The 127,790-nt window shown below is 50.8% G+C and overlaps 6 protein-coding genes, 1 long non-coding RNA gene and 1 other non-coding gene across 18 annotated transcripts in view; 4 read left to right on the forward strand and 4 right to left on the reverse strand.

Moving 5' to 3' along the window:
* PIAS4 (protein inhibitor of activated STAT 4) overlaps positions 1-2,791 on the reverse strand; it is a 24,568-nt gene extending 21,777 nt beyond the window's left edge. The window contains exon 1 of the mRNA XM_086410134.1: positions 2,740-2,791. Coding sequence (XP_086266260.1) covers positions 2,740-2,766 — 27 coding nt within the window. The 5' untranslated portion in view covers positions 2,767-2,791. The remainder of the gene's footprint in view (positions 1-2,739) is intronic.
* Positions 2,792-21,541: 18,750 nt separating this feature from the next.
* On the reverse strand, positions 21,542-22,271 carry LOC147368812 (histone H3.3A-like). The gene has a single exon (XM_086410135.1). The coding sequence runs from the start codon at positions 22,254-22,256 to the stop codon at positions 21,846-21,848; it is 411 nt and encodes a 136-aa protein (XP_086266261.1). The 5' UTR covers positions 22,257-22,271; the 3' UTR covers positions 21,542-21,845.
* A 4,764-nt stretch (positions 22,272-27,035) lies between these two features.
* EEF2 (eukaryotic translation elongation factor 2) lies at positions 27,036-35,934 on the forward strand. Its single transcript, XM_086410136.1, has 15 exons — positions 27,036-27,121; positions 28,147-28,361; positions 29,202-29,383; positions 29,475-29,686; positions 30,137-30,315; positions 30,430-30,535; positions 31,046-31,159; positions 31,265-31,403; positions 31,523-31,718; positions 32,334-32,592; positions 32,958-33,065; positions 33,830-34,183; positions 34,330-34,512; positions 34,600-34,732; positions 35,217-35,934. Exons 1-15 carry the CDS (start codon positions 27,119-27,121, stop codon positions 35,408-35,410), a joined length of 2,577 nt encoding a protein of 858 aa, XP_086266262.1. The 5' UTR covers positions 27,036-27,118; the 3' UTR covers positions 35,411-35,934.
* On the forward strand, positions 29,996-30,060 carry LOC147368814 (small nucleolar RNA SNORD37). Its single transcript, XR_015168693.1, has one exon. It is a non-coding gene; the product is annotated as a small nucleolar RNA SNORD37 (small nucleolar RNA).
* Positions 35,935-39,404: 3,470 nt separating the features above from the next.
* DAPK3 (death associated protein kinase 3) lies at positions 39,405-52,916 on the forward strand. 6 transcript variants are annotated; one of them, XM_086410139.1, is made up of 9 exons: positions 39,405-39,451; positions 40,750-40,904; positions 46,713-47,073; positions 47,338-47,467; positions 47,721-47,769; positions 48,409-48,435; positions 49,530-49,682; positions 50,398-50,443; positions 50,905-52,916. In XM_086410139.1, the coding sequence occupies exons 2-9, from the start codon at positions 40,843-40,845 to the stop codon at positions 51,439-51,441; spliced, it is 1,365 nt and encodes a 454-aa protein (XP_086266265.1). In that variant the 5' UTR covers positions 39,405-39,451; positions 40,750-40,842; the 3' UTR covers positions 51,442-52,916. The 6 variants fall into 6 exon arrangements, 4 of the variants coding, with proteins under 4 accessions (XP_086266265.1, XP_086266264.1, XP_086266263.1 ...); XR_015166845.1 differs by lacking the exon at positions 39,405-39,451 and adding an exon at positions 39,621-39,733 and having other exon boundaries at positions 49,530-49,714; XR_015166844.1 differs by lacking the exon at positions 39,405-39,451 and adding an exon at positions 39,621-39,680 and having other exon boundaries at positions 49,530-49,714.
* Positions 52,917-58,054: 5,138 nt separating this feature from the next.
* LOC147368816 (uncharacterized) lies at positions 58,055-71,403 on the forward strand. Its single transcript, XR_015166846.1, has 2 exons — positions 58,055-58,155; positions 71,088-71,403. It is a non-coding gene; the product is annotated as an uncharacterized LOC147368816 (long non-coding RNA).
* Positions 64,124-68,536, reverse strand: NMRK2 (nicotinamide riboside kinase 2). 4 transcript variants are annotated; one of them, XM_086410146.1, is made up of 7 exons: positions 68,421-68,536; positions 66,564-66,654; positions 66,007-66,055; positions 65,763-65,919; positions 65,178-65,249; positions 64,710-64,816; positions 64,124-64,442 (listed from the first exon to the last, which is right to left on the reverse strand). In XM_086410146.1, the coding sequence occupies exons 1-7, from the start codon at positions 68,444-68,446 to the stop codon at positions 64,357-64,359; spliced, it is 588 nt and encodes a 195-aa protein (XP_086266272.1). In that variant the 5' UTR covers positions 68,447-68,536; the 3' UTR covers positions 64,124-64,356. The 4 variants fall into 4 exon arrangements, with proteins under 4 accessions (XP_086266272.1, XP_086266271.1, XP_086266273.1 ...); XM_086410145.1 differs by having other exon boundaries at positions 68,278-68,536; XM_086410147.1 differs by lacking the exon at positions 66,007-66,055.
* Positions 71,404-78,169: 6,766 nt separating the features above from the next.
* On the reverse strand, positions 78,170-118,773 carry ATCAY (ATCAY kinesin light chain interacting caytaxin). Of its 3 annotated transcripts, XM_086410142.1 has the most exons (14): positions 118,398-118,537; positions 115,952-116,080; positions 101,664-101,722; positions 98,959-99,133; positions 95,008-95,229; positions 93,304-93,489; positions 92,801-92,903; positions 90,753-90,884; positions 89,727-89,813; positions 87,786-87,884; positions 87,040-87,075; positions 83,414-83,485; positions 82,089-82,121; positions 78,170-79,944 (listed from the first exon to the last, which is right to left on the reverse strand). In XM_086410142.1, the coding sequence occupies exons 2-14, from the start codon at positions 115,968-115,970 to the stop codon at positions 79,935-79,937; spliced, it is 1,233 nt and encodes a 410-aa protein (XP_086266268.1). In that variant the 5' UTR covers positions 115,971-116,080; positions 118,398-118,537; the 3' UTR covers positions 78,170-79,934. The 3 variants fall into 3 exon arrangements, with proteins under 3 accessions (XP_086266268.1, XP_086266269.1, XP_086266270.1); XM_086410143.1 differs by lacking the exon at positions 98,959-99,133 and having other exon boundaries at positions 118,398-118,773; XM_086410144.1 differs by lacking the exons at positions 98,959-99,133; positions 101,664-101,722 and having other exon boundaries at positions 118,398-118,733.
* Positions 118,774-127,790: the final 9,017 nt, after the last annotated feature.

The raw sequence follows: 127,790 nt of genomic DNA on the forward strand, positions 1-127,790 counted from the left end.
CTTGCAGACAAGATGTTTCTTCTGGAAGAGGCCCAAGGCACTCAAGGGGAGAGGCGAAGTCATGTGGAAGAGCTGACCGCCAGCCACTGAGCCTGAAGCAGGTGGGCCTGGCCTTTAAGAGTCTGACCACGACAGGGCACCCCGCCCTGGGGAGCCCCTGCCCCCACCTGCCCCTTCCACCAGGTTGGGGACATCCGGAAGCTGCCTGTGCACGCGCAGCCTGGGGCACACCTCTTGAGCTGCCATATGTTCAGGACTCGGATTTCTCAGCAGCTGCCACTACCCAGGAGCCTGCTCTTGACACTGGGCGGAGGTGGGAGCGGGGGAATGAGCGGGGCGCAAACATTCAGGAAGAAGCCCCAAGGACTACATAGATCACTTCCTGCCTGGCTTTATCCTGACCCGCCTGCCCCTCAGATCTGTGTTTATAAACAGCGCCAGGCCCGCAACAGCTTCCAGAGCCTCAACTCTGGGCCCCTCAGGAGCCGCATGGAGAAACAGTGGCCTGGATACAACAGCCACACTCAACTGAACACGGGCTCCTCACTGCAGGAACTCAGAACTCAGGGCATATGGCTACACACCCTCTAGGGGAGTGCCCAGCCCAACCCTTCCCCCCAACCCCTCTCAGGGGCCTCAGGTGAAGAGTCTCAGATTTCCAAGTATATGAATAAGTCCCCCTTGCTCTCCTCTCAGATCAGCCCATTTTGCATCCCAAAAGATAAGTCTCTGGCTATCACTATGAAAGGTTTAAGAAAGTGCTCAAAGAGCGGGTCATTTCAATGACATGTAAAGCACTCCATGGGACAGCAAGGCGCTGAAGATGTAGGAAGGTTCCAGAGGACCAGAGAAGGCTGGGTGGCAGTCCTGAGAGCCTCTAGGACAGAGGCTCATGGTTTAGAGAACTTGAAAAAGGATCAACCTGATCTAATTGGGGAGGGGGCCCCAGTCATGGAAGGGTCAAGTAGAGTTCATCAGATCATATTTCAAGGCCCTAGATGGTATAATAGTTCAGACCCTACTCTCTGGCTGGAGTGGCAGGCCTGCATCTAGAGCCACAGACCCACAGTGCCCTGAGGAGGTTAAATTTCAGGGCTCCAGGGGACTTCAGGCCACAGGCTGCCACCTTGGGCTGGCAGGGTTTGGACCCCTTCGTCTCTAGGGCAAGTCTCAATTTCTCAAAACAGAGCGGTGGCCGCGTGTGTGATGCAGGTATAGGCGGAGGGCACTCGGGTGGAGGGAGAGTAATACCCGATAATCACAGAACCGTGAGGGCTGTATTTCAGATCCCCGTGGGAAGCGAAGGGAGACGGAGGGAGAGGGAGGAGCGAGAGAGAAAACATTTACAGGTCAGGACCCCTGGGAGGGGAGATCAGCCGGGGAGGGGGCGGGGCCTCAGTCTTGCTAGGTCCCGTCCCCCACCTCCGAAAGATGAGCGGCCTTGAGTAAACTTCTCAGGCAAGAACCTAGCCTAGTCAGGGGCAAGGGTTCTAGAGCCTCACCTCGCAGGGGCATCTGACAGTAAATACTTCCTAGGAGAGGGATGCTCCCAACTTAGTCCCAAGACGGTTAAAAGGGGCCTCAAGCTAGAAGGAGTAACATCCGTGGGATGTAGAATGTGGACCCCAGACAGCAATACAGGGGAGACAGACTAGGACCCATTTTAAAGAAGCCTACCTTGCAACCAACTGGGGACACTTCAAGGATCAACGTAAGAGACCCGCAGAAAGAGCGGGGCTTCAGACTCCAGAGCTGGGGTGTCTAAACAGATCTAAAGAGGGGCTGTGTGGGGAGTATGGTCTGAGCAGTAGACTCGTGATGGCGTGAGTATAAGGGAAGCAGCTGGGGTTGGAAATGGGGTCTGATCCTTTGAGTGTGGAGTCTAGGGCTCCCAGGAGCAGAGTTCAAAGCTGCACAAATGCTGTCGGGAGGGGAAAGAGTGAGAAGGAACGCAAAACCCAGGACCTATGACTGAGAGAAAAGAGTTAGGAAGGAGTCGACACTAGGACCATCACACCGGGAAGGCAAGCTCAGTTAACACCGCGCCCACTCCGGGGTGAGAAGGATGTCAGGAGGGGGCGGGGCTCTGGGACCAGAGCGGGCGCTGAATAAGGGCTCTAAACCCCAGCCTGGGGTACAGACCCCCAAGAGACACCCTGTGTTTGGGGGCGGTTCAGGAACCTCAGTTCATCACCCAGGATGGTGGAAGTGGTGGCAGAAGTCAGAGGACCCTTCCGAGCAGAGAGCCGCCAAGCGCAGCCTGATCAGCTGGTTGAGGAGACTTGAGACCCAGATGCCAGCCCACTATACCATGGGAAGCGGTGAGAGGCAGACACTCCCCCAAGCCAAAGAGAGCCGACCTCGAGGAAGGGACGAGCAGCCCAACCCGTCATGCTGTCCGGGGGGAATGTGCCTCAAGCTGGAGGCGCGGCCCTGTGCCTGTGTTCAGCGCGATCTGGACCCTAGTCGCTCGGGTTGGAGAGGGGAGGACCCAACCTCACGCCTGGGGGGCTGAACCCCCTGCTCGGAGACTGGGGTGAGGTTTTGGGGGCCCCGCCCCCGGCCTCCCCGCGCCCCGCCCGCAACCGGAGCCCCCAGGCCAGGGGCGGGCGAGGGGGCAGGACGCCGAGCCGCAGGCGGGCTGCGCCGTGGGGCCCCGAGAGGAAGGCACAGACCTCGGCCTGCCGCCCGGCCCCCGACCCCCGCCCGCCCTGGCCGGCGCCGCCGCCGCTCACTCACTTTGGCCTCCACCAGTTCCGCCGCCATCTTGGCCACCAGCGTCCCCCGCGCCGGGAGCCCCCAGCCGTCGCGTCACGTGATCGCCCTCCATTCGCGGGCGGGGCCCGCGCCGCGGCCAATTATCACCCTCGCGCTCTCCTCCCCTCTGGCGCGCGCGACCGCGCACTGCGCAAGCGCGCGTGGCCACCGCCCGGGCCTCGGGCCAATCAGGACTGCCCGACTACGCACCCCCCCCTCCCCGTTTCACTCACGGTGACCACGCCCACCCCTGGCCGTGTCTGGTTTCTTAAAGGGGTACAAGGCCGGCACAGGTTGGGGCGGGTGCTGGGTCCTGTCTGAGGAGAGAGTAGACAGTTGAGGCGACAACAATGCAGCCAGGTGTCGCGAGGCAGCCCCCAGGTGCGTGACCGGACGCCTAGCTGCCTGGGGGGAGGAAATGGTTGGCCCGCGCAGCGGCCGCCAGTGCGTTCAGTGAGGCGCCTTCGAGCGCAGCGCGGTTCATTCTCAGCGAGCCGGGAGCCCCGCGCGCTGTACATCCGGGTCCTGGGGTGGCTGAGAGGGCGCGGGCGCCACACCCCCTTGGTGCGCCGCCGGCGGAGAAATGCTGTACCCCTTACCCAATTCCCGCGGTGCAGGTGACCACCCTCCCGCCCACTCCCGCCCCACGAGTTCCGCCTCTCCACCCACGGTAAACCTTTGGAATCTGCGCTAATCGGAAATTTACCAGCTTTAGCTTTGGCTCCCCATTGCCGGTGAGCTGCTAAGCCCAAACTTTCTTGTGTCAAAGAAAGTAAGAGGATAAAAACGTATTTCGGGGCCCATCCCTTGAGAAAATGAAGCGCCCCAAATGACTCAGTTATCAAGTTACTAATTTTTATATATAAATGCAAAAATATCCATAATGAAGAAAATACTAAAATTTAAGACGATATCAGTTCAGTCGCTCAGTCGTGTCCAACTCTTTGCAACCCCATGAATCGCAGCACGCCAGGCCTCCCTGTCCATCACCAACTCCCGGGGTGCACCCAAACTCATGTCCATCGAGTCGGTGATGCCATCCAGCTATCTCATCCTCTGTCGTCCCCTTCTGCCCCCAATCCCTCCCGGCATCAGGGTCTTTCCAATGAGTCAACTCTTAGCATGCGGTGGCCAAAGTACTGGAGTTTCAGCTTCAGCATCAGTCCTTCCAGTGAACATCCAGGACTGATCTCCTTTAGGATGGACCAGTTGGATCTCCTTGCAGTCCAAGGGACTCTCAAGAGTCTTCTCCAACACCACAGTTCAAAAGCATCAATTCTGCGGCGCTCAGCTTTCTTCACAGTCCAACTCTCACATCCATACATGACCACTGGAAAAACCATAGCCTTGACTAGACGGACCTTTGTTGGCAAAGTAATGGCTCTGCTTTTTGATATGCTATAAGAGTGTTCTTAGGAGAAGGCAATGGCACCCCACTCCAGTACTCTTGCCTGGAAAATCCCATGGACGGAGGAGCCTGGAAGGTTGCAGTCCATGAGGTCGCTGAGGGTCGGACAGGACTGAGTGACTTCACTTTCACTTTTCACTTTCATGTACTGGAGAAGGAAATGGCAACCCACTCCAGTGTTCTTGCCTGGAGAATCCCAGGGACGGGGGATCCTGGTGGGCTGCCGTCTATGGGGTCGCACAGAGTGGGACACGACTGAAGTGACTTAGCAGCAGCAAGAGGGTATACAACTTTGTAATTGTATAAGTGACTTCCTCACCTCACCAGAATTCTGACTCAACAGGGTTTTGTTTTACTTTTCTTACAGTTATTATTTTTTTAAGGGTGTGAGAACTTCCCTAGGGGTCCAGTTGATAAGACTTTGCCTTCCAATGCAGGGGGATGAGTTTGATCCTTGGTAGGGGTGGGGAGGAAACAAAACATAGAATGTTATAACAAATTCAGGAAAAACTTCAAAAATGATCCATATCAAATAAATTTTAAATAAACTAAAGCCATTAAAAAAAGAAGAAAAGGTGCAAAACTGGCACCCTTGACTCTTAGGTACCCTTCATCTAGCTTCTCCCAATGATAATATCTTACATAACCAACCACAGTGTGTTGTCAAAACCAGGAAATTGATGTTGATACCACACAGCCAATTCAGGTACAAAGACTTGGATTGCACTGGGTTTTTTATGCACTTTTCCTTTGATGGTAAATTTCCTGATAGCTCAGTCAGTAAAGAATCTGCCTGCAATGCAGGAGACCTGGGTTCGATCCCTGGGTCGGGAAGATTCCCTGGAGAAGGAAATGGCAACCCACTCCAGTATTCTTGCCTGGAGAATCCCGTGGACAGAGTAGCCTGGCAGGCTACAGTCCATGGGAGTCGCAAGAGTTGGACACGATTTAGCAACTAAACCACCACCACCTTTTGTGGTGGTAATGTATAGTTTTAGGAACTTTGATCACATAATAAGATTCTTGCAGCCATCAAGAACAGTTGAAGATCTGATAATGGTATTATGGCTATGTTTTGAAAAAAGTATTTAGTCAGATGAATGGATAGAGAAGATTTGGTTTATATATACAATGGAACACTACTCAGCCATAACAAAGAATGAAATAATGCCATTTACAATAACATGGATGTACCTAGAGAGTATCATACTAAATGAAATCAGAAAGAGAAAGGCAAACATTGTATGGTATCATTTATATGTGGAATCTAAAATATGATACAAATAAACTTATTTATAAAACAGAAAAAGACTCATAGACATAGAAAGGAAACATGATTACCAAAGGGGTAAGGTGGGGGCAAGGGGTGATAAATTAGGAGTTTGAGATTAACAGATACACACCATTATATACAAAATAGATAAGCAACAAAGTTTTATTGTATCTTGCAGGGAACAATACTCAATATCCTCTAAAAAACCATAATGGAAAAGAATCTGAAAGAGAATATACATATGTATATATATGTAACTGAATCACTTTGCTGCACACCAGAAATTAACACATTGTAAATCAACTATGCTGCTGCTGCTGCTGCTAAGTCGCTTCAGTCATGTCCGACTCTGTGTGACCTCCTAGACGGCAGCCCACCAGGCTCCCCTGTCCCTGGGATTCTCCAGGCAAGAACCCTGGAGTGGGTTGCCATTTCCGTCTCCAGTGCATGAAAGTGAAAAGTGAAAGTGAAGTCGCTCAGTGGTGTCCGACTCTTCACTACCCCATGGACTGCAGCCTACCAGGCTCCTCCATCCATGGGGTTTTCCAGGCAAGAGTACTGGAGTGGGGTGCCATCGCCTTCTCCGAAATCAACTATACCTAAATACAAAATAATAAAATACAAGAGGATAAAGAATACATGAGGGCATGTATACAGGAGAAATGCTACAGGATTTGCCTTGGACTAAGGAGGCGGGAATTGACTGACAGTCCAATGGTTAGGACATCTATTTCTGCTTTATTGACTATGCCAAAGCCTTTGTGTGGATCACAATAAACTGTGGAAAATTCTGAAAGAGATGGGAATACCAGACCACCTGATCTGCCTCTTGAGAAATTTGTATGCAGGTCAGGAAGCAACAGTTAGAACTGGACATGGAACAACAGACTGGTTCCAAATAGGAAAAGGAATACATCAAGGCTGTATATTGTCACCCTGTTTATTTAACTTCTATGCAGAGTACATCATGAGAAACGCTGGACTGGAAGAAACACAAGCTGGAATCAAGATTGCCGGGAGAAATATCAATAACCTCAGATATGCAGATGACACCACCCTTATGGCAGAAAGTGAAGAGGAACTCAGAAGCCTCTTGATGAAAGTGAAAGTGGAGAGTGAAAAAGTTGGCTTAAAGCTCAACATTCAGAAAAGGAAGATCATAGCATCTGGTCCCATCATTTCATGGGAAATAGATGGGGAAACAGTGGAAACAGTATCAGACTTTATTTTTCTGGGCTCCAAAATCACTGCAGATGGTGACTGCAGCCATGAAATTAAAAGATGCTTACTCCTTGGAAGGAAAGTTATGACCAACCTAGATAGCATATTCAAAAGCAGAGACATTACTTTGCCAACAAAGGTCCATCTAGTCAAGGCTATGGTTTTTCCAGTGGTCATGTATGGATGTGAGAGTTGGACTGTGAAGAAAGCTGAGCGCTGCAGAATTGATGCTTTTGAACTGTGGTGTTGGAGAAGACTCTTGAGAGTCCCTTGGACTGCAAGGAGATCCAACCAGTCCATTTTGAAGGAGATCAGCCTGGGATTTCTTTGGAAGGAATGATGCTAAAGTTGAAACTCCAATACTTTGGCCACCTCATGAGAAGAGTTGACTCATTGGAAAAGACTCTGATGCTGGGAGGGATTGGGGACAAGAGGAGAAGGGGACGACAGAGGATGAGATGGCTGGATGGCATCACTGACTCGATGGATGTGAGTCTGAGTGAACTCCGGGAGTTGGTGATGGACAGGGAGGCCTGGCGTGCTGCGATTCATGAGGTCGCAAAGAGTCGGATGTGACTGAGCAACTGATCTGATCTGATCTGATCTGAAGGAGGAGGGAATTGCCTGACAGTCCAATGGTTAGGACTCCAGTCTTTCACTGCCAAGGGCCTGGGTTCAGTCCCTGTTTAGGGAACTTAGATTGCCAAAAAAAAAAAAAAAAAAACTAGTGAGAAGGGCCGGAGAAGGAAATGGCAACCCACTCCAGTACTCTTGCCTGGAAAATCCCATGGATGGAGGAGCCTGGTAGGCTGCAGTCCATGAGGTTGCTGAGGGTCGGACAGGACTGAGCAACTTCACTTTCACTTTTCACTTTCACGCATTGGAGAAGGAAATGGCAACCCACTCCAGTGTTCTTGCCTGGAGAATCCCAGGGACAGGGGGGCCTGGTGGGCTGCCGTCTATGGGGTCGCACAGAGTCGGACACGACTGAAGTGACTTAGCAGCAGCAGCAGCAGTGAGAAGGGCATGGGGCTAGATCAGTGAAACTAAGTGGACTGTGAGCTGCTGATTGTTAACACCAGGGGTTTGGACTCATGAGGCAGTCTTGATATTCAGTAACTAAGGCTGCTGATTCTCCCAGGACTGCCACATCAAGATCTCTGTGTGTGATCAACATTCTGGTTGATCCCTGTTTTTGATAATGAAACCCAGGCTCAGACATGGGAAGCAACCCGCCCAGACGTTGCCAGAGCCAAAGTCTTAATCCAGGCCTGACCCTCTCCAAAGACCAGAGTGCAGTTGTAAACTGCATCAGACTCTTCCATTTGATATTCAGTAATAATTTCTCCAAGTATCGAATACCTACTATATGCCAGACACTTTTTTTTATTTCTTTCTTTATTTGGCTGCGCTGGGTCTTAGTTGCAGCATGTGGGACCAGGGATCGAACCTGGGCTCTCTGCACTGGGAGCACATAGTCTTAGCCACTGGACCACCAGGGAAGTCCCTGCGAGACCTATTTTGAAGAAGAGGCGGGCAGATATTTTCTGCAAAGGTCAAGATAATAAATATTTTCAAATTTGCAGGCTGTACACGGCCTCTGTAGCTTGACTCTACCCAATGGACATGGCTGTGTGCCAGTAAAATTTTATTTCTTAACATTGAATTTGAGTTATATATAATTTTTACATATTATGAAATAGTATTCTTTGCCTCAAACATTGAGAAGAGAAAAACATTTTTAGCTCAAGGGCTGTACAGAGGAAGTTGTCAGGCTAAATTTGGCCCTTGCTTCCTTCCTCCTTCCCTTTCCTTTTTCCTTCCATCCTGCTTTAAAAAAAATTAAAATTAATTCTGATAAAATACACATAACATAAAACTTATCATTTTAACCATTTCTAAGTGCACAGCTCAGTGGCATAAGCACATTATATTGTTGAGCAACCATCCCCACCGTCATCTCCAGAACTTTCTCAACTCCCCAAACTGAAACTCTGTCCCCATGAAACACTGACTCCCCGTCTGGTCCCTCAATTCCTGGCCCCACCATCTACTTCCTGTCTCTGTGAATCTGACTCCTCTAGGAATCTTATCCGAGAAGGCAGTGGCACCCCACTCCAGTACTCTTGCCTGGAAAATCCCATGGATGGAGCAGCCTGGTAGGCTGCAGTCCATGGGGTTGCTAAGAGTCCGACACGGCTGAGCGACTTCACTTTCACTTTTCACTTTCATGCATTGGAGAAGGAAATGGCAACCCACTCCAGTGTTCTTGCCTGGAGAATCCCAGAGACAGGGGAGCCTGGTGGGCTGCCGTCTCTGGGGTCACACAGAGTCGGACACGACTGAAGCGACTTAGCAGCAGCAGCAGCAGCAGCAGGAATCTTATGTGAGTGGAATCACATAGTATGTCTTTTTGTGTCTGGCTTATATCACTGAGCATCACGTTCTCAGGTTCATCCACGTTGTAGCAGGTATCAGAGTCTCCTTCCTAGTTAAGGCTCAGTGATAATCCATTGTGTGGATGGGCAATTTGTTTATCCATTCATCTGTCGACGGACACCTGGGTTATTTCCATCTTTTGGCTATTGTGAACTGTGCTGCTCTGAACATGGGGGTACAAATAGCTCTTTGAAACTGCCTTCAAATCTTTGGGGTAAACACCCAGAAGTAGAATTGCTGGATCATATGGAAGTTTCTTTTTGCCTTTTTATGCAGTTCATGGGTTTCTCACAGTGAATATACTGGGGTGGTTTGCCATTCCCTCTTCCATTGGATCACGTTTTGTCAGGAACCCTCACTGTGGCCTGTCCGTTTTGGGTTGCTAAGTCGCTTCAATCGTGTCTGACGCTGTGCGACCCCATAGACAGCAGCCCACCAGGCTCCCCTGTCCCCGGGATTCTCCAGGCAAGAACACTGGAGTGGGTTGCCATTTCCTTCTCCAATGCATAAAAGTGAAAAGTGAAAGTGAAGCCGTTCAGTCGTGTCCGACTCTTCACAACCCCATGGACTGCAGCCTACCAGGCCCCTCCGTCCATGGGATTTGCCAGGCAGGAGTGCTGGAGTCAGGTGGCACAACATGGTGCATAGCCTCACTGAGTTACCCAAGCCCCTTCACCACAACAAGGCAGTGGTCCGTGAAGGGGACAAGGCATCACCAAGTCAATAGACACGAACTCGGGCAAACTCCGGGAGATGGTGAGGGACAGGCGTGCTACAGTCTATGGGGTTGCAAAGAGTCGGACACGACTTGGCAATTGAACAACAACAACAGCAACAAATGGTAGTTCTATTTTTAATTTCTTGAGGAATCTCCACACCATTTTCCATTTCCATTGACAGGGCACAAGGTTTCCAGTTTCTCTACGTCACTTCTTATGTTGTTTTCTTTATTAGTTTTTAATACTAACCATCCTAATAGGTATGCAGTGGTATCTCACTGGGGTTTAATTTTAACTCCCTCTGGGATTTCTTTGGAATGACTGATGCTAAAGCTGAAACTCCAGTACTCTGGCCACCTCATGCGAAGAGTTGACTCATTGGAAAAGACTCTGATGCTGGGACGGATTGGGGGCAGGAGGAGAAGGGGGACGACAGAGAATGAGATGGCTGGATGGCATCACCGACTCGATGGATGTGAGTTTGAGTGAACTCCGGGAGATGGTGATGCACAGGGAGGCCTGTCGTGCTGCAATTCATGGGGTTGCAAAGAATCAGACACGACTGAGCGACTGAACTGAACTGAACTGAACTGAAGGGTTAGTAATTAGAATTCGCAGTTTTTATGTGCTTATTGACCGTTTGTATATCTTCTTGGGGAAAAAAAATGTTTATTCGAGTCTTTCACCCATTTTTAAAATTCAGGTTGTTTGAGAGGACTTCCCTGATGATCCAGTAGTCAAGAATCTGCCTTCCATTGTAGGCGACCTGGGTTCAATCCCTAGTTGGGGAATTAAGATCCCACATGCCACAGAGCAACTATGGCCGTGCCAAAAACAAATAAAATAATAAACTTTTTTTAAAAAAAAAGAGCACACATACTGCCACTAAGACCCTGTACGGCCACATAAATAAATACAAAAAAAAAAAAAAATCTCCACAAATTAAGTAAAAATCAGGGGGTTTTTGGTGTGCTGTTGAGCCTTAAGAGTTCCTTCTATATTCTGAACGTTAATCCCACATGATTTGCAACTATTTTCTCCTATTCCCTAGGTTGCCTGACTTAATATTATTAAGATGTCAGTGCTACCCAAACCAATCTACAGATTTGCTGCAATTCCTGTTAAAATGCCAATAAGGTTTTTGGAAATAGAAAAAGCCCTTCTAAAATTCATATGGAGGGACTTCCCTGCTGGTCCAGTGGTTAACACTTCACCTTCCAATGCAGAGGGTGCAGGTTCGATCCCTGGTCTGGGAACTAAGATCCCATATGCCCTATCGCCAAGAAACCAGGACATAAACAACATAAGCAATATTGTAACAAATTCAATAAAGACTTAATTTAAAAAAATAAAAATAAAATTCATATGGAATATCAGGACTTCCCTGGTGATTCAGTGATTAGGACTCCAAGCTTCCACTGCCGAGGGCATGGGTTCAATCCCTGGTCCAGGAGCTAAAATCCTGCAGACCTCATGATGTGGCCCAAAAAACCACAAAAATTCATGTGGGGTCTCAGGATTCCACATCAGCAATACAATCATGAAAAGGAAGAACTAACTTAAGGCCTCACATTCCCCAATTCCAAATTTTACTATAAAGCTGTATAAGTAAAGCAGTGTGGTGCTGGCATTCTCACAGAAGCACTGTTGTTGTTTAGCTGCTAAGTTGTGCAAAAACCAATGGAATAGACGAGAACAAATTTTATGTGTATCTCAACCAGTTTTTTAAGTATAAAAAAAAGAGGGACTTCCCTAGTGGTCCAGTGGTTAGGACTCCATGTGTCCACTGCAGGGGGGCATGGGTTCAAGCCCTGGTCAGGGAACTAAGATCCAGAAAGCAGTGCATGACCAAAAAGGAAAAAAAAAAAAATTTGTCCTTGGCTGCTAAACAGATACGAAGCCCCAATCCCCTCTTCCCCCAAACCCATTGCTTCCCAAGTTGATCTTTGGGATCACTTTACCCTGGGGTCTTTCTACCAGATGATTAGTTTTTTGTTTTTTTTTTTTAATGAAGAGGAAGAGAAGCTGAGAACTTTTAAAAGAGCCAGTGTGGAAAATGGCTGGGTTGACTGCCTTTCCACAAAAGGAGATCAATTAACCTTTGACCCACCAGTTCCACTTTCCAGGAAATAACCATAATCTGCTCATGGTAATACTACCAGCTGATACTTACTGTCAAAGCCTTGTTTTAAGAACTTAATATGTGTTACCATTTCATCCACATACCAACCCCATGAAATAATAAGCACTATCATTGAATCCATTTTACAGGTGAGAAAACCGAGGTCTTAAGCAGTTATGTGACTTGCCAAGGTCACCTAAGAAAACAAGAACATTGAAATTTCACTTGTACATTCAGACCTAGGAAAGAGCTAAAGTCACAGCTCAAGTCTGAAAGCCCATTTCCTGGCAGAATTACATTTTATTTGGTCAGATCAGTCTGTTGCTTTCATTGTTCAGTCATTCAGTCGTGTCTGACTCTTTATGACCCCATGGACATAGCATGCTAGGCTTCCCTGTCCTTCACTATCTCCCGGAGCTTGCTCAAACTCATATCCATCGAGTCAGTGATGCCATCCAACCATCTCAAACTCTGTCACCCCCTTTTCCTTCTGCCTTCACTTTTCCCAGCATCAGGGTCTTTTCCAATGAGTCAGCTCTTCACATCAGGTGGCCAAAATCTAGTCAGGCCTTCAACTGATTGGAAGAGACTTGCCCATATTAGGGAGGAGAATCTGCTTTCCTTAATAATCCACTAACTTAAATACCAAAATCATAGACAGGGAAATGGCAACCCACTCTAGTATTCTTGCCTGGGAAATCCCATGGACAGAGGAGCCTGGTGGGCTTTATAGTCCATGGGATTGCAAAGAGTCAGACACAACTTCAACAACAACAAACACACAATCAGGCAGATTGTGATTTGGGAAAATACCTTTTGATGGAAATGTGGCATAAAATGGAGAGTGAAGTGACCTAGCGATATGGAATGTATAGTTTTATAAGAAACTAAAATTTGTATAGTCATAGTTGCAAATATTCAAATAATAAAGTCTGTCAGTAAAGGAGAAAACAAACAAACAAAATCATCTGAAAACACCTTCAGAGAAACAGAGTAATGTTTAACCAAATATCTAGGCACCTTGGCTCAGACAAGTTGTTGTCATTCAGTCACTCTTTCCCAGCGTCAGAGTCTTTTCTAATGAGTCAGCTCTTCGTATCAGGTGGCCAAAGTATTGCAGCTCAGCCAAGTAGACATATAAAATAAACCAGTGGGATTTCCCTGGTGGTCCAAGGGTTAAGATTCTGTGCTTCCTTTGAACCCTGGTTAGGAAACTAAGATCCTGCATGCTATGTGCTTGTGGCTAAAAAAAGGCCCCCAAAATAAAAATAAGATAATAATTAACTAGCACTCAGGGTAAGATAAGATGGTGGCTGTGGGAAAATGGCTGGTGGGTAATAATAGTGGAAACCTGAAGCCAGGGAGGAGACTAGTGCAGGCACATAACCATAGGGCTGTGGACCAGGTTAGGGCCGGGAGAGTGGGGTGAAATGGTCAGAGTCAAGGGGTTTGTATTAGATGTACAGTTTAACGAGTTTTAATGCACTATGTTTTCATTTTAAAATATGGTTGGATGGCATCACTGACTCAATGGACATGAGTTTGAGCAAACTCCAGGAGATAGTGAAGGACAGGGAAGCCTGGTGTGCTGCAGTCCACGGGGTCTCAAATAGTCGGACACGAGTGAACAACAACATCACCCCAAGAGGAAGCTCTGTCCCCATCAGCCGTCATTCCCGTCCCCAGCCCCTGAAAACCATTAACCTACTTTCTGTCTCTGTGGATTTGCTTGTCCTGGACATTTCATATAAATGGAATCACACCTGTGTGGCCTTTTCTGTCTGCCTTCTCTCCCTGAGTGTCACATACTCAGGGCTCATCCACACTGTAGCATGTGTCAGTGCTTCACTCCTTTTTATGGCTGAATAATACTCCACTGTATGAATGGACCATTTATCCATTTCTTTGCCCGCCCCATATCTCTCCTGCCCCAGCACAGTCCCCAAGGCCAGGCCCCGCCCCATGGTCTCTGCTCCCGGCAGAAGCCACTAGAGGGCACTGGTGAGTGCCTGAGTCAGGTCCTGCCCCTCCTCTGACAGTGATGCTCCAGGGCTCCCACCTCCCTCAGGGTAAGAACCCAAGTCTTCCCTGTAAGCCACAAGGCCCTGTCCAACCCCTACCCCAAACCCACCCTCAGCTACTTTCTCTCTCCTCTTCACTCACTCTGCTTCAGTCACCTCCCCTCCTAGCTGTTCCTTCAACACACAGCATGGTGCTGCCCCAGGGCCCTTGCACAGTCACACCTGCATTGCCCCTCCCACAGATACCCACAATTGCCCCCTCCATCTAGTCAAGGCTATGGTTTTTCCAGTGGTCATGTACGGATGTGAGAGTTGGACTGTGAAGAAAGCTGAGCGCTGCAGAATTGATGCTTTTGAACTGTGGTATTGGACAAGACTCTTGAGAGTCCTTTGGACTGCAAGGAGATCCAACCAGTCCATTCTGAAGGAGATCAGCCCTGGGATTTCTTTGGAAGGAATGATGCTAAAGCTGAAACTCCAATACTTTGGCCACCTCATGAGAAGAGTTGACTCATTGGAAAAGACTCTGATGCTGGGAGGAATTGGGGGCAGGAGGAGAAGGGGACGACAGAGGATGAGATGGCTGGATGGCATCACTGACTCGATGGACATGAGTCTGAGTGAACTCTGGGAGTTGGTGATGGACAGGGAGGCCTGGCGTGCTGCGATTCATGGGGTCACAAAGAGTCAGACACGACTGAGCGACTGAACTGAACTGAACTGAACTGATCTTCTTCAGGGCTCTGCCCTGATATCTTCTTACACATTCAGTTCAGTTCAGTTGTGTCCGACTGTTTGCCCGCGCCCCCCCTCCCCCGCCCCATGGACTGCAACATGCCAGGCCAGGCCTCCCTGTCCATCACCAACTCCCGGAGTTTACTCAAATTCACATCCGTTGAGTTGGTGATGCCATCCAACCATCTCATCCTCTGTCGTCCCGTTCTCCCGCCAATCCTTCCCAGCATCAGGGCCTTTTCTAGTGAGTCAGTTCTTCGCATCAGGTGGCCAAAGTATTGGAGTTTCAGCTTCAACATCAGTCCTTCCAATGAATATTCAGGACTGATTTCCTTCAGGTTGGACTTGTTGGACTCCAAGGGACTCTCAAGAGTCTTTTCCAATACCACAGTTCAAAAGCATCAATTCTTCAGTGCTCAGATTTATAGGCCAGCTCTCACATCCATACATGACTACTGCTGGAAAAACCATAGCCTTGATTAGTCAGACCTTTGTTGGCAAAATAATGTCTCTGCTTTTTAATATGCTGTCTAGGTTGGTCATGACTTTTCTTCCAAGGAGTAAGCATCTTTTAACTTCATGGCTGCAGTCACTATCTGCAGTGATTTTGGAGCCCTCAAAAATAGTCTGCTACTGTTTCCACTCTTTCCCCATCTATTTGCCATAAGTGATGGGACCAGATGCCATGATCTTCGTTTTCTGAATGTTGAGCTTTAAGCCAACTTTTCACTCTCCTCTTTCACTTTCATCAAGAAGCTCTATAGTTCTTCTTCACTTTCTGCCATAAGGGGGTGTCATCTGCATATCTGAGGTTATTGATATTTCTCCCGGCAATCTTGATTCCAGCTTGTGCTTCATCAGCCCAGTGTTTCTCATGATGTACTCTGCATAGAAGTTAAACAAGAAGAGTGACAATATACAGCCTTAAAGTGAAATGAAGTCACTCAGTCGTGTCCAACTCCTTGCAACCCCATGGATTGTAGCCTACCAGGCTGCTCTGTCCATGGGATTCTCCAGGCAAGAATACTGGAGGAGGTTGCCATTTCCTTCCCCAGGGGGTCTTCCCGACCCAGGGATCTAACTCGGGTCTCCCGCATTGCAGGCAGACCCTTTACCCTCTGAGCCACCAGGGAAGCCCTTGACGTACTCCTTTCCCTATTTGGAACCAGTCTGTTGTTCCATGTCCCGGGCTAACTGTTGCTTCCTGATCTGCATACAGATTACTCAAGATGCAGGTCAGGTGGTCTGGTATTCCCATCTTACACATTATACAGGATATTTGCTACCATCTGCCCCCAGAACTTCAACAATGTTCCCTAATCCTATTTCACTTCCCTCCACAACACTTCTCACTATTTGACATATTACATAGGAAAAGGGGGCGACAGAGGATGAGATGATTGGATGACATCAGCGACTCAATGGACATGAGTGTGAGCAAACTCCAGGAGACAATGAAGGGCAGGGAAGCCTGGCCTGTTTCTGTCCATGGGGTCACAAAGAGTCAGACACAACTTAGTGACTGAACAACAACAATATTTATTTACTGACCTCCCTGCCATCCCTCACTACAATATAAACCCCACTTAGACAAGGATGCTTGTTCTTTGTCCCCAGCACCTCACTCAATGCCTGGAAGGCAGGAGGTGCTCACTAAGTGTGTGTTGGATGAATGAATACCATCTGCATTCTAAAAATTTAGACTGTGTTTATCATTTAAATATATTGGGACTTTCCTGGTGGTCCAGTGGTTAAGATTCCGTGCACCCAATACTGGGGAACTGGGTTTGATCCCTGGTCAGGATTGCAAAGAGATCAAAACAGTCAGTCCTAAAGGAAATCGACCCTGAATATTCATTGGAAGAACTGATGCTGAAGCTGAAGCTCCAGTACCTTGGGCACCTGATGTGAAGAGCCAACACACTGGAAAAGACCCTGATGCTGGGAAAGATTGAGGGCAGGAGAAAGGGGTGGCTGAGGATGAGATGGTTAGATAGCATCACCAATATTCAGTAAATATGAGTTTGAGCAAGTACTGGGAGATAGTAGAGGACAGAGGAGCCTGGCGTGCTGCAGTCCATGGGGTCGCAGAGTCAGACACGGCTTAGCAACTGAAGAACAACAGGGAACTAGATCCCATATGCCTCAACTAAGACCCAGTGCAGCCAAATACATAATATTTTAAAAAATCAACCAAGATAAATATTTAAAAAATCAAATATACAGTTTTTCTCAGTCTTGACGCTGTGGACACTGGGGCAAGATCGTTGTCTGTGGGGCCGTCCTGGGCATTGTGGGGTGTGGAGCAGCCTCCCTAGCCCCCACCTACTTGATGCCAAGAGCCCCACCAGTTGTGACAACTACAAATGTCCCCAGACATGGCCTAGTATCCCCTGGGGGAAAACTCGCTCCAGGGTTTGATCCTGTGGTGTAGGGCAAGGATTGTTACTATTGCTGTTCAGTCGCTAAATCGCGTCAGACTTGACTCTTTGCAACCCCATGGGCTGCAGCATGCCAGGCTCCTCTGTCCCCCACTATCTTCCAGAGTTTGCTCAGATTCATGTCCACTGAGTCGGTGATGCCATTCAACCATCTCATCCTCTGCCTCCCCCTTCTCCTTTTGTCTTCAATCTTTCCCAGCATCAGGGTCTTTTCCAGTGAGCTGGCTCTTGGAAGGCCAAGAGGGTGATGATTACATGTTCCATCTTAAAATGAGGCTTACATCAGACATGGGAAGTGTCAGGGTTCTGCTCACTGGGGTTTTCACTCAGATGCTCCCTTACACCCTGGGGTAACCACACATCCCAGGGGTCTGGGATAAGTCTGGTTTACAACCCTCCTGTAAACCAGGTGTTATCATTTTTATCCTGGCATAAATAAATGAGTATCCCTTTTGCTTTCAAAACCGTCCTGGTTTGCGCTTCGGTGAACGGATATATCCACTCAAACTGCAATCAGGCACCATGCATGACTCAGCAATCCCACTCCTAGGGGTGTACCCAGCAGAAACGTTGTCGGGACACGTGCTAGAATGTTCCATAACTGAGTTAGTCATAACCACCCCAAGCTGGAAACAACCCAAATTCCCAACAACAGTGAAACGGATAAGGAAATTATGCCGGGGTCTCAGAAAGAGAACAGAGCAGTGAGGTTAGGCAAAGTCCAGCCCTCTAAAACATGGACAAAGCTTCATATGAATTTCAAGTGCAAGAAGCCAGATTCCAAAGAGGCCATGCTACATGATTCAACATGTATGAAAATCAAAAATTTCCCCCCTCTCCAGATCTGACAGCGTCTTAAAAAGCAGAGACATCACTTTGCCGACAAAGGTCTATACAGACAAAGCTATGGTTTTTCCAGTAGTCATGTATGGCTGTGAGAATTGGACCATAAAGAGTTTGATCGCCAAAGGATTGATGCTTTTGAACTGCAGTGCTGGAGAAGACTCTTGAGAGTCCCTTGGATAACAAAGACATCAAACCAGTCAATCCTAAAGGAAATCCTAAAGGAATACTCACTGGAAGGACTGATGCTGAAGCTGAAACTCCAATACTTTGGTCACCTGATGTGATACATTCCATATCATTAGATCACTTCACCCTCCATTTTATGCCACATTTCCAGCAAAGGTATTTTCCCAAATCACAATCTGCCTGATTGTGTGTTTGTTGTTATTGTTGAAGTTGTGTCTGACTCTTTGAGACCCCATGGATGGTAGCCCGCCAGGCTCCTCTGTCCATGGGATTTCCCAGGCAAGAATACTGGAGTGGGTTGCCATTTCCCTCTCCATGATTTTGGTATTTAAGTTAGTGTATTATTAAGGAAAGCAGATTCCCCTCCCTAATATGGGTGGGTCTCATCCAATTAGTTGAAGGCTAGACTTTGGCCACCTGTTGGGAAGAACTGACTCATTGGCAAAGACCTGATTCTGGGAAAGGTTGAGGGCAGGAGGAGAAGGGGGTGACAGAGGATAAGATGGTTGGATGGCATCATCGACACAATGAACATGAGTTTGAGCAAACTCTGGGAGATAGTGAAGGACAGGGAAGCCTGATGTGCTACAGTCCATGGCATCACAAAGAGAAGGACACAACTTAGCAACTCAACAACAATCCCAGATCTGTGTGACTGGAAGACATGATGGTGGGAATCTTTGGACAGCAGTGACCGGAAGAGACACAAGGGAATTTCTGGGGTTTCTGAGGGCTGGTCATTGTGTTCTTGATTTTCATATTGGGTTACTAGTGTGTGTTTTACTTTGTGAAAGGCATCAGATTTCACATATTTGACTTATGCTATTTCTGTATATTGGTTAAACTTCAATCATAACTTCAGACAGAAAACAAATTTATGGGGACTTCTCTGGTGGTCCACTGGCTAAGGCTCCGTGCTCCCGATGCAGAGGGCCCGGTTTCCATCCCTGGTCAGGGAACTGGATCCCACATGAAGCAACTAAGGATCCCTCGTGCCAGTGCAGCCAAATAAATAAATAAAAAGAAAGCAAACTTACGGTTATGAAAGGGGGAGGGAAGGGATAAATTGGGAGTTTGGCATTAACAGATCCACACTAGTATGTACAAAATAGATGAACAACAAGGACCTACTGTAGAGCACAGGGAACTATATTCAGTATTTTTAATAACCTGTAGTGGAAAACAGTCTTTAAAAGAACACATATATACAACATACATACATACATATATAAAACATATGTATACTATGTATAGGGCTTCCCTAGGAGCTCAGCGGTCAAGCATTCACCTGCCAATTCAGGAGACAAGAGTTCGATCCCTGGGTCTGGAAGATCCTCTGGAGAAGGAAATGGCAACCCACTCCAGTATTCTTGCCTGGGAATTCCAATGGACAGAGGAGCCTGGTGGGCTACAGTCCATGGGGTCACAAAGAGTCAGATACAACTAAGTGACTAACCCGCCTCTAAACTATTTTTCTTTTCTTTTTTTTTTTTAAGTCTTATTTTTGTTCAATCTATTTTTTAAGGTTTTTTTTTTTTTTTTTTTTTTAATTTTTTAGCCACTCTGGGAAGCATGCAGATCTTAGTCCCCACCCCCATCAAACCTTGCCACCCTTCCCGGTCCCTCCCCCTCCTCTCCCTCTGAGTCTTAACCCCTAGACCACCAGAGCCCTGCCCTCTCCACTTTAGTTCAGTAGTTTTCTCATCTTTCAGGAATCACCTCCTCCAGGCAGCCCTCTGAGATTCCTCCAGGCTAGATCACCAACCTCTCTGTTCGATCCCCATTTCTCATTCTCCCTCCTTCCTGGCACAATTTGAAAGTTCCATTTGTGCAAATATCTAATTGACTATTTCCTTCTCCAGTGGGTCAGCTCCCCAGAGGGCAGGGACTTTTTTCCCCCCAACCACAGGCTCCCAGGGCTTCCCTGGTGGCTCAGTTGGTAAGGAATCCACCCACAATGTGTGAGGCCTGGGTTCAGATCCCTGGGTTGGGAAGATCCCCTGGAGAAGGTAAAGGTCACCCACTCCAGTATTCTGGCCTGGAGAATTTCATGGACTGTATAGTCCATGGGGTTGCAAAGAGTGGGACACCACTGAGCGACTTTCACTTTCCTTCACTTCTTTGCAGGCTCCCAGGAAAACATTTGCTTAGATCCAACAGCGGTGAGCCCGGAGGGATGTCAGGGATTCCCTGCAAAAAGGTTGAGCCTGGCTTCGGAGCTGATGGGTGTGTTTGCAGGCGGGGAAGGGCGGGGCGGGTGGAAAGTCCCACAGCCCGGAGGTCCCAGGGGGCAGTTTAGGAACAAAGAAATGCAAAACAGTTTGAGCAGGTCTCTAATAGAGTCCCTAAGGGGCCACTGGAGCCCTCAGAAAGGCAGAGTCCAGAACAGACCCACCTTCGCTTACCCTCTAGGAGTCTCAGTTTTAACCTCTGTAAACTGGATCTGAACAGAACCTCCGGAAGGGGCCAAGCTCCTCCCTGAGACCTAGACACAGTTCTGTGATCTTAGGCACCAGCGCTGGCCCGCCCATTCCCACCATGCAACCTGCCAGACCTCCCTATACTCAGCTGTCCAATCATTCAGAGAAGTGATACCCCTTCCTAAAGCTGTTCCAGAAAATTCCATGCAACAATATCCCTGCTGCGTGTAGCTGGACTACCTAACCCTGAGCTGTTTGCAGTAATCCTGGATCCTGAGACAAAAGGAGAAATCGACAATAACTGGTCCTATCTTTAAAAAATCGGATGCTGGGACTTCTCTGGTGGTGCAATGGCTAAGACTGCTGCTGCTGCTAAGTCGCTTCAGTCGTGTCCGACTCTGTGCGACCCCATAGACGGCAGCCCACCAGGCTTCCCGGTCCCTGGGATTCTCCAGGCAAGAACACTGGAGTGGGTTGCCATTTCCTTTTCCAATGCATGAAAGTGAAAAGTGAAAGTGAAGTCGCTCAGTCGTGTCCGACTCTTCACGACCCCATGGACTGCAGCCTACCAGGCTCCTCTGTCCATGGATTTTCCAGGCAAGAGTACTGGAGTGGGGTGCCATTGCCTTCTCCGATGGCTAAGACTACATACTCCCAATGCAGGGTGGTCACGGAATTAGATCCCACATGCCCCAACTAAGAGTTTGTGTGTGCAACTAAAGAACCTTCATACCACAACTAAAAAGATCCTACATACCGCACAAAGATTAAAGATCCTATGTGTGGCAACTCAGACCTGGTGCAGTCAAATAAATAAATATTAAAAAAAAAAAAAAAAGAAGAAGTCGGGTGCTTTCCTCGTCGTCATGGACTGTTTTTGCATTTATTTGAATTTTTTTTTTTTTGCATTCAATAAGAAATTTACTTGTTTTAAAAAAATCCAAATGCTGGCATTGTCCAGAAAAATTTAACAGGTTTATTTATAATTGTTATAAAGTTGAACTGCTGAAACTTGTTCACTGAAACATGTTGACTTTCACTAATGCTTTATGTCCCCGCATTTATATTAAAAATTCACACACAAATGAAAATGGAAAAACTGCCAATACCTGATTTCTGTCCCCTATTTTCCACTTGCAATCATATACTTAGGTACCTTTTGACCCCATGGGAAAAAAATATCTAACGTTCAGAACTACCAATAACAGGAAGAAGAGAATTTTTTTTTTTTAAAGAATGAAATGTTTCCCATCATTCTTAAGCACGTTCTCCACGTATGCGGCGTGCTAGCTGGATGTCTTTTGGTATAATTGTTACACGTTTGGCATGGATAGCACACAGGTTGGTGTCTTCAAAAAGGCCAACCAGATAGGCCTCACTTGCCTCCTGCAAAGCACCAATAGCTGCACTCTGGAAGCGCAGATCTGTTTTGAAGTCCTGAGCAATTTCCCGCACCAGACGCTGGAAGGGAAGTTTGCGAATCAGAAGTTCAGTGGACTTCTGATAACGTCTAATTTCACGGAGTGCCACAGTACCAGGCCTGTAACGATGAGGTTTCTTCACCCCTCCAGTAGAGGGCGCACTCTTGCGAGCGGCTTTTGTAGCGAGTTGCTTCCTCGGTGCTTTACCACCGGTCGATTTGCTGGCAGTCTGCTTTGTACGAGCCATGGTATAGAGACCTCCTTACTTACCCACCTTCTCCTTCGGCTGGAGCTCGGCGAGCTAGAGGCGGCGCTGGCGTTGGAGAGCGACGGCGGCGGCTACCTATTTGAATTTTAAAAAGTGATATTAAAATATAATCATCAGAGGGCTTCCCTGATGGTCCTGTGATTAAGACTCCATGCTTCTAATGCAGGGGACATGGGTTCGATCCTTGGTTGGGGAAATGAGATCCCACATGCTGCACAGTATGGCCAAAAAAATTTTTTTTAATGTAATCATCAGGGGCATTTCCTGGTGGCCCAGTAGTAAAGAATCCACCTGCCAATGCAGGAGACGTCCATTCGATCCCTGGGTCAGGAAGATCCCCTGGAGGAGGAAATGGTTACCCACTCCAGTATTCTTATCTGGAGAATCTCACGGATAGGGGAGCCTGGTGGGCTACAGTCCATGGTGTCGTAATGAGTTGGACACGACTTAGAGACTAAACAACAATAACATCATCAGGGAGATTGCGTGGCAGGCCAGTTGGTTAAGCCTCTGTACTTCTAATGCGAGGGAGCATGGGTTCAATTCCTGGTTGGGGAACAATAAGACCCTCACATGCAACATGGTGCAGTCAAAAATAATAATGACCATTGGGACTGAGTTTTTTGGAGCACCCAACACCCGGTTTAAATTTTGTGCCTCAAAATATAAGAGAGTTCCTCGCTCTCTTCAGTACAGCATGTAGTAAGTGTTAATAAATGCTCCTAGAAGGAATGGTTGCAATATATAAAATCTAGTGTTTATTCCACAATGACAGCTGTTTCAGTTTGCTGGGGCAGTCACAACAAAATGCCACAGACTGGGTGGCTCACACAGCAGAACTTTATCGTCTCACAGTTGTGGAGGTCAGAAGTCGCACATGGAGGTATGTTGGCAAGGTTGGTTTCTGCCGAGGCCTCTGTCCATAGCTAGCAGACGGCTGCCTTCTCTCTGTGTCTTCACAGTTTCCCTCTGGGCCTGTCTTTCCACAGTCTCACCAGTATGACTGGTGTCACATTAAGTTAGTACCTAAAGACCTCATTTTAACTTAATTGGCTCTTTCAAACCCTGTCTCCAAATAAACTCACAGTCTGAGGTCCTGGGGTGTTAAGTCTTTAATATGTGAGTTGAGGAGCAGGCACAGTTTAGCCCATAAGAGGAGCAAACTCTTCAATGGGGCTTAATGTGCTAGGTGCTTTTTAAAAAAAATTATTTATTTGGCTGTGTCCCGTCTTAGCTGTAGCATGTGGGATCTTTAGTTGTGGCACGTGAAATCTAGTTCCCTGACCAGCGGTGGAACCCATGTCCCTGCATTGGAAGCACAGAGTCTTAGCCATTGGACCACCAAGGAAGTCCCTAGGTGCTTTATTTATATTAACTTATTTAAGTTTCACAAGATCCCCATAATTCAACAGATTCTGTTATTATTCAACATTTTACATGAAGAATTTGAGGCTCAGAGAAGTTATGTAACTTGCCCAAGTTCACACAGACATGAGGGCTGAATCTACATTCACAATATCTGTCTTAATGTCAGCCAAATCTGAAATCCATCTAGGAAGTAGTAGTGGGGCAGGGTTGCTTCCTGACTAAACCATTCCTTTTTTATTGTGGCAAAATAGACATGACGTAAAATTGACCTTTTTAATCATTTTTGAGCGTGCAGTTTAGTGTGTTCCGTACATTCACATTGTTGTGCAGCCACCCGCATCATCCATCTCCATGACTTTTCAATTTTTCCAAACTGAAACTCTGTCCCCTTCAAACACTGACTCCCGTTCCCCTTCCCTCAGCTCCTGGCACCCACTACTTTGCTTGTCTTTTTCATTTGACTCCTTTAAGGAGTACAGGTACAATTAAGGCTTCACAGGTAGCACAGTGGTAAAGAATCCGCCTGGCAAGCAGGCAGATACGGGTTTGAACCCTGGGTGGGGAAGATCCCTGGAGAAGGAAATGGCAACACACTCCAGTATTCTTGCCTGGAAAATGGCATAGCCAGAGGAGCCTGGTGGGCTACAGCTCATGGGGTCGTGGACATGACTTAGTGACTAAACAATGACAATAGGTAGAATTATGCAATATTTGCTTCCAGCTTATTTCACTGAACATAATGTCGTCTTATCCATGTTGTAGCCCGGGTCAGAATTTCCTTCCTTTTTAAGGTTGAGTAATAGTCCAACCGTACAATTTAAAGTCACTTGGTTCCACCCTTATTAGCTGTGTGACCTTGGGGAAATTAATTCTCTGAGCCTCACTTTGCTCCTGCGTAAAATAGGCCACACAAAACCCGGGGTGTAGGGAAGATTACATGAACGAATAAATTTAAAAGGTGGTGATAAGCCTTCAACAGCATCAAAGGCAGATGCAAGGGGCATGCAGTGGCGGCCTTTGGTCAGCAGGGGCCGCTGCCAGGGCCTCCGGGGTCCTTCCTGTCCTCCCTGCGCCGCAGCATGCGCATGCGCAGCAGAGCCTCCCTGCAGAGGTTACTTTTTTCTCTTGGTTCCTCCCCGCCCTTTACCCCCGCAGGTATTTATTACTGCAGACCCAGAGCCTGGCTGTGGCTGCTTTTACTCTGTGCTGAAGCTCTGCTTCTCCCCCAGGTTTCTGGGTCTGGTGGGCAGTTGTCCTCTGCCAACATCTGGCCCGACCCCTACAGCTTCAGGGTGGAACTCCTCCCCATGGGGGTTAGAGTGTAGAAAGAGAGGTCGCTCAGTCGTGTCCGACTCTTTGCAACCCCGTGGATTGTAGCCTACCAGGCTGCTCTGTCCATGGGATTCTCCAGACAAGAATACTGGAGTGGGTTGCCATTTCCTTTGCTAGGGAATCTTCCTGATCCAGGGATTGAACCCAGATCTCCCACACTGCAGGCAGGCTCTTTACCATCTGAGCCACCAGGGAAGCCCTGTACGGGGAAGGATGTCTTAAATTTCGCCATCCTCCTCTCCCCAGCTTCTTTAACTTAGACTAAGTTAGAATTTCCCAATAAACAATCTATTCACTTGCGAGCAAATTCAACCCTATTAATGAAAACCTTTGCTTTTCTTCTCTGAAATGTTCTATTTTGCAAGGAGGTGCTGTCGAGTGCCTCAGACGGAACCTAGCACACGTTGTATGCTGAGTGCACTTTAAACATTAAAAAAGGTTAAGATAAAACATTTATTAAGAATGAGAAGCTGGATACCCATCTGCTGAAAAGGCGTCCCCCGAAGGGTGCATGCGCTTGCCTGGTAAAACTAATATAAAACGTTCCTGACACGAACACAGGCGCACGTGTTTGAATACCCGGAATTGAGCTAGGGCATTGACTTTGGCTGCCTGCAGCTCTGCGTCTCGGTCGTTCAATAGATATTTAGGGAGCAGCGCCTTACTGCCTCAGTTTCCCCCTGGGTTAAACGTGGGATCGTGATAGTAATCTTTGATTAAATGAAATCAGGGCTGTGACCGCGCTTTACAAAACAAAATGCGTAAAGCCCTTTGTAGGGATAAGAGAAGACAGTCTTATTTTAGAGTCTATTCGAACTTGCATAGCTTTGTACAGAGGCACAACTGTTTCTTCTTCCAGCGCAGGGATATCACTGCAGGCTCCCTTCTTTTGACAGAGTGAATTTAGGGGAAGATTTATTGAAGGGGATTTATTTACACTAATGAGAATATGATTACCTGATGCAAGATATACTTACTTGCGCCTACTGTGTTCCAGGCATTGGGCTGGGCTCTTTATAAAGAATAAAGATCCTAAATTAAATGCCAATTCTTTTCCTGGAGTCGAAGAGCTGATATACAACGGTTTCTTAGGGTCATATCAGGACAGAAATACAAAATAGTGTTCCTGCGCCTCCCCCTGGAGAGAAAATGAAATAGAAAATGAGATTGCGCATGTGGAAAAGCGCCTAGCTCCCACGCTTGTGATGCAGCAAACCAGTCCCTGAAATGTGTTCTATAATTGTAACGATAACTAATTAGAAATAACTGAGGTGTATTGAGAACTGTGTCAGACTCGGTGCTAATCCCTCTACATCTATTTAGTGAATTTTACTCTCCCTCAAACAAAGAAGTAGTATTGATCATCCCATTGCGCAGATAAAGAAACTGAAGCATAGAAAAACCTGCATATCTAGTGTAAGAACACTTAGAGTGATGGAGCTGATAAGGTGTTTTATTTACTGTTTTATCCACAAAGCCTATAGCAATGCCTAGCGTAGTAGACGCTGAATTTGTCTTTATGGGAAAAGTGGGTGATTAATATCTGCTTTCGAAAGGTTTTTTGTTTTAAGAAATAATTAAAGACAGCTGACTGCAGAACTAGTCCAGAGGTCCCAAGTACGCTTCTCCCTGTCCCGGACCTAGTACTGTCAGTCATCATATCAAACTTTAATCTTAGTACAATCCACAGACTCTATTCACATCGTAATATCTTTTTCATAGAAGTGGTTGGCCCTTTGCAAAATGACATAGTTGTTAAGATATGGATAATAGTCTCAGCTAAAATGCCACTCATCGCTTTTTGCACCTAAGTATTGCATCGCGTGCACCCAGCTCGAGGCAACCACGCCCCCGGGAAAATCCAAGCATGGAATGCAGATCCTTGGTATTAGAGCAGCCGCGCCGCCGCCTAAGGGGTTACCCGGGTTGGGTGGTGGAGGTGGGGAGGGTGTTCCTGCGCTTGCGCGCGGCGTCGCTTCGCTCCGCCCCCGAAGCGAGGTCAGATGACCCGCCCAACCGGCGTCGGCCTATAAAGTCTCGGGTGTTGACGTCAGCGTTCTCTTCCGCCGTCGTCGCCGCCATCCTCGGCGCGACCTAGCTTGCTCGGATCTGCCTGGGAGAATCCACCGCCATCCGCCACCATGGTGAGCAACGCTGTTCAACCAGGGGCCTGAAACGGCAGCGGGGCCTCGGCAGGGCTAGCGCTGCCAAGCCTGGAGACCTGTGGCCTCCCTGACTGGGAGGAGACATGGCGGCGGCCGGGGCCGGTGGAGCCGGGACAGGTGAAGCGGCTACCGCCATGTCTGCACGCCGCACTGCTCGCCGACCTCCGCTTCCGGGGGCGCCGCCGCCTCGCGGGGTCTCGGGCCTGGCTGAAGCTGGGGTGGAGGCGGGGCGGGGGGGGGTATGATGATGTGGCAGACGCTGTAATGGCGGGCGCCGCAGCGCGAGCCGGGAGAGGGGAGCCGCCTTATGTAACTCGCGGGCCGGGAGTTTCAGTCTGATTTTCTGCTGGGAGCCGTGGGCGTCTTGGAAATGGCTAAAGGAGAGAAGAGTAAGACCTTTAGAAGCGCCCGATCTTCTCCCGCTGTGTAATCTTGGCCTGCTGTCTTGTCTTCGTGAACCTCCCAGTTGTGAACACCTGATCTAAAGCCACGAGGTGGAGGTTCGCGCCTGGTAGGGCTGCGCAACCCCCCTCCCCAAACCGGGGGTGGCATATTTATGAATCAAAGGTGGGGTGGGTGGCTCTAACTGACCCCCACAACCCCAGAGAGGGGTGACCTTGGAGTTCGGAGAGCTCCTTTGGTTGGGAAGCCTCGGGGTATACCAGTGCCCACACAGTGGGACACCTGAGGTTCAGCTGGACCCCACGAGACCCCAGTATCTACCTAGTATAAAGGGAATCTGTTGTCACTCTTTGGGACTTAGTCCCCAGTTTCCGTTCTGAGTTTTCACTTTGTGTGTGACAGCCAAGATCAGGCTTTTCAGAGACAGGGTGAATTGGACATCTTTAAAGGGGTGTTAACAAAGAAAGGTCGGAGTTGGCAGCACGGGGGACCAGCCTCTTTTGGCTAGGGCCCAGCAGCCTCTATTGATCAAAGTCTCTGTGCCAAGGATCCTTCTTGGAGTGCTGGCCTGTCATGACCCTCCCCTCCTCCACCCTGCCCAGGTGAACTTCACAGTAGACCAGATCCGGGCCATCATGGACAAGAAGGCCAACATCCGGAACATGTCTGTCATTGCCCACGTGGACCATGGCAAATCCACTCTGACGGACTCCCTTGTGTGCAAGGCGGGTATCATCGCCTCTGCCCGGGCTGGGGAGACCCGCTTCACTGACACCCGGAAGGATGAGCAGGAGCGTTGCATCACCATCAAGTCAACGTGAGCAAGTCCCTTGGTGTCGACTCCACAGGGACAGGGGGCTGCTGCTTGCTCTGAGTCCTTGGTAGTGGGCAGGAAGGATAGACATAGGCCTTTTCCCACAGGCTTCTGGGGAGAGGAGCACTTTGGAACTGGGCTTCTGAACTGGGAGGGATGATGGAGCTTCATCTGCTCGGATGGGCACTTTTGCCTCCAGGGGAAGAGGCACAGTGATGGGTGGTAGAGTTAAGGAGGTTGGAGGGGAAGGGAGCTGGGGGCTCTTGGCAACATCTGGAGGATGCTGTTGGCATCTGGGGTCAATGCCAAAGTCCTGCTGTGTGCACGGCAGCCCCCTGTGAGTTTTCTGACCCCAGATGTCAGGGTGAGAACCTCCCCCACCCCAAAGAAAAAGCAGTGATGGCAGGTGTCTTCATTTAGTCATTTCTCCTTGGTCATTGCTCTGAGGCTCACTTCCCTGCAGGGCAGGGAAGGGTGAAAAGTAGCCTTTGGGATTTCTAGCTCCTATGTAGTAGCTGCCTTTTGACAACAGGTGTGTTGAGCCTGGGAGCACCCAGGTGGATTCTGGTGCCAGGGAAGTGGCTGTCCCTGGCAGAGGGTGCTGCGAAGATAAATGTCCCCAGATGCGGTGGCTCTTGTGTTGGGAGTCTCAAGTTCATCTTTAAGGATGAGTAATGCAGGGGGAGGGGACAGGTTGCGGCATCTGCCTGGCTTTTTATTGGATCCCAGCCTCACTTAAGAATGAAGAGCGTCCACCTGACTCCCCCTCGGTGGGAACCTGATTGACCACAGGCCAGGCTAAGGTGTGGCTTTCGCCTGGCTCACCCGTCCCCATCTTTTCAGGGCCATCTCCCTTTTCTACGAGCTTTCAGAGAACGACTTGAATTTCATCAAGCAGAGCAAGGATGGCTCTGGCTTCCTCATCAACCTCATCGACTCCCCTGGGCACGTCGACTTTTCCTCAGAGGTGACAGCTGCACTCCGTGTCACTGATGGTGCCTTGGTGGTGGTGGACTGCGTGTCGGGTAAGTAGTGGGCACCCCCTAGGACGGCTTGGAACCTGGGGCTGTCCCCTCTCTGGCTGCAAGAGCCGTCTCATCCCCTGCTGGTCTGCAGGTGTGTGTGTGCAGACAGAGACGGTGCTGCGCCAGGCCATCGCTGAGCGCATCAAGCCAGTGCTGATGATGAACAAGATGGACCGGGCCCTGCTTGAGCTGCAGCTGGAGCCTGAGGAGCTCTACCAAACCTTCCAGCGCATCGTGGAGAACGTCAACGTCATCATCTCCACTTACGGCGAGGGCGAGAGCGGCCCCATGGGCAACATCATGGTAGGACAGCCTGACTGCTGGGTTTAGGGTACCTCTCTCTGCTGTGTTCCTAGTAGCCCCTTCCACTGCTCCCGTGGGGCAGACTGGAAGGGCTGTGGTCTTGGGCTGCCCCTGGGGAACTGCTTCTCAATCAGTGACTTCCTGGGGATTCTTGGGAGGTGGAAACTGGGGTTCAAGGAACCTTAGAGTGACAGGAAAGCTGGACTTCTGGGGGGATGAGGTAGTGGCTCCCGCTGCTTGCTGACAGGTGCATGGGGCAGTCCCTGTGGGATCTTTGCACACATTCCCCCCCCAGGGGTTGGGCACCTTGTACATGATGACTAAAATTTCTTCACTTTGACCTGATGGCTATTGAAGAAATCTAAGGTCTGAGGTGTGGAGTGCCTGGGGATTTTGTAGCTGTGGTTTTCGTCCAACTGTTCCAGCTAAACTTGTCTCCTGTTCTCGCAGATCGACCCCGTCCTTGGTACTGTTGGCTTCGGGTCTGGTCTCCATGGTTGGGCCTTTACCCTGAAGCAGTTTGCCGAGATGTATGTGGCCAAGTTTGCTGCCAAGGGCGAGGGACAGCTAGGGCCTGCTGAGCGGGCCAAGAAGGTGGAGGACATGATGAAAAAGCTGTGGGGAGACCGGTAAGTGTTCAAGACACTGCTCGAGTGTCCGTAGGGTTTTTTTTTTTTCACCCAGATTACCACCCCCCTCGCCGCTGATTTCTCTAACTCTTGGGTTGGGTGTTCTCCGAACAGGTACTTTGATCCAGCCACCGGCAAGTTCAGCAAGTCAGCCAACAGCCCTGATGGCAAGAAGCTGCCACGGACGTTCTGCCAGCTCATCCTGGACCCAATCTTCAAGGTGAGCCAGTGTAAGCTTGGTAGATACCCATTCCCAGGGCTGTCCTTGGGCTCCCCAGACAGTCTGGTACCCAACCTGCTGCAACCAATGGCAAGATGCCACAAGGCAAGGCAGGGCCAGGCTGCATGTCAGCTCGTGGAACAAGGATGAGACAGCAGGAGGTCAGAAGGCCCTCAGTTCAACCCTGGCTAACAGCTCTCCCACATTCTTGGGCTGCATCTTGGGGTCAGTCAGCCTTCTTGACTGGGCAGCAGGCGAGATGTGGCAGAAGGGGCTGACTATTGTAAGCCAGTGAGTTTTCAGTGAGAATGCCCATTTACTTAGGGTGAGTTTTTTTAAGTCTGTTGAGAGATTGCACTATTATTTGCTAGATTAAGTCAGGCGTTTGATGGTAAGTGAGAATTTTTGCAGCTTTGGCCCTGCTCCATCCATGCCCTTTAGGCTCTAGCACGTAACTGCAGACTTCAAGTATGTTCTCAAGCCCACTTTGCCATCTTTCCTGCATGTTAGGTGTTTGATGCAATCATGAACTTCAAGAAAGAGGAGACTGCAAAACTAATTGAAAAACTGGACATCAAGTTGGACAGTGAAGATAAGGACAAGGAGGGCAAACCGCTTCTGAAGGTAAGTGGAGAGGCTCTGCCTGGAGTCCCACCTTCTTGGAGCTGCTTTTGTTGATTTTCTTTCTGGTCTCTTGCTGACGTTTCCCCCTCACATTCTCTACTCTAGGCTGTGATGCGCCGCTGGCTGCCTGCTGGGGATGCCCTGCTGCAGATGATCACCATCCACCTGCCTTCCCCTGTGACGGCCCAGAAGTACCGCTGTGAGCTCCTGTACGAGGGGCCCCCAGACGATGAGGCAGCCATGGGTATGTGGGGCCTGCCTGCACCCCGGGGGCCTGATGCTGGACAGAGCCTCAGGAGTTTGGAAAGCTGAGCTGCCATGGAATTACGTTTTCCCCTTTGGGGGTTTCATTTCTCTTCTCAGGCATTAAGAGCTGTGATCCCAAAGGCCCTCTCATGATGTACATTTCCAAAATGGTGCCGACCTCTGACAAAGGTCGGTTCTATGCTTTTGGCCGGGTCTTCTCAGGGCTGGTGTCTACTGGCCTGAAGGTCCGCATCATGGGACCCAACTATACTCCTGGGAAGAAGGAGGACCTGTATCTGAAGCCGATCCAGAGGTGAGGTACTCAGGGAGTTAGAGGAGGCCGAACAGCCTCCTGCTACTCCTCCTTCATCCAGTGAGGGGGGAACGGTGGGGTCATCTGAATGAAAGAGACCTGCCCGGGGGAGGGGAGCACCAGGAAATAGTACCCTTCCTCCAGCTAAGGGTTCTCAGTGTGATGCAGTCCTGAGCTGGGAAGCAGGTAGGAAATTAGAGTGATCCCAAAGATCGCAGTTGAGAGTGGCGCCCCACCCCCCCCAACGTCATTGCTGCAGGTGTGGGACTCTCTGAGGCCTTGACTGCACTAGGGTGCAGAGACTTGCATAGGCACAGCAGCACGTTGCCTGGTCTTGGGGTGATAAGAGCCAGAACCAGCACTGAGATGTCACTGGGTTACTGGCCCCTAGTGAGCTGGCTCTGCCCCTCTAGACATGAAGACAGCCACAGGTTCAAAGGAGGGGAACTTTGTGCTTCCACTGCAGGAGGCTTGGGTTCATTCGCTGGTCTAGAAATTAATACGTGTGCAGTGTGGTACTACCAAAAAAACAAGGGAGGCTTGTCTGGTGACTTGGGGATCTGCCCCACAAGTGCTTGTGTGTTGACATCTTTTGTGTCGTTCCCCCCTCCCCAGGACAATCCTGATGATGGGCCGTTACGTGGAGCCCATCGAGGATGTGCCTTGTGGCAACATTGTGGGCCTGGTGGGCGTGGACCAGTTCCTGGTGAAGACTGGCACCATCACCACCTTTGAGCATGCCCACAACATGCGGGTGATGAAGTTCAGTGTGAGCCCTGTTGTCAGGGTTGCTGTGGAGGCCAAGAACCCGGCCGACCTGCCCAAGCTGGTGGAAGGTCTGAAGCGGCTGGCCAAGTCGGACCCCATGGTGCAGGTGGGTGGCCCTTGGCCAGAGGTGACACCTGCCGCGGTGGGTTGTTGACTTGTTGATGTGATGTGGCTGGGCTGACCTGGCAGAACTCCTGCCCATTTAAATGGTGGTTTTCCACCCAGGAATCCAACTTTGATACACTACTTTGATACAGTTTTTTCAGACTGGTTGGACCCTGAGGCTCTTTTTAGAAGGTTAATGTTGAAAACTAGTAAAACGGGCCCTGATACCTTCCCCCTAAACCCTGTGTTGGGAGTCCACCTTGTCCAGCTGGAGCTGGCTTTCCACTTGCCCCCTGGAATCCCTTGGGTTACCGCATGGTCCTGGGTCCTGGGGTCGGTGTTGGGCTGACGCTTGGCCTTCTGCAGTGCATCATCGAGGAGTCCGGGGAGCACATTATCGCGGGGGCTGGGGAGCTGCACTTGGAGATCTGCCTCAAGGACCTGGAGGAGGATCACGCTTGCATCCCCATCAAGGTGAGGCTGGTGCTGCCACGCAGTGACAGCTGGAGGCCTGCATCCCCTATACCAAGAGGGCTGATGGAGAGCACGACCTGGGTGGGCTCTGAGAGGCCCGCTGGTGGGGGTCACTTGATTCTCCTTCCTTTTGCCCCTTTTTGCCAGATAATATGTGGTGTTGTGACATCAGCTGTTTAGATGCGCAGGCAGGGTTGGAGTGTGAGGGGTCTGCTAACTTCTGCTAACAAGTTTACCAAAAAAAAAAAAGAAAAACTTGGGAAAAGGGCAGACACTGAGGTTCTGTAGGCGGCCCCACCACCGCCAGCTGGTGCACTCTGTTTTCCATTTTCTGCTTTTTCATAAAAATGAGCTCAGATCTGTGTCTGCTTGGCCAAGGTTTTGGGTTTCTTTACATGCTGTTTTTCCTTGTTAAGCCTTTTTAGTTACGGGAATGAAAGTTTCTGTTCTTGAGGGAATTGACAGGTTTTTCATATTTTTTTCTAAATAAGGAAACTATTCTGAAATGGGATCTTGCACTTGTATGTTTGCAATCACTTTTCAATTAATACTGCACATACAGTTTTACCATAAGTGTATTTAGCCAGCCCTGTTAGCAGTGGGCATTTAGCGAGCAGCTAGCTGCACACTTGTTTACACGAAGTCAGGTGGAGGCTGCCCTGCTCTCTATCCTCTGCCAGTGTAAAGTGGGTATCATTAGGAAGATGCTTTTCTGGGGTGTCTGCTTTCTGGGGCAGACCTGACCCTGCACGTTCCTCTTCCAGAAATCTGACCCAGTTGTCTCGTACCGGGAGACTGTCAGCGAGGAGTCAAACGTGCTCTGCCTATCCAAGTCCCCCAACAAGCACAATAGGCTTTATATGAAGGCGCGGCCCTTCCCTGACGGCCTGGCTGAGGACATCGACAAGGGCGAGGTGTCCGCCCGCCAGGAGCTCAAGCAGCGGGCCCGCTACCTGGCTGAGAAGTACGAGTGGGATGTGGCCGAGGCCCGTAAGATCTGGTGCTTCGGCCCTGATGGCACGGGCCCCAACATCCTCACGGACATCACCAAGGGTGTGCAATACCTCAATGAAATCAAGGACAGTGTGGTAGCTGGCTTCCAGTGGGCCACCAAAGAGGTGAGGGGGTGCTCAGGCACAGCACTGCAGGGCCAGTCAGCGGCCGAGGTGGGATTGTGTGTGGTCTTGGGGACAGCTGTGGCCAGCCTCTCCCTCAGAGCTGCTGTGAAGGTGGGTTCTTGATGGTGGTCCTCCTTCCTCCATAGGGGGCACTGTGCGAGGAGAACATGCGGGGCGTGCGCTTTGACGTCCATGATGTGACGCTGCACGCTGATGCCATCCACCGTGGGGGTGGCCAGATCATCCCCACGGCTCGGCGCTGCCTGTATGCCAGTGTGCTGACTGCCCAGCCCCGGCTCATGGAGCCCATCTATCTTGTGGAGATCCAGGTAAGGGGGCTGGGCTGGGAACCCCCAGCTGCTGTTTTGGGTTCCGTCCTGCCCAGCAGCTGCTCAGAGCCCTTTTTTGCCCGACAGTGTCCAGAACAAGTGGTTGGTGGCATCTACGGTGTCCTGAACAGGAAGCGGGGCCACGTCTTTGAGGAGACCCAGGTGGCCGGCACCCCCATGTTTGTTGTGAAGGCCTACCTTCCTGTCAATGAGTCCTTTGGTGAGTACCAGTCTGGTGTGGTCCTCAGATGCCCACTGCCTTTAGGGTGGAGCCCAGCAGACATAGAGCCCTGGCCCATCCTTTCTCATCATGAGGGGAGCTGCCTACTGCAATTTTCTGCAGCACACTTGTGAAGGAGGGGATGACCTATTTCTCTCTCACGTGGGTCTCAGGACTGTTGATTTAGTGTAGAGGCCTTGGCCTGTGGATCTAAGCACGGCCACAGAGCAGCTGTGCTGGAGATCTGGCTCATCCTCAGAAGGTGCAGATGGAGGCCTGGGGCCCAGGAAGGGCCAGCCCTGCCTCAATCTTTAATCAGTAGCCCTTGTCGGGGGGAACCTTTGGGTGAAGTGTAGGGTAACGGGGTTAACCTCTAACATGACTTCCGGGATCCTCTGGTGTGAGTCTGTGTTTCTGGTCTTGGCCAGGGGACCGTGAGGCACATACTGGGTTTCCCATTGAGCACTGTTTGCCCCTTCTGCAGGCTTCACTGCTGACCTGAGGTCCAACACGGGCGGCCAGGCCTTCCCCCAGTGTGTGTTCGACCACTGGCAGATCCTGCCCGGTGACCCCTTTGACAACACCAGCCGCCCCAGTCAGGTAGTAGCGGAGACACGCAAGCGCAAAGGCCTGAAGGAAGGCATCCCAGCCCTGGACAACTTCCTGGACAAGTTGTAGGCGGCCTCCGCTTAGCCCGCCACCGGGTGGGACTCGGCGCGGCCCCCGCGCCCAGGGACAAGTGACCACAGCAACAAGCCCCCACATTCTCCACAACACCTCGAGGCTGTCCAGACCCAGTAATGCTCTGCCTGACAGGTTTCTGGGGCCCACTTCGTGCCATCGCTCAACATGAACACTTGATGCCGTTTCTTTTGATATTTATTTCCAGATTTCAGGGGCAACAAGTGCCCTCGCAGCAGGGACTTATCTGGCCGGTGGGGATGGGGGAGGGGATGGGACAACCAATACTTTTCTGTTGAGAGGGAAACTTAATGTCAAAAAAAAGTTAAAAATAAACGCATTAAGAGGTTTATTTGGGTAAATGGACCCTAGTGGATTTTCCTCCAGAAGGGGGCAAGAAACAAGCGGGTAGATGTTCTCTTTGGACAGAAGCTAGAAGGCAGGAAACCCCACCCGCACAGTGTCACTGAGCACCTCCAGCTGTATTAGTGCCATTGGAATAATAAACTTGACATGGTGGAGACTGCGTGTGTATGTGGTCTTTCTCCGTCTGCTCAGGCTCAAATGGGCTCCCTGGGCCAGTGAGTAAGGCCATCGGTGGTATTGCAGTACAGTGTTGAGTATCCAAATGACAGTCCAGGAGTCCATCTGTCACAAGGCCAGCCAGACATCTGTGCTGTCCACAAGGCAACCACTTTGCCCACGTGTCCCCTCAGCGTTAGAAATGGGAGCAGTGTGCCCCAGGGACTGAGTGTTGGGTTCGTAAAATAGCTTGTTTGCATTTTTCTGTAACATGTCAGGGAAATAAACTGAAGGGACCTTTTGGCAAACCCAGTATTTACATAATTGACACTGGTGGTGCTGTAGCAGTCAGGGCAGGCTTGGAAGATTGCCTCTGTCCTCACTGTGGACCCATCCTCCCTGGGGTGGCTCAGAGGTTAAAGCGTCTGCCTCCAATGCGGGAGACCCAGGTTTGATCCTTGAGTCTGGAAGATCCCCTGGAGAAGGAAATGGTAACCCACTCCAGTATTTTTGCCTGGAGGATCCCATGGACAAGAGAAGCCCGGTAGGGTACAGTCCACAGGGTTGCAAAGAGTCGGACACGACTGAGCGACTTTAAACTTCCCTTGTGGCTACTTCTATGCTGTTTGTTGCTAAGTTGTGTCTGACTCTTGGCAACCCCATGGACTGAAGCCCCCCAGGCTCTTCTGTCTGTGGGATTACCCAGGCAAGAATACTAGAGTGGGCAGCCATTTCCTTCTCCAGGGAATCTTTTCGACACAGGGATGGAACTTTAGTCTCCTGTGTAGCAGGCAGATTCCTTACCATTGAGCCACCTAGTGTTGTGTGAAGAGGGAGGCAGAGTAGAAACCTGGTGAATATTGCCTAGGGCCAGGTGACCAAGGTCGACATCAGTGTTAAGTCCCCATGATGGTATGGCACCACATGGTCTTCCCAAAACTCATCTCTTCAGTTTTAACTGTGAGAAAAACATCAAGACAAACCCACATTGAGGGAACAGACCAGTATTCAAGTCATCAAAACCCCTGTAAATGAGACTCAAAAAGCACAGAGGAACCTAAGAAGACATGTGACATGATCCTGGGATAAGAAAAGACAGGAGAAAGTCTAGTAAGGACTGGTTAATAATGTATCACTGTTGGTTCTTTAGTGGGGACAAATGTACCAGATTAATGAGGAAACAATAGGGAAAAGCAAATGTGAGAGAGTGCTGCTTTAGCTGTGAAGTGTGCTTTGGGTTTAGTGGAGGAAGGTGGTCCCCAGGCTGGAAGAAGAGCTTTTGTGTCAACGCTTAAGTGAGGATGAGGTGTGAGGCGAAGAAGGCAAGTCATGGTGAAGTGAAGTGGAATTGCATGAGGTTGGGACTATCATAACCAGATGGCCTGTGTCAGATGGTATCTGAAGTGGTTCAGTGTGGGCTTTGGGTTCAGGCCTCGGGACGAATCTCAGTTAATGCATTTACTGGCTGTGTGACTCTGGGTGGGTTACTTAAAACCTCTCTGGGTCTGTTTCCCCAAGTATAGAACGAGTAAAATTTTTTACTTCACGTTGTTGACTGGTATGCAGTAAGGCTCAGTCAATGCTGCTGCTGCTGCTGCTAAGTCGCTTCAGTTGTGTCCGACTCTATGCGACTCCATAGACGGCAGCCCACCAGGCTCCCCCGTCCCTGGGATTCTCCAGGCAGGAACACTGGAGTGGGTTGCCATTTCCTTCTCCAATGCATGAAAGTGAGAATGAAGTTGCTCAGTCGTGTCCGACTCCTAGCGACCCCATGGACTGCAGCCCACCAGGCTCCTCTGTCCATGGGATTTTCCAGGCAAGAGTACTGGAGTGGGGTGCCATTGCCTTCTCGTCAATGCTAGTTCTTATGTATCTTGAGCCTAAAAGGAGTCATAAGTCCTCAAGCATTTAATGGCAATACCTATCCTAGTTTGCATCTTTATGTATTTGCAGTATGGCTAACAGCTTCCCAGGTAGTGCTAGTGGTAACCCACCTGTGAATGCAAAGTGACTTGAGAAGTAGGTTTGATCCTTGGGTCAGGAAGGTCCCCTGGAGAAGAAAATGGCAACCCACTCCAGTATTCTTGCCTGGAGTATCATGGACAGTGGGGACTGGCTAGCTATGCAGAATTGAACACAACTGAAATGACTTAGCAACCCTGCTTATTTAACTTACATGCAGAGTAAAGAACTGAAGTGAAGTGAAGTCACTCAGTCGTGTCTGATTCTTTGCGATTCCATGGACTGGAGCCTGGAGCCTAATAGGCTACAGTCCATGGAATTCTTCAGGCAAGAATACTGGAGTGGGTTGCCATTTCCTGCTCCAGGGGATCTTCTCGACCCAGGGATCGAACCCAGGTCTCCTGCATTGCAGGCAGACACTTTACCGTCTAATGCTGGGCTGGAAGAAGCACAAGCTGGAATCAAGGTTGCCGGGAGAAATATCAATAACCTCAGACATGCAGATGACACCACCCTAATGGCAGAAAGTGAAGAGGAACTAAAGAGCCCCTTGATGAAAGTGAAAGAGGAGAGTGAAAAAGTTGGCTTAAAGCTCAACATTCAGAAAACGAAGATCATAGCATCTGGTCCCATCACTTAATGGGAAATAGATGGGGAAACGGCGGAAAGAGTGTCAGACTTTATTTTTGGGGGTCTCCAAAATCACTGCAGACGGTGATTGCAGCCATGAAATTAAAAGACGCTTACTCCTTAGAAGGAAAGTTATGACCAACCTAGATAGCATATTAAATAGCAGAGACATTACTTTGCCAACAAAGATTCGTCTAGTCAAGGCTATGGTTTTTCCTGTGGTCATGTATGGATGTGAGAGTTGGACTGTGAAGAAAGCTGAGCACTGAAGAATTGATGCTTTTGAACTATGGTGTTGGAGAAGACTCTTGAGAGTCCCTTGGACTGCAAGGAGATCCAACCAGTCCATTCTAAAGGAGACCAGTCCTGGGTGTTCATTGGAAGGACTGATGCTGAAGCTGAAACTCCAATACTTTGGCCACCTCATATGGGAAGAGTTGACTCATTGGAAAAGACTTTGATGCTGGGAGGGATTGGGGACAGGAAGAGAAGGGGACGACAGAGGATGAGATGGCTGGATGGCATCACCGACTCGATGGACATGAGTTTGAGTAAACTCCGGGAGTTGGTGATGGACAGGGAGGCCTGGCGTGCTGCGATTCATGGGGTTGCAGAGTCGGACACGACTGAGCAACTGAACTGAACATTTTACAGAGGAGAAAACTGCCTGGGACTGAAGCAGCCCCAGGGTCCGCCTCAGGAGCTGTCATGAGAGAGCTGGGCATAGGATTCGCGTATTTCACGCCCAAGAAAGGCAGGAATAGGGGTGCAGGACTTCAGCATCCTACTGCCCAGCTTCAGGACCCCGGTCAGAGGAGAAAGGGCGGGGCGGTCCAGGGACCGGAAGTCAGGAGGCCGACTTCCGTAAATTTGACCGACGTTCTTTACAGCCAATCAGCTGTGGGAGGCAAGCCTGTACCAAAGGTGAGGCCTCATTTTGGTGAGGAGGGCCGGACGCCCGTGGGCCGGGGCCTGAAAGGGGGCAGTGGGCGGGGATTCACGAGCGGTGTCTGTGCTGACCAATGGGCGGTGGGATCAACCTCTTGTGGGCGGGCTCTGGCGGGCGCGGAGACGACGCAAGGGTTGGCGCGTCGCGGCGGCCGAGGCGGCTGGGCCTGAGGACGCGTCGCCCGCCAGCGCGGCTGAGGAACAGGTCCGCGGCGTGGGGTCGAGGGTGCGGAGCGGACTTGGTCCGAGGCTGCCGGGGTAGGGGCTCCTGGGCGACTTAGTAGGGGGTACTTTTGGGGATCCGTGAGATGACTGGACGGGAGAAGGATCTGGGCCGGGGCCTGTGAGGGGCGTGGCGGCCTCTGGGACGCTGGAGCCGGGACGTTAAGGGTTGGGGGAATCTTGGCGGCGTCTCTGAAGGAAGCCGTAGGGGTCTGCCTTGGAGCTTGTGAGAAGGTTGGAAGAGAAGGATCATGGAGGAGACTCAGATGTCGCCCTTTGCGGGGTTCTGTTGTGGGTGTGGAGCTTGGGGCGGGGGCCTTTGAAACTTGAAAGAGATGTCTTCGAGGAAGGGGGAGGAGGAAGTTAACTTTGCTAGCACGGCGGAGGTCAGAGGGAGCATGAATGGGTTAGGGCCTTGGAGGAGCTTAGAAGCCGTTGTTCAGTTCCTGGTAAATTCAGGAAGGCGGGGGCAAGAGATGGGGTAAGCCCAGCGCCGCAGAGGATCTTAGTGACCAGCCGAGAAGGGGAGGGCATGTGGGGGCAGTGGGTAAGGAAGAGGAGGGGTTAAGCTTGCTGAGGGACAGGGAGATGGGAGTGTGTCGTAAATCTGGCAGAGAATCAGGGTGTCCCAGGGTTTGGGGGTGTGAAGAGTGTGGGAGAACTTATAGGAATTTGGGGGCTATGGATGAGATTGGGAGAAGCCTAGAAGGAAGAGGCAGAAAAAGACTGGGGTGTTGTGTGCAGAACCACAGATCTATGGCTCCTGGGAGTTATGGAGGTGTAAGTGGCTTGTGCACCTCCGTAACTCCCAGGAGCCATAGAGGAGGTGTAAGTGGCACAAGCCGGGCTAACACTGACCCCTGGGGCAGTGTGGTATGGAAATGAGATGACACGTGAAAGCGCCTCGCCCACCAAATGCAAGTGCCTTCTACAGGGAAGGTGGAATTTCAGCATGGTGGATCTGAAACCTATTTGGGGGATGCTGATCGAGCCTTTGACCCAGAAGTAATGACTGGCATCTCAGTCCTTTTCTGTTTCTCTGTCTCCTCCAGGGTCACAGCGAGAGGACTCCGTGAGGTACTGTTCCCGGACCACTGACCAGGTTTGTACTGGGGTGGAAGACGCTGGAAGGCAGACCGGCCACCATGTCAACATTCAGGCAGGAGGATGTGGAAGACCACTATGAGATGGGAGAGGAGCTGGGAAGGTGAGCAGTCCCCTCTGATGGGGCCCCGAGGAGGGGGGAGACCCGACCTACTGTGGGGTCTTCTGGGGTATATCCTCTCCTCCTGTCCTTTCTCCCGCTCTCCCCAAGCAGGGATGAGTCAGTATCATGTGCTGTGGGATGAGTTTGGGCTTTGGAGGGAGCCAGTCTGGGCCTGGAATTCTTGTTCCGACATCCCCTGTACACTTCCTTTGGGAAGAAACATGATCGAGTCCAAACAGCACCTAAGACAGTGCCTGGCCTATGGCATGAGAGCAGTAGATGTTGGTAAAGGTCTGTCTGTGTCTTTAAACCTCTCTTGTGGGAGGCAGTGGAGCCTCCCGGGCCTCCTGTCCGGGCCCACACCCTGGCCCATTGTTAGCATTCTTGTGGGAAAGAGCAGAAGTTTCCCAATCCAGCCGGGCAGCTGATTTCCTGCCAGGCCGGGCCTGGGAGCGTCCCCTGGGAGCTCTCCCGCCTCAGACCTGCCAGCTACCATCCTTTTTTCTGCTGAGCCTCAACCCTTATTTGGTGAGTTTGTTGCTGGCTGGCCTTCCCGGAGCTGCCTTGGCCGGCCCCATGATGTCACCAGAAGGGAATGTAAATAACTGAGCCATTCATCAGGCTTTTGCTGAGAGAGCCTCTGGGGCTCATTTGGGATTCTGAAGTCCCTCCTTTAGGAATTTCCTCTGGTAGAGCGGCAGGAAATGCAGGCCATCTCCCTCACCCCCACGGAAATCTCAGACTCTATTATTGAAAATGTTAGGGCCTTCTGCTGAGAGTAGCAGGCCAATAGTCAGTAAAACTATCATGTATGTTCCCTTTAACCCACCAATTTCACTCCTAGGAGTTAATTCTGTGGGTATAGCATATACGTAGACCTAAGATCTAGGGATGGGGAGAATCACTGTAAGGACTTTATGTGAGCAGAAGATGGGGCCTTTTCGGTGACCATCACAGCATCACTGCTTTGTCAACAGAATATTATGCAGCCATTAAAAAGAGCATGGCAACTTGTATAAAGCAAGCCATGTAGGAATTTTATTGAAATTCTCTAGTAGTTGTCAACTTTAATAATTTTATTATAATGTGTTTTATTTAACCTGTTAGGTCAAACTGTTACCATTTTGGTTGTCATTCATTATAAAAATTATTATTATTTAAAAAATATTTATTTATTTGGCTGCTCCAGGTCTTAGTTGCAGCACTCGGGATTTTTTTAGTTGTGGCATGCAAGATCTAGTTCCCTGAGTAGAGATGGAACCCACGCCCCCTGGATTGTGAGCGTGGAGTCTTGGCCACCGGACCACCAGGGAAGTTCCTATAAAATTTTTCAATGAAATAGTTTACTACGTGTTTTTGATGTGAAGCCTTTGAATTCTGGTGTGTCTTGTATGCTCACAGCACACCTCAGTTTGAATGGGTTGGACAGCTTCCGTGTGGCCAGTGGCTGTCATTATGGACAGCATTGCCCTATGTAATGATCCAGAACATTCTTAGAGACACACAGGTGAAGGATTAATGCCATGGAACACTGTGCATACTGTGCTGCAACTGTAGAACTTGTAGATATTGTTTGGCCATCTGACTCCTGGGCTGTTTTTTGTTACACTCCCATTCGTCTGTGAAAGGCTCTACCAGGCAGGACCATTATCATCCCCATTTTGTGGATGAAGAAACTGAGGCTCAGAACAGGAAATCAGCTTGCCCAAGGCCATGTAGACTGAAGGTGGCCAGGCAGGACTCAGGCCTTGAGACTAAGCCCTGCTGATTGCAAAGCGCAGGTGTGCTGGAGCCAGAAGTGGGCGTCTGGCTTCTGCTTTGAGTTAAGCCCAGCCGAGTTTTCTTGTCCTGGGAGTCATGGGCTGAATAAAATGGGAGTGAGTATTTTTGTGTGGATGTGTATGGAGGGTTCTCCCAAGTCAAGTCACCTGGGCAATCTTGGGAGATAAATTAGTCTGCGGTTGGTCAGTGTGGACGCCAGCCTGGTTTCTGTGTCACGGAGTGTGTCTGCATTCGTCACCTCAGGCTGCTGGAGGCTAGATGTCAAGGATCAAGGTGCTGCAGGCTTGGCTCGTCTGAGGCTTTCTCATTGGTGTGCGATGCCCCCTTCTCCCCGCGGCTTCATGTGGTCTCCCTCTGCGCGTGTCTGTGTCCTGACCTCCTCCTCTTACAAGGACACTTAACCCTGTTGGGTTAAGATCCACCCCAGTGACCTCGGGCTCCTTGGTGGCTCTGTGGTAAAGAATGCGCCTGCCAATGCTGGAGATGCAGGTTTGATCCGTGGGTTGGGAAGATTCCCTGGAGGAGGAAATGGCAACCCACTCCAGTATTGCCTGGAAAATCTCATGGACAAGAGGAGCCTGGTGGGCTACAGTCCATGGGGTCGCATCGAGTCAGACACAACTGTGCACCAGTGACCTCATTTTTACTAAATTACCTCTTCAAAGGCCCTAAATCACAGTAGTCAGATTTAGGGGTCCTAGGGGTTAGGATTTTGGGGGACACAATTTAGCACTAATAGTGTCTTGGTTTCCCTTCCCATGAACTCTTTTTTTGTGTGTTTTAAAGAAAATATTTATTTGGCTCTGCCAGGTCTTAGTTACAGTTGCAGCACATGGGATCCTTGATCCTCATTGTAGCATGTGGGATCTAGTTCTTAGACCAGGGCTTCCTGCATTGGGAGTGCAGAGTCTTAGCCACTAGATGACCAGGAAAGTTTCACCTCCCCCCTGCCATGAACTCTTTGTTAGTTTTTTGATTCATCTTGGAATAAAACTAGAGGGGAAGAAATCCTTGTATTTGAGAATTAGGCCACACATTCAGGCCTAGAGCGTTCCCAATAGGCAGCAAACACTTGGCATTCAATGACATTACTGTCGGAGTGTCATTGTGAGGTGGGAGGTGGACCTGGAAGAATTTGCTTGGTTGATGTAGGCAGAGAGGAGAAGGAAAGACATTTCAGGAGTGAGGAGTGTTAGCTAAGATGTTGACAGGGGCAGGAGCACAACGTACCCAGGGGACCATTGTGGTGGATTTAAGGGACTGGGGGGAGGCCTGATCAGGGACACGACATTTCTCATCTGACTGTACTCTTGGCTTTTAGACTAGTGTATGAGTTTCCTGTTGCTGCTGTAACAAATTACCACAATTTAGTGGCTGAGAAGAATATCCATGTTTTACGTCAAGGTCTGGGAGTCTGGAGTCTAAAACGAATCTGCTAGGTTGGTCCCTCCGGAGGCTCCTGCCTCTTCCAGCTTCTAGAGGCACCGCATCCGTGGCTCGTGGCCCCTCCCTCCATCCTCACAGGCAACAGCACACATCTTCCGTCTCTCTCTGCCTCTGACCCTCCTGCCTCCCTCTTATGAGGACCCTGTGATGACACTGGGACCACTGGGGAGTCCAGGGTCGTCCCCATCTCAGGGGCCTTAATTCTGTCTTCAGAGCCCCTCTGTCCAGTGAGGTGACACGCCCATAGGTCCCGGGGATTCAGACGTGGACCATTATTTAGCTCACCTTGATTGGAGATCATTTGCACTTCCCACCTGCCTATGTTGACCTTGCCTGCCCGAGTGGGCATAGAGCATGTCTGCAGCAGCCGCTGTGGCGCCTTTGTGCCTTGATGCTCACGCGCACAGCGGCTTTAGATGCTTGCCAGCTGCAGCTGGTACACAGTGTCCTAGTAAGGTCCGCTTACTGGGTCCCTTGGCTTTTCTGAAGACCCCGCTGGCTGGGCAAAGACACCCTCACTCATCTGTCTCTTGTTCTGCCTGTCCTGTCTGTGCTATCACCAACTGAAGAGATCCCCCTGTCCCCAGGGCCCATCTCTGCCACTCCTTCCTCTACACACTGGGTCCCATTTCTCTGAGTTGTCACATAGTCACCTTGTCCCCTTTCTCTTGACCCCTGGTGGGACCTGGTTGAGGTCTCTTGTGTGCCTTCTGTCTTAGACTTAGTCTCTACTTTCGCATGACCCATAGCCAGTGGGCCACATCCAGCCCTCGCCTAGTGCAGTATGGTCCACTCACGAACGTAGAATGATTTTTTACTTTTTTAAAGGGTTGTAAAAACACATACAAATTGTGACAGAGACCATATGGCCTGTAAAGCTTAAAATAATTATCCTCTGGCCTTTTTCACTCAATTCCTGAGTGAAAGCAAGTTAATGTAGCTAAGTTCCTAGACAGCAAAAGAATTTGGACATTGGACAGCTCCCTGAAGGACAGTAAATAGTTTCTCTCTTTCTCTTCAAATAACAGCTGTCTTGAGATATAATTGGCACACCATACTGTTTATTAAACTGTACAACTTAATGATCTTCCATATATTCACAGTTTTACAGCCATCACTATTAAATAATCTCAGAACATTTTCATCATCCCAAAAGGAGCTCCACCCCCCTAGTCAGTCACCCTCATCACCTCCTCAGCCCCTGACAACCAGAAACCCACTCTCTGGCCTGTTCTAGGTGTTTCCCATCAGTGGATTATACACTGAGTGTCCTTCTGCATCTGTTTCTCTCACTGGGCATCATATTCTCGGGGTCCATCCACATTGTAGCAAGTGTCAGGGCTTCACCCCTTTTCAGGACTGAGTAATGCTCCCGTGTGTGGAGGGACCACATTTTGTGTATGCTGTATCCCCTGATTGCCATTTGTCTCTACCTTATGACTGCTGTGAATGATGGTGCTCTGAACATTTGTGTACAAGTTTTTGTAGGGTGGAATTCCTAGGTCTGAAGGTAACTCCATTTTTAAGGTTTTAAGGAACCTCCAGACAGTTTTCGCCACAGCTTCCCCGTCTGGCTTTCCCACTAGCCGTGCACCAGGGTTCTAGTTTCTCCACATCCTCCCTCCTCTCTTGTGGAAACTTGTGTGCTTCTTTCACTCTGAAGCTCTTTTGAACTCAGTGGCTTTTTATATTTTCTTGGATTTTAAACTGTGATAAAATGTGCTCTGAAAAGTTGAATCATACAGAATCATAGCAAATATTAATAAAAAGAAAAAACCCCTCTTCACTGCCCTCAGTCCTGCTCTTCAGAGATATCTGCTGCTCACAGCCAGGCATGTGTCCTTCAGACCTCTTACCTGTGGCAACCTCTTACATGGCAACATACCTTATATGTGGTAAAACATGTACCTTTCTTTTTTTTGATTAACTGGTTTTTGTCTGAGCTGGGTCTTTGTTGCTGTTCAGGGTTTCTTTAGTTGTGGTGAGTTGGGGCTACTCTCTAATTGTGGTGCATAGGCTTCTCATTGCAGTGGCTTCTTTTGTTAAGGAGCACTGGCTCTAGGCCGCCTGGGCTCAGTAGTTGTGGCACTTGGGCTTAGTTGCCCCATGGCATGTGGGATCTTCCTGTACCAGTAATTGAACCTGTGACCCCTGTATTGACAGGCGGATTCTCAACCATTGGACCATCAGGGAAATCCTGTATCTTTCTGTTGTACCCAAAATAACCTCATTCCTTGTGTTCCTCTGCTGCTGTCTTCACTGAGCAGGTCTTCATGGGGGTCTGTCCTCTCAGTGCCTAAAGAATCAGCTTTCAAGACTGCAAAAAATTCCACCTGACTTGCCGTGATAGGGTCCAGCTTCATTTTGGTAAACATGGAACCATGTTGGTTCTTTCACTGCTGCAGACACTCTGGGCAGCCACTGTGTTCAGTGCCAGTTTGCACTCACGTGGAGCACCGCTGCCAGGGGTGCATTCTTGAGGTGGTTGGAACGCACTGTCCTGGGAAGTGGCCCAGGTCCCCAGAGTCCTGCGTCTCTCTCAGCACCTGCTTCCTCCTCCCCTCCCCTCTGTCCCTGCAGCGGACAGTTTGCAATTGTGCGGAAGTGCCGGCAGAAGGGTACTGGGAAGGAGTATGCAGCCAAGTTCATCAAGAAGCGCCGCCTCTCGTCCAGCCGCCGGGGAGTGAGCCGAGAGGAGATCGAGCGGGAGGTGAACATCCTGCGGGAGATCCGGCACCCCAACATCATCACACTGCATGACATCTTTGAGAACAGGACGGACGTGGTGCTTATCCTCGAGCTGGTCTCAGGTGGTGAGCTCTTCGACTTCCTGGCCGAGAAGGAGTCACTGACCGAGGACGAGGCCACCCAGTTCCTCAAGCAGATCTTGGATGGTGTCCACTATCTGCACTCCAAGCGCATCGCCCACTTCGACCTCAAGGTAGTCCACTGGGCCCACAACACAGAGTTGGGGAGGAGCCTGGCCAGCATGGGTGAGGACAGGGCTGAGAGGGTCCACCTCCCTTCTCCCATGGTGTCCTTGCTGGGGGCATTGAGGAGATGGATGGCTCTGGGCTGGACCTGTGGAGGGGAGTCAGCCCATACATACCCCACACACTGGGCCAGGCCAGTACTGTTCCCTGAGACATGGGGCCAGCAGCCTCAGAGGCCCCTGTCCATCCCCCTGCCTTTCTCCCCAAACCAGCCAGAAAACATCATGCTCCTGGACAAGAATGTGCCCAACCCACGGATCAAGCTCATTGACTTTGGCATCGCCCACAAGATCGAGGCAGGGAACGAGTTCAAGAACATCTTTGGGACCCCGGAGTTCGTGGGTGAGGAACGGGTGGGCCTGGGGGCACTGGAGCATTTCCAGCTGGCTTAGGGGGAGGCAGGCCCCCCAGGCCTCAGGTTTCCCATCGTGCCCTAGTGCTGGGCACCGAGGACTCAAGGCCTGGGGCAATCACCACCTTGGCTTTCCCTGCCAAGAGCCAGCCATGTCTGTGGGCTCTGCTACTCCCCTGGGCCATGTCCAGGGTGCCCCCTTGGGCACATCCGGCACCTGACCCTGTCTCCCTGTCTCTGCAGCTCCTGAAATTGTCAACTATGAGCCCCTGGGTCTGGAGGCAGACATGTGGTGAGTGAGGGTGGTGGGCCCAGGGCTGCCCTTGTTGCTTTTCCTCAGGGGACCCTCCTTTTGTGCCCGGGAGCTGCCGAGTCACAGCCACGGGCTGGGATGCAGCCCCTCCTCCTGGTCTTGGAGCCATGGGGCAGGGGCAACACAGTCTATTGCCTTAGGACAGGGGTTGCTGACCTATCCAGGCCTGTGAGCTAGGAAGAGTTCTCAGGTCTTCGAAGGGTTGTCAAAAACAGATGAGTATGTGACAGAGACTGTTTGTAGCCTGAGCCTGAAACACCCACTGTGTCACCCTTTACATTAATAGAAAGAGTTTGCCAGGTCTGCACTCAGCCACAGAGGCCTCAAGAGGCTCCACATCTGCGTGGCCTGTGGTGCCTTTGTGCTCTGTCTACCCTGCCCGCACCCCGGCCACTTTGAATCTGGACAGGCAGCCATGGCCAGAGGTGCCTCAGTGTTCAGTCCTGACACCCTTGGAGCAGAAGGTGGGACTTGGTGGGGGCTCTTTAGACCCTGGAGGGAGAGGGTCCCTGGGGCTAACAGGCCTGCCCCCCACCTGGCTGGACAGTCTTGGACTCTGGGGGTTGGGGTGCTAAGCCTGCAGCTGGGCTGACCCCATCTCTTCTGTGTGTTCTGCAGGAGCATTGGCGTTATCACCTACATCCTGTGAGTACCTGCCCTCCCGGGGCTTTGCTGGGTCATGAGGAGGGTCGGGAGGCTTCTGTGCAGGGGTCACAAGTGGAATGCAGGACCCTCAGTGAGCTGACCTGTTGCAGTGCTCACGGCCTCTGGATGGATGGACAACTGCGTGAGTGTGTGCAGGATAGAGTATGTTCAGGAGAGTTCCAAAGGCAGGGCCTCACCATGTGAAGTAACCACGCGAGGCTCTGGTCTGGAACTGTTGTCCCCTAGTCCTTGGGCTGTCAACTCCTCAGTGTGGTGGATTCAATCACAGGCCTTTGGAGATGGACTCAGCCTCCGACCCCTCCCCTTCCTGGAGGTTGGAGGCAGAACGAAAGTTCCATCCCTGTGACCCCACTGCTCTCCTCAACTGGCACCCCTCTCCTTAGGGCCTTTCCACAGACACCTCATTGGTACCAATTCAGGTGTGGCTGGAAGGGGCTTGTCATGAGCAAGAAAAGACACTTCTTTTATCTCTATTCTCTGGAGTTGTTTTAGGAAATGAAACAAAGACCAAATTTTATAGCAGTAGATGCTCCTGCCTTGGGTTTTAGGAAGTTTTAGAGTTTTGTGTGCCTGCAGTTGGGAGTGAAAACCAGCTATACATATCTCTCACCTAAAAAGTCATAGCATCACACACCCAGATCCATGCAGCGTGGTGGTGTGGCCTCAGCACAGCACACTGGAAAGACACCTGATGTCTGCGGTGTTGGCCAGGAACCCCCAGCACTGCCCCCCCAGCCCCAGTTAACCATTTTGCCTCTAACTACTAAGGGCTTCAGGGAAGGGACTTTGAGACCAAGCCTCTAAGACTAAGTCTATGGGGATACTTTGAGGTTCTGCAGAGATTTTGCTGACTCATTTCAGCACCCCTTACTGGCTGGGCAGTGGATTTTCCCTGCCTCTGGTTGGCGGCTGGGCGTATTTATGCAGGGTGACTGGGGGCCTGGCATCTGCCTCCCTCCCCATCTGCCCCCTCCATGGGCACAGTGGAGCTGAGTGGTGGCCTGGGCAGCAGCCTGGTCGTGGAGTGACCGCACACCTGTCTGGCCCCCCTGAGCCTGGTGTCTGTCTCCTAGGCTGAGTGGCGCGTCCCCGTTCCTGGGTGAAACCAAGCAGGAGACCCTGACCAACATCTCGGCTGTGAATTACGACTTTGACGAGGAGTACTTCAGCAACACCAGCGAGCTGGCGAAGGACTTCATCCGCCGTCTGCTTGTCAAAGACCCCAAGTAGGAGCACTGGGCCAGGCAGGGTGGGCCAGGCAAGTCCCCCAGAATGGGCGCTGTGGCCGAGGACAAGTAACGTGTCCATCTGAGATGCCACTCCCGTACCTGGGAGTTGGCCGTGGCTCCTGTTCTGGGCGGAGATAGCACAGGGAGGCTTAGGCTGGCCCTCTTAAAAAGCTGCTTCTTACAAAGCTTTTCATTTGTTGCCAGTGTTTAGGATAGGAGGTTTCATATAAAATTCTAAATTACTGTTTGGTTTTTTCCCTAGAAAAAGCTAAATATGCTGGCAACACAGAGCTTTCATTCACCCAGAGGTGCTCCCATGGGCTAGTCCTCCCCAGGCTCCTCCTCTGGGTGTCTGAGTTATGAGACCCCAACATTAGGTGTCAATGCTGTTAGCAGACAACATGGAAACCCTGAAGTCCATGTCATCCCCAAGCCCCTTGATGGGCTCCTTGTGGCCAGCCAGGCAGAGTGAGAGACCTTAATTGTGCCTGTACTGGCATGGTTGTTTCAGAAACTTGCTGCTGGGCTGCACAGTGACTTCAGGGACCAGGTTTCAGGGTGGTGACCCAGGGGAGGTGCCCTGAGTCAGCCATAGGTCAGCTCTGAGAACCAGAGCTGCAGCCGGAAGAGCGTGGACCACCCCTTCCTGCTGTGTGGGGAGGACGGTGAAGGCGGCACTCACGCAACTAACCAGTTCTGGGGGCTCTTCCAGGAGGAGAATGACCATCGCCCAGAGCCTGGAGCACTCCTGGATCAAGGTGAGGTAGTGGGGCTGCCCCCACATGGGCATGGTAGTTGGGACCAGCCCTCAGCATGGGCGAGGGTCCCCACAGGAGTCGGCCTAGATGCTGTGGGCACAGGGTGTATGTCAGTGTTGTGTCGGAGTTGTCTCATTGAACTGTTGGCTGGAGTCCACGGCCCCTCTGCATACAGCAGGGTGCCCTCCCCAGAACTTCTCATAAAGGGATCACCTCCAGGCCGAGGTCAGGCTTGGCAGCCTCAGTCAAGGGTCAGTGAATACTTCTGGCTCTCTGGTCTCTGGTGTGACCATGTGGTCTGCCATCAAGTCTCAGCTCAACCATCAGAGCGGGAAAGCGCCAGGACCACGTGTACTTAGATGGGCAGGGCCGTGGGCCAATATAACGTGGGTGGAGGGCCCGGGGACTGCCCTGCGGCCCTAGTCCAAGGCGCCCTTTCCTCCCCTCCTCTCCCCATGCAGGCCATCCGGCGGAGGAATGTGCGGCGGGAGGACAGCGGCCGGAAGCCAGAGCGGCGGCGCCTGAAGACGGCACGCCTCAAGGAGTACACCATCAAGTCGCACTCAAGCATGCCCCCCAACAATACCTACATCAACTTCGAGCGCTTCTCCAAAGTGCTGGAGGAGGTGGCGGCGGCCGAGGAGGGCCTGCGCGGGCTGGAGCACAGCCGACGCCTGTTCCATGAGGACCTTGAGGCGCTGACGGCCATCTACGAGGAGAAGGAGGCCTGGTACCGTGAGGAGAACGAGAGCCTAGGCCAGGACCTGCGGCGGCTGCGCCAGGAGCTGCACAAGACGGAGGCGCTGCAGCGGCAGGCACAGGAGGAGGCCAAGGGGGCCCTGCTCGGGGCCAGTGGGCTCAAGCGCCGCTTTAGCCGCCTGGAGAACCGCTACGAGGCGCTGGCCAAGCAGGTGGCCTCCGAGATGCGGTTCGTGCAGGATCTGGTACGCGCCATGGAGCAGGAGAAGCTGCAAGAGGGGGAGTGCAGCCTCCGCTAGGGCCGCCCAGGGTGCGGCATCCTCGGCCGTGGCAGGCCCCATCGCCCTGATGTGGCCCCACAGTGCCCAGGAGCTGGAGGCCGGATGCGGTCCGTGGGGCCCAGGAATCCACGGCCCAGGGAGGGCTTGGCCTGGCTCTGCCCCAGAGGCCTTCTCTGCACCGCCCTAGTGCCCCTAGCCCAGCCCCTCCCTCCCTCCTGCGGCTCCATTCCGGGAGCATCCAGGGCAGCATCACCTCAGGACCTGTGTGAGGGGGCGGCACATCCACGACGGAACTGGCCACAGTGGACACACACGCCTCACACCTGCCCAGGGTCGGGCTGGCAGCCTTGACGTTCAGAGCCTGGCCAGTAGCCTCAGGCTCTCCATTTGGGCCAAGTGTGTGGAATCTTGGTGCAGGGGCATGGGGGCTGTCTGAATGTCCTGGGGCTCAGAACTGAGGGGGAGCCTCTGCTCGACACCCTGGCTCCTCCACTCTGGAGAAGAGAAACTGCTCCTCCAGAGTCAGTGGTGGAAGGGCCTCTGATCCAGATCCTCCAGCCCCTCTCAGTGCAGGGTCAGTGGTGGAAGGGCCTCTGATCCACATCCCCCAGCCCGTCTCAGTGCCCCTAGCCCTCGAGGAGGTGTCAGTCTGGGGGTTATATTGCGGGGGGTGGTGGTGGCAGGGCACAGGGCCCGGGTGCGGTAAAGGAAGTATCTGCAAGGCTGAATCTGTTTTTGCCAAGGCAGGCCTCCCGTGGGGAAGGGGATGAAGAGCCTTGGAACCTCTCCTTCTTTCCAGCTCCCTGAAAATGCTTAGAGCCTTCAGCAGGGTCCCAACCCCGCCTCATCCCCAGCCCGATCCCATCGTACTCCCTTCTCCAGTGCTACCCTTGGACCAGCATCTCTCTAGTGGACGCCCTGGAGTAACTGCTAGGGGCCCTTGTTACCAGCGTCCTCTACCTGGAGAGCCCCAGGGTCCCTTACAGCCTGCCCACTTGCTGCGCTCCGTGCAGCTGCTGGAGAAGGCGCCCTAAGTGGTCTCTGTGGCAGTGCTGCTTTGTGCCACTAGGTGCTGCCCTGCAGCGCGGTCCAGAGAATGTGCCCTAAGAACCAGGCTTCAGCAAAACCTGGGTCCCAGCTGTGGCCATGCTGAGCTCCAGCGGCGTTCCCTGCTGCCATTGTGTTAATCCAGGGGCCCTTATGCAGCCCCCCGCCCTTAGTCCGAGAGGAGTCGTCGTAACAGAGGCCAGCCAAGGCCATATGCGGGGAGGAATGGGTGGGCAGGTGGGTGGCACTCTAGCCGTGGCCCCGGCAGGGCTCAGGCTACAACACCCTGCGGGGCTGAGGAGGGCACTGGAGCCTGGCTGTGGGGCTGGCAAAAAGGGGCAGGGCGGGCCCACTCTATGCCCCTCACAAGCACCATTGTGTGACACACACAGCTCTGAGCATGTGCCTGCTGCCAGCCTTAAGGAAATAAAATACACTTCCCTGGCTCCTGCTCTTCTCTGCTTGGCTGGGATGGGGGTGGCCTGCCTGGCAGTTAGCTGGCACCACAGCCTCTGTGGCCTCTTGTGTCTTCTTTCCTCTGTCGCTGCGGGCCCTCATGGCCCAGGGGGGTCTTGGAGGCTGCCCCTATCTTGGGGCTCAGCTGGGGACGTCTCTGAAGAGCTGGAGGCATCCAGGCGACTGGAGTTGGCTTGGAGGGGTTTTCTGTCCCTCTGCTCCTGAGACACTGTCAGGTCACGTGGGCCCCCTGCCTGCTCTGGGTGTGCCTGGAGGAGGTGTCTTTGCCACTCCTGCCCCCAGTCACCCAGCCTCTGGGTCTGGAATGTGGTTCCGAAGAGGGTCCCTCTGACCCGCTTCCTCCTTCCCAGTGGCCTGGTCAGCATTCTGTTCCCTCGTTCCCTGCATCTCCCTATTCCCCCTGTTTTAAACCAATTTTAGAAAAATTGAGAAGACTGTAAAATTCATTTTTCTTTTTTTATTTGGGGGTGTTCCTTTTTTTGTGGCCGTGAAGCACAGCATGGGAGATCTTAGTTCCCCAGCCAGGGATCGGACCCATGTGCCCTGCAGTGGAAGCATGGGACCCTAACCACTGGACCACCAGGGAATTACCTGTCCTTTTGGTCAACAACTTCCACTTTCAGAGTCTCAGTAGATTTCAGCCTGTGGCGTGGTCAAACCCACTCAGGTTTCTCCAGTCGGTCCGTGATTGTCCTCCACGGCTGGCGCCTGGTGGTGGCCCTTTGAGACAGGACTCTGAACAGCACATCCCCCTGTGATTCATTGCAAAATGCAGTTGGCCTGTGGCAGGAAAGGGGCGCCCAGTGTGGGTGACTGTGAGATCACCAAACCATTGTCCAGGTGCCACCTGGAAAAGAAATGGGCTTCCTTGCAGTGCTGGAGGGCCTCCAGACCCCAAGAGGGGTGAGCCAGAGGCCCCCTGAAGGCTCTGGGGCACCAGTGAATAGCATTCAGCTAGCCAACCTTTATGCAGTTAGGCTGTGTCAGGGAGATAACAGGAGGCAAAGGAGGGGCCTCACTCTCCCAGTCTTTCTGATTAAGGCTTCTGGGTAGAAACCACAGCCCCCTTTGGACTCACACCTGCCCTTTCAGAATCCAGAGCACTTCTGTGCTGAGGGCAAATTCCCCAGTGTCATCAGGGTCCTTGCTCTGAGATGACCTCTGCCCCCGACCCAGGTCATCTCGAGTTGCTTTCTCAATCTGTCGGCTAAGGGCACAGGGAACCACTGTGTGTTCACAAAGCACCTGCCAGTCTCTGTCCCCCACAATCATTTACTAATAGTGTTGACCCTTGGCAGAACCTGCAGGCTAACATGCTGTGATTCACCTTGTCTGGCAGGCAGGCCCCCAAGGAGCCCCTGCTCCTGCTCCCTACTCCCTTAAGAGCAGGCTGGCCTCATGGCAGTTCCTGATGACAGAATGCTGTGGAGGTGCTGGAGGTCACATCGGTGGGTAGTCTGCACAGACTGACTTCCCTCTGACTTCATTGCTGGCTTTGACGTGGTGAGATTTGTCCACATGTTGGACAGGCCTATGCGGCAAGTAACAGCCAGCGGGCAGCCAAGCCCACCAACCATGTGAGGGGTTCTAGCCATGGGTCCATCCCCAGTCCAGCCTTTGAATAAAGCCTAGCTTGGGCTTGCGCCTGAATTGCAACCTCCTGAGGGACCTTCAGCAGAGGACCCAGGTAGGCCAATCAAGACTCCAGGCCCACAACTGTGAGATGACAACACATGTTTTAAGGTGCTGGGTGTGTGGTAGCAGACTTGCACTGATGAAGGTGCACAGCAACGCGCCCCCCCCCCCGCCCCCGCAACTGGTTCACTGAGCGGCTCAACTCTCACTTCCCCTTTTTCAGAACCCCTTCCCTCTGCCATGCCCTCAGCCCCTTCTCTTTCAGGAGTGTGATTGGAGGGGCGGTGCAAGTTAGTGCTGAGTGCTACAAGGAGCATGGACCTCCCAGTAGGTCTGCAGAACCAGGGCTTCCTGTGCCTGGGTTTGTCTTCTTGCCTGCTTTTTGAGGGGCTTCCCTCGTGGCTCAGTGGTAAAGAATCTGCCTGCAATGCAGGAGAAGAGACATGGGTTCGATCCCTGGGTTGGGAAGATCCCCTGGAGGAGGAATGACAACCCACTCCAGTTTCCTTGCCTGGAGAATCCCATGGATAGAGGAGCATGGTGGACTAGTCCATAGTATTGAACTGAAGAGGCTTAGCACACACCCATGCTGCTTCTTGAGCGGGGTGGGGTGGGGGGGTGGGTAGGGGATGGGGAGTATGAACCATGGGAGCCATGAGTCCCGTCCCTCCAGCTGGTGGTGTCAGGATGGACCTGCCCAGCGGTTGGTTCATATGTGTGAAGCTTGTTGCAAGGAAGCCATTGAAAGCCCATGTTTATCTCAGAGCTAAGCTTGTGCAGAGGATGGTGAATGAGGGAGGCTGGAGTTCTGCTGCTGGCTGCACCCTGAAACTGCAGAGATCCTCCTCACTACCTACCGCACCATGATGGCAACAGCTGCTCCCATCAGAGACACTAGGAGGTGGGGGCGGGAACTCCTAGACCCTGCGGAAATGAATTAAATCAGAGCAACTCAGAGTCCCCGAGAACTCAGGCCAGCCAAGTGGTCCCCGGGCAGGTCAAATTCTCCAAGTAGATGTCATGACACCAGCTGCAGAGAGAGATGGTGGCGGGCACAGGGGTCATGATCATGCCTCTAGAGCCACGCCAGGAGAGGGTCTGGGAGGGCTCCAATTTGGGACGTTAGAGACCAAGCTTTATTTGATTGAAGTCACGAAAGTCAGAGAAGGTCAATATCATTGCCCCTTAGGTTCTAGTTGATCTGATGATTCAGCTCTCAAGAGGGGTTTAAATTTCGCCAAACAGCTCAAGAGGGTGCTTCAGGGGATTTCCCTGGTGGTCCAGTGGTTAGGGTCCTGCACTTCCACTGCAAAGGGCACAGATTCAATCACTGGTCAGAGAACTAAGATCTTGTATGCTGTAAGGTGCCCCCCCCCAAAAAAAAGTAAAAATGTGAATAAAAAAGTGCTTCAGGCTAATCTTTACCATTACTATCAGAACTGAGGTGTCTTTACAACTGATCTTTGCCACTGTTGCTTCTCTTGCCTGATAAACAGTCTTTCATCTCCGCATTCTTTTGTTTGCTAAGTGAAATGTTAGTCACTCAGTCATGTTCGGCTCTTTGCTACCCCATGGACTGTAACCCACTATATTCCTCTGTCCATGAGATTCTCCAGTCAAGAATACTGGAGTGGGTAGCCTTTCCCTTCTTTAGAGGATCTTCTGGACCCAGGGATCAAACCCAGGTCTCTCCCTTTTTGGGTGGATTCTTTACTGTCTGAGCCACCAGGGAAGTCCTTTGTTTCTTTAAGCTCGTTAATTATAGAGACCTGTTCTGGGATGCACACCATGGCCAGGCTTAGATCCCGAAATGACTAAGACCAGAAATGGCTTCTCTCTTGTCAAGAAAGCAGTGCCTGGTTCTGTTTCTTCAGCCCCCCTACCCTATCTGCTTCTGTCAGCTCCCTCAGACTGGGGCCATGCATGACTGGGGCTATTTCCAGCCCTGGGCTGAGCTTTCTCACTGTTCCCTGAATCTGGGCCATGGCTTCCATCTTTCGGGGGAGGGTTGACAGCTGGCCCTGTAGAGAAGTTCTCCAAAGGTCAGGAAGCCTCCTGGCACTACCAAAGGCCAGCAGAGAAGGGTCAGGAGGGGCTGGAGCTAGGGGAAGACTGGGTAGGGGTGGGGGTCTTGGGGTCCCCTTGAGGGGAGATGATTTCAAGGCCACCCCAGGACAAGGACTTGGCACAGGGGGATCCAGCGACATCCTGTCGTTGCCCACCCCATCCATGTACCTTCCTGCCTACCTGTTGGGCAGGGAGCTGAGGCAATGTGGACTCTCCAGGGTGGTGGGGTGGGCAGGGTTCAGACCCTGGTGTGGACCAGGTGGGGCGTGGACAGAACTGTGGGTTGTGGCTGGGCTGCTCACCTGGGGGCTCCTGGGTGAGTGACTTCTTTTTCTCCTTTCTTTGTTTTGCCATGTGGCTTGTGGGATCTTAGCTCACCAGCCAGGGATTGAACTTGGGGCCACAGCAATGAGAGTGTGGAGTCCTAACCACTGGACCGCCAGGGAATTCCCAGGGACTTGTGTTTTAATCCCCTCCTTGTAGCCCGCTGGAGAGAGCAAGGGCCCCACTGAGGGGTCAAGAGTGGCTAGACGCAGGACGTCTGACACAGGCAGAGGAGTGGATGGTTCCTTATTAGTCATGTGGACTCACAGCTCCTGGAAGAAGGATGCCGCAGGCCCCTGGGGTACTTGGGGCGCACTCAGGCAGGGTGAACCCAGGGCTGTGTGGGGCAGGCTTTAGTGATGAGAGGACTAGGTGGGAGGGTGTTGCTGACTTGCTTGAATAATTCTGAGGGCTGGCGGGGCAGTGACAGCAGGAGCCCATCCGGTCTCTTGGTCCCTTCAGAAGGCGGGCGTTGGGCCAGTGGACCTCATCCGGGGTGGCTGGGGCCCTCCTGGTTTTCCTAGTGCATGAGATTGGGCCTTTTTTTTGGCCACATAGCATGTGGGGTCTTAGTTTCCTGACCAGGGATGGAACCCTCGCTCTCTCTGCGTAGAAGCGTGGAGTCTTAACCCCTGGAGCACCAGGGAAGTCCCAGATTGGGCCTTAACTGAGGCCGTCCACCAGCATCTCCATTAACCACGCACCATTTGCAAAATGAGTCAGCTGGACCTGGGTTCACGTGGCCCCTGATCTGACTCTTGGCAGGCAGGGCTCCTCTGTGTGCGCCAGCTTTGTCCTTGGAGACAGTGGTGCCCAGAGTCGGGGCAAGGTATGGAGGAAGGGGTATGTCGAGGCCCAGCACACCCTGGGCACCCCCTCACTAAGCGGGTGGTGTTAGATTGGGAGGCTTGGCCCAGGTGTCACCAGCCCATGCTGGGTGCTGCCCGCCTCTCGGGGGGCAGAGGGCTGTCCTTCCATGCCATCTGCCCTGGCCCAGTGGCTGCACGCCCACAGCTGCTGTGCTCCTGACCATACTTGGGCAAGAGGCAGCAGCCACTATTAATAACCGACGTGCCTGCCCAGGGCACAGGGTGGCCTATAAAGCCAGCCCCGCCAGCATCAGGAGGCTCCTTCAGCCCCCGAGACCTTTAGCCCCCCCGTTGTACAGAGAGAAAAAGAAAAGTAAGTACTGAAACCATCCCCCTGTCCCTCTGCCCAGCCCCACTCGGTGGCCCAAAAAGTAAGACACAGAACCATGGTGAAAGACATACCCCACGCAAAGGACGTGTGAACACAGCCTCGTCTCGGGGCACTTCACCGCCGGGCTGGAAAAGGGGGCAAGGGAGAGGGAGGGGAGGAGCAGGGGGCTGGGCCTTCTCCTGGACTCTCCTTGTCCTGAGGGGGCAGAGCCGGGGGCCCCTCCCTGGCCAGTTGACCCCAGGATGCCTGCGTCCTGCAGTTATGGCTGAGGTGCTGTCTCCCCTCAGGGAGCCCAGGGCTTCCCCCAACCCACCCCACCGCTAACTCCCCAGTGTCCTCCACCTCACCCCTGCGCGCGTGTGTTAGTCGTTCAGTCGTGTCTGACTCTTCGCAACCCCATGGACTGTGGCCCACCAGGCCCCCCTGTCCATGGGATTCTCCAGGCAAGAATACTGGAATAGATAGCCATACCCTTCTCCAGGGGATCTTCCCGACCCAGGAATCGAACCTGGGTCTCCTGTGTTGCAGGCACTAGGGAAGCCAGTGGCTGAACCCTACCCCCTGGGGTTTTGTATTTTTGAGGGTCCCCAAACAGGAGGACTTACAGGTGGGCCGTTTATATGATGGCAAGTTGCTTCTGCACCCTCTGCCGCTCCCTCCCCTCCCTGGTTTTTCGAAGGCTGAGAGAAGCTTAAACTGGACGAGATGGCCATGAGGGCATGTCTTGGAGGGAGCACCAGGCTCCCTCCAGAGTGTGCTGGGTGGACTTGGGGGGTGCTCCTGGGCGACCGCGGAGGGCCTGTGACTGCCTGTCTCTCCCAGTCAGCCTGCTCCTCCCTTCGGCACTGGCTGTCCCCCCACCCCACGGTGTGCCCCAAGGACGCCCCTCAGCGTCCTGGCAGACAGGATGCCTGAGGTGGGGGCCACCACCTTCAGAGGCAGCTCTGACCCTGCGGGGACTCAGGTGGGGCGGGCAGAGTTACTGCTGATTAAGAGGGCCGGCTGAGTGCTACTTGATGTGGGTGGCAAGTGCTTGGGGTAGGGGCGTCCTGAAATAGAACGAGGAAGGTGGGGGCCAGGGAGCGGGCTCTGCAGCCTCGCCTCCCCCACCTCCTGGGCCTCTGCTGCTGTCTTCCCCCTCCCAGGGCTGTTAGGATATTCAGGAAGGGTCTCCCCAGGCAGAGCTCTGGTGGGGTGACCGGCCAGAAGCTTGCCTGGGGACGCTCTGCATGGAAGGTCACCCACCCATCTGTATGTCTGTGGTGGGCTGGGGTGGGACGGGGTATCCCCAGAGGGACTTCCTAATCAGGGTGGCCTCAGAGGAGCCAGATTCCAGTGAGGGGCCCCCGGAATCTCTCCCATCCCCCTCAACCCCCAGCAATCCTGAGGACGCACCTTGTCCCCCCTTGGAGGTGAGCTGCCTGGTGCCTGGGGCCCTGTAGGGATCCAAGAAGTGGGGTGGCGGGCAGGCCAGGCCAAGTTCCTGGGGATGGGGCTGACTTGGCCCAGGAGGGTGTCAGCCACCAGATGAAGGGCTCGTGGGTGTGAGTGTCACATGGGTGTGTGTCAGGGTCTGTTCCATCCTGGGTGCTTAGCCTGGTCTACACAGTGAGTCCCACTCGGGGCGCCCCAAGTCGGGAGTAGAGTTTTGAGCCAGTTCTCTGCCTTTAGTCCAGCTTGGCTCCCCTTGGCTCTGCTGACATTCAGGCCAGATGGGTCTTGGTTGTGGGGCGTCCTGGGCACTGGGGGGCTTGGAGTAGCCTCCCTGGCCCCACAACCGTGATGCCAGGAGCCTCCAGTGTAACAACCACACAGCCCTAATGTCCAGTGTCACATTGCCCAGTGTCCCCTGGGCAGGGGGCAGCATCGCCCCCAGTTAAGAAACCCCAACCTGAGGTTGTTCTTGGCCTTGGGCATTCCAGGAAGGTGGGGTGCTTATCACTGGGTGCCCCAGGGGTAATTTTAAGGGACACGGGGGCAGGCTTTTTTAGTGTTTTTAGTGATGTGTTTCATTCTAACGCATGTCAGGACATGCAGGCTTTCCCATCCACAGCAAGGTCATAAGGTTTCCTCTTTAAGTGAATTTAGTTAAAACCAATAAAATAAGCGAGATTCGTAAAGAGAACTAATTACATACCGTACTGGTAGGGGAGTCTGCTCCAGCCCCATGATGGGGGCAGGAGGAGAATGAATGGCCACAGAAGGGACCTCAGAGGGAGGCAGTGGGGGCACCAGGAACTGGGAGGGGCTCCTCCGGGCCTGGGGCTGGGGGGCCTGGTGGTGATGGGTCCTGCAGGACTGTGGGTACAGCCATGTCCCAGGCCCATCTGCCTGTCCTGGAACCCTGTCTCCTGGGGCCAAGGGACTCCACCCCTGGGAGCCTCAGTTTCCTCATCTGGAAATCAAGAATAGGTTATTCTGATTGTCAGAGCACAGGAGAGCTCTCTCAGACTCCCCAAGCACCAGACAGGTGTCCCACAGGTGGGTATACCCACTCTATGGCTGGCCAGGCTAGGGGCGGGCCTTGGGCTCCTTGTCATGGAGGGTGGCAAGACCTGCCACAGACCCAGCAGCAGTGGGCTTCCCAAGCCCAGGACAGGAGGTGAGGCCCAGGGGGCACATTACCTGCCCAGGGGCTCTCTCCAGGATGGGCTGAGGCAGCTGGGTTCCAGGGCTGCCCACTCACGTTCCAGGCTGCCTGGTCTTGGGGCCTCCCATCCTAGGGCCTGGCCCTGCCTGGCACTGCCTGGCCTTGCCTGGCACTGCCTAGAGACTGCCTGGCACTGACACAGGGGGTACTTGGTGGACACGGGAGGGGCGTGTTGGGTTATTCTTGGCGTTCTGTCTGGGGAAGGCACAAGTTAGCCTGGCCTGGAGCCTTCCTGTGGTGGGGCTGATCCGCTGGGCCCGTCAGGCGGTTGTAGAAGGACTGAGAGATTCTTCCAGGGGTTCTAGTGGGAGGGCCATCTGGGGCAAGTGTGAGCAGCCTGGCATGCTTCCCTGGCTGGAGAAGGCCCTGGGTGGGCATTTCCAGACTGGAGTTCAAATCTGAACTCTGCTGATCGACCATGGGGAGGTCCCTTCCCTCTATGAGCCCTAGGGAAGTGGGTCATAGGATAACCCACCCTCTCCAGGTGGCTGGCCCCCATTAGGGAGCAAACTCTCAGTTTGCCTGGACCCGGGCTTTCCCAGTGTGGGGAACCCTCAGTGCTGAAACATGGAAAGTTCTGTGCATGCTGGGTCAAGATGGTCCCCCGCCCCGCCTCTACTGTTTTCATAATGACCAAGGTGTCTAGTGACCCGGCAGGGCTCAGGCTGCCCCGGAGCCACCTCTCCCGTATCCTGGTCCCATCCTGGGCTATTTTGGGCCTGGTGACCGGTGGATCAGCGTCGCTGTGCTCCGTGCCTGTGGCAAAGGGCAGGACTTGGCAGCCCTACTGAAACTCGCTCCTGGCCCTGCCCCAGCTCCCTCCTGCCCTCCAGGACAAGGTGACCACTCCCTGGGGCCCTCTACCCCAGCCCTCGCATACACTGTGTGTGTGCAGCCACTGCAGGAGGTAACTGATTCCAGCTGTGCAGACTTGAGGGTCTGCTACAGCCACTCAGCTGGGCCACGTGGCGTGGAAGAAGCCGTAGCTGACGCACACGTGAATAGGCATGACTGAAGGCCAGTGAAGCCTTATTTATAGATGCTGAAATTTGAATACATGTAATATATGTGTGTCATGAAATTTAATTCTTCTCTTAAATTTTTTTTCCCACAACCATTTAAAAATGTGAAGCCATTCTCAGCTTGAAGGATGTGCAAAAACCTACAGTGGGATGGCTTGGACCCAGGGGCCATCCTTTGCTGACCCAAGTACTACATACCCAGTAACTCTAACCCATTACACTGAGCACCTGATTTATTAGCAGGACAGTTATGTGCTGTTAGCGAGTTATGAGTATTAATGCATTTTTAAAAATCTTGTTCAATCACTAAGTCGTGTCCGACTCTCTGCAACTCCATGGACTACAGCAGGCCAGGCTTCCCTTCTCCCAGAAGGGAATCCTTCACCATCTCCAAGAGTTTGCTCAAACTCATGTCCATTGGGTCAATGATGCCATTTTTTAAAACAATATTTTTATTTTACTCTTCTTTTTGGTCATGCCAAGCCCTGTGGCATGTGGGTTCCCCAACTAGGGATTAAACCCGCTTCACCTGCACTGGAAGTGTGGAGTCCCAACAACGGGACCATCAGGGAAGTCCGGCATTAATGTATTTTTTTATTAAAGTCACAAATGTCGAAAATTCCACTGAATAAAAGTCACATTGGGAAATTCCCTGATAGTCCATTTGGTAGGACTCGGTACTCTAACTGCAAGGAACCCAAGTTCAATCCTTAGTTGGGAAACTAAGATCTCATACGCAGTGTTGATGTAGCCAAAAAAAAAGTTACTTTGGGTGATTTTTTTTTCTTATCAAAACCTGATGAGTTAAAAAAAAATTATTTATGACACGCAGGATCTTAGTTCCCCGACCAGGAATTGAACCCACACCCCCTGCAGTGGAAGCACAGAGTCTTCACCGCCGGACCACCAGGGAAGTCCCTAGAAGACTTTGTATTTTAATTTGTATTTATGTATATATTTGGCTGTGTTGGGTCTTAGTTGCAGCACTTGGGTTTTATTTCCCTGACCAGGGATCAAACCCAGGCCCCCTGCATTGGGTGCTCAGAGTCTCAGTCACTGGCCCACCAGGGAAGTCCCCCAACTTCTCCTTGTATGGACACCAGTCATACTGGATTAAGACCCACCTTCATCATGACCCAGTCACATTCTGCGGTCCTAAGGGTCAGGGCTTCAACATATGAATGCGAGAGTACACAATTCAGCCCATAACAGTGTCATTTGCTCTTTGGTTTTGTTGATTTGAAGCAAGCAGACACTTAACAGGTTCAACAAATGTCCCAAGACTTGGTGTTCTGAGCCACGAGGTACACGGTTGGACGATGGCCAGGCAGGAAGGGACACCCAGGCCCTCCTGACCTTCAACCTGTAGGCTCCTTCACCTTTGCTCCACGGCCCCTAGACAGACTAAAAATATGGTGACCAATCGTCTCGATTCTGAGAGATTTCTGGGGAAACAGGGCTTTCTGTGCTAAAACTAGGAAAGTCCCCAGTACGTGGGGATGGCTGGTCACCTTCCTAGTGGCTGCACTGGGCCTGAGCTGAAGCCCCTGCCCCTGCTGTGCTGCCTTCCATCTGCTCAGCCCTCTCTTCTTTGTGCCTTCCTCTGTGCTGAGTTATGAGGCTGCAGGGGCAAAAGGCAGTGGTGAGTGCTATGCCGGGTGAGTTCTGTTAGCAGGAAGACTGTTGAGAAGGGGCAGCATCCGAGCAGGAGGCTTCCACCTGGGATACAGAAAGCGAGCGATTTCCCAGGAGCCTGGAACCCCAAATGTGGGGTGGGGCAGGACTTGCAGGACGGACCCGCTGTGAGCCAGTCCTTTCTGTGGATCTCCACAGGCCCGTCTGTGAAATGGGTGTACACGATAAACTGAACCACTAGCCTTCTAGGGATGGCTCAGGGACACGGAGAGTGTCCTTATGAGCCTCCTGAATCATGAGAAGTAGTATCAGCTCCGATCAAGGGGGAGGTGCCGGGGTGCAGTTAGGGTGGGGCTCAGCCAAGACCTAGGGGCACCCTCAGGCTGGGCTGACTTCCCAGACCCTGCTCTGGGCCGCGCTGCGCCATGTGCTGAAAGCTGGCAGGAAATTTCCCTTTTGAGGAAAATAGGCCCAAAGACCCTCAAGCAGCCACCCAGGGCCACGCTGCCGTGGGTCCACCAGGTGGAGACTGCCACTGCCTGGAGCTCTCAGCGTCACCCGCGGAGGTTACCAGTACACTGAGGAGAAGGGCCGGGCGGGGCCCTCTTGGCACCTCAAACACAACAGGCTGGACCCCAACGACTAAAAAACAGGATTAGGTTTAATAAGTAAGCCACCGTCGAGGTTATGGATGGATGCCTCGTGGGCCCCAAGCTGCTGGGCTATGAGTGGGGCGTCCACTCTCATATGTACAAGACTTCCCCAACAGGGATGGTCACGCAGTGTCTGGCTGCAGTGCCACCCGCTGGCTGCGCTGTGGCCGGAGCTGTGCGTGGGTCCTTGCGGTGGGGGCTGGGACCTTCCTCTTGGGCCTCGCTAGGAGCGGTTCAGGAGTGAGTTCTGGATGTCTTCTAGGACCTGGTGGAAAAGCTCCTCGCGGGACTTCATGCCGTCCAGGTACACTGCAGTCGGAAAGGCTGTAGTCAGGGGCCCAGGGGGCTCAGCCAAGGGAGGGCCGGGTCCCTGGGGCTGCTGCCAACCAGCTCACAGCAGGGCTGGTGGACTGCTGGGTCAGGAGGAAGCGGACCCGCAGAGTTAGGCAGCTGGGACAGGCTAGCCTCTGGGCCCCAAAGCAAGAGAGACTGCTGGTGAGACGCGAGGAAGGCCTTCCAGGTTTCCCACCAAGTCCCAGCGGGGAGGGGCCTGCTTCATCTCACTCAGGGACTTACCCACTTCCACACCGTTGGCCTCCATCTCCCGCTTATACTTCTGGTACATAGGCCACACGTGGCCGTCGAAGAGGCCAGGGGGATCAGGGACCGCGTAGCTTCGCTTACTGGGGAGGGAGATGGGCAAGAATGAGCAACACCCAGGTCACCTGGGGGTGCTGCCAGTGCAGATCCTGGGGTGCGGGAACTAGGTCAGGAACGGGGACCCCACAGAGTCAGGGGCCCCGTGTTGGAGCCTGGGTGCCCCAACTTTCAGCATTTTTCCCAATGGGCCTGGGAGATGCCCATGGCAGGGCAGGGGTGGGTCATGCTATCCTGACCCCAGGCTGTGGGCCTTTGGAACCCAGCACCGGCCACCCAAGTGCCTGCTGCCGAGCAGTCTGCAGCTTCAGAGTGGCCGTGTGTCTGGCAGGCATTACCCATTTCCTGGTCCCCCCTGGGGACGCAGATAGGGCCCCCCAGGCTCACCTTCTCCTCCACTTGCACTCTTCGTAGGGGACGGTCAGGAAGTACCTTCGGCTGTACAAGTCCACCAGGGGCCTGGCAGGGGTGGGGGACACGGTCAGTACTCGTGGGCCAAAGCACACAACCCCAGAGCCTCCAGGCATGTTCCTGGGTGACAAGGATTGGGTGGGGAGAGGGGTCTGGGCTGATTAAGTTAGGGATGAGCGAGGGACCAGCAGTGGCCAGTCTCTGGCTATGCCCACTGCACCCCCTTACTCTGAAGGTGGAGTGATCCCTCTCTCCCAATTCAGGGGCCCAGAGAGGTACAGTGTCTTTCCCAGGGTCACCCAGCAAGGTTGGGGATCCCACCGAGCCTGCTCTGTCTGAGGAAGCTGAGGTCCTACACGGAAGACACAGTTCCCCCAAGAGGTGTGGGTTTTTGCCCCAGACCCTTGGGTCCGACTCCAAGGCCTGCCCCCACCCCTACTCCCGTTGCCCCAATCCCAAGCCTCCCACACCCCCAGGCCTTGGTGTCCTGTCTGTCGAAATAGAGACTCGGTGACCTAGGAGGGCCCGCATTGCCCAGGGCCCAGATCCGGAGATGCTCACTTGTAGCTGTAGAGCAGGAAGCCTTCCAGAATGAGGATGTGGGTGTCTGAGGCGTCCAGTCGGACACTGACCCCGTGGGCGCGGGCGAACTTCCGGGGGCTGCTCATCCAGGCCTGCACGGTGCTCAGCATGGCCTCCATGTCCAGGGACTCCAGCACTAGGGGGCGGGAGACAGGGCATTGGTGGGGTGGGGACCAGGGGGTACTGTGGGCAGGGGCGCAGGGCTGCCGCCGTCCATTCTTACCGTCCCACTGTTTGAAGCCGTCCTCCCCAACTGCTATTTGGTCTTGGGGCTGAAACAGAGGAGCCCAAGCCGCGGGCTCAGTGCCCGCCTTCCCACCTCACCCCACCCTGGGGGAACAGCACCCGGAGAGCCCCCTGTGAGGGTCCGGGGGCACCTGCTTGCCCCGTTCCCCTGCAGCTGAGAGTCACGGGCTCTGAGGTCCCAGGCAAGGCACTCAGAACCCCCTCCCCAACTTCATGACTACTGGGACCAGGAGTTGGGACCAGTTACAACCATAGTAAAGTTGCCCCTCACCCTCCACAAAGCAACGAGGGTGGGCTCAGAGCCCATTTTGCAGATGGGACAGTGGAGGTGCAGAGGATAAAGGGCACCGCCCAGGTGACACATCCGCTCTGGGAACTGCACTTTCCCTGTCTGTGCCCTGAGAACGTGCCAGGCACATAGTAGGTGCTCAGTAATTGAGAACGCCGGCCCCAGGGCGCCCCCGAGGGGTCTGCCTGCCCTGAGGCTCCTTCTCAGGACCACCCCCCTCCCCTGCCCCTGGCCAGGGCAGCCACCTTGAAGAAGTCATCCTGGTGGATCACGCAGCAGTTGGGCAGCACCTTGAGGAGGTTGTTGGTCAGGGTAGTCTTGCCGCCGTTGGTCATGCTGTAGGCAGAGCATACATGTGAGGCTGCCTGGGTCCCTTCTGTGGGCCTGTCTGGGTCTGAGGGGCCCCCAGGATCAGACTGAAACCTAAAACACAAGGCTATGTGCTAAGAGGGTATTTCTATTCATCTAAAGTCAGGGGATGAGATGGTTGGATGGCATCACTGACTCAATGAACATGGGTTTGAGCAAACTCCGGGAGATAGTGAAGGACAAGGAAGGCTGGCACGCTGCAGTCCATGGGGTCAAGAAGAATCGGACACGACTGAGTGCTGAACAACAGCAACAGCAACAGAAAGTCAGGGGAGGGGTTCTGAGTGGCCAACCTGGGCCGCCCGGCATCCTGCTGCCCACTGCCCGCTCGGACCAGGCACAGGCCTGCACTCGCCGGTGGGGAGAAACAGAGAAAAGAGCAGAAGATGTGAAAACAAGCTGCCAAGTTAACATGCAGTCTCAGGTGGGGTCAGGGAAACACTGCTTTCCGTGTTCAGACTCATTCAGTGTGACCGCAAACCCAGGAGGTAGGGCCGGGAGCCGGTCTTACAGACCAGCAAACTGAGGCCCAAATGTGACCTAGCCTCTGCAGGGCTTTTAAAAAAAGCCAGACTATTAAACATGTGCTAAGGAGAAAACTGCAAACCTGGGAAGAGGCAGTCACCTTAGGACAAAGGGTGGGAATTCCCTGCTGGTTAGGACTGAGCTTTCTCTGCTGAGGGTCTTAGTTCGATCCTTGGGTGGAGAACTAAGATCCCACAGTCCATGTGGTATGGCAAAAAATATATAAAATCCTCAAAAAACAATGGGCAAAGCAGGGTGACCTGCTCAATCTCATCTGCCCGGGATATCTCTGGTTTTAGTGCCCAAAGTCCCAAATCCTGGGGATCCTTCAGTCCCAGGAAAAGCAGGACAATGGTCACCCTAAGGACTCTAGACTGGGGCTGTCAAAGGACACAGAAGGGTGACTGTCAGGCCTTCCTGGACGTGAGTGTCCCTTTGACCTGGCTGTCCCTGTCCCAGGAATCAGGAGTGGAAAGCTGAATGTGGAAGGAGGGAGTTGCAGCTTTTAAAAGAGCTGGTGGGAAAGGAGACCTCCATACCTGAAGCGGAGCAGGTTAGAACTTGCCTGACGTTAATTTGAGTTGTTGCTGACAGGCACACCGTGCCCTCAGGGCCGGCTACAGAAATGGGGGCCCTTGTCTCATTCTGTTAGGAATTTCAAGAGGTTGATGGAGCACTAAACCAAACGCAGGGTGGACCCAGGGCGACCTCCCAGGTTGGAGCTTCAGGCTAGCCCAGCTTCTGCTAAATGCTTCCCAGGCATAGTCCTAAAAGGCCACAACCCCCATGAAAGCAAGGTCCCTGCCTGAGGTCAGCAGAAGGAGCTTCTAAAGGCGGGTGCCACCCAGTGGAGTGCCACTCTGAGGACCCCACTCCACCTGCCCAGCAGCTTCCTGGGGTTGGTGTCTCCCCATCCCCACCCCCCAGCCCTTCAGAAGACCTGCCTAAGCTTTATAAAGTCTTCCGTCCCCAGGGGTCTAGTCTACTCTGGGTTCCGGGTGGGGAAGGGACTTCCAGTGGGGAATTTCCGAACAGAGGGCAGAACCCCACTCCCAGCACTCCGACCTTGGGCATCGGGTCCCTGCGACACCAGGCGCCAGGCAGCCCTCCATTCATTCCCCTGGCCTCCTGCCCAGGCCGCCGCCTTGGCCCGCACAGGGGCGCGCCGGCCGGCCTCTCCCTCCTCCGCGCGCTCCCGGGCCGCTCACCCTCCGATGCCCACGATGTACTTCATCTCGGCGCGGAGGGGCGGCGGGGACCGCGGTTGGCAAGCTGACTCCTGACTCCCGGGTGCCCGGCTGGGCCCAACCCCGCAGTGCGTCCCGGCTTCATTGAGAAAACCCCGCGCCTTTATAGGCTGGGGCAGCCCGGAGGCCCCCCGGAGGGACGCGGCCCACCGCCTATGGGGAGCGCGGCTGCGCGCTGAAGTGGGCGGGAGGGGTTGGGGGGTGCGCGCTGCACCTGTTCCCACTGGATGGAAATAGCTCCACTCTGCCTTTTGCCTAAATTAGTCACGGGTCGACCAGGCAGAGGGGGTGCGGGTGGATGTCACCCCACTCCCTCTCCCCTCCTCCTACTCCTTCCCTCCTCCCCCTCCTGGCCAGGCTGCCCAGGGGACAGATAACCGACCACACACCTTCCCTCCCTAAAAATATCCAGGCCGGTGTGTCCCCTCGCCTGACCCTGACATTAAGGCCGATTTTGGTGGCTGAAGAAAGGAACTCACACCTCCCCCCTGGGCCGGGTCTCCAGCCACAGCAGCCAGCCAGCCCCAGGGGCTCCACACAGCGGGGGACTTCCTTTTCTAAGGGGGTTGCTGCCAAGATGGGCTTAAAGTCCAGAGTGGTGAATCCCAAGATAGCTTCGTTCAGGACCCTGGCCACTGGAAAATCTCAGCGTGGCACCAGGGGCCCCACGTGAGGCCTGGCGTCATTGGGTTTAACCTCTGGCCTCTCAGCAGCTGGGTGGGGTAGGGTGGGGGAGGCATGGGTGTGTGGATCCCCCCCCACAACACACACACCTTACTGACCAGCTGGGACCATGTCCACCAGAGGAGACCTTTTGCTTTCAGGACCCCCTTTCTCACTCTTGAGGACGACTGAGGATCCCAGGGAGCTTTGGTTTAAATGGATTACTGTTGGGTCTTCCCTGTAGTCCACTGGTTAAAACTCTGTCCTTCCAGTGAAGGGGGCATGAGTTTGATCCCTAGTCGGGGAGCTAGGATCTCGCAAGCTGCTCAAAGTATGGCCTCAGTAAAGAAATAAATAAATGGATTATCGTTGTGGACAATATTTACCACATTATAACTTAAAACTGAGAAAGATTAAAGCCTTTTCAACTTTTAAAATGATAAAACTGCATGGTCACATGAATGTAATATACATATATATTTATAATTTTATTGAGTTTTGGCTGTGCTGGTTCTTTGTTGCTTTGCTTGGACTTTCTCTAGTTGGCGTGAGCAGCGGGGGCTGCTCTTGGTTATGCTGCACAGCCTTCTTACTGCGGTGGCTTCTCTTGTTTCAGAGCACAGGCTCCAGGCTCGCAGGCATCCGTAGTTGCAGCACGTGCGTTCAGTAGTCGTGGCCTTTGGGCTCTGGGGTGCCCGGACTTCAGTAACTGTGGCGCACAGGCTCAGTTGCTCCAAGAAATGTGGAATCTTCCCAGACCAGGGATGAGCCTGTGTCCCTTGCACTGGCAGGTGGATTCTTATCCACTGCGTTACCAGGGAAGTCCACAAATATGATATTTTTAATGAAAAATAATAGTTTTTAAAAAACTCAGGGAGGGGGCTAGATAAAATTTAAAACTTTTTTTGTATTGAATGACATTATTAAGAAAGTGAAAAGGCAAAGCAGGGGATGGAGGAAAATATTTACAAGTCACATATATGGTAAGGGGTTATTAGAATATGTAGAGAACTCTTACAAGTCAGCAACAAAAAGACAAATGACCCAATTTAAAAATGCACAAAGACTCGATAGACCTTTCTTCAAAGAAGATATACTTGTGGCCAACAAGCACATGAAAAGATGCTTGGCATCACTGATTATCAGGGAGATGCAAATGGAAACCACAGTGAGGGAATTCCTGGGTAGTCCAGTGGTCTGGACTCTGTGTTTCACTGCCAAGGGTGCGGGTCAATCGCAGGTCAGGGGACTAAGATCCTGCAAGCTGCAACCCCCAAAATGAATAAATAACCCACAGTGAGATACCACTCACACCCACTAGGATGGCCATGGTCAAAGAGACGGACTGCGTGTATGTCAGTAAGGATGAGAGAAATGGCAGTCCTGTGTGTTGCTGGTGGGCATGGGAAGCGGGGCAGTCTCTGTGGAAAACGGCAGTTTTTTGGACCCAATTTCACTTCAAAGTGTCAACCCAAGAGAAATGAAAACACATGTCTCCACAGATGATTGTCCATGAATGTTTATAGCAACACGACTCATAGGAGCCAAAAGGTGGAAATAACTAAGTGTCTATTAGCAGATGAATGGATATACACACTGATCCATTCTCCCACGGACTATTATTCTGCGATGAGAAGGGGAGAAGCCCGGACACTCTCTACCACGTGAACGGACCCTGAGGACACAGTGCTCAGTGAGAGAAGCAGGCACAGAGGGACACACAGGGCGTGATTCCACTGATGGGAAACGAGCAGAGCAGGCCAATCCACAGAGACAGCGTTTGTGGTTACCAGGGCCTGGGAGAGGGCAAATGAGGGGTGATTACTTGTAGAGTGTTCTTCTGAGGTGATGAGAATGTTCTGCAATTAGACAGAGGTGATATTTCAGAGCACTGTGAATGCACTATCGCCTAATGGTATACTTTACAATAATGGTTAGTTGCATATTATGTGACTTTCGCCTCAGTTGACAACAACAAAAAGGCTGAGGACCCTTCCAGCTACGGTCAGAGAGAGAGGACAGACACATTGCTACAGCAGGAGGGTCAGAGAGATAACCTGCTGCCGTTTGTGAAGATGGAGGAGGAACCATGAGCCAGGGATGTGGCGGCTCTAGAAGACGGAAAAGGCAGGAGTCTGTTCTTCCCTGGAGCCTCCAGAGGGACCAGTCCTGCCCCCATCTTGATCTTAGCTCTATGAGACCTGTGTCAGACTTCTCACCTCCAGAACTGTCAGAGAATAAATTTATATTGTTTAAATAAAAAAATTTTTTTTAGGTTAAAGAGTCATATTCTGTGCGTGTGTGTTCAGTTGACAAGTTGTGTCCGACTCTTTGCAACCCCATGAACTTCAGCATGCCAGGCCTCCCTGTCCTTCGTTATTTCCTGGAGTTTGCCCAAGTTCATGTCCATTGAATCGGTGATGCCATCCAACCACCTCATCCTCTGTCGCCCCCTTCTCCCCCTGTCTTCAATCTTTCCCAGTATCAGTGTCTTTTCCAATGAGTCAGCTCTTTACATCAGGTGGCCAAAGTATTGGAGCTTCAGCTTCAGCATCAGTCCTTCCAATGAGTATTCAGGGTTGCTTTCCTTTAGGATTGACTGGTTTGATCTCCTTGCAGTCCAAGGAACTCTCAAGAGTCTTCTCCAACACCAGAGTTCAAATGCATCAATTCTTCAGTGCTCTACCTTCTTTAAGGTCCAATTCTCACGTCTGTACATGACTACTGGAAAAACCATCACTTTGACTATATGGACCTTTGTCAGCAAAGTGATGTCTTTGCTTTTTGACACACTGCCTAGATTTGCCATAGTTTTCCTGCCAAGAAGCAATCGTCTTCTAGTTTCATGACTGCAGTCACCATCCACAGTGATTTTAGAGCCCAAATCACTTTAATGTCTGGTTTAGAAGGGTTCTCACATCTGCTTGTGGTTCAGCTGGTTTCCATAGTTGTTTTGGTGGATAAACAGGAGAAAGGGCTTCCCAGGTGGCACTAGTGGTAAAGAATCTATCTGCCAATGCAGGAGCCATAAGAGACATGGGTTCCATCCCTGGGTTGAGAAGGTCCCCTGGAGGAGGGCATGGCAACCCACTCCAGTATTCTTGCCTGCAGAATCCCATGGACAGAGGAGCCTGGCGGGCTACAGTCCATCGGGTCACAAAGAGTCAGACATGATGGAAGTGACTTAGCATGTACTCACAGGAAGAAAAATCTAGCTTTATACACAGATAAAGGAGGATTTTTAGCCTGTTTTAGGTCATCATGGGTAGTTTTCTTTGTCCTACAGCTGAACAGGTCGGAAGGAGGTTTATGGAGGTGGATTGTTCTTTTTCACTTTCTGCTCCATTAAAGGCCATTGGTCCATCTTTGCACTTGGTTTCTTTGCTTGTTTTTGTTAAATGATTTTGAAAATAACTTTGTTTATTTATTTTTGGCTGTGCTGGGTTTTCGCTGCTCTGTGGGCTTTTCTCTAATTGTGGCGAGCAGGGGCTACCATCTGGCTGTGGTGCTGAGGCTTCTCACTGCGATGGTTTCTCTTGTTGGGGAGCACGGGCTCTAAGGCACATGGGCTTCAGTAGTTGTGGCTCGTGGGCTCTAGAGCACACGCTTAATAATTGTGGTGCCCCCTGCTGTGGAAATATTGAGTCCTAACCACTGGACCACCAAGGAAAGAAAACGAAAGGGTTAGATGCTCAGTCGTGACCGACTCTTTGTGACCCCATGCACTATAGCCCAGCCAGGCTCCTCTGTCCATGGGATTCTCCAGGCAAAAGTATTGGAGTGGGTAGCCATTTCCTTCTCCAGGGGATCTTTTCAACTGAGGGATGGAACCTAGGTCTTTTGCATTGGCAGGCAGATTCTTACTGTCTAAGCCACCAGGGAAGTCACTTTGAATGGATCTTTTTTCCATATATGATTCTGACCTTGAAGACCCCCTGAAGGGGTCTCAGTGACCGCCACCCTCAGCCACCCTGGCTTACTCTTTAAGAATCCTTGGTTAAGAATTCTGCGTTTGAATCCTGCATTTGAATCCTGGTTCTGCCACTTGTCACATGGGGGAGCTCAGGCGCCACCTTGGCCTCTCTGTGCCTCACTGTTCCCATCTGTATAAAGGGAGGCTGCTGGCTCCAAGCAAGGGAGGGAAGATGTCTATGACTTTGGGCTCTGGCTCCCAGGAGTATGAAGGGAGGATGCCCTGCCCTGCCCACTCCTGACCCGCCCCTCAGCAGCCAAATTTGCCGCCAAAGGGCCTTTGCACATGCCATTGTCTTTTCTGGGATCCACCCCTCCCCTTACCCAATCCTCCTCCCTCAGGCTAGCTTTGACTAAGCCATCCTGCATCAGTTTGGACCTCCCCTCTTCCAGGAAGACTTTCTGGATCCCCACCGCTTCTCTCCACATCATGAGTTCCCCCCAGGGCAGGCAGGGCCATGCATGTCTTGTTTTCTGATGTATCCCCAGCGCCTACCAAGGTCAGGTCCGCTACTGGTAGCGTCACGTCCTCCCTAAATAGTAGCAGAAGGAATGAATGAAACTGGAAGGGCCAGGAGATCTTTGAACCCAGCCAATGGCTTCCTAGGTCGTGCTCGTGATAAAGAACCCCCCTACCAATGCAGGAGACCTATGAGGCTCAGGTTTGATCCCTGGGTGAGGAAGATCCCCTGAAACAGGAAATGGAAAACCACTCCAGTATTCTTGCCTGGGAAATCCCATGGACAGAGGAGCCTGGCGGGCTAGATTTCACGGGGTCACAAAGAATTGGACAGGACTAAAACAACTTCGCACGCAAGTATGCACGCTGACTGAAACACAATGGGATTTCAGTAAGAATCCTACTAAGTCAGTGTAGCTAGACTACCCCCTTACCCTTCATGTCCCCTCCTGTGATATTCCGTTCACCTCACCTGCTTGCCTGTGCTATGTCAGGAGTGGAAACTGGCTCTATGCTCTCTCTGCCCTTCTGCAATGACTCCCGAGTACAATCCGCTTTTATGTCTTGAACTGTCAGGCACTGGTTTTTCTTTAAGCCCGCCTGCTCTGTGTGACGGCTAGAGCGAGCTTTGTAAAAACCCAGATGGGGGCTTTCCCGGTGGCTCAGGGGTTGAGAATCTGCCTGCTAATGCAGGGGACGTGGGTTCGATCCCTGATCCAGGAAGATCCCGCATGTCTCGGAGCAACTAAGCCTGTGCCCTGCCACTACTGAGCCTGTGCTCTAGAGCCTGGGAGCCGAAAGTACTGAGCCCACGTGCTGCAGCTTCTGAAGCCTGCATGTCCTAGAACCCATGCTCTGCAACAAGAGAGGCCACCACAGTGAGAAACCTGCACACCACAACTAGCGAGTGCCCCTGCTCTCTGCAGGTAGAGAAGCACCTGGACAGCAATCGACCCAGCACAGCCAAAACTAAATAAATAAAATAATACTGGGAAAAAAAAAACACCCAAAACCCAGATTGGGGGCTGTCTTTCCTGTTTTAACTCTCCTGTGCCAAACATTCCTCCCATTCTTATTTGCATTTAAAATAAGGTCCAGTGGTTAAGACTCAGGCTTCCAATGCAGGGGATGCAGGTTCAGTCCTTGGTCAGGGAACTAAGATCCCACATGCTGTTCGGTGAGACCAAAGAATAAAAGTAACGCGCTGTCCTCACCCCCAGGCCCTGCCCTCTCTGGCCCCCCATGACCTCCCTCCCCTCCTATTTCACTGGGAGGACCAGCAGTGGCTAAGACACCTGCTGGGAGGGTCAGCCAGTGGTGGGGACATAGCGACTGGTCCGGTTAAGAATTGTTTAACGGCCTCATCTAGTGGCTTCAGGCAGGACTGACCTGCTTGAAGGTCAGAGGTCAGGAGAGGTCACTGGGGGCAGTGACCCTCCGTTCAAAGGTGGCCGCCAGGGACAGAGTGTCAAATGCCCAAGACAGGGGTCTTGTCCACTGCCCACCCCCCTTTCCTCACCACTCCAGCCCCGCTGGCTCTCGGTTCCCTCTCAGCAGCGTGGCCGGACCCATGACCCTGAGCTCCATCAGCTGTCCCACAGGCGGGGGGAAAGACAGCTCCGTGTGTGACCTCTGGCCCAGTTTCAGTGGCAAGAATTTCCCGGGAGCCTTGTTGTAGGGCATGCGGCCCAACCATGGGTGACACTGACATTCCCTGGCAGGGCCCTGCTGGGAGGCCTCTGGGTCACTCACCCTGGCACATGGGCTCCCAATACAGACCTGCCTGTCCCCAAAGAGCCCAAGGTCATTGAAAGTGACCATCCCATGCCATCCTGTGAGATTCCACTGATGGGAAACATCCAGAACAGGCCAATCCATAGATACAGAGAGTGGGTTCCTAGTTGTCAGGGGCTGGGGAGTGCCTGCTGATGGGGACAGGGTCTCCAGACCCAGACAGAATACTCTGGGTATTCTGTACAACATTGTGAACGTGCTAAATGCCATTAATGATAAATTTTAAAAATAACTCATTACTCCATTTAGCTCTGGCTTTGCAGTAACACCCAGCTGTAGCCAGTCTGGCCCCAGGCCCTCTCTGTCTGCACTCCTCCAGCCAGTCTTCACTTTCCTGCTCCTGTCTCACCCAACTCTGTCCAGCCTCCAAGCCTTAGCCCTTGCCGGATACCTCTTGGCCTGCCCAAAGGCTTGGCTAACTGTTTCTTCTCTCTGTGATCTCCAATCAGAGAAAACTCTTCCTCCAGGGAGCCTTCCTGGATTTTCCTTCTGATCCCTAGTGAGGCCCCGGTTCCCTGTGTCAAACTCCCTCACCGGGCTGGGAACGTGAGAGGTGCCTGGTCCCTGAGGATCCCCAGTACAATACGGTGAATGTGCTAAATGCCATTATTCAGTGAATGAATGAATAAATGAGGTTCATAGGAACCCCCTTAAGATACTCAAAGACTCAGTGGGGTGGTAGAAAGGGGTGGGACCGTCACCTCCAGACACGGCACCCCATGACCCCAGCACCAGTTCTGCATCTTCAGCTCCCACTCCTCACCACTCCCATGCCAACCAGCCACATCTGCCCAAGGCTCCCTCCCAGTAATAGTGCACTTCTCTGTGAAGGGTACCTCGCTGGATGTCACAGGGGTGGGACGGCAGAGACAGGTGGGGTGGCATCTGTTGACTCCTGCCATCAACCTGATGGAGATTTTGTGTGAACACATGCATCCTGGTATCCCTGCCACCAGCAGGTCTCAAAATTCTGGGCGTGGACAACAGGACTCCTCTTGTGCCTGGCATGGGAGGGCCCACTCTCACCCTTTGAGGGGAAACAGTCTCCTAAGATCCTACAGCCAGCGGAGGATGTGGATCTCCAGTCATGCGATGAGATGGCTGGAGGGACAAAGCACAGGGTCACATCTCAGACCCATCCTTGAGTGTCCGTGTGACCCCAGGTGAGCCACACCCCTCTCTGTGCCTCAGTCTCCCCATCTGTGATGCCCAGAGGGGGCTTGCAAGCTCCACCCCCTTCCCCATGCCTTGCTTGGGTTGGGAAGATCCCCTGGAGAAGGAATGGCTACCCACACCAGCATTCTTCCCTGGAGAATTCCATGGAGAGAGGAGCCTGGCGGGCTACAGTCTATGGGGTCATAAAGAGCTGGAGACGGCTGAAGTGACTAAACACGCACAAGACTGGGGGCAGAAGGAACTTGAATCACAGAGAGGCAGAGCCAGAAGGAGGCCTCAGGAGGAACCCAGGTGGGCTTCCCATTCTGGCGGCAGGAGCCAGAAGCAAGACAGGCCATGACTTAAGTCACCCAAGTCGCTGTGCCCCATCCTGGCATGTGAAATCTGCTCTCTCTGCACCCTGCCCAAGACCAGAGCCACATCCCATGCACGTGGACAGAAGTCACAAACCTCCCTTCTCACCGGTGCTTTATTTCCCATAAAAATCCCCCAAAGCCCGTGGAACTGATGTCTTTACATCACGACAGTAATCATAATGAATTGTTTGTTTTAAAAACCACAAAGCTGGCTGTCGGAAGCATGGGCGTGTGAACTACGACCTTGGGTCGGGGGTGGACTTAGGGCGCACCCCGTGTGTCACAGAGGAAAACCCGACGTCCCTTCACAAGGAGGGCTCAGTGTCCACTGTTTTAGTCAAACTGCCCCGTGAATAGAAATCTTCCACAAAGCCCATTTCAGAGGGTATGGCTAGGCTCCCGCCTGAATGTGGTGGCCCCATCTGGGTGGAGCTGCACCTCAGAACCTCATGCACCTATGAAGAGGTAGCCGGCCTGGAGACCACCTCCCTGGGGGGCTCTCTCTCTACTCTGGAGGGGTCTGCGTGGCTGGGTTGGGGTCCTTGGTTCCACTTGCCTGTTGTTTGTGCTGCTGGTGGTCCTGAGGGGTGGCAGGTGGGCCACAGTGAACTGGGAGGCGGGGTGGGGGTCCGTGTTGAAATTTCTTGTTCGGCCGGAAGTTTTAGGCCACAGAATCCTTGAGGGCGGGATGGTCTGCCCCTCTCGTCCCTCTGTGGCCTCTGCACACGTGTTTTTGCACACATGGCCAGTTGTGTTCGACTCTGAGATCCCACAGACCGTAGCCTGCCAGGCTCCTCTGCCCATGGGATTCTCCAGGCAAGAATACTGGAGTGGGTTACCATTTCCTCCTCCAGGGGATCTTCCCAACCCAGGGATCGAACCTGTGTCTCCTGTGTTGGAAGGCAGATTCTTTACCACTTAACCACTTGGGAAGCCCCATTGGCTCTGCAGGCTCTCAGTAACTGTCACATTGGGTGGAATGCATCGGTTCCTATCCCCGGCTCCTTTCTCACTGTCACTGAAGCACTGTTGCTAGAAGTTACTGTGTATACTATACTGTGGATCTGTGGGCCTTGCAGGCCACATGTCCATCTCATCAGCAGAGCAGAACCAGTCACTTGAACCTGGAGTTCAACCGGGCCCTGCAGATGCCGAGGCACCTTTTATAAAAGGAGGCACTCAGGGGTGGGGCACGAGCAGACCCAGGATGGAGGGGGCTTTCAGTGCGGGGGTGGGAGTGGAGGGGAGCAGCCTGCCTTGGGCTCCAGGTAACTCATTGGAGCCGGGAACACGGATCCTGTCCTTTATTTGACATTCAGGAAACAAAGCAGAAATACAAATTAAAAAATCCCACCAGACACCCAAAGGCCCCAGCCTTGCAGGAGCAGTGCTGGGTTCCAGAAGACAGAGGCCCGAGGCCCAAGGCCCTGCATTTTCCAAGATGGGAGCCACTGGTGGGACAATTCCTGCCATGCAGAAAGCCTTGTTGTCCCTTTGCCTCAGTGCTGAGTGCCACTGTCTCCCTCCTGTCATCAGGGTAACCCTAGAGGCACGCCCTTGATGCCAAGAATCTCCTACTGGGAGATGATTGGGGTAGGGGGTCAATCAAACCTGGATGACGCCTGCCACAGAGGCCAGACACCACCCCTGTTTGACTTCTGCACAAATTTGTGGAAACAGAGGGCTTCCCTGGTGACTCAGATGGTAAAGAATCTGCCTGCCATGCAGGAGACCCGGGTTTGATACCAGAGTCGGGAAAATCCCCTGGAGAAGGAAATGGCAACCCACTCCAGTATTCTTGCCTGGAGAATCCCATGGACAGAGAAACCTGGTGGATTATAGTCCATGGGTCAATGGGGTTGCAAAGAATCGGACACAACTGAACTACTCACAATTTTCATGGAAACAGAAACTCTCAGGGTTGTAGGGGACTGCAGGGGACCACTCTGTGCAAGCACTGCTCATCCTTTTCTTGAATGCCTCAAGAGATGGGGAAGTCACTCCCTCTAGAGCCCACCTGACTGGTCTTTGGAGCATATTAGAAAAGTCTTTTTTTCCTTTCCTCCCTAAGGAAATCTGTCTCCTGTTAATGCAGGTGGCCATAGCATCCAGACCACTGCGACTTATTTTTCCCAGTGACATTTGTAACACTCAAAAGTCCAGTACCCTGTATATGCTTTCTTGTCCGTCAGTATTTCTGTGATGAGCTTATCTTGAAAGCTGGTTTCTCAGCTTCTGCTCCTGGTGGGAACCCAAGGGGGCACATCCCAACTCCATGCTAGGGGGAGGGATTGGGGAAGTGAGGAGGCTCAGCTCGGTAGGAGGTATTGGTTTGGATTGCCCTGTGGCATGGCCTCTGCCTTCAAGGGGCTGGAGAATGTTCTAGACTGAGGGAGAGGGTGGTTGCAACTGTAGGGCAAGGATGATTATCAGTGGCCCTCACTGGTGCCATGGCCTCTGATGTTCCTCAAGGAGGTGGGAGTTATAGGAGGCGAGGGGGCTGGTTTAAAGGAAAAGCTGTGAGTTCAAAGGTCAGGCAGTTCCCCCAGGACATGGTGCTGCTGGGGGTGGTGCTGAACTTCCAGGCCCGATGCCCAGGACTGCAGGGACTGTTCTGGGAGGAAAGGCACGAGGAAGAATCCAGACCCAGCCAGGGAGTCGGTGGGCATCTGTGGCTCCAACCTGGACCAGGTGACACACAAGAGAAGGATCTTGACCAGGAGTCTGTGCAGTGGGATGGGGTCTCTGAGGCCACCAAGACGCATGGGCCATGCTCGATGCTTCTTGCTCTTCTTGGCCATGAGCTCATAAGTGTGGAAGGGTGGAGAATTGGGTTCTTTTCCAGATGCGTTAATGCTCCATCATTTTTTTTAAAAAGTGTTTTCAAGCAGCTAGAAAGGATGTTGGGTTTCAGAGATGGATGGGGGAGATGGGCACCCCACTGGAGACTGGGACTTGGGATGAGGTGAGGATGAGATCCAGGGCCGCAGGGCATCCGACAGAGGTTTCTTGGCATCTGAGATCTTTCGTGTTCTCCTCTGTGCTCACGTTACTTCAGGACATGCTGAAGAGGGAGAGACATGGTCAAGTTACCATGATTGGATTTAGAGAAAGTGGAAAATGTTCCATGTGTGTGGAATTGAAAAGAATGATCTAATCTGGCTTTGGCACACTCTCAACAAGAAGAGTGGCACCTACCTTGCAAAGTCTGCCACCTGCCACCCACCTTCCAGGTGTGGTTCTGAAGGGCACCTCTCTTTGGTGCCCCAGCCAATGAGTAGGCCCCAGGGCGGGTGCCCTCAATCAGACTGGGTCAGTTTTCAATTCACCCATCTATTCACCATCCTTCCATCCACTCATCCAACCAACCATCCATCCATCCACACACTCATCCATTCATCCATCTAACCAACCACCCATCCATCATCTATCCACCCATCCATCCATCCACTTATCCAACTCACCATTCACCTCTCCATCCACTTAGCCAACCAACCATCTATCTATCCACACACCCATCCATCCAACCATCCATTTATCCATCCATCCATCCACCCACACACTCATCCATTTATCCATCCATCCAACCAACCATCCATCCATCCACTTGTCCAACCAACCATCCATCTATCTACACACCCATCCATCCATCCAACCATCCATTTATACATCCAACCATCCATCCACATCCATCCAGGCAACCATCCATCCATCCATCCATCCACACACCCATTCAACCATCCATCCATTGACTTATCCATCACCCATCCACCCATCTGTCCATCTATCCACAGGACCCATCTATCTGTTTATCCACCCACCCATATACCTGTCCATCTACCATCTACCATCCAAGCAACCATCCATCCATCTATCCACCCATCTGTCCATCTATCCATTGCTCCCAATCATTCTTTCTATTATGTATTTAATCATTTTAAAAGTGCTTGTTTTTTTATTATCTCTGCCTGAGGTTCCCCGGGGGCATCTAATTCTGCTGTTTATCTGACTTTTTTCATGGTGAATGATTTCCTTGTGTGTTGTGTGTTTGTGGATGGGGACTTATTTTCAGAATGCATAGATTGAGATGGTCTTGTCAGAAATGTATTGAGAACTTGCCTCTATTCAGTGTCTCCAGGGCAGTACTGGTTTAAGTCCATTTTTGATGTTTATTTCTCAGCTTGAGGCTTCTTGGGTCACATGGATAGTATTAAGACATGTAGCTGGCCCATGTTACAGATTTGTAGCAGAGAATGTGGTCAAGGATTAACCCTGCACATTCCAAAGAAAAGTCTGGCCCTTTCCCAGCCTCTTGGAGGCCACCTCCATGACCTTGGAATGTCCTTCTTGATAAGAGTATCTTTGTTTGCCTGGGACCTTGGGTCATGTTGGATAGTCTATGCTGACAGTGTGACTTAAGACAGGAGCTGTGGACCATGTGGTATCACCTCAACCTCTGGAAGGGTTAGAGACGAAGGTCAGCCATGTGTACAGCCCACCACGCATATGACTGACCCCCAGTAAACACCCTGGACGCCAGGGCTCCTGGCGAGCAGCACAGGTTGGTGACACTTGGTGTGTGTCACCGCACTTGGCTGCTGGGAGAATAAAGAGCTGTCCCCATGAGTGCCCTGGGAGACAACAGCCGGGAACTTGCACCTGTCTCTCTTTGCCCAGCCCCATACAGCTCTTCCTATTGCTGATTTTGATCTGTATCCACCCGTCCACTGTGATAAACCATAACCGTGAGCAGATCTGCTTTGCTGAGTCCTGTGAGTGCTTCTAGCAAACCATGGACCCTGAGGGTGGTCCCCAGGACCCGAGACACACAGGGAGGCTTTTTCTGGCATCTAGAGCCAGGCAGACACACTGAGATCAATAGTGGGCAGGTAGTGCACCCTTCAGCTGAGTTAAATCCCAGGTTTCAGGGGTCCTGGCTATGGGTGAATGTCTCAGCCAGGGTCCTCAGCCTGGGACCTCCCATCATTGCACCCCCTGGAGTTGGGCAGGGACCAGCTTCTCACTCAATCCCAGAGGAGGCCCTGTTGTCACGGTAATCATGATCTCTCTGCCTCCCTGGTGCCTCCTCCCTCCACCACCAAGTCACGGGGACTCATCCAGGCTAGGTTCCACTTAGAATGTTTCCAAAAAAACGTGCCAAGAACCACCCCTCCCCCCTCCCCCCTTCCCCCCCGGCTTCCCACACACCTCGTTTCCTGATCTTCTGTGGCCAAAGCAGACCTGTGGGAAAAGGAAGGAATCCCAGCATGAGTTGCCTGTTTGGGAGCCTTGGCATTTGGCTGTGAGCCCTATGAGGCCCAACATGGCTGCATCCTGATCTGGCACAAAGCAAGCGTCAGCATGTGTCTCCTGTGTAACAAATGAGCCAGGACAGGTAGTCACGAGGACGGCCAAGCCCCTTGGCTGCCACAAAGTGAAGTCACCAGTGTTGCCCCAGGCCCACCCGCCTGGAAGGTGGGACCCACCCACCAGGGCCTGCACAAAGGCCAGCCAGAACCTCCATCTGAGAGCAGATCCTGGTCTCTCAGGCACGTCAGTTGCCCCTGGCCCCCGTGCTTGGCCTGTGATAGATGCAAGGTGGGAGGAGGAGGAGGGGACAGTCCCGGGCTATAGCCACTTCCCTCAAAGAGCCCAAGGACAGGAGAAGAAGGGTACAACAAGCAGCAACTGCAGGAGGCAGATGGCACAGAAAGAGACAGGGAAGGACAGGGCCATGCTATCTGTCTGCACATCCCAGGGGGAGGCACTAAAGGACTTTTATAATAACAGAGTCACTGGATTAAAAACAAATTAGGAGGGGATGGGAATGGAAGGGATTGCTTAGTTGGGTACAGGGTCTCCCTCTGGGCGGAAAGAATGTTTGGGAGAGAGGTGCTGGTTGCCCAAAATTGTTGTTCAACTGCTCAGTCATGTCTGACTCTGTGCAGCCCCATGGATTGCAGCACACTAGGCCTCCCTGTCCTTCACTATCTCCAGGAGTTTGGTCAAACTCATGTCCATTGAGTCGGTGATGCCCTCCAACCATTTCCTCCTCTGTTGCCCTCTTTAGCCTTCAATCTTTCCAAGCATCCAGGTCTTTTACAATGAGTCGGCTCTTTCAATCAGGTGGCCAAAATATTGTAGCTTTGGCTTCAGTGTCAGTCCTTTCAATGAATATTCAGGGTTGCTTGCCTTTAGGATGGACTGGTTTGATCTTCTTGCAGTCCAAGGGACTCTAAAGAGATGTACTAAATTCACATTAAAATGGTTTGATGGAGTAGGTCTTGTGGTGGGGCTTTTTTTTTTTTTTTCTTCACTATGAAGCATACAGGATCTTAGTTTCTAGACCAGGGATGGAACCTGCGCCCCATGTAGTGGAAGTGTGGAGTCTTAACCACTGGATCACCAGGGAAGTCCCAAGGTGGTCTTATTTCAGCACCATAGTGACCTTAGATCACCTTCATCTGATGTTCTTTGGGCTCGGCAGCCCCTGGCAGGTGTGAGCTCTTGCCCATGGCCACCTGGACACTTACCTGTCTTCTGCCAGTCCCGCCTCTGCCTTCTCTTCAGACCTGGGCAGGACGTACTCCGGCTGCGGCCTCGCGCTGGGAACAGAAAGAGGTGAGCAGGGGTAACCAGCTGGCTGAGTGGGCTGAGGGGCTCTTGGCTCCCACTCCCCTCCATCTGGGCTGCCGTGACCTGACAGCAGTCTGGAAAGGGTTTGCCTGCCCTGGGAAGTGCCGGGGCCCAGAGGGTGGAGCAAGTGATGGGATGGTCAGGAATTCATCAAGATGAAGGCCATGGGGAGAAAGAAAAAAAAATGAGAAAAAAATAGAGAGAGAGATTTAAAAAAAGCAGAACAATAATGAAGACTAAAAGATAACAACCCCTGAGGGGTAAAACCAGACTCCAACAGCAAAGAGAGAGAAGAAAAAGAAAAAAAAAAAATATATATATATATATATAATAAGAAAAATATAAATAAGAGGGATCAGAATAATAACAAAGATTAGAAAATAACAGAATAAGAAACCACAATCACAGAAAACTGATCAAACTGATTACATAAACTACAGCCTTGTCTAACTCAATGAAATTATGAGCCATGCCGTGCAGGGCCAAGCAAGATGGACAGGTCATGGTGGAGAGTTCTGACAAAACGTGGTGCACTGGAGAAGGAAACGGCAAACCACTTCAGTATTCTTGCCTTCCCCATGAACAGTATGAAAAGGCAAAAAGATATGGCACTGAAAGATGAACTCCCCAGGTCGGTAGGTGCCCAATATGCTACTGGAGAAGAGTGGAGAAATAACTCCAGAAAGAATGAAGAGACAGAGCCAAAGCGAAAAAAAACCCCAGCTGTGGCTGTGACTGGTGATGGAAATAAAGTCTAATGCTGTAAAGAGCAGTATTGCATAGGAACCTGGACTGTTAGGTCCATGAATCAAGATAAATTGGAAGTGGTCAAATAGGAGATGACCAGAGTGAACATAGACATTTTAGCAATCAGCGAACTAAAATGGACTGGAATGGGTGAATTTAACTCAGATGACCATTATATCTACTACTGTGGGCTAAGAATCCCTTAGAAGAAATGAAGTAGCCCTCATAGTCAGCAAAAGAGTTCCAAATGCAGTTTTTGGGTGCAGTCTCAAAAATGACAGAATGATCTCTGTTCATTTCCAAGGCAAAACTTTCAATATCACAGTAATCCAAGTCCATGCCCCAACCAGTAATGCTGAAGAAGCTGAAGTTGAACAGGTCTATGAAGACCTACAAGACCTTCTAGAACTAACACCCAAAAGAGATGTCCTTTTCATTACAGGGGACAGGAATGCAAAAGTAGGAAGTTAAGAGATACGTGGAGTAACAGGCAAGTTTGGCCTTGGAGTACAAAATGAAGCAGGGCAAAGGCTAACAGAGTTTTTCCAAGAGAACGCACCGATCATAGCAAACACCCTCTTCCAACAACACAAGAGATGATGCTACATGTGAACATTACCAGATGGTCAATACCGGAATCAGATTGATTATATTCTTTGCAGCCAAAGATGGAGAAGCTCTATACAGTCAGCAAAAACAAGACCTGGAGCGGACTGTGGCTCAGATCATGAACTCCTTATTGCCAAATTCAGACTTAAATTGAAGAAAGTAGGGGAAACCACTAGACCATTCAGGTATGACCTAAATCAAATCCCTTACAATTATACAGTGGAAGTGACAAATAGACTCAAGGGATTAGATCTGATAGAGTGCCTGAAGAGCTATGGATGGAGCTTCGTGACATTGTGTAGGAGGCAGTGATCAAGACCATCCTCAAGAAAAAGAAATGCAAAAAGGCAAAACGGTTGTCTGAGGAGGCCTTACAAATAGCTGAGAAAAGAAAAGCTAAAGGCAAAGGAGAAAAGGAAAGATATACCTATCTGAATGCAGAGTTCCAAAGAATAGCAAGGAGAGGTAAGAAAGCCTTCCTCAGTGATCAATGCAAAGAAATAGAGGAAAACAACAGAATGGGAAAGACTAGAGATCTCTTCAAGAAAATTAGAGATATCAAGGGAATATTTCATGCAAAGATGGGTGCAATAAAGGACAGAAATGGTATGGACCTAACAGAAGCAAAAGATATTAAGAAAAGGTGGCAAGAATACATAGAAGAACAATACAAAAAGGATCTTCATGACCCATGGCTTAACTGTGCAGAGGATAAGGCCCAGGTCCCCAGGAGGATCCCCAGGGCCCTGGGCAGGGGAACAGCAGATGGATTCCCCTCTCTTCCACACCCAGGGGGACTCCTGCTCTGTCTCCTCTCTCACCTGCACCCACAGGACCTACATGGGCAGAGGGTGCCCTTGGAAGTATCCCTGGAGGACAGAAGGGGTCCCAGAGAGTGGAGGGGGCCCGGAGGGAGGTGGGCCCTGGAGGATGGAGGGGGCCCTGGGAAGGAGGAGGGAACTGGAGGATAGCGTGGTTCCCAGATGGTGGAGGGCCCTTGGAAGGGAGAAGGAGGGGGCATGCAGAGTATGGGGACCCTGGATGGTGGAGGGTTTCCTGAATGGTGGAGGGCTTGGCCTGGAGGGAGCAGAGACCCTTGAGGGCAAGAGGGGAACCCTGCAGAGCAGAGGGCCCAGTCCAGAGGACAGATTGGGGTCCCCAGAGGGATGAGGGGTCTCCAGAGGTGTAACAGGAGGGAAAGGGGCAGGGCACAACTTTTGAAAGAATGACATAGCCCAAGGACACAACATAAACCAATAAGAATCAAATAGGTCCAAGAAGGGAGACAAGGGGACTTTGATTAGACCTTGATCCTCGATCTGCAAGCTAAATGACACACCCAGAGGCACCACCACAGTTCCAAGGCACTGTCAAAAGACCAAGGAGTGGGCAGTTGCCCAATTCCTGGAAATCTCCACTCTTTCCCCAAAATAGTTGGAATAATCCTCCCACTCGTTAGCCTATGAAATTACCCACCCTATAAAAACTAACCACACCACATTTCATGGCCGCGCTTGCCCTCTGCAATGGCCCACACTCTGTCTGGGGAGTGTACTTCTCTCTGCAACTGTGTAAATCCACCTCTTACCTGTCACTTTGTCTCTCACTAAATTCTGTGGTGAGACATCAAGAACCCGAGTTTCATCAGGTCCTGAAACAAGGCACTGTGGGTTTTGGCTGGGTTCGAGTCCCAATCTGACATAAATGGTCTCAGAGGGAGGAGGAAACTGGAAAGCAGGGAGTGGAGGGGGACCTGGGGGTGAGCCCCAGAGGGTGGACGAGACCAGGAGAGTGGCCTCCTGAAGGGTGGAGGGCTCAACCTGGGGGCCTTAGGAGGCTCCCCAGGGCTGAGCCCTCACTGTCACCAGCATCATTAGAAGGTCTCTACCGAGCCCACTATTTTTGCCCAGTGGGCTACGCTGATCCTAATTCCTCATGATAACCCGCAGGATGAACTTTTCACTTGTCTAATATTATGCTGAGACTGAGCAGGGGAGCCTGGATTCCAGCCTGGGTCTGACTCCAACACCTCTAGAGAAGGCAGGGCTTTGAAACATGCGTGCGTGACATGGGTCCCAGCTGAGTTGAAGCCGCTGGCTTCCCCCAGCCTTGACCCAGCTCAGCGGCAGCCCCAGCCCGGCCAGAATACGGGCTGCTCCGCACATACCTTTCTCTCCTGGCCTTCAGCCGTTCCTCCTCGTACCTGGAAGACAGAAAAAGGAGAAGGCTTAAGAGGTGGCTTGGGAATCCCCTCCACTCTGGGAACAGGAAAGCAGTCTCACTGTCACATCTGAACACATGCCAGGCTTCAGAGCAAACAGGATAGCCTGCAGCTACCTTACAAAGCCCCACCTCACCCCACCTCAGGGCAGGGATAGCTGTTTTACTGGCATATTCCAGTGTCTGGTGTTGCTGCAACTCAGCAGACATTTCTAGCATCTGCCCTAAACAAAGCCAGGATAAAGCAATTAATTATTAACGTGGCTTTGTCTACAGACACTGCCCCGCCCCCCCCCCCCCCCCCGCCACAAAGGGCCAGAGAGTCAATATTTTCAGCTTTTCATACCAGTCTCTGTGGCAACCCCTTGATTCTGTTGTAGCTTGAAAGCAGCCATGGATGGTTTGTAAATGGACAAGTGTAGCTGTGTGCCAATAAAACTTTATTTATAAAGACAAGCCAGGGGCCAGGACTCACTGGCCCCTCTGCCTACACTAGAGGAGCCAGGTCTGCTGTGTTCTGTCATTTCACAGGTGCCTGTTTCACTCTATTTTCCTCTGTCTTGCTCTCCCACTCAGGTCTGGTTCTCTGGCAGCCTGACTGGGCAGAGCATGGGAGGTTGGGAGATAAGCAGCTCTGGGGATGGATGATGTGGATGGAGGTGGGGCGGCGCTCCCACGGCGCAAGACACTCACTGTAGCACACAGTCTGGGATCTGCACGTGCTCCATGGGGATGAGCTGCTCCAGATCTTCCAAGCTGTGCACATACTGGATCTTGTTGATGAACTTGACGCTGGTGGGAGGAGAAGGAGGGACACGTCTGAAAGCCAGCCCTTGGGGTGGTGACTCAGGGTCAGAGGGAGCGATGGCAGCCAGGGATGTACATGCAGCCCTATTCCAGGAGGCCCCAGCACACTCACCCAAACCTCCCTCTCAGCCCATGCCAGACCTCATCCCCTGCCCCTGGTGCGGGTACAGAGCAGAACCTGGGGTCTCTGCCTGCAAGAAGGGAAGGCTCCTGAGCCATGTGTCTGACACCAGTCTCCGCTGAGCAGAGAGTTGTTGTTCAGTCGCTCAGTTGTGTCTGACGCTTTCAGATCCCATGAACTGCAGCACACAGGCCTCTCTGTCCTTCACTATCTCCCTGAGTTTGCTCAAACTCACGTCCATTGAGTCGGTGACGCCATACAACCATCTCATCCTCTGTCACTCTCTTCTCCTCCTGCCATCAATCTTTCCTGGCATCAGGGTCTTTTCTAATGAGTTGGCTCTGCATCAGGTGGCCAAACTACTGGAGCTTCAGCTTCAGCATCGGTTCTTCCAGTGAACATTCAGGGTTGATTTCCTTTAGGATTGACCGGTTTGATCTCCTTGCAGTCCAAGGGATTCTCCAGAGTCTTCTCCAGCACCACAATTTGAAGGCATCAATTCTTCGGTGCTCAGCCTTCTTTTTGGTCCAACTCACACCCGTACATGACTACTGGAAAAACCATAGCTTTGACTATATGGACTTTTGAGCAGAGAGGAAAGGAAGGAAGAAAGCAGAGAGGGATGAGATGCTATTAATATCAGACTCCAGGCTCCATCTTCCCCAGGAGGTGCTCCTCTGTGTCAGTCTTCCCAAGAACACTTTCATGGCACCATCGTCACTGTCTGGTGGCACCAGTAGTCACTTGGGCATGAGGCAGGTGCACGTGGGCACTGCTGATTCATCTTCCACTCTTCCAGGGTGAATGGCTTCTCCCTGTCCAAATCCAGCTCTGGCCACTGGCTACTACTGACGTGACTGATCACCAGCTTGGGGCTTTGAACTCGTGATTTTTTTTTAAAAAACATTACCTTAAATCTAATTTTGGTACAATGTCAAATAAACTCCTTTTCAAGGTCAAATCAGTTTTTCTAACAATGAGTTACCTTCTCTAAGGCTAAGAGAATGTAACTGTACAATAAGTCATAAAATAATCAAATAGGGACTTCTCTGGTGGTCCAGTGGATAGGACTCCGAGCTTCCACGGCAGGGGGCCTGGGTTCGATCCCTGGCTGGGGAACTAAGATCCCACATGCTGAGAAGCATGGCCAAAAAGTAAAATAATAAACAATAAAAAAAGGAACTAAAGAGCCTCTTGGTGAAGGTGAAGGAGGAGACTGAAAAAGCTGGCTTGAAGCTCAACATTAAAAAAAAACTAAGATCGTGGCATCTGGTCCCATCGCTTCATGGCAAATAGAAGGCAAAAAGGTGGAAGCAGTGACAGACTTTATTTTCTTGGGCACCAAAATCACTGTGGATGATAACTGCAGCCATGAAATTAAAAGATGCTTGCTCCTCGTAAGGAAAGCTATGACAAAAATCTAGACAGTGTGTTAGAAAACAGAGACGTCACTTGGCCGACAAAGGTCCAGATAGTGGCCGTGTCACACGGTATGAGGGATCTTAGTTCCCCCACCATGGATGGAACCCAAATCCCCCTGCACTGGAAGCACAGAATCTTAACCACCGGACTGCCGGGGAAGTCCACTTTTAAACTGTGTAAAACAACCATATAGACTCCCAAGAGAGGAGCTGGAAAATGCTGATTAAAAAAGAAAAGACACATGACAACCCAGGTGGGTATCGAGACTCAGATCACGATCTCACCTGATGAAAGGGCGGGAGATGGCCAGAACGGTGCGGATGAACCAGGATGGGTGGACGATGATTAAGGACTTCAGGTTTTTCCGAAGTCTGTGTGGGGAGGCAGAGAGAGCAATATGGGCTCCCTGGGGGGAAAGCCCCGGGGAGGGAGCAGCTAAAGGGTGTCACCCACTCTGTGAGCCCAGGCAGTGCTCTGATGATCTCCATTGATGGGGAGGAGACTGAGTCTTGGTTAAGCTAAGCCCACCCCCTCCACCCCTGGAAGGGTCTGCAGGTGGCAGAGCTGATGTCTGGCCCTGGCTCCCTCTTGATTTAGATTCTGAGCATCTGACTGTGTGGCCATGTGCGTGTGTGTGTGAGTCACTTCAGTCGTGTCCAACTCTTTGTGACTCCATGGACTGTAGTCCACTAGGCTCCTCTGTGCATGAAATTCTCCAGGCAAGAATACTGGATGGGGCTGCCATGGCCTCCTCTGGGGGATCTTCCCGACCCAGGGATTGAACCCACATCTTTTATGTCTCCTGCACTGGCAGGTAGGTTCTTTACCACTAGCGCTACCTGGGAAGCCCTTGCATGGCCACATCACCTCTCCTTCCTGAAAGATTTTCTAGGGCCCCCAGTTCTAAGCACCTGCTACGGGTGAGTTGAACTGCAGGGGTCTTTGTCTGGTCTCCCTCTTTGTCTGGGAGCAGGATCACTGCAGGGGTCATTAGCTAAGGTGAGATCATATCCCAGCAGGGCCTGCCCCCTAACCCACAGTCACTGGGGTCCTTATAAAAGGGGGCATTTGCACACAGGCGTGCACAGGGCCGGTTCTCCCTCACAGTTCCAGAAGGAACTGACCTTGCAGACAACTTGACCAAAGACTTCTAGCTTCCAGAACTAGGAGACAACACATGTCTGCTGTTTAAGCCGCCCAGTCTGGTGCTTTGTTATGCCCGCCCCAGCCGCGCCCTTTCAGAGTTGGGGGGACTTCAGTGCGCGGGTCCCACCGCACGCTGAGGCCGTCCCCCAGCCCCATGCACTCACCTCCGGTCGATCATCTGGTAGCACTTTTTCAGCCAGCCAATGCCCGGCATCCTCCGCCGGGGCGTGGCGCCATTCAGGTACACGATCATGTAATCTTCTGCCACGAGGAGCTCCAGGCTGCTGATGACGTACCTAGTCACGAGGCACAGAGGACCGGGGACCCGGAAGGACTGGCTCAGAGTCAGGAAGCCCAGTTCCCCGGGACTAGGTCCTGTGGCCCCCGTCCTTTCTGTTTCTACCTGCCCTGGCTGTGTCACACCTGTTCAGGTGTTGTTGGCTGTCCTGGCATGCTCAGCAGGATAGCGGGGGAGGGGAGCAGAGGACTCCCAAACACCCCCAAATCGGGGTCAGTGGGCACAATGATAGTAGTAGTTACTATCTTACTGAGGAGTTTTGTTTGTTTTTTTAAACTGAGTCCCTTGGACTGCAAGGAGAGGAAACCAGTCGATCCTAAAAGGAAATCAACCCGGAACATTTTGTTGGAAGGACTGAAGCTGAAGCTCCAGTACTTTGGCCACCTGATGGGAAGAGCCCACTCATTGGAGAAGACCCTGATGCTGGGAAAGATAGAATGCATGAGGAGAAGGGGACCACAGAGGATGAGACGGCTGGAAGGCATACCAACTTGATGGACATGAATTTGAGCAAATTCCAGGAGACAGTGGAGAATGGGGAAGCTTGGCGCCCTGCAGTCCACGTGTTGGAAAGAGTTGGACACAACTTAGCAACTAGACAACAATTTTTTTGAGTGTTTACTAGGTGCCAAGTGATTTATACTCTTGAACTCATCTAATGGCTCCATTAATTCTGGAATGTAAGTTTCAACAGCCCCAGATGCCCTTGGGGGACTAAAGAACAATTTTTTTGAGTGTTTACTAAGTGCCAAGTGATTTATACTCTTGAACTCATCTAATGTCTCCATTAATTCTGGAATGTAAGTTTCAACAGCCCCAGATGCCCTTGGGGGACAAACACCCACAGCCAGTGGTCCACTGCACCTGACTTCAGGGACCTGGGGTCCATCCGAGCCCTGTCTCCCCTTAAGTGATTTCAGAAGAATCTTCTCCTCTTTCAGCCTCCACTTCCCCATCTGTAAATCAGGGAGACTGGGCTCCTTGGTAAGTCAGGCCGCTTTCTGATCTGACCTTCCATGGGTACTTCCTCTTCCTCTGACCCACCTGGCACCCTCAACTGCCCCCCCACCCTGCTGCCCCCCGAGGAAGAAGGAAATCTTCATAATAATGAAAATTGGAGTGATAACGATTTGCTGAGCTCTTACTGTCATCTGCCAGGTATTTTTTTTTTTTTCCACACCAGGAGGTACATGGGATCTTAGTTCTCCAACCAGGAATCAGACCCACGGCCCTGCATTAAGAACCCAAGGATGGTGTGGTCTTAACCACTGGACACCAATGAAGTCCCACCAGGTGCTTTATCCTTAATTATCTGTCTCCATCCTAGCAAAACTACCTGTGTGTCCTTGGGCAAGTGACTTAACCTCTCTGTGCCTCAAGCACTGCAGCCACAGAATGGGAGGCAACTATAACTACCCCACAGAGTCTTGTTGGGGATGGAACATGCTCTCACATACAAAGCCCTTAGCATTGTGGCTACCGCATAGTGTGCATGCGTGCTCAGTCACTTCAGTCGAGTCTGATTCTGTGTGACCCTAAGGACTGTAGCCCGCCAGGCTGCTCTATCCATGGGATTCTCCAGGCAAGAATACTGGAGTGGGTTGCTGTGTCCTCCTCCAGGAGATTTTGCCAACCCAAGGATCGAACCCATGTCTCTTGTGTCTCCTGCATTGGCGGGTGGATTCTTTACTGCTGAGCACCCCGGGTGGGCTTCCGTAAATGCCACTGATGATGACAACAGCACCAGTGAGGCCCAGCGGGCAAGCAGAGGACTCAGATGCAGGTCTGCCCGTGGTTCAGCCCTTCCCTGGTGCCAGGTAGAACCACCCAGTGTGATCCTTGCTGCCTGTCCTGCCCACCGGCTGGGAACCTCAGAACTGTGGGCAGCTGGGATGGAGTGGCCAGGTCACTTACAGGAAGAGGTTCTCCATGATGTAGTGGTAGTCAGGGGAGCTGCTGTCTGGGAGGAAGCAGGCAGCAAAGACGATAATGGCATTGAGACCTTCTCCGTAGTACCCTGTGGAGAGGCAGCTGGTGAGCAGCGCTGGACAGGGCTGGGCAGAGCCCTCTCCCAGCTCTGAGTTGCCCTGTGCTCTGCCACATGCATGCGTCTCATAGCTGGCCAGCCCCCTTCCACTCACTGCCCATACTCAGAGGACACAGCTCTGGGCCCCAGCACCCTGGCTAAAGAAGCCAGAAAACACCTTCCATGGGGGATGCCAGCCACCCTCATGGGCACCTCTGGTGTGCCCCCACATGTCTAAGCCTTGCCCCCATGTGAGTTTCATCCCTGCACACCTGGACACTATAGTTTAACATCCCCCTGGCTCAGAAGAAGAGACCGAGGTTCAGAGAGGACCACTGCTGGGCCCTCTAGTTGTTGGAGCCAGGAGGGGGCCCTCAGGGCATGGTCTCACCTCCATGGGTCACCACCCTCATGTAGGGCCGGATCATGTGTAGATCGATCCGGTGTTCCTGTTCCCCAATGATCACCGTCCTCCACAGACGCCCGTTGGCTGCGCTGCCGTCCTCCGCTGAGCCGTCCCCAAACAGATCCGCGCTGTCCCCAGGCATGTTCTTGGCAGCGGCCACGGGGGTGTCATCTGGAGCAGGGCAGCAGGGAGGGTGAGAAAGAGGGACGCCTGAATCTGGACATCTCGTCCCAGCCTCCCTCTCTGGGCTGCCTTGGCCGCCCGTGGCCACAGAGCCTCTTCCTCTCCTCCCCAGGCCAGAGGAAGACCACTCATCTCACCCTTTTGCTGGGTAGAGCCCATTTCTTGCTGGGTGACCTTGTACACATTTTTTCCCTCTCTGGGCTTCTCGGGGGTTCTTAACCACTCTTGAAATTATCTGTCTCTTGCCCAACTGTCATCCTGCAATCTTCCCACCTCAGAAAATAGCCTGGCTGTTTTCCCAGCTGCTCAGGCCCCAAACCCAGCTACCACCTTCGACCTCTTTCCCCTTCATATTTCACATCCACCCAACAAATGCTGTGCCTCTGCTTCCGTCCCCATGGACACCACCATTGCTACCTTTTAAAAAAGTACTTATTTGGTTGCGCCCTCTTTGCTGCAGCATGCAGGATCTTTAGTTGCAGCATGCAGAATCTAGTTTCCTGACCAGGGATCAAACCTGGGCCCCCTGCATTGGGAGCATGGGGTCTTAGCCACTGGACCACCAGGGAGATTCCCTGTTGCCATCTTTCTGACCTGTGTTCTTGCCTTGGAATATCAGCCCCAGTAATACCCATCCAGTGAGGCCAGTCCCGACAACCCTGCCGAAGAACCCTCCTCACCCTAGGAATCCTGGTTCAGGGTGTCTTGGGCTGGGCATTGTGGACATTCAGGGCCAGTCACTGCCTGTGGGGGGCGTCCTGGGCACTACAGGGTGTGGAGCAGCATCCCTGATCCCACCCCCTTGATGCCAGGATCCCCCCAGTTGTGACAACCACAGATGCCCCCAAATGTGGTCCAGTGTCCCTTGGGAGGGTTGAATTGCCCGAATGAGCCCCCCTACCCTTTCCCATCACCTATTTCTCCCACAGCACCAGCGACCAGGTGCAATTACCTTGTGTCCATTTGTTCTGTTACCCAGAGCCCTGCTTTCTGACTGCCCTGAGAGCAGGCAGGCACCGTGTTTTCCCGACGGATCCCTGCCCTCTCTACCCTACCTCCACATGGCAATCAAGACTCACTTCACGTACACTTGTGGAATCAGGGGGCGGCCCCTCCTTCTGGTCTTGATCACTTTTGATCAAGTGAATTGGGTGAAAGACAAGTCTCCCAGCAAAGTCCACAAGTCCACGAGAGAATGCACGTGGAGTCCCAGGGCCTGTTTTGGGAGTCTTGGGTTGGAAGCCCTGCCCCAGGCCTTCCCTGGTGAGCCAGTGGTTAAGATTCCATGCTTCCAATGCAGGGGAACAAGTTCCATCCCTGGTCTGGGAACTAAAATGCTACACAGCATGGCCAAAAAAAACCCCAAAAAACAACAAAAGAAGCCCTGCCCACCTTGAACCTCTGGGAAGGTGGGGGGGGGACTCTGGCAAGATGGCCCCAGAAGCTGAGAGGAGCACTGGGGTCTGATTTGGGGATTGGGTAGGGACGGTAAGCGACCGACCTCACCTTCCCACTCCAGCTCATTGCCATTCCCCAGGAACTCCAGTGAGTCAGTCTCATCAGGGGTCTCAATGTCATCCACGTTGATGTCCAGGTCATCGGGGGTGTCCAGGAAGTCATCTGACAGCAGGGAGCCCTCACTCTGGTCCAGGGAAATGTTGATCTCAGGGGCCACCAGCGTCTTTCGCTTACGATGAGCCCCGTTGAAGTTCAGCGTGTTGGGAGGGGCTGTGGGGGAAAGGGAAAACGGAAAGTCAAAGCAAAACCAGTCGCTTGTTTTTTCTTCCCCTTCTCCTTTTCCAGACCCTACAGAGATCTGCTCTGCCCTTCCGTGGGGAGTGCTTAGAAATCAGACAACATCCTCTCACAGCAGCAGTTAATGGAACCATCCAGCTCGGAGGTCAAGGGCAGACACTTGGACATTGGACAGTCCTGGGTTCAGAGCCTGACCTTGCTACCCACCAGCTCTGTGACCCTGCAGTGCCACCTTGCTCTGAGCTTGACTCAGTTTTACCATCTGCAAAATGGGACTCACAGGTGAGTTGAGCCAAGGTCAAACAATGACATGGAGATTAGACCCCAGGCAGCCTGGTCTCCAGATTGAGCTCCAGATCTGCCAGTATCTGCGCCTTTTGTTCCTTCTCGCTAAGGCTGATGGAGAATGTCCGAGTTCTGCTTTTTGTCTTTCTGGGATGTATGACTCTAACAATTAACTTTTGGTGATCACATAACACAGGCCAGGCCCTAGCCCACATTTTCATGTTCTGACTTCTCTAGACAGATACATGTGTTCAGTCATGTCTGACTGTTTCCCACCCCATGGACTGTAGCCTGCCAGGCTCCTCTATCCATGGGATTCTCCAGGCAAGAATATTGAAGTGGGTTGCCATGCCCTCCTCCAGGGGATCTTCCCGACCCAGGGATCGAATCCGTGTCTCTTGTGTCTCCTGGATCTCCTGCATTGGCAGGTGGATTCTTTACTGCTGAGTCAGTTGCAACCTTGCTACTGACCCATTGGACAGATGAGCAAACTGAGGCACAGGGAGGCAGGATCTTGCTATGTCACTCTGAAGCCCATGGGGGTGGATATTCCCCATGGTTTGGACCACTTCCTCCTAAAGACTCTTAGCCTGGACTCTGGTCTCCTTATAAAAGGTGGTTTCACCTCCTGGGCTGTCCCCAAGGGGTTAAAACCATCTAACAGCCCTTGGAGCAGAGCTAACCCCTCAGGCTTATGGGGTTTACAAGGGGAGGAAAGCCACCCCCTCCCCCAAAGGCAGCTCTGGGAAAAGAGGCTGACCTTCCAGAGACCCCAGAAATTCTCCGTTTCATTACATAGCCTTTGAAGACAAAATCAATAAACGAGTCAGAGAGTCCCTCACCAACTCAATGGACATGAGTCTGAGCAAACCCCAGGAGACAGTGAAGGACAGGGAATCCTGGTGTGCTGCAGTCCATGGAGTCGCAGAGAGTTGGACACAACTGAGCGACTGAACAACATCAAGGAGAATCTCGCCCCTCTCTTATATTGGATGACATTCATAGATCCATAATTAAGTGGACCACATTTTTTAAAAGTATTTATTTTTATTTATGTATTTGATTGTGCTTTGATCGGTCTTACTTGCAGCATGTGGGATCTAGTTCCCTGACCAGGGATCAAACCCATGTCCCCTGCATTGGAAGCTTGGAGTCAGCCAATGAACCACCAGGGAAATCCTTGGACTACCTTTTGTTTTCATTTTGAATCTCATATTTTTTTTTTTTCACTTTGAATCTCTTGATCCATAAGCAACAGGTCAGACTGCTTCGAGAGACACTGCGGTATAGAAATATGCATTTTGGCAAAAAATTATAAAGACGCAAGTTACAGACCTCCCTTGTGGTCTAGTGGTTAGGAATCTGCCTGCTAATTCAGAAGACACAGGCTCAATCCTTGACCTGGGAAGATCCCACATGCCTCAGATCAACTAAGCCGAAGCACCACAATTACTGAGCCTGCACTCTAGAGCCTGTGCTCTGCAATAAGAGAAGCCACCACAGTGAAAAGCCTGCATATTGCAAATAGAGAATAGCCCTCGCTTGCTGCAACTAGAGAAGGCCCTTGCACAGCAATGAAGGCCTCAGATCAGATCAGATCAGATCAGTCGCTCAGTCGTGTCCGACTCTTTGCGACCCCATGAATCGCAGCACGCCAGGCCTCCCTGTCCATCACCAACTCCCGGAGTTCACTCAGACTCACGTCCATCGAGTCAGCAATGCCATCCAGCCATCTCATCCTCTGTCGTCCCCTTTGCCTCCTGCCCCCAATCCCTCCCAGCATTAGAGTCTTTTCCAATGAGTCAACTCTTCATATGAGGTGGCCAAAGTACTGGAGTTTCAGCTTTAGCATCATTCCTTCCAAAGAAATCCCAGGGCTGATCTCCTTCAGAATGGACCGGTTGGATCTCCTTGCAGTCCAAGGGACTCTCAAGAGTCTTCTTCAACACCACAGTTCAAAAGCATCAATTCTTCGGTGCTCAGCCTTCTTCACAGTCCAACTCTCACATCCATATGTGACCACAGGAAAAACCATAGCCTTGACTAGATGAACCTTTGTTGGCAAAGTAATGTCTCTGCTTTTGAATATGCTATCTAGGTTGGTCATAACTTTCCTTCCAAGGAGTAAGCGTCTTTTAATTTCATGGCTGCAGTAACCGTCTGTAGTGATTTTGGAGCCCAGAAAAATAAAGTCTGATACTGTTTCCACTGTTTCCCCATCTATTTCCCATGAAGTGGTGGGACCGGATGCCATGATCTTCGTTTTCTGAATGTTGAGCTTTAAGCCAACTTTTTCACTCTCCACTTTCACTTTCATCAAGAGGCTTTTGAGTTCCTCTTCACTTTCTGCCATAAGGGTGGTGTCATCTGCATATCTGAGGTTATTGGTATTTCTCCCAGCAATCTTGATTCCAGTTTGTGTTTCTTCCAGTCCAGCGTTTCTCATGATGTACTCTGCATATAAGTTAAATAAGGAGGGTGACAATATACAGCCTTGACGAACTCCTTTTCCTATTTGGAACCAGTCTGTTGTTCCATGTCCAGTTCTAACTGTTGCTTCCTGACCTGCATACAGATTTCTCAAGAGGCAGATCAGGTGGTCTGGTATTCCCATCTCTTGAAGAATTTTCCACAGTTTATTGTGATCCACACAGTCAAAGGCCTTGGCATAGTCAATAAAGCAGAAATAGATGTTTTTCTGGAACTCTCTTGCTTTTTCTATGATCCAGTGGATGTTGGCAATTTGATCTCTGGTTCCTCTGCCTTTTCTAAAACCAGCTTGAACATCAGGAAGTTCATGGTCCACATATTGCTGAAGCCTGGCTTGGAGAATTTTGAGCATTACTTTACTAGCATGTGAGATGAGTGCAATTGTGCGGTAGTTTGAGCATTCTTTGGTATTGCCTTTCTTTGGGATTGGAATGAAAACTGACCTTTTCCAGTCCTGTGGCCACTGCTGAGTTTTCCAAATTTGCTGGCATATTGAGTGCAGCACTTTCACAGCATCAGCTTTCAGGATTTGGAATAGTTCAACTGGAATTCCATCACCTCCACTAGCTTTGTTCGTAGTGATGCTTTCTAAGGCCCACTTGACTTCACATTCCAAGATGTCTGGCTCTAGGTCAGTGATCACACCATCGTGATTATCTGGGTCGTGAAGATCTTTTTTGTGCAGTTCTTCTGTGTATTCTTGCCATCTCTTCTTAATATCTTCTGCTTCTGTTAGGTCCATACCATTTCTGTCCTTTATCGAGCTCATCTTTGCATGAAATGTTCCTTTGGTATCTCTGATTTTCTTGAAGAGATCCCTAGTCTTTCCCATTCTGTTGTTTTCCTCTATTTCTTTGCATTGATCGCTGAAGAAGGCTTTCTTATCTCTTCTTGCTATTCTTTGGAACTCTGCATTCAGATACTTACATCTTTCCTTTTTTCCTTTGCTTTTCGCTTCTCCTCTTTTCACAGCTATTTGTAAGGCCTCCCCAGACAGCCATTTTGCTTTTTTGCATTTCTTTTCCATGGGGATGGTCTGGATCCCTGTCTCCTGTACAGTGTCACGAACCTCATTCCATAGTTCATCAGGCACTCTATCTACCTAGCACAACCAAAAATAAATAAATAAATAAAATGAAAAAAAAAACAAACAAACCCATAAGTCATGTTTACCGAGTGTCTGCTATATGTGAGGCACTGGCATAATTTCCTGCTCTCACCATGACTTTGTGTGATGGGAAATATTACCCATTTTACAGATGGGGACATTGAGGCAGGGACCTTCCCAGGGATATGACCCCAGTCCTCTCAACTTACCCTGCCTTTTTCAGGGGAAGTGTGTTGGGAGCAGTGAATCAGGCGTGCTTGATTTAAAATACTGCTTAACCTGGTGGTCATTGCTTAAGAATCTGTCTTTCAATGCAGGGAATTTTGTTTGATTCTGGCTTCCCTGGTAGCTCAGACGGTAAAGAACCTACCCACAATGCAGGAGACCCGGGTTCAATCCCTGGGTCAGGAAGATCCCCTGGAGAAGGGCATGGCAACCCACCCCAGCATTCTTGCTTGGAGAATTCCATGGACAGAGGAGCCTGGTGGGCTGCAGTCCATGGGGTTGCAAAGAGTCGGACATGACTGAGTGACTATTTTCATTCATTCATTTTTCCAGGAACTAAGATCCCACGTGCCGTGGAACAAAGAAGCCTCTGCACCACAACTAAGACCCAACCCACCCAAAGAAATAAATATGTTAAAAGAATACTGCTGCTTTTGCTGGTGGGATCAGGTTGTGGATCACAGCATGGTGACTGCAAGATTGAAAGTGCAGGGAACCACAGAGGCAGGAATGTCACCATGTGGACCCGGAGGAAAGGGCATTGAACCAAAGAGGATGATTCTTCAGCCTTAAAACTAATGGAATTTGCCTTTAAAAAAATCTAGTGGAATTTGCCCTGCCAAATTTCAGACTCGCTGGGACTTGTGACCCCTTCATCCTTCCAATTTCTCCCATTTGCAGTGGGAATATCTATTCTGTGCCTGTCTCACCTTTGTATTTTAGAAGCAGAGAAATTGCTTGATTTCATAGGTTCACAGTTGGAGAGGAATTTTGCCCCAGGATGAATCACACCTGAGTTCCCTGCCCCGACGCCCCCACACCTTGAACCCTTCAACTGATTAAATGTGGCCCACCCACACAATGACAGGCAATCTGCTTTATTCAAAGTGCATGAATTTAAATATAAATCTCATTTAGAAAACTCCCTCAATGGAAATATCTAGAATCGTGTTTGACCATGTAGCTGGCTTCTATACAATTAACGTTCACATCCCCCGTCTCAAGTTTCTTAAAAAAAAAAAAATTTATTTGCTTATTTATTTTTGCCTGCACTGGGTCTTGTTGCTGCATGCAGTCTTTCTCTAGTTGCAGCGAGCAGGGGCTACTCTAGTTGCGGTGTGCAGGCTTCTCACTGAGGTGGCTTCTCTTGTTGCTGAGCACAGGCTCTAGAGTGTGGGCTGGGTAGTTGCGGTGCATGGATTTAGTTGTTCCACATCATGTGGGATCTTCCCAGATCAGGGATTGAACCCATGTCTCCTGCATTGGCAAGTGGATTCTTTACCACTGAGCCACTAGGGAGGTCCCTCAAGTTCCTTAACTTAATCCTATCTGCAAAATTGCTTTTGCCACCTGAGGGAACATTTGTGGTTTCCTAGAATTAGAATCTGGATACCTTTGGGGGCCATCATTGAGGCAGTCACACCTAGGAAGTGAGGTACTGTTACCACACACCCCTCGTTTTACAGAAGTGGGAAGTGGAGGCCCAGAGGGGAGAAGGGAGTCACCCAAGGTCACCCTGTGGGGATGTGACAACACTGGGCAGAGAATATATGCTCAGGTGGGAAAAATGGCTGGTACTCTAGGGTGACAAACCATTCAGATCCATACAGATTGGCCCCAGAGAACTGGGACAACTTGATGTCCCTACCTGGCTCATGGGCATAGTATGGTACGGGGGTGGGCAGAGTTGGTACTCGCTGCTGTGTGACATCAGGGATGTGGCTGTCCGTCTCTGGGCAATCTTTCCTCTCTAGGGTGGGCTCTGTGATGGGCTGCATGGGGGAGATGCAGGCAGAATGGGAGCTCTCACCAGGACTCTGCCAGGAGATGCCATCGAGGAGAACATGTGTTTGAGGTAGCCCATCTGGCTGCCCTAGACCCCCTGTTTTCAAAGTCTTGGCCTTTGGGTCCTCAGACCCATGAGCCCTCTTGAGTGCTCAGGGCAGGAGAGCCCTCCTGATTTTATGCCTGGCATTCCCCTGGGCACTTTACATAAACCATCTCATTTAATCCTTGTATACCCCTTCTGTGGAAGGCTCACTACCTGCATTTAGTACATAAGGAATTGGAGGCACAGAGAGGCTGAGCCACCAGTTCAAGGACATACAGAAACACCACACACTGACTCCACACACATCTCTGTGTCACCACCACAGTTGCTTTTCCCTACAGGCCTTGGAGCTGAACAACCTCCTTTTGTGACATTCCACCCAGGAGGCATGGCCTCTGACATTTCTACAGTTACAGTCCTGGGCAGAGCCCAGATCATGTGCCCATTTCTGCACACATGGAAACTTACAGGACGTGTCTTCTGTGGGGCTGCCAAGCAAGTCCATCCCTGTCTCTTCTGGGAGTGGCCTGCAGACCCAGCCGGGAGTGGACACCAGCCACCAGGCACCACAAGTCCAGCCGCAGAAGCGTGGAGTTCAGACAGAATGATAGCAACAGAATTTGTTTAGTGTTGGGAAATCATTGGGAGAAAATACATCTGTTCATGAGCACAGAAAATCACAAACCATCAGCGCCAGAGGGCTCTCATCAGATCATCTAACAAATATTAAGCTTTTTTTTAGTACTTTTTTTTTGATGTGGACGATTTGTTGGGCTTTCTTGGTGACTCAAATAGTAAAGAATCAGCCTGCAATGCAAGAGACCTGGGTTCGATCCCTGAGTCAGGAAGATCCCATGGAGGAGGGTATGGAAACCCACTCCAGTATTCTTGCCTGGAGAATCTCATGGCTAGAGGAGCCTGGTAGGCTGCAGTCCATGGCAGGGCAAAGAGTCAGACATGACTGAAGCCTCTAACATACACACGTATTGAATGTGTTACACTATTGCTCCTTTTTAAAAAACGTTTTGATTTTTTTTGCCGCATGTGGGATCTTAGCTCTCCCACTAGGGATGGAACACTTGCCCCCTGCATTGGAAGGTGAACCAGGGAAGTCCCATAAACCTTTTTTTTGGATAGTAAAAGCTGGGGCCCAGAGAAAAGGAAGGTCTCATCTATATTATATTTGGAATATAAGCAGCATTCTTCATGGGCTGACCCCACAGGATTTGGTCTCTGATGAGCCAGAAATTGTCCGACAGACATAGCAGACAACTGAGGGAGCTCTCCATGGCCCATGCTGGACAGGCCTGACCAACAAAATATATCATAAAGTATTGGATGGTGATTCAAAGTACAAAATAAAATGTCCACAAGTCCATATAGAAGTAAGCAAGTGACTGAATAAATAAACATGGGGAGAAGAGACAAATTTTTCTTGCACAGAAGAATTTCAAAAAATGTATGTAAATACTCTAGCCCCAAGAAGATGGAGAGTAACTTCTCTGTCAGCATGAGTTGGGCACGGTGACTTCCTTCCAAAGGGGACAGTATGGGAAAAGGGAGGCGTGACTCTACAGTCGAGACACCTGACCAGCACGACCTCAGCCCGGGGACCCAGGTCAACACCAAAGAAGAGTTATGCTGATGACAGGCACCCCAAGATGATGGATGAGACGGCTCCTCACCTGTGTCCTCCCCCCACACCCAGCGCTCCAGTGTCACCATGAGAAAAACACCAGACAAACTCCCACGGAGGGAAGTTCTACCAAATCTCTGACCCCAGTCCTCCTCAAAGGCGTCAAGGGCATCAACAACAAGGAAAGTCTGTGATGGACTTCCCTGGAGGTCCAATGGTCAAGACTTCGCCTACCAATGCAGGGGGCGAGGGTTCGATCCCTGGTCAGGGGAGCTAAGATCCCACATGCCTCCTGGCCCAGAACTTAAAACAGAAGCAATGTTGTAACAAATTCAATAAAGAATTTTAAAATGGTCTACATCAAAAAATCTTTTTCTTTTTTAAAGTCTGAGAAACTGTCACAGCCCAGAGAAACCTAAGGAGACATGATGACTAAATGTTACGTGGGGTCTTGGGTGGGATCCTAGGAAAGAAAAAGAATACTAGGAGAAAATTGCTATGGATATCTCAATAAATTGTGGACTTTGGTTAATAATTATGTGTCAATACCAGTCTATTAATTGTATCATAAGTATCAGCCTCATGTAAGATGTTAATTACAGGAGGTGTGTGTTTGGAAGTTTTCTGTAATATTCTTGCAACTTTTCTGTAAATCTAAAGCTACTAAAAAGTAAAATTTTAAAAAGAGAAAGGCAGCCAGCTATGCATCTGTGCCCCCTTTAATTGGTGGAGCACGAATTTGCAAAACAGGACCTGCTTTTCCTGGCAATGCTCAGACTGTTTTTTGGACCAGAGCTCACTCTGCCGGATTCTGACCCATGTGCTCCGGCTCCTTTGCTCCCCAGGGAAATACTCAGGCAGAAGGGTTTGCAGAGCACACGGGTCTGTCAGGGGCTCCAGCTGCAGGGCCTGCTGACTCAGGGAGGCACTGCAGCGGTAATTCATCTTTACAACTCAGCAGTGCCAGCTCAGCAAAACGGGGAACTGTTTTGATGGAGAAGGACAGTAGGGCGTTTTTTCTTTTCTTTTCGAATCTTGGTGCTGCAGAAGACTCTTGAGTCCCTTGTAAATCCTAAAGGAAATCAACCCTGAAATTCATTCATTGGAAGGACTGATGCTGAAGCTGAAGCTCCAATACTTCGGCCACCTGACGCAAAGAGCCAGCGCACTGGAAAAGATCCTGATGCTGGGAGAGATTGAGGGCAAGAGGAGGAGGAGGCGACAGAGGAGGAGATGGTTGGATGGCATCCTCAACTCAATGGACATAACCTTGAGCAAACTCTGGGAGATAGTGAAGGACAGCCTGGTGTGCTGCAGTCCATGGGGTTGCAAAGAGTCAGACACAACTTAGTGGCTGAACAACAACATGGACACATTTATTCTATCGCCTCTGTTCTTTGTAGGGCATGAGCTGGCACCCTCTGCAGGATGGAATCTAATCATGCTTCTTCCTCCACACCCTTCCCCCACCCCACCCACCTTTCTCCCATTCACCATCCTTTGAATATTCTTTGAGTAACCACTATCTTCCAGGAGTATTGGTGGGTCTTGGAGGTAAAGGATGAACTGGGTGACGCCCTGTTCTCATGGAGGTCAAAAGTCAAAACTAAGCAGGGGTGCAAAGGAAATGAAGACACACATCTATACAAAAACTCATACCCAAATGCTTTACAGAAGTGTGATCACACTGGAGACATCCCAAATGCCTATCAAGTGATGAGTGGATAAACAAAACAGGGTCCATCCACAGACTGGAATATTACTCAGCTTCGAAAAGGAGAAAAGCACTATCACTGGCTACCATGTGGAGGGACCCTGAGAACAGGACGCTCGGTGACAGAAGCCAGATGCAGAAGGACACACAGGGTGTGATTCCATTTATATGAGACATAGAAAACAGGCAAATCCACAGACACAGAGAGTGGGTTTGTGGTTGCCAGGGAAATGGGGAGTGGCTGCTGATGGGGATGGTTTCATTTTGGGGTGATGGAATGTTTTAGAACTAAATAAAGTTGATGGTTGCACAACAGATGAGTTGTGCATTTAAGATGGCTATTTTTGTATTATGGAAATTTCACCTCCATTTAAAAAAGCAAAAAACAAGGTTCAGATTAAGTCAGAAGGTTTTAAAGAGGCATCTTCCTTTCAGATTGAGATAAGATAACTCCCATGCCCGTTTCATGTACACATTGCTCTGCACCTCTGGTCTGTAGCTGACACCCATGCTCTGAACATGGGGAGGGCAGCTGGTAATCACGAGTACGTCCAGGGTTCCAGAGGACAGGTGGCACGCCACCTACTTGCAAGGTTACCCGAAATTGTGCTCCCAAATTGCAGACTGGCAGCTGATGAACCGCCGCTAGCTCTGTCCTGCCCACACAGCATTTCACAACATTTTTAACTCGCTGTCAAATCAGAGATGAGACACAAAAAGCCTAGATTTCAGTCTGTTCTTGAATCAGATCTGCCCTCCTTGTATGGTAACCACCACCAGGAGCTGACTGTCCACCACCCCTGCTCACCTGGATGTTGAATTTCCTTCTAGTTCCTTTTTTTCATTGACTCTACCTTCCCTGCCCCCGTCAGTTTGAGGTTGAAGTCCTGTTGTGCTAGAATCAGCTAGAACCGTCATCTACCCCACGGCAGGACACTCCCTGTGTTGAAATGTTGACATCTTGTTGAAATGCATCATCTTATTTGCTCCTCACAGCATCCCTGAGGCAGGGAGAAGACCATTTCACAGAGGAGGAAACCAAGGTTAAACCAGGGAGAGTAGGGAGGTCTGAACCATTCACACCGGCTGAGCTGAGTCCAGTCACTGCCCACTACTGCCCCCTTGTGCCCAGTCTGCACATGTGCACCAGCCCCTCTGATCCACAGTGCTGCAGCTTTCAAGGCCAAGTGTTGTTCAGTTGCTCAGTTCCATCTGACTCTTTGTGACCCTATGGGCTGCAGCATGCCAGGCTTCCCTATCCTTCACCAACTCCTGGAGCTTGCTCAAATTCATGTCCGTTGAGTCGGTGATGCCATCCAACCATCTCACTTTCTGTCGCCTTCTTCTCTTCCTGCCTTCAATTTTCCCAGCATCAAGGTCTTTTCCAGTAAGTCAGCTCTTCACATCACAAGGCCAAAGTACTGGGGTTTATTCCCCAAGCATCAGAAAGATCTCAGCTTCTGCAGACCTGAAACCTCTTCACAAACTCCAAGTGGATCCAGATGGCTCCATGTAGCACCTGCCTTCTGTGTTGGGAAACCCATGTGAAAAGTGGGGTCCCCCGACTCCACCAGGTGTACAGTGTGGCTTAATCCTTCTGGCGTGGGTTGGCTTGCATCCCCTCAAAACGTAACTCAGGTCTGATCTCCCAGTACCTAGGAATGTGACCTATTTGGAATAGTTGCAGACATCATTAAGTTACGATGAAGTCATACGAGACTCACTGATGGGCTCATAAGAAGAGGGAAGTTTGGACACACACACAGAGGAGAGGGCCATGGGAAGATGGAGGCAGATGCAAAATCAAAACTACAATGAGGTACCACCTCACACTGGTCTGAATGACCATCATCAAAAAGCCTGCAAACAATATATGCTGGAGAAGGTGTGGAGGAAAGGGAACCCTCCTACACTGTTGGTGGGAATGTAAGTTGGTGAGTCACTATGAGAACAGTATGGAAATTCCTTCAAAACCTAAAAATAGAGTCACCCTATGATCCAGCAATCCCACTCCTGGGCGTATATCCAGAGAAAACCAAAATTTGAAAAGATGTATACACCCTTATGTTCATTATGGCAGTATTTACAATGGCTAAGACATGGAAGCAACCTAAATGCCCACTGATGGATGAATGGATAAAGAAGATGTGGGACCTATAGACCATGGAATATTACAGCCATAAAAAAGAACAAAATAATGCCATTAGCAGCAACAAGGATATACCTTGAGATTGTCATACTGAGTAAAGTAAGTCGGACAGAGAAAGACAAATATCATGATATTGCTTATATGTGGAATCTAAAAAAATGGTACAAATGAACTTATCTACAAAACAGAAAGAGTTACAGACGTAGGAAATAAACTTATGGTTACCAGAGGGTAAGTGGGGGGATAAATAGGAAGATTAAGATGGACATGTACATACTTTGCTGTTGTTCAGTCACTAAGGCAAGTCTGACTTTTGTGACTCCATAGCCTGCAGCACGCCAGGCCTCCTTGTCCCTCACTATCTCCTGGGGTTTGCCCAAGTTCATGTCCATTGAACCAGTGATGCTATCCCACCATACACACTACTATACATAAAATAGCTAACTAATAAGGACCTATTGTATAGCATAGGGAACTCTACTCAGTACTCTGTAATGACTATATGGGAACAGAAGCTAAAAAAGAGTGGATACACATATATGCATATAACTGACTCACTTTGCGGTACACCTGAAACGAACACAACGTTGGAAACCAACTACATGCCAAAAAAATTTTTTTAAACTAAAAAATAAAACACAAGCTTAAAAAAAAAAAGATGGAGGCAAGGAGTGATGCATCTAGAAGCCAAAGAACATCAAGGATGGCCAATCACCACCCGAAGCAGGAAGAGGCAGTGAGGATCCTTCCCCAGCACCTTCAGAGGGAGCTATGGCCCTGCTGACACCTTGATTTTGGATGTTTAGCCTCCAGAACTGTGAGAGAAAATATCTCTTGTTTTAAGCCAGTTTGTGGTACTTTGTTAAAGCACTATCCAAATTTCCCTTGTGGGCGTTCCTTCTGGACATGACGTCTGTGAACCCTCCAACCTGACACCTGTGATCTAACCAGGCTCTCTTACATACTGCAGTCCCTACCATGCCAAGGTCCTGTCTGTCCCAATGCCTTTGCACATCCTGCCCCCGCTGACTAGAGGGGCCACTTCCTGCTTTCTTTGCCCAGTGAAATTTGCTTAGCCTTTGAGGCAGGGTCAGTGTCCTCCAGAAGACCCTGTCTGAACCTGACCTCCACCTCACCCCTACATTCTGCCTCTTCCTCTCTTGCTTTGGTGAGTCACAGGCCTGGCCCTGGAAGAAGCAGCCCTGAGCAAGGGTCTGTTGAAGGAAAGGTTGAGTCAGGGCACATTTTGCAAGTGGTGGGGAAAGGCCAAAATCAAGAAATACCTGTCACTCAGAATCAGCTGATATTGCAATAGTTCTGGCTTCAGAGGTGGCCCCTAGACCTAGTTCTACCCTCAGGTCCTAGACTCTGTCTTAATGTTATTCATAGTGTGAAAGAAAGGAATTCGGAATAAACTGTGGGCCCCAGGACCTTTGAATATGCCTCCTGCTTCCCAAGTGGCTTCCCAAGTGGCTCAGTGGTGAAAGAACCTCCCTGCCAATGCAGGAGACACAGATTTGATCCCTGGGTTGGGAAGATTGCCGGAAAAGGGAATGGCAACCCACTCCAGTATTGTTGCCTGGGAAATCCCATGGACCGAGGAGCCTGGCAGATTACAGTCCATGGGGTCACAAAGAGTAAGACACGACTGAGCACTGCTTCCCAAACAGTGCTCCAGGGCTTCGATGGCCTTCAGATTGGCCACGCTGCCTCAGTCTCCCCTCCAGGGCTTCCCAGTCTCTACTTCTGCCTGATCCACAGCCACCTCTGGTGCAGGGTAACAGCAAAAATTCTTTCTGAGCATTAAGTAGGCTTTTACGAGGCTCAAAGCTGGACTAGTAGCTCCAGGGCTTATAATAGGACTCTTGCAAACCTATGTCGAGGGAACTGCAGAGAGGTCTTCAAAAATTATAGGCAACTTTGGTGGTTTCAGTCACTCAGATAAATCTACCCTTCTCTGCACTTTCTGACACCTTTTCGCATTCATCTTGTTCTGGTCTCCCCCAGCACCATCACCTCGGCTGGATCAGAAAGCCTTGTAGGGGAACTTCCCTGGTGGTCCAGTGGCTAATACTCCACACTCGCAATGCAGGAGGCCTGTGTTCGATCCCTGGTCAGGGAACTAGACCCCACATGCTGCAACTACAGATTTAGCCACAACTAAGACCTGGCAAGGTAAAGAAATATTTTTAAAAAAGAAAGCCTGGGGTTGTGAGCAGAATCACAGACCTCCCAGCCCTCGCTCCCTATCCCTCACTTCACCCCTGGCAGTAACGCTGGCTCAGCAGATGCAAACAGGATGTTCTGGACCTAACTGTGTTCTCCCAACGCCCAGTATGACTGTGTTTGGAGACAGGGTCTTTAGGAGGCAATTGAGATTGAAGGAGGTCAAAAGTGTGTAGCCCTGGGACCTCTCTGGTGGTCCAGTGGTTGGGACCCCACCCTTCCACTGCAGAAAGTGGGGGTTCGACCCCTGATTGGGGAACTAAGATCCCACACAAGCAGTCAAAAAAAAAAAATGTGTGGGGCCCTGATCCCTTAGGACTGTGGCCTTACAAGAGGGAGAGCCACGAGAAAGCTCTCTCTCCACCACTGAGAACAGAGGAAACGCCATGTCACAAGAAGCCAAAAAGAGAGCCCTCACCAGAAGCCAGCCCTGCTGGTACCATGATCTCAGACACCCAGCCTCCAGAGCTGTGCGAGAATAAACACCTGCTGTTGAAGCTGCCCCGTGTGCCGTATTCTATTGTGACAGCCCAGCGTCGCTAGAGTTCAGGAAAGAGAAACGCTGGAGTGGGTGGGGGACAGGGGACGCTCAGGGCGCCCCATCAATTCCTGCCCTAAACCCACGGCTCCTGCCTGACAGTTTTTAGGACTGCTGAGCTGGACAACATGCAATCACCGCTGTGTGTGCGTTGAACTCGGAGAGGGAGCATGCTTGGCCTACCCTGTGCAGGGATGGGTGCATATAGACAGAGACTGAGCAAAGGTAGATAGACAGATAACAGACAGACAGACACTGAGAGAGACAGAGAGAGGAGGGGAAGGGAGAGCAGTAAAGGAAGTATCAATAAAATCTCAAGAGTAAGCAAATCTGGGTAAAAGTTTACAGATATTCCTTACACCATTCTTATAATTTTTATTTTCTAAGCTTGGGACTATGTCAGAATAAAAAGTTACAAGGGAGAGGGATAAATCGGGAGATTGGGATTGACATATACATACTGGGTGGGCTCAGTTGCTTCAGTCATGTCCGATTCTTTGCAACCCCATGGACTGTAGCCCACCAGGCTTCTCTGTCCATGGGATTCTTCAGACAAGAATACTGGATTGGGTTGCCATGCCCTCCTCTGAGGGATCTTCCCAACCCCGGGACTAAATCCGTGTCTCCTGCATTGCAGGCAGAATTTTTTTTTTTTGGCACTGAGCCACTGGGAAAGCCCATATACACTACCATATATAAAATAAATAACTAATAAGGACCTACTGTATAGCACAGGGAACTCTCTTCAATGCTCTGTAATGACCTATATGGGAATAGAATTTATAAAAAGAGTGAATATATGTATACATATAACTGACTCACTTTGCTGCACAGCAGATACTAACACAACATTGTTAACCAACTATTTGTTGTTGTTTAGTTGCTAAGTCATGTTTGACTCTTTGCGATCCCATGAACTGCTGCATGCCAGGCTTCCCTGTCTTTCACTATCCTCCAGAGTTTGCTCAAACTCATGTCCATTGAGTCGATGATGCCATCCAACCATCTCATCCTCTGTTGGTTGGCATCATTGACTATACTCCAATAAAGGAAAGGAAAAAAAATTACAAACACAATGAAGAGCCCAGATGCGGCAAGACCTAGCAAAGCCCCCTGAAAAAGAAAAAAATTTACAAACAAAACCCACAGGCTGAGACACCTAATCCTGCACCCACCTCCTTAGTTGTAAGATGCTAGCCAAACCCCTCCCCACCTAGGTCCTCAGTTTCCCCATCCAACTTTCCTTCAGTCCCTCAATCTGCTTCCACTGGCCCCAGGGCCTTTGCACATGCTGCTCTCTTTGCTTGGAATGCTTGATTGCTACCCTCAGCCTCTTTTCCCTGTTCCCCCCTCATCACTCAAGGTCAGCTCCTCCTCTAACCTCCCCAACCCAGTCAGACCCCACCCAGGCTTGCTCCAGGTGCCAAGAACCCAGCTTCAGTTTTCCATTGGCTGGTGAGTTTATAAGGGACCACCTGTCTCTGCCCTATTCTTCCAGCACCCCATGAGGGCAGCTCTCCTGTTTGCCAGGTGTCCCCAGAGTCTCACCCACGGCCTGGCACAGTTGGTGCACATCGCTAGAATGAATGGATGGGCAAAGGAGGCAGTGAATGGGTCATCTCCAGGCAGCCCTCAGCTATAGTCCATGGGAATCTGCAGAAGTGCAGAAAGACACTGCAGAAAACAGGCACAGTTTGCATGCCCGGACATACCCAGGGGAAGCTGGGAGAGGCCCCAGGAAGGGATCAGTGTGCTGGAAGGAATAGAATCAGGGGTTGTCTGACTCAGACAGAGGTGCTTATGTTGGGCTGCATCTGGACGCTATATAAAGAGCTTTACTCACTCCTCCCGGAATGAGGAGGACAGTGCCTCAACGAAGGCATGTTCCCGACCCAACCCGGGGTTGCACAGCCAGCCACTTATCCTGTGAACACTGAACCACTGAATGGGGGAGAGGAGCCCTTTGCAGCTGGGGAATCTCACTTGAAATTCACACGTGCAGCTGCAGTCAGCCCCACTTTGTCTCAAGGAGGCTTGGGAGAGGAGGGTCTCTTTTATTGGGGGGTGGGGGATGGGTAAAAGGAACCAGAGTGAAGGAGATACAAGCTGATAACAATGATGCTGGGACTTCCCTGGGGGTCCAGTGATGAGGATCTCACCTCCCAATGCAGGGGCTGAGGGTTCAATCCCTGTGGTTGGGGAGCTAGACTCCCACCGGCCTTATAATCAAAAAACCAAAACATAAAACAGAAGTAATATTGTAACAAATTTAATAAAGACTTTAAAATGGCCCATACCAAAGAAAACTTAAAAAAAAAAAGAAGAATGTTGAGACTCCCCTCATGGTCCAGTGGTTACTCTGAGCTTCCACTGCAGGGGGTGCGTGGTTGGGGATCTAAGATCCCGTCTACCTCTGAGGTGCAGCCAAAAGATAAATACGTAAAAAAGGAGGAAAAGAAAAATGATGCTGCAGGCAGCATCAAATTCTCAAACCACTTTGTGAGCCAGGAATGACTGTCCATATTCTACAGGTAGGAAAACTGAGGCACAGAGATGCTCAAAGAGCTGTCTGAGGGGGCCGCACAAGCCCATCAGAGAACTGGAATTGGAACCCACTGGCGTCTGGTTCCACAGCTTGTGCCATCTTGTTTCCGCTGTGTCGCTTGAAATAAAACTAGAGTGAGCAAGGTGAGTTTTGTGCTGTCATCAGAGAATTTTTTTTTTAATGTCCAGGAAGGCTTGGAGTTTGCCACCTGGGGAGGTGGGGTTAAATCAGGTTTTTGAAGTCTGGACCTGGGAACGCTTTGGTCTCAGTGGAGGTCAGAGTTCATGGGACCACAGGGCAAGCGATGCTGAGACTGGTTGGAGATGTTTCTAAACTCCCAGAGTGCTTGGTGCTGGAAGGAACCTGCTGAGGTCACCCCATCTAATTCCGCCTTTTCTGTGGGACAAAACAGACCTTCCACAGATGAGGGGCAGCTCCTCAAGGTGGCCGGCTCTTGCCCACTCTGGGGCATTTCTAGCCATGGGAGGAGCCCCTGCCAAAACTTTTGTATACACTGCTATATTTAAAATGGAAAACCAACAAGGACTTACTGTATAGCACAGGCAACTCTGCTCAATGTTATGTAGCAGCCTGCATGGGAGGGGAGTTGGGGGGAAAACAGATACATGACTATGTACGGCTGAGTCCCTCCACTGTTCACCTGAAACTGTCACAACATTGTTAATCACTATACCGCAATACAAAATAAAAAGTTAGAAAAATGATCTTTAGTTCACCCAAACTGCCAGGTATCATGAGATCCCTTTCCTTTTAAAAACTTTTTTATTTTATTTTTTTGGCCGAACCACACAGCATGTGGGATCTTAGTTCCCCGACCAGGGATCAAACCTGCATTCCCTTCATTGGAAGTGCAGAGTCTTAACCACTGGACCACCAGGAAGTCCCATGAAACCCCTTTCTACACATCCAGGCAACAGTGCTCCTTGTATTGAGTTGAAGAGAAAGACTTTCACAGGGGAATGTAGAACAAAGAACATTCTAACGGTGAATGAAGAGGAGCTTGACTCCAATGAAGTTGCCATCTCCTTCTCACACTAAGTCTTCCTGAAGACAATGGTACTGGGCAGACAAGAGACTCTTGGTTATTCTGATGTGGGGCATCTATTCTTTAAGAACCACAAGGGGGACTTCCCTAGTGGTCCAGTGGCTAAGACTCTGAGCTCCCAATGCAGGAGGCCTAGGTTCGCTCCCTGGTCAGGGAACTAGATGCCACGTGATGCAACTAAGAGATTGAATGCCACAACTAAAGATCCTGCATGCCTAAACTAAGACCCAGGGCAGCTAAATACATAAATAAAATAAATATTAAAAAAAAAAAAAGACGAACCACAAGGATTGGGGTGAAAAGGACTAGACTGCCAAGAAGCCCAAGATTCTCAAATGAGGGGGTGATGCCCTCAACATCACGGCTTCTCCTGGGACAGGTTGACAGGAAGCTCTAGACCTCCCCCATCAGCCTGTTCTGCTTTTGAAAGGATGGGCGTATAAACTATGCACATATGGGGCCATTTGAGTCCAAAGAGCCTAGATTAGACGCAAACCTTTCATGCCTGTCCCTCAGCCTAGTTCTGCCCTCAGCACCCTCACCCACTGAGACTTTCTGGAGCTGGAACTCCTACCCAAGTTCTCTTTTCCAGGGTGAATGTGCCCAGTCTCGTTGACCTTCCTTCCCAGATGGTTATGCAACTAACTCTTGGGCATCATTTCCCTGGGATAAACTCCTTGCATTAAAGTGGGAGGGAGGGACTTCTCTGGCAATCCAGCGGTTAAGAATCTGTCCTGCAATGCTGGGGACATGAGTTTGATCCTTGGTCGGGGAACTAAGATCCCACATGCCTTGGGGTAACCAAATCCACGTGCCACAACTAGAGAGTCTGTGTGCCGAAGCTAAGACTCCATGCAGCCAACTAAATAAATAAATATTTTTTAAAGAGTGGGAGGGAGGGACTTCCCTGGTGGTTCAGTGGTTAAGAATCCACATAGCAGTGCAAGGGACATGGGTTCGATCCATAGTTGGGGAACTAAGATCCTGCAAACTGTGCAGCATGGCCAAGAAAAAAAAAAAAAATGGGAAGGAGATGAGCAGTTGAATCAGGGGGAGCCTGTGCTGATGATATTTCCTCTTACTTAATGCCTTGTTGGAGGAGAAAACAGAGACAAGTACCTCAGCCACACACGGCTCCCTTCTTAAGATTTTTCATTCCTACTAATGACTGTCATCCATTCACCCGTATCTACTGAGCACCAACTGTATGCCTGTGATCACACCAAAGGCCCCTGCTCTCATGGGATCCATCATGGAGAACAGATTGTAAACAAGTGTATGGAATAGTCAGCGAATTAGATTGTATGAGTCTCCTGTGGCTGCTGTAACAAATTGTTCCAAATTTAGTGGCTTCAAACAGCACAGATATATTCTCTTATGAATCTAGACACCAGAAGTAAGTCTGAAATCAGTTTCATGAGGCTGGTTTTCCTGGAGAAACCAGCACTGCATCCCTGGCCGGGTGGCCTCTTCCTCCCATGACTCTAAGTTGTTACTGTCATCATCACATCTCCTACACCTGTCGACAAACCTTCTTTTTTTTTTTTTTTTGACTGTGCCCTGAGGCATGTAGGATCTTATTTCCCCAACCAGGGATTGAACCTGCACTCCCTTCGCTGGAAGCTTGGGGTCTTAACCATTGGACAGCCAGGAAAGTCCCCTGCCATCCTCTTATACTAGGGGTCCTCAAACTCTGGGATCTAATGCCTAACGATCTGAGGTGGAGCTGATGTAATAATAATAGAAATAAAGTGCACAATAAATGTCACGCACTTGAATCATCCCGAAACCATTCCCTTGCCCCCACCCCAAGTCTGTGGAAAAACTGTCTTCCATGAAACTTGTCCCTGGTGCCAAACAGGTTTGGGACCACTACCTTATACAGAATCCTGTGATTACATTGAGGACCTCCCCCTCAACAATCCAGGATTGTCATCTCCCCATTTTGAGATCCTTAACTCAATCATATTTGCAAAGTGCCTTTTGCCACATTAACGAACATTCTCCAGGGAGGGATTAGGACATGGATATTTTGGAGGGCTGTTATATAGGAAGGAAACAATTTAAGAACTAGGGGAGGGGGTAATTAAAGGGCTAGGAGTTCCTCTCTAAGAAGGTGGCCAGTGGGTGGAGATCTGAAGGAGGCAGGGGAGGCAGGTGTCTGGGGAAGAGCACGCCTGGCAGAGGGAACAGCCAGTGCAAAGTCAGAACATCAGAGCCAGCCCAGCACAGAAGGAACAGGAAGGGAGCAGCAGGCGCTGGAGGGCGCGAAGGACGGAGAGTGGCAGGAGCATGTGGAGGCTGAAACCCGGAGTTTTCAAGGAATGAACATCTGACCCAGCAATTTTAAGCGGGGATATGCTGCTGCAGATAAAAACACACTATTACCTGGATTCTTGGGAACCCAGGTAAGAAGACTATCACAGCCCATGAAAGTGTCAGTTGCTCAGTCATGTCCATCTCTTTGCGACCCCATGGACTGTAGCCTACCAGGCTCCTCAGTCCATGGAATTCTCCAGACAAGAATACTGGAGTCGTTAGCCATTTCCTACTTCAGGGGATCTTCCTGATGCAAGAATGGAACCTGGGTCTCCTACACTGCAGGCAGATTCTTTACCATCTGAGCCACCAGGGAAGCCCAATAGTCCATAAGATGGTTTTCTTCATAGAAGAATGTTTCGAATTCTTACAAGAGTGTGGAAATGGGAGCTATTTTAGCATTTTGGCAGAGGTGGGCGGGGGGAAGTGGGAAATCCATCTTAAGTCAGCAAATACCAATTATGAACTTGGCTGGGTCAACTGGGGTATCTGTACCATGCTTGGGAGAAGTGTCAGCCAGGCCACGCCCTCCACGGCTGACACGCAGGCCAGGGGAGCCATACCTGGGCAGAGCTTCGTCATGCCATTCTTCCTTCACATCCATGTTCTCCATCCGGAGTGTGGCTTCGGTGGTTCCCATGAGAGCTGGGAAGAGGTGCCGACTTGAAGCAGGGGTGAATCCTGAAGGAGAGCTGTGGATGGAGGGTTTACTAGACAATCGTCCTAATGACAATTCCCCACCCATGCACAGAACTTCAGAGATCCATCTGCAAAGAGCACTTGTGTCTGTCATCTTACTGAATCACTGCCTGGACCCATGAGGCTTTTCCATGTCACAGGTGAGAAAACAGAGACATAGAGAGCTGAAAATCCATGTGGGTGGGTCAGGAATTGGAACCCAAAGGAGGGGCTGAGCCTCCAGTTATAAACTACCTCCCAGTGAAGCTCTGAAATCCACCTTCCCCATGGCTCACCTGCCCTCGCTTACCTTGGACTTCAACTAGGAAGCCACAAATGCAATTAAAGTCATTTATCCTCAAGTGCTAATGACTGATATAATTAAGTTTCCTTGCCAGGGTTGACATTCAGACAGGACCTAGTTAACCCCAACCACCTCTATCTGCTCTGGCCTACCTCCCCTGCCCCTCTGTCTGCTACTCCCATGCCCCTAAGAAGAATCAAGTCTTGATAACCTGACCCTAGAACTGAAAAAGACAGTGAGAAAGTGCCTGGGGTTGGAAATCAGGATAGTAATTTCTCACTAACCACAAAATGCCAGTTTTGTTTTTAATGTTGTGAGGAACCAGGTGGGGGCAGGCATGGGGTGGGGTTAGTGCTCTAGATGGTGGCTTAAGTGCTGGGCTGTCTGGGAGTGTGGTCAGAACTGCTGAGTGAGACTGAACTTGGGGCATGAACATGAACATGCCCTGGGGCATGGCAGACCTCCCCTGCCTCAGTTTCCCTGTCTATCAATGAAAGACTGGATCCAGAAATAACCTCTAACATCCCTTTTGGAATTACACCCAAGATCTTATGACCCAATGAATAGCACAGGTTCTGTGCTTTTAAGCCAGTGGTTCTCAGTTGGGGGTGATGCTGCCTCCCGCCTCACCAGTCACTTGGTAATGTTTGGAGGTCTGTTTTTAGTTGTCACATGCAGGGGAGAGGGGCGCTACTGACATCAAGTGGGTGGAGAACAGTGATGCTGCTCAATGCTTTACAGTGTCCAGGATGGTCCTCCCTTAATCAAAAATGATCTGGCCCCAAACGTCCGCAGAGCTGAGATTAAGTTGTCATCTGCACTCTCCAGCACCTAAGGTCCCGCATCCAGCCCTACCCCCTCCCCAACGCCGCAGCTGCCTCTCTAAAGCTGGTGGGTGGCTCTCTATTTGGGTGTGTCTTCCAAAGCCCCGCGCTGGACGGAAATCCCTGTGCATGGTGGGTCTGCCTTTGGGATTGGGGCTCAGGGGGAGGACTCAGAGGGAGCAGGGTGGGGGCCAGGTAGGAGAGAGGGGGTGTCTAAAATGTGACCCTCCCCCATTCAGTGAGTTTCTCACTCGATTTTGTCACTGCCCTGGATGTCGTCACTCATTCATGGAGGAGGGACAGTAAGACGCAGTACGGAAGGGCGGGGGGCGGGGGAAGAAGAGAGATCTCTTCCTGATGCTATGGGCAACCGCCAGCCAGAACCTTACCGCAAGGGAAAGTTCGCGTCAGTAGAAATTCATTTTCTTTATGAAGGGAGTGGTCTTTGCGTCTGTATCCTTCTCCTGAGCTGAGTGTGGCCTCAGTCCCCCGAAAAGGGCCACCCCCGCTACCCTACCCACAGCCGAGCCTGGAGCCTCACATGTCTGCCCCACGATCCTCTAAATGCCGGGATGTGGGTGGGTCCCGCTGGGCCCTGGACACTCCCGCCCTCTGGTCTCCACTTCACATTCAAGGACCATCGAATAAGGGGGCAGCGAGCGGAAGCTGAGAAGCGGTCCTTTCTGCCGTGGTGCTGAATTATCAGCCCCTCGCATACAAGTTCAGACACAGGAGGAGGCATCTCTTGTTTGTAACCATCTCCCTTCCTCCCCACCCCATAGGCAAGCCTTTACGTGCACTTCTGTCAAATCCTTTTTCCAAATCCGCTCACGGCGTTATAAATAGGAAACGCACAGAGTTGGGACTTGTACATTTTGGTCTCGCAGGAAGCGTCCCAGAGAGGGGCTGAGGGTTTGAGCCGCCTAATCTCCCAACATAGCCTGGAAATGGTGCAATCCTCTGCCTTCCAGGTGAACGGTGGGCACGCGAGGTGAACCTTGTGGGTGTGTATGTGTGTGTGTGCGCGCGCGCGGCGGATGGTTTTCTCCGCGTGGGGAAAAAAATGGAGGTGTTGCCATTCCAAGAATCGCCAAGTACCCTGGCTCTCCGCTCCCACCCGCCCATCTGCCAGAAGCCGGGTTTGCAGCCCCAGAAACATGAGGGACGATCTTCCTCAACAGGGCGGGGAGAAAGTGGACTCACCTCCGTGCGAGTACCGGCTACCTCCGCGGCCTCTCCCGGGTGAGCGCAAACAAAGACGAGCCCCGGGCGCCTGCAGACCTCGGTTCCCGGGCCTTCAGAGCATCCGAGGAAGATGCGCTCAGGGCGAACTCTGCATCCAAGGAAGGTCACCCAGAGCAACGCGGCGGGCGCAGACGGGAGCTTTTTGTCCAGGGATGGTGGGGCGGCGGGCAGGGAAGGCTTGCAGTTAGCGGTCGACTCCCCCCTGCTCGGCCGCGGCTTCGTCTTGGGTCATCGTTGTCTCAGCTTGTGCCTCCCGAGGTATTTTCTTCTCGCCAGCTCGTAGCTGGCAGAGGCTCGGCTTCCTTTAAGACAGTCAATTATGCTGCTTTTGTGTGCAGGGTGGGTGGGTGGGGGCAGGGCTGACCAAAAAGCACAGCCCCCTGGCAGAATCGGTGCTCTCCATTGGCTGAGAGGGGAGCAGTGCTAAGAGCCTCACTGGGGGCAGAAGCGGAAATGATTCCTGATGGCGCATCACAGATTTAAAAACAAAAACAAGGAACAAATAAATAAATAAATGGCAGCGATGGCCTCATTCCTTGGAATATGAGAGAAGGAATAATAACCTCCTGTTCCCACTTCGTGGGTCCCTCAGCTGGCCACTTCCTATGACCCATGTGCCGAGGACCAGGCTGGGTACTGCGGAGGCAGAAAGATTCTTAGACACACGCGCTCGGGGCCACCGAGGGAAAGGCGTCCCCTGCAGGTGTGCGTGCGGTAGCCCCGCCCTGAAAGACGGTAGAACAGAGTTAAGAGCGCACTCTCTGAAATCAGACCGTAATCGGTTTGCACTCTGGCTCAGCCACGAGCTGGGGGACTCGATTGGGTAAGTGATTGTACCTGTTGGGCCTTAGTTTCCTCATCTGCGAAAAGGAAACGTTAGGCCTCTGGCGTTTCAGCATTTAATGAGGTGATCCGGGCTGGGTGCTTGGCACATACCACAGCATGAGAAGAGTTCTGTGCGTGTTTTCCTGCTGTTACTGATTTTATGTTTAGACTGGTAGCAGGTTGAGTGGTGCCTTCCGCCCCCCGGTAAAAGATACCTCCAAGTTTTAACCCATGGAACTTGTGAATGTAACCTTATTTGGGAAAAAAAAAGGGTCTTTGCAGGTAGAATTAAGTTAAAGATCTCCAGATGAGATCATCCTGGATTAAAGATGAGCCCTAAATCCCACGACAAGTAACTTCTTGAGAGAAGAGGAGGGGGGACGCCACGTGAGATGGAGGCAGAGATCAGGGTGAGGCATCTACAAGCCAGGGGACATGAAGGATGGCTGGCGGTCTCTAGAAGCTGGGGGGAGCACCCAGTGGATTCTCCTCCCAGCCCCCAGAAGGCTCCAACCTTGCCACTATATTCAGACTTCTGGCCTCCAAAATTGGGAGAGAAAAAAATTTCTGGGACTCCCCTGGCAGTCCGGTGGTTAAAACTACATGCTTCCATTGCAGGGGGCTCGGATTCAACCCCTGGTCAGGGAACTAAGATCACACATGCCATGCAGCACGATAAAAACAAAAAACAACTATTTTTCTATTGTTTTGGGCCTCCTAGTATGGTACTTTGTTATAGCAGCCACAAGAAAACTTAATACATAACACCAAGCAGGGTTGGATACCTGTTGTTCTCGCCTGTGCCTCTTAATCACTGTGGTGGTTTTTCACTTGTTCTGTGAACATATCATACTCATTCCCACCACAGGGACTTTGCACAAACTGTTCCCTCTGCCAGGAATGCCCTTCTCCCAGATGTTTGCATTATTCAGGTGTCAGCTCAGAGAGGCCTTCCCTGATCATCCCCCACCTTTACCTCTTACTCCATCATCCTTCCTCCCATTACCTAGTCTGTTTTTCAGTATAATTTTTTTTTAATCACTGTGGTAAAATACATGTCAGCTTCCCAGGTGGCTCAGCAGTAAAGAGTCTACCTGAAAATGCAGGAGATGTAAGAAACACTGGTTTGATCCCTGGCTTGGGAAGATCCCCTGGAAAAGGGCATGGCAACCCACTCCAGTATTCTTGTCTGGAAAGTTCCACAGACAGAGGAGACTGGCGGGCTGCAGTCCATCAGGTCACAAAGTTAGGACATGACTGAGCACATGCACGCAAGTACAAAGTATGCATCACATAAAATTTACCACTTTAGCCATTTGAAAGTGTATGGCTCAGTGACATTAAGTACACTCATGGTGTTGTGCCACCATAACCACTATCTAGTTCCAGAAATTTTCATCACCCTTAATCCTGTACACATTAAGCAGTCCTTTAATTCCCCCTTCCCAGCCCCTGGCAACCACTAATCCACTTTCTGTCTCTGTGGATTTGCCTGTTCAGGATATTTCATATCAATGGAATAATCTACTATGCCATCTTCTGTATCTGGCTTCTCTCACTGAGCATCATTTTTCCAGGATCATCTGCATGGCGGTGCATGTCAGTGCTTCATTCATCTTTTTGGCTGAATCGTATATTTCATTGTATGTATGCATGTGCCATTTTTTTTGTTTATTCATCCACCAGTAGATAAAAAGTATTTCTACATTTTGGCTGTTGTGGGTGTACATGGATTTATTTGAATCCCTGTTTTCAGTGAACTTGGGTGTATACCTGAGAGTGGCATTGCTGAATGATATGCTAATTCTATGTTTAAGACTGATGCGTTTTGTTTTTAAATTTTTGAGTGTGTGGAATGTGGGATCTTAGTTTTCTGGCCAGGGATCAAACTCATATCCACTCATTGCAAGGCAGGTTCTTAACCACTGGACCACAAGGTAAGTCCCCAAAATACAGATGATTTTAAACAGTGGGTTTTTTTTGGGGGGGCGGGGAGAACCATGTCACATGGCATGTGGGATCTTAGTTACCCCACCAGGGACTGAACCCATGCCCCCTGAATTGGAAGCACAGAGTCTTAATTAACCACTGGACTGCCAGGGAAGTCCTTTTTTTTTTTTCCCATAACACAATTGTTTGAAATTATTTACTTGTTTCTTTGTTTATTCCCTCCACTTACTGGAATAGAAATTTCAAGAGAAAAGAGACTTGGTTTCTTTTGTACACTGTAATGTACCATGGCAGCTGCTCCGGGCACAAAGGAGATATTGGGAAATGCAGGTAGACACCACAGATGCAGGCTCCCCTTGTGGTCTCAGACAACACTCTATTCATGTGGCCACCCCTCTTACTGGTTCGGTGGCTGTGGCCTTCTGAGCCAAAGGTATAAAGACAACCACCCCACGGCAGCGGAGGAGAGCCCAGAGCCTCTGGAACAAAGTCTGGGTTCTGCACTTCCTGGCTGGAGGCAGTGGAGCTCTGGGGAGAGATACTGAGTCAGGAATCCAGATTAGCTCTAGTGCTGGGCACTGGGGTCCAAAAAATGAATAAGACTTTGCTTTCAGAGAACTCCTACTCGGAGAAGCAAATGGGCAGGGGAGTGTGGACTGACTTAGAGTCCCCAGTGGCACACTGGTAAAGAATCCACCTGCCAAAGAGGAGATGTAGGAAATACAGGAGATGCAGGTTCGATCCCTGGGTCGGGAAGATCCCATGGAGAAGGAAATGGCAACCCATTCCAGTATTCATGCCTGTAAAATTCCATGGATAGAGGAGCCTGGCAGGCTATGGTCCATGGGGTCACAAAAGAGTCAGACACGACTTAGTGACTAAACAACAGCAAAAAGACATCTTTTGAGTAGAGTGGCTTTGTGGGGCATGGGGAGATTTCTCAGAGTTGGGCAGCGGAGGTGATTATGTGAGTTGGGCCCTGAGGAGTAAGTAGGAGTTGCATGGATGAAGGAGAAGAAATTTGTGACAGGACTTCTGTAAAGCAGCGGCCCCTCCTTCCTGAGAGCTTGCCGGGAGCTGTCCGTGGTGCTGCTGCCGCCGCTGCCGCCAAGCCGCTTGTGCGAAACAAATTTGGCTCTTGTCAGGTTTATTTTTAATTGTGGTTAAAATATAGCGAGAGAGCTTCCCTGGTGGCTCAGATGGCAAAGGATCTGCTTGCAATGCAGGAGATTCGGGTTTGATCCCTGGGTCAGGAAGATCCCCTGGAGAAGGGAATGGCAACCCACTTCAGTAGTCTTGCCTGGAGAATCTCATGGACATAAAATCTACCATCTAATAATGTTTAAAGCTAGTGGAGGTGATGGAATTGCAGTTGAGCTATGTCAAATCCTAAAAGATGATGCTGTGAAAGTGCTGCACTCAATATACCAGCAAATTTGGAAAACTCAGCAGTGGCCATAGGACTGGAAAAGGTCAGTTTTCATTCCAATCCCAAAGAAAGGCAATGCCAAAGAATGCTCAAACTACCGCACAATTGCACTCATCTCACATGCTAGTAAAGTAATGCTCAAAATTCTCCAAGCCAGGCTTCAGCAATACGTGAATCGTGAAATTCCAGATGTTCAAGCTGGTTTTAGAAAAGGCAGAGGAACCAGAGATCAAATTGCCAACATCCACTGGATTATCAAAAAAGCAATAGAGTTCCAGAATAACATCTATTTCTGTTTTATTGACTATGTCAAAGCCTTTGTGTGGATCACCACAAACTGGAAAATGCTTAAAGAGATGGCAACACCAGACCACCTTATCTGCCTCTTGAGAAATCTGTATGCAGGTCAGGAAGCAACAGTTAGAACTGGACGTGGACCAATGGACTAGTTCCAAGTCGGGAAAGGAGTACATCAAGCCTGAATGTTGTCACCTTGCTTATTTAACTTATATGCAGAGTACATCATGCGAAATGCTGGGCTGGATGAAGCACAAGCTGGAATCGAGATTGCCGGGAGAAATATCAATAACCTCAGATATGCAGATGACACCCCCCTTATGGCAGAAAGCGAAGAAGAACTAAAGAGCCTCTTGATGAAAGTGAAAGAGGAGAGTGAAAAGGCTGGCTTAAAACTCAACATTCAGAAAACTAAGATCATGGCATCCGGTCCCATCATTTCATGACAAATAGATGGGAAAACAATGGAAACAGGGACAGACTATTTTGGGGGGCTCCAAAATCACTGCAGATGGTGACTGCAGCCATGAAATTAAAAGACACTTACTCCTTGGAAGAAAAGCTATGATCAACCTAGACAGCATATTAGAAAGCAGAGACATTACTTTGCCAACAAAGGTCCATCTAGTCCAAGGTATGGTTTTTCCAGTAGTCATGTATGGATGTGAGAGTTGGACCATAAAGAAATCTGAGCACCGAAGAATTGATGCTTTTGAACTGTGGTGTTGGAGAAGACTCTTGAGAGTCCCTTGGACTGCAAGGAGATCAAACCAGTCTGTCCTAAAGGAAATCAGTCCTGAATATTCATTGGAAGGACTGATGCTAAAGCTGAAACTCCAATACTTTGGCCACCTGATGCGAAGAACTGACTCATCTGAAAAGACTCTAATGCTGGGAAAGATTGAAGGCAGGAGGAGAAAGGGACAACAGAGGATGAGATGGTTGGATGGTATCATCGACTCAATGGACATGAGTTTGAGAAATCTCCGGAAGTTAGTGATGGACAGGGAGGCCTGGCGTGCTGCAGTCCATGGGGTCTCAAAGAATTGGACACAACTGAGCAACTGAACTGAATGTTTAACGATTTCAAAAATAATTTAACCCTCTACAGTCACCACCATGTCTTCTTTTTTTAATTTTATTTATTTCTTATTTACTTTTATTTTTCGGCTGTGCTCGGTCTTCACTGCTGTGCAGGCTTTTCTCTAGCTGTGGTGAGTGCAGGCTACTCTCTAGTTGGGGTGCATGGGCTTCACACTGAAGTGGCTTTTCTTGCTGCAGTGTGGGCTCCAGGCATGTGGGCTTCAGCAGTTGCAGCAAGCAGGCTTCTGTAGTTGTGGTGCACGGGCCCAGTTGTTCTGTGGCATATAGGATCCTCCTGGACCAGGGATTGAACCTGTGTCCCCTGCATTGGCAGGGGGATTCCTACCCACTGCACCACCAGGGAAGTTCCTAAGGACTTTTTTGGATGTGGACCTTTTAAAAAGTCTTTATTGAATTTGTTTACAATATTATTTCTATTTTATGTTTTGGTTCTTTGGCCATGTGGGATCTTAGTTCCCTGACCACACCCCTTGCATTGGAAGGCAAAGTCTTAACCACTGGAGAAGTCCCCATTCTAATAATTTTTAAATGTAAAGTTTAGTGTCTTCATATTATTGGACACTCCCCCTACCATCCATCTCTAGAACTTTCTCATCTTACCAAACTGAAACTCTGTCCCTATGGAACACTGATGTCCCATTCCCATTCCCCTAAGTTTCTTGAGGTCAGAGATGTTTCATTTTGTCATTGCTGTATTTTTAATCCTTAGATCAGTGGTTGAGAACCTGTGGGCAATTTTACCCATCATGGGACATTTGATGATGTCAGGGATATTTTTGATTATCATGACTGGAGGGGATGGAGTTGATACTGGCATGGAGCAGGTAAAGACCAACAACACTGCCCAACACTCTACAATGCCCAGGACAGCCCCCCTCCCAAGATAACTGTTGTTGTTGTTCAGTCGTGTCTGACTGCAAACCATGGACTGAAGCACACCAGGTTTCTCTGTCCTTCACCATCTCCTGGAGCTTGCTCAAACTCATGTTCACTGAGTTGGTGATGCCATCCAAACATCTCATCCTCTGTCAACCATCTCTTCCTCTGTTGCCCCCTTCTCCTCCTGCTTTCAATGTTTCCCAGCATCAGGGTCTTTTCCAGTGAGTCAGCCCTTCATATCAGGTGGCCAAAGTATTGGAGCTTCAGCTTCACCATGAGTCCTTCCAGTGAATATTCAGGATTGATTTCTTTTAGGATTGACTGGTTTGATCTCCTTGCAGTCCAAGGGACTCTCAAGAATCTTTTCCAACACCACAGTTCAAAAGCATCAATTCTTTGGCTTGAAACAAAGTTAGTTCTCAATAAAATTTGTTGAGGCAATGAAATGGCTAAACCTCCTTGAATCGTCTTCTCTTCATTTGCAAAGGTGATTCATACAAATACATTTGATTCTCATTATTTGCAGTTTCTGTATTTGTAAATTTGCCTGTTGAACTTTATTTGTAACCCCCAAAATCAATACTCATGGTGCTTTCAGGATCATTTGTAGACAACACAGAGAAGTGAAAAAAAAATGAGTACTGGCTGTGCCTGTGTTCCCAGCTGAGGCTGAACCAGGTGATGCTCATTCAAGCCTTGACTGTAAACAACTGTGCTTTTTGGGGTCTATTTAGTGCCATACTTTTAACATTTGGGGGTTTGTTGGTGACTTTGCTATTTATAATGGCCTCCACGCATGGTGCTGAAGTGCTGTCTAGTTTTTGTTAGCACAAGAAGGCTGAGACTGAGAGAGTTAATTTAGGTAGGCTGATAAGGAATCTGGAGCCCTCAAGGAGGAAGGGGTCCAGTTCAGTTCAGTCACTCAGTCATGTCTGATTCTTTGTGACCCCATGGACTGCAGGGTGCCAGACTTCCCTGTCCAACACCAACTCCCGGAGATTGCTCAAACTCATGTCCATTGAGTCAGTGATGCCATCTGACCATTTCATCCTTTGTCGACCCCTTCTCCTCCTGCCTTCAATCCTTCCCAGCATCAAGGTCTTTTCAGATGAGTCAGTTCTTCACATCAGGTGGCCATGGAGCTTCAGCTACAGCATCTGTCCTTCTAAGAAATATTCAGGACTGGTTTCCTTTAGGATAGACTGGTTTGATCTCCTTGCAGTCCAAGGGACTCTCAAGAGTCTTCTCCAACACCACAGTTCAAAAGCATCAGTTCTTCGGTGCTCAGATTTCTTTATGGTCCAACTCTCACATCCATACATGACTACTGGAAAAACCATACCTTGGACTAGATGGACCTTTGTTGGCAAAGTAATGTCTCTGCTTTCTAATATGCTGTCTAGGTTGATCATAGCTTTTCTTCCAAGGAGTAAGTGTCTTTTAATTTCATGGCTGCAGTCACCATCTGCAGTGATTTTGGAGCCCCCCAAAATAGTCTGTCCCTGTTTCCATTGTTTTCCCATCTATTTGTCATGAAATGATGGGACCGGATGCCATGATCTTAGTTTTCTGAATGTTGAGTTTTAAGCCAGCCTTTTCACTCTCCTCTTTCACTTTCATCAAGAGGCTCTTTAGTTCTTCTTCGCTTTCTGCCATAAGGGGGGTGTCATCTGCATATCTGAGGTTATTGATATTTCTCCCGGCAATCTCGATTCCAGCTTGTGCTTCATCCAGCCCAGCATTTCACATGATGTACTCTGCATATAAGTTAAATCAGTAGGTGACAATATACAGCCTTGACATACTCCTTCCCCAATTTGGAACCAATCCGTTGTTCCCTGTCCAGTTCTAACTGTTGCTTCTTGACATGCATACAGATTTCTCAGGAGGCAGATAAGGTGGTCTGGTATTCCCAAATCTTTAAGAATTTTCCACAGTTTACTGTGATCCACACAGTCAAAGATTTTGGCATAGTCAATAAATCAAAAGTAGATATTTTTCTGGAACTCTCTTGCTTTTTCTATGATCCAATGGATGTTGGCCATTAGTTCTCTGGTTCCTCTGCCTTTTCTATCTTCAGTTTTAACATCTGGAAGTTCTCAGTTCATGTACTGTTGAAGAATTTTGAACATTTTGGAGAATTTGAACATTCTTGGAGAATTTTGAACATTACTTTGCTAGTGTGTGAGATGAGTGCAATTGTGCAGTAGTTTGAACATTCTTGGGTGTTGCCTCTCTTAGGGATTGGAATGAAAACTGACCTTTTCCAGTCCTGTGGCCACTGCTGGGTTTTCCATATTTGCTGGCATATTGAGTGCAGCTCTTTCACAGCATCATCTTTTAGGATTTGAAATAGCTCAACTGGAATTTCATCACCTCCACTAACTTTTTTCGTAGTGATTCTTCCTAAGGCCCACTTGACTTCACACTCCAGGATGTCTGGCTCTAGGTGAGCAATCACACTATCATGGTTATCTGGGTCATTAAGATTTTTTTGGTATAGTTCTTCTGTATATTCTTGCCTTGTCACCTTTTCTTAATATCTTCTGCTTCTGTTAGGTCCATACTGTTTCTGTCCTTTATTGTGCCCATCTTTGCATGAAATGTTCCTTTGGTATCTCTAATTTTCTTGAAGAGATCTTTAGTCTTTCCCATTCTATTGTTTTCCTCTATTTCTTTGCATTGATCACTGAGGAAGGCTTTCTTATCTCTCCTTGCTATTCTTTGGAACCCTGCATTCAGATGGGTATATCGTTCCTTTTCTCCTTTGCCTTTAGCTTCTCTTCTTTTCTCAACTATTTGTAAGGCATCCTCAGACAACCATTTTGCCTTTTTGCATTTCTTTTTCTTGGGGATGGTCTTGATCA

Source organism: Bos grunniens, chromosome 7 (assembly GCF_055505025.1).
Source record: "Bos grunniens cultivar Pamir isolate PY7600 chromosome 7, Bosgru_T2T1.0, whole genome shotgun sequence".
Taxonomy (NCBI): domain Eukaryota; kingdom Metazoa; phylum Chordata; class Mammalia; order Artiodactyla; family Bovidae; genus Bos; species Bos grunniens.

What these genes read in the sequence shown, in the direction of transcription:
- LOC147368812 (XM_086410135.1), bottom strand. Translation starts at nt 22,256, where the DNA reads ATGGCTCGTACAAAGCAGACTGCCAGCAAATCGACCGGTGGTAAAGCA.
- EEF2 (XM_086410136.1), top strand. An exon ending in AGGGCAAACCGCTTCTGAAG is followed by an intron (nt 31,160 to 31,264) that starts GTAAGTGGAGAG and finishes TCTCTACTCTAG; the next exon opens with GCTGTGATGCGCCGCTGGCT. An exon ending in AGACGATGAGGCAGCCATGG is followed by an intron (nt 31,404 to 31,522) that starts GTATGTGGGGCC and finishes TTCTCTTCTCAG; the next exon opens with GCATTAAGAGCTGTGATCCC.
- DAPK3 (XM_086410139.1), top strand. Translation starts at nt 40,843, where the DNA reads ATGTCAACATTCAGGCAGGAGGATGTGGAAGACCACTATGAGATGGGA. An exon ending in CTGCTTGTCAAAGACCCCAA is followed by an intron (nt 49,683 to 50,397) that starts GTAGGAGCACTG and finishes GGGCTCTTCCAG; the next exon opens with GAGGAGAATGACCATCGCCC. An exon ending in TGGAGCACTCCTGGATCAAG is followed by an intron (nt 50,444 to 50,904) that starts GTGAGGTAGTGG and finishes CTCCCCATGCAG; the next exon opens with GCCATCCGGCGGAGGAATGT.
- NMRK2 (XM_086410145.1), bottom strand. Translation starts at nt 68,324, where the DNA reads ATGGAGGGCTGCCTGGCGCCTGGTGTCGCAGGGACCCGATGCCCAAG. An exon ending in ACCAGGATGACTTCTTCAAG is followed by an intron (nt 66,056 to 66,563) that starts GTGGCTGCCCTG and finishes CCTCTGTTTCAG; the next exon opens with CCCCAAGACCAAATAGCAGT. An exon ending in TTCCTGCTCTACAGCTACAA is followed by an intron (nt 65,250 to 65,762) that starts GTGAGCATCTCC and finishes CACCCCTGCCAG; the next exon opens with GCCCCTGGTGGACTTGTACA.
- ATCAY (XM_086410142.1), bottom strand. An exon ending in CAATGAGCTGGAGTGGGAAG is followed by an intron (nt 93,490 to 95,007) that starts GTGAGGTCGGTC and finishes GCCCTGCTCCAG; the next exon opens with ATGACACCCCCGTGGCCGCT. An exon ending in ATCTCCCGCCCTTTCATCAG is followed by an intron (nt 87,885 to 89,726) that starts GTGAGATCGTGA and finishes TCCTCCCACCAG; the next exon opens with CGTCAAGTTCATCAACAAGA.